Here is a 144,179-nt window from a genome sequence, read left to right as displayed (position 1 = left end):
CTGCAACACTTTTTACAGTTGATGGATGATTCAATTTTTTCCAGTTTTCTATTTTTGAAGAAAGTTATTAGAAACATTCTAAACATTTTTTTGTTCAAATATGGACTAATTTCTGTTATACCTAGGAAGATATACCTAGGAATGTGATTGCTGAGTCATAGGGCATACTTTTAATTGGCTATAGTTGATTCTGTTAAACAGCTTCCTAAAAATACCAATTTATGCTTTCCTCATACACAATATGAGACTTGCACATATCACTAATACTTGATGTTTTTAGTTTTTGTAATTTTATATTTTAGCATATTTGTAGTAGAGTTGTATTTGAGGGTTTTCATTTCCTTTAATGCTAATGATGTTGAGCACATTCTTATATGCCTATTGGATACTTGGTGATCCTCATTTGAGAAGTACCTATTCACATTTTATACCCAATTTTATATTAGTCTATTTCTTAGTACTTAGTAGGATTTCTTTATATATATATATATATATATTTTTTTTTTTTTTTGAGAGAGGATCTCACTCTGTTTTCCAGGCTAGAGTGTAGTGGTGCAATCCTGGATCACTTTAGACTCAACCTCGTGGGCTCAAGAGATCCTCTCACTTCAGCCTCCAGAGTAGCTGGGACTACAGGCATGAGCCACCACACCCAGCTAATTTTTAATTTTTTTGTAGAGATATGGTTTGGCCATGTTGCCCAGGCTTGTCTCCAACTCCTGGACTCAAGAGATATGCCCACCTTGGCCTCCCAAAGTGCTGGGATTACAGGTGTGAGCCACTGCACCCAGCCTATATATTCTTGATATGAGTCTTTTGCCAGGAATATGTATTCAAATTATCTTCTGTCATTCATTTGAAGATGTCTATTGATGATGTTTCAAATTTTAATGTATTCTCATTTATTAATGTTATCTTTCTGGGTACTCTTTAGTATGTCCTGTTAAAAATTTTTTTTCCTATCCAAAGTTAATAAAGATATACTCCTATGTTATATTCTAAATGTTTTATTGTTCTATTTACATTTTGAGCCATCTGAAATTGATTTTGTATGGTAAAAGGTAGAGGTCAAAATCTTTGTGGTTCTCTTTCTGGTTTCTATATTCTATTTCAGTTTCTGTCTATCTTTACGCCAACACCAAACAATTTCAATTCCAGTAGCTTTATAGTAAATCTTGGTACCTCAAATTTAAAATTTTTCAACTTCTTCCATCAGGAACCACTCCCAGGCAGTAATAGAGTACAATGGACTGGGAAGCCTCATGTCCCCACAGGATCCCTTTCTGAAAAGCATTATCTATTGCAATTTTCCTGTTCTTGCCTGACCATTATAAGTTGGGTATGTAGGGTGAAGATGATCTGCATTTTAGTTAATATTTATTCATACTTGGCTACTTTCTCACCTAATTTAGATACAAGATCCTGAAATCTTAGCCATAATTAAATTGAGCACCTTTTGGTGCTCTAGAAAGGGGGTAGGTATACTTTGCTTGTGGAATAGATACGAACATTTGTAACCATATGGCAGACTGCAATGGATTTGCAAACATAACCACAATTCTTCCCCTGTCCATATGCATTCCTAAACCCCACCCAACTTGCCCTGTAATAATTTTCTCTTCCCCTCAGCTTTATTGAGATATAATTGATAGCTTTATCCCCATCTTGCCAACACTTGTAATCTTTTGACTTTTTCATAATAGCCATACTAACAGGTGTGAGATCATATCTCCTTGTGGTTTGATTTAAATTAAATGATGATTAGTGGTGTTAACCACCTTTTTATGTACCTTTTGGTCATTTGCATATCTTCTTTAGAAACATGTCTATTCAGTCAGTTGTACATTTTAAAATTGGGTTCTTTGGAGTTTTTTTTTTTCTGCCAATAGCTGTAGGCATTTCTTTATATTAGATACTAACCCTTTATCAGATATATGGTCTGTAAATATTTTTCTCCATTCTGTATGCTGCCTCTTCACTCTGTTGTTTCTTTTGCTGAGCAAAAACTTTTTAGTTTGGTGTAAACCCATTTGTCTATTTTTGCTTTTGCTGCCTGTACTTCAGTGCACTAAAAAAAAAAAAATCATTGCCAAGACCAATGTCGTGAGCTTTTCCCCTATATATTTTCTGCTAGTGGTTTAATAATTTCAGGTCTTACATTCAGGCCTTTAATCCATTTCGAACTGATTTTTCTGTATGGTGTAAGATAAGAATTCGATTTTATTCTTCTGTATGAGGACATTCAGATTTCCCATTTGTTATGCAGTTACATCATTTATTGAAGAGACTATCCTTCCCTTATTGCGTATTCTTGCACATTTGTAGAAGATTAGTTGACTGTATATGTGTGAATTTATTTCTGGGCTTTCTATTGTATAACATGTAAGTGTTATGTATGTTTCATAAATCCTATAAGCTTTATTTCTCTTTATTCTTTTTTTCTCCTCTGAATATATATGTATTAGTTTGTTTTCACATTGCCATAAAGATACTTTCCAAGACTGGATAATTTATAAACAAAGCAGGTTTAATTGACTCACAGTTCTGCATGGCCTGGGAGACCTCAGGAAACTTATAATCATGGTGGAAGGGGAAAGGGAAGCAAGGCACCTTCTTCACAAGGCAGCAGGAGGGAAGCGCAAGCAGGGGAAATGCCAGATGCTTATAAAACCATCAGATCTCATGAGAACTCACTATCATGAGGATAGCACGGGGGAGACTGCCTCCATAATCCAGCCAACTCCCTCCCTTGACACATGGGGATTACAATTCAAGATGAGATTTGGGTGGGGACACGGAGCCAAGCCATATCAGTATATTTTAAAATACTCTTTTACTTCTCAGATGGGTTTGATCAGTTTTGCTGTTGATGCTCTCTGTTGAATTTTTGGGTTTGTTTTTTCGGCTTTTAAATTCTGGGTTACATGTGCAGGTTTGTAGGTTTTTTGTTTTGTTTTGTTTTGTGATGGAGTCTCGCTCTCTAGCCAGGCTGGAGTGCAGTGGTATGATCTTGGCTCACTGCAACTCTTCCTCCCGGGTTCAAACGATTCTCCTGCCTCAGCCCCCTGAGTAGCTGGGACCACAGGCATGTGCCACCATGCCTGGCTAATGTTTTATATTTTAGTAGAGACAGGGTTTCACCATGTTGGCCAGGATGGTCTTGATCTCCTGACCTCGTGATCCGCCCACCTCGGCCTCCCAAAGTGCTGGGATTTCAGGTGTGAGCCACCACAATATAGGTTTGTTATAGAGGTAAACATGTGCCATGGTGGTTTGCTGCACAGATCAACCCATCCACTAGGTATTAAGTCCAAGATCCCTTAACTATTCTTACCTGATGCTCTCCCACCCAACTCAGCTTTTAGGTTTGTTATAGAGGTAAACATGTGCCATGGTGGTTTGCTGCACAGATCAACCCATCCCCTAGGTATTAAGTCCAAGATCCATTAACTATTCTTCCTGATGCTCTCCCACCCCACTCAGCTTTTAGACTTGTTATAGAGGTAAACATGTGCCATGGTGGTTTGCTGCACAGATCAACTCATCCCCTAGGTATTAAGTCCGAGATCCATTAACTATTCTTCCTGATGCTCTCCCACCCCACCCCTGACAGGCCGCAGTGCATGTTATTCCCCCCAGTGTGTCCATATGTTCTCTTTGTTCAGCTCCCACTTATAAGTGAGAACATGTGGTGTTTGGTTTTCTGTTTCTGTATTAGTTCAGTGAGGTTAATTACTTCCAGCACCATCCATGTCCCTGCAAAGGACATGATCTCCTTCCTTTTTATGATTGCATAGTATTCCATGGTGTATATGTACCATATTTTCATTACCGAGTATTTCATTGATGGGCATTTGGGTTGATTCCATGTTTTTGTATTGTGAATAGTGCTGCAGTGAACGTAAGTGTGCGTGTATCTTTATAATAGGATGATTTATATTCCTTTGGGTATATACCCAGTAATGGGATCCAGCAGCAGCACATCAAAAAGATTATCCACCATGATCAAGTTGGCTTCATCCCTGGATGCAAAGTTGGTTCAACATATGCAAATCAATAAATGTAATTCATCACATAAATAGAGCTAAAGACAAGAACCACATGATTATCTCAATAGATGCAGAAGAGGCCTTTGATAAAATTCAACATCCCTTCATGTTAAAAACTCTCAATAAACTAGATATTGAAGGAACATACCTCAAAATAATCAACAGACTCAGCCAACATCATACTGAATGGGCAAAAGCTGGAAGCATTCCCTTTGAAAACCAACAAAAGACAAGGATGACCTCTCTGACCACTCCTATTCAACATAGTATTGGAAGTTCTGGCCAGGGCAGTCAGGCAAGAGAAAGAAAGAAAGTATTCAAATAGGGTGAGAGGAAGTCAAATTATCATTATTTGCAGATTACGTGATCCTATATCTAGAAAACTCCGTCCTTTCAGCCCAAAAGCTTCTTCAGCTGATAAGCAATTTCAGCAAAGTCTCAGGATATAAAATCAGCCTGAAAAAATTGCTAGCATTCCTATACACCAACATGGACAAGCAGAGAGTCAAATCATGAATGAACTTCCATTAGCAATTGCTACAAAGAGAATAAAATACCTAGGAATACAGCTAACAAGGGAAGTGAAGAATGTCTTCAAGGGGAGCTACAAATTACTGCTCAAGGAAGTTAGAGAGGACACAAACAAATGAGAAAACATTCCATGCTCATGGATAGGAAGAATCAATGTCGTGAAAATGATCATACTGCTCAAAGTAATTTATAGATTCAATGCTATTTCAGTTAAACTACCATTGACATTCTTCACAGGATTAGACAAAAACTATTTTAAAACTTTTGCTAAGCAAAAAGAACACAACTGGAGACATCGTGGTACCTGACTTCAAGCTATACTACAAGGCTACAGTAGCCAAAACAGTATGGTACTGGTACAAAAACAGACATGTAGAGCAATGGAACAAAATAGAGAACTCAGAAATAAGACCGCATGCCTATAACCACTTGGTCTTCAACAAACCTGACAAAAACAAGCAATGGGGAAAACATTCCCTCTTTAATAAATGGTGCTAGGAGAACTGCCTAGCCATATGCAGAAAATTGAAACAGGACCCCTTCCTTAGACATTATAGAAAAATTAACTCAAGATGGATTAAAGACTTAAATGTAAAATCCAAAGCTTTAAAGGTCCTAGAAGAGACTCTAAGCAGTACCATTCAGGACATAGGCAAGTGGAAAAATTTTATGAAGAAAATGCCAAAAGCAATTGCAACAAAAGCAAAAATTGACAAAACAGACCTAGTTAAACTAAAGAACTTCTGCACAGCAAAAGAAACTATCATCAGGCCAGGTGTGGTGGCTTATGCCTGTAATCCCAGCTCTTGGGAGGCTGAGGCAGGTGGATCATGAGGTTGGGAGTTCAAGACCAACCTGGCCAAGATGGTGAAACCCTGTCTTTACTAAAAATACAAAAATTAGCTGGGCATGGTGGCGGGCACCTGTGATCCCAGCTACTTGGGTAGCTGAGGCAGAGAATTACTTGAACCCAGGAGGTAGAGGTTGCAGTTAGCTGAGATCACACCACTGCACTACACTACAGCCTGGGTGACAGACACTCTGTCTCCCCGCCCCCCCCCAAAAAAAAACAAAAAGAAAGAAAGAAACTATGATCAGAGTGAACAGACAACCTACAGAATGGGAGAAGATTTTTGCGATCTACCCATCTGACAGAGATCTAATATTCAGAGTCTACCATGAACTTAAACAAATTTACAAGAAAAAAAAACAGGCAATCCCATTAAAAACTGGTCAAAGGACATGAACAGACAGTTCTCAAAAGAAGACATTCATGTGGCCCACAAGCATAGGAAAAAAGCTCAACTTTGTTGATTATTAGAGAAATGCAAGCCAAACCACAGGAAGGTACCATCTCATGCCAGTCAGAATGGCAATTATTAAAAAAATCAAGAAATAACAGATGCTGGAGAGGATGCAGAGAAAAGAAATGCTTTTACAATTTTGGTGGGAGTATAAATTAGTTCAACCATTGTGGAAGATAGTGTGGCAAGTCCTCAAAGATATAGAAGCAGAAATACCATTTGACTCAGCAATTGCATTACTGGATCTATTGCATTTTTCACTTCATTTATTTTATTTTTCAGCTCCAAAATTTCTTGTTTTAAAATAATTTTAATCTCTGTTAAGCGTGTTCATTTGATCATTTATTATTTTCCTTATTTCATTGAATTGTTTATCTGTTTTTTCTTGAAGTTTGCTGAGCTTTCTTAAAGCAATTATTTTAGATGGTCTGTGAGGCAGTTTATACATCTTTATTTCTTTGGGGTCAGCTACTGGGAGACTATGTTATTTTGGTAGTATGTCTCCTTAGTTGTTCATGTTCTTTACTGCCTTATGTTGATTTCTGTGCATTTGTAGAGCAGTCACCTATACTAGAATTTACAGACTAGTTTTTGTGTATAAACACCTTTTGCTGTGGGTAAAAATGAGGTGCAAGAGTGTTTGCTAGGTGGGATGCAGCAGCAGTTCTGGCATCACTGAGTGCACAGCTGTGCAGTCTCTTTGTGTAGGGACGAGCCCCACAGGGTTGGTGGGTCTCTCCCTGTGTGCGGCAATGAGAGAGTGTAGAAATAAAGACACAAGACAAAGAGATAAAAGAAAAGGCAGCTGGGCCCGGGGGACCACTACCACCAATGCGCAGAGACCGGTAGTGGCCTCGAATGTCTGGCTGTGCTGTTATTTATTGTATACAAAGCAAAAGGGGCAGGGTAAAGAATGTGAGTCTTCTCCAATGATAGGTAAGGTCACGTGGGTCACGTGTCCACTGGACAGGGGGCCCTTCCCTGCCTGGCAGCCGAGGCAGAGAGAGAAGACAAAGAGAAAGACAGCTTACGCCATTGTTTCTACTTATCAGAGACTTTTAGTACTTTCACTAATTTACTACTGCTATCTAGAAGGCAGAGCCAGGTGTACAGGATGGAACATGAAGGTGGACTAGGAGCGTGACCACTGAAGCACAGCATCACAGGGAGACGGTTAGGCCTCTGGATAACTGTGGGAAAGCCTGATTGGTGTCAGTCCCTCCACAAGAGGTGGAGGAGCAGAGTCTTCTCTAAACTCCCCCGGGGAAAAGGAGACTCCCTTTCCCGGTCTGCTAAGTAGCGGGTGTTGTTCCTTGACACTTTTTGCTACTGCTAGACCTCGGTCTGCCTGGCAACGGGCGTCTTCCCAGATGCTGGCGTCACCGCTAGACCAAGGAGCCCTCTGGTGGCCCTGTCCAGGCATAACAGAAGGCTCGCACTCCTGTCTTCTGGTCACACCTCACTATGTCCCCTCAGCTCCTATCTCTGTATGGCCTGGTTTTTCCTAGGTTATGATTATAGAGCAGGGATTATTATAATATTGGGATAAAGAGTAATTACTACCAACTAATGATTAATGATATTCATATGTAATCATATCTAAGATCTATATCTGGTATGACTATTCTTGTTTTATATTTTATTATACTGGAACAGCTCGTGTCCTGGGTCTCTTGCCTCGGCGCCTGGGTGGCTTGCCGCCCACACTTTGCAGCTCTGTCAGCTGGGTTTGGTATTGACAAAGATTACATGGATCCTCAGCATGTGACAGTGTGGATGTTTGTTGCAGTAGTGTGAGTTGTTGGGGTTTATGGTGGTAGTAGCTGCTAAGATCTTCTTGATCCTGATGTTGTAGTGATGGAAGTTCTCTTGACACTGGATCCTACTTGCAAGCCCAAATGGCATTGGCTTTGATGTCTGCTGAGTGGTACCTGTGGAGTGGCCATAGAGATGAAGCCTGAAATGTTGGGATTCACTCAGGATGGTGGCAGAAGTATCAAAGGGAAATATTAGGAAAAGTTATAAGAAATAGTCACAAACCTTTTGGAAGGCCGAAAGGTTACATAGCTTGTAATAATTGAACAGGCTGAAGGCAGCCCGTTCTTACCTTAGAGCATTAGGTCATAGGGTAAATACTAGGGACAATAGAGGCTTCCGCAGTTAAGTCTGTTTACCCTACCTCCATTAACTAACCTTTGAGCCAGATGGCCCTCTTTGGGGGAGGTCGACCAGGGATATTGCCCCCTAATGGTGTTTACTTTAGATCGCAGCATCTGAGCTTTAATAATTCCTAGAACTACTCTCTTAACCATTTTAATTATCCACAAGTGTGTTGACTCAGAGCTTTTGTTGTTTATTGTATACTAAATAAATGCCTGGAGTGTGAACTGCTCAGGGCTGGCCGCAGTGACAAACCCCTCTTGGTGTGCAGGCGGTCGTACACTCAGCAGGACTGGCAAAAGAGAATATCTGTGTATCAGTGTCGGTTTTATTCATCTGTCGTTTGGGTCAGGGTCTGCGGGTGGACCCCCACAGCTGATGTCCTCCAGTGAGGAGCAATATCTCACTGAAGCACTGGTACTTGTGGAGGGTCTATGAATCCTGAATCTGAGGTCGTACTGGGATTGGTGGCTTGGGCACTGGCACCCTTGCTGTCTTGTTGGTAACAGTATGCAATGCATAGGTGCTTGTGAAGCAACTGTGGAGCTGAGCAGAGACATATGCAGAGATACAGGGCTCAGGTGCCCAGTTCTCTATGGTGGCTGTTGCCTGGAATATGGTCACATTCAAAGAGACCCTGGCTTCAGGATCTAGAATATGAACTAGATTGCTATGGCAATGACTTTGGTGTCTGATATGTGGGTATGTGCAGTGCAGCCCTAGATCCCAAGTCTGGAGTGTGGGCACTTGCAGGGCGGCTGCTACTCAAGGGTTGAGGGTTGGGAAGGATAGTGGTTCTATTCCTTTAGGGGCTCAACAGAGGCTGCCTTTGGAGGGGAAAGCGGTGTACAGCTGCATCTTTCTCTCTGAGGTTCCCCTGCAGGAATGACTGTTGGTTGTCTCTTGGATGTAAAAAGTAAAAAAGTAAAAGATGCCAGTGTTGTCTGTGGAGCAGGCCACTGGGGATGATGGTGGTTCCTGTACATGGCTGATACTAATAGTCTCTGCGTTTCAGTTTTGTTCCTAGCCATCTCTAGTTATCACAAACATGCTGATCTCACCAGCAATCCTTTCTGTATGAATATTCTCCATTTTTTGTGCTCTATTGCGTTGCTGCGGATTTTTTCTTGGACCTTGAGTCTTCTCAGGGTGGTTTTGGTTTGTGGATAGCCATCTATATATGTTTTTTGTGTATGTATGTGTGTTTGCAGTGGGGCAGGTCAGCACAGATGAAGGCTGGTATCTCCTACTCTGTCATCTTGATGACATTACTCAGTCATTTCTTGTTTTACTTTGACAGAATTTCAGACATTGTGTATGAAAATTTGTAGTGATAACTTGATGCTCTGGGTGATATTATATTCCTCCTGAAATGATTTATTTTTGTTTTTGGTAGAATGTTAGTTTTGGTAAAGCTCACTTTAATATCATGTGATTGACCTGATTTGAGTCTGAGTATCCTTCTATTAGAGGTATAGCCTATTTTCGTTCAACTTTACTGTTAAGATATAGCCCTTTTAAGGATCACAACACTAAGTCTTGGGTGTTTATGGTTACTCTTTACAATCTTTGGAGAGTAATGAAAGCTCTTCTCCACTTCTTAACCTCTAATTTGTTGTTTGTGATTTAGAAAATGCCTCTGGGCAAAATGTTGTGCCAAAAGCCTGGGTTATCTCTTGGTTCCACTCTGGAAGCATGTCTCCTTAAATCCCAGATCTCCAGCCTTCAAACAAAGGATATTTTTAAAAATTGGCTTCCTTTTGTTGTTCTTTGTAGGAGGCTTTGATTGCAGGAAGCTAGTCCTTAAGTGCTGGAAATTGACACCCTTTTATTTCCATATTTTAAAATTAAAACATTTAAAAACATTTTTAATGTTATATCATAGTTTTACATATTTTTGAAGTACATGTGATATTTTGATTCATGTATACAGTATGTAATAAAATCAGGGTAATTAGGATGCTCATACATCAATAATTTATCTTTTCTTTATGTTAGGAACATTACATTTCTTCTAGCTATTTGAAATATATAGTAAACTATTGTTCACTATAATTTCCCTACTGTACTATCAAATACCAGAACTTATTCCTTCTATCTAATTGTATTTTTTACCTATTAATGAAACTCTCTTCATCACCCCCTCCTCCCTTCTTTTTCCAGCCTCTGCTACCTCAATGAGATAAACTTTTTTAGCTCCCACATATGAGTGAGAACATTCAGTATTTGTTTTTTTGTTCCTGGCTTATTTCCCTTAACGTAATGACCTCCAGTTCTTCCACGTTGTTGCAAGTGACAAAACTTCACTCTTTTTTATGGCTGAATAATATTCCATTTTGTATACATACCACATTTTAAAATTCATTTATCCATTAATGGACACTTTGGTTGATTCCGTGTCTTTGCTATTATGAAAAGTGCTGCAATAAAGATGAGAGAATAGATATTTCTTTCATACACTGATTTCCTTTCTTTTGGATATATACCCACCAGTGGGATTGCTGGATCATATGGTAGTTCTATTTTTAGTTTTTTGAGGAACCTCCATAATGTTTTCCATAATGGCTGTATTATTTCACATTCTTTCCAATGATGTACAGGCATTCCCCTTTCTCTGCATTCCCACCAACTTTGTTATTTTTTGTCTTTTTGATAATAGCCATTCTAACTAGGGTGAGATGATAGCTCATTGTGATTTTGACTTTTATTTCCCTATTATTAGTAATGTTGAGCATTTTAAAAATATGCCTGTTGAGTATTTGTATGTCTTCTCTTGAGGAATGTTTTTTAACATTCTTTTAACCATTTTTAAATTAGATTAGTTGGGCTTTGTGCTATTGAGTTGCTCAAGTTCCTTATATATTATGGTTGTTAATCCCCTGTGTGGATGAAGAGATCGTGAATATTTTCTCCTAGTATGCAGGTTGTTGATTGTTTCCTGTGTTGTGCAGAAGCTTTTTAGTTTGATGTAATCTTATTTGTCTATTTTTGCTTTGGTTGTCTGTGCTTTTGAAGTCTTACCCAAAAAACTTTGCCCAGACCAAGGTCCTGTAGTGTTTTCCCAATGTTTTGTTCTACTAGTTTTGGAGTTTGAGGACTTACATTTAAATATTTCATCTATTTTGAGTTGCTTTTTTGTACATAGTGAGAGGTGGATCTAGTTTCATTCCTTTGCATATGGATATTGATTTTTCTGAGCATCATTTATTAAAGAGAATGTCCTCTTCCCATTGTGTATTCTTGGCATCCTGGTTGAAAATGAGTTGGCTGTAAGTATGTGGATTTATTTCTGGATTCACAGTTTTGTTCCGTTGGTCTCTGTATCTATTTTCATGCCAGTATGATGCCGTTTTGGTTACTATACTTTTGTAGTAGAATTTAAAATCATGTAGTGTGATGCCTCCAGCTCTGTTCTTTTTGCTCAGGATTACTTTAGCTATTCAGGGTATTTTGTAGTTTCATATGAATTTTTGGATTTTTTTTTATTTATGTGAAAAATGTCATTGGTATTTTGTTAGGGATTGCATTGAGTCTGTAGATTTCTTCGGGTAGTATAGACATCTTAATAATAGTAACCATTTTAATCCATGATTATGAGATATCTTATTATCTTTTGTGTTCTCTTACGTTTCTTTCATTAGAGTTTTATAGTTTTCCTTGTACAGATCTTTCACTTCTTTGGTTAAATTTATTCCTAGGTATTTTTTTAAAAAATTGTAGCTATTGTAAATTGGATTGCTTTTTTTTATTATACTTTAATTTCTAGGGTATATTTCTGCTAATGCTATCCCTTCCCGAGCCCCCCACCCCATGACAGGCCCCGGTGTGTGATGTTCCCCACCCTGTGTCCAGGTGTTCGCATTGTTCAATTCCCACCTATGAGTGAGATCATGCGGTGTTTGGCTTTCTGTCCTTGTGATAGTTTGCTCAGAATGATGGTTTCCAGCTTCATCCATGTCCCTACGAAAGACCTGAACTCATCCTTTTTTATGGCTGTGTAGTATTCCATGGTACGTATGTGCCACATTTTCTTAATCGTCTATCGTTGCTGGATATTTGGGTTGGTTCCAAGTCTTTGCTATTGTGAATAGTGCTGCAGTAAACATATGTGTGCGTGTGTCTTTATAGTAGCATCATTTATAATCCTTTGGGTATATACCCAGTAATGGGATGGCTGGGTCAAATGGTATTTCCAGTTCTAGATCCTTGAGGAATCGCCACATTGTCTTCCGCAATGGTTGAACTAGTTTACACTCCCACCAACAGTGTAAAAGTGTTCCTATTTCTCCACATGCTCTCCAGCACCTGTTGTTTCCTGACTTTTTAATGATCACCATTCTAACGGGTGTGAGATGATATCTCATTGTGGTTTTGATTTGCATTTCTCTGATGGCCAGTGATGATGAGCATTTTTTCATGTGTCTTTTGGCTGCATAAATGTCTTCTTTTGAGAAGTGTCCGTTCATATACTTCACCCACTTTTTGATGGGATTGTTTGATTTTTTCTTGTAAATTTGTTTAAGTTCTTTGTAGATTCTGGATATCAGCCCTTTGTCAGATGGGTAGATTGCAAAAATTTTCTCCCATTCTGTAGGTTGCCTATTCACTCTGATGGTAGTTTCTTTTGCTGTGCAGAAGCTCTTTAGTTTAATTAGATCCCATTTGTCTATTTTGGCTTTTGTTGCCATTGCTTTTGGTGTTTTAGTCATGAAGTCCTTGCCCATGCCTGTGTCCTGAATGGTATTGCCTAGGTTTTCTTCTAGGGTTTTTATGGCTTTAGGTCTAACATTTAAGTCTTTAATCCATCTTGAATTAATTTTTGTATAAGGTGTAAGGAAGGGATCCAGTTTCAGCTTTCTACATATGGCTAGCCAGTTTTCCCAGCCCCATTTATTAAATAGGGAATCCTTTCCCCATTTCTTGTTTTTGTCAGGTTTGTCAAAGATCAGATGGTTGTAGATGTGTTGTATTATTTCCGAGGGCTCTGTTCTGTTCCATTGATCTATAGCTCTGTTTTGGTACCAGTACCATACTGTTTTGGTTACTGTAGCCTTGTAGTATAGTTTGAAGTCAGGTAGCGTGATGCTTCCAGCTTTGTTCTTTGGCTTAGGATGGTCTTGGCGATGCAGGCTCTTTTTTGGTTCCATATGAACTTTCAAGTAGTTTTTTCCAATTCTGTGAAGAAAGTCATTGGTAGCTTGATGGGGATGGCATTGAATCTGTAAATTACCTTGGGCATTTTGGCCATTTTCACAATATTGATTCTTCCTATCCATCATCATGGAATGTTCTTCCATTTGTTTGTGTCCTCTTTTATTTTGTTGAGCAGTGGTTTGTAGTTCTCCTTGAAGGGGTCCTTTACATCCGTTGTAAGTTGGATTCCTAGGTATTTTGTTGTCTTTGAAGCAGTTGTGAATGGGAGTTCACTCATGATTTGGCTGCTTGTCTGTTATTGGTGTATAGGAATGCTTGTGATTTTTGCAGATTGATTTTGTGTCCTGAGACTTTACTGAAGTTGCTTATCAGCTTAAGGAGATTTTGCGCTGAGATGATGGGGTTTTCTAAATATACAATCATGTCATCTGCAAACAGGAACAATTTGACTTCCTCTTTTCCTAATCGAATACCCTTTATTTCTTTCTCCTGCCTGATTGCCCTGGCCAGAACTTCTAACACTATGTTGAGTAGGAGTGGTGAGAGAGGGCATCCCTGTGTTGTACCAGTTTTCAAAGGGAATGCTTCCAGTTTTTGCCCATTCAGTATGATACTGGCTGTGGGTTTGTCATAGATAGCTCTTATTATTTTGAGATATGTCCCATCAATATCTAGTTTATTGAGAGTTTTTAGCATGAAGGGTTGTTGAATTTTGTCGAAAGCCTTTTCTGTATCTATTGAGATAATCGTGTGGTTTTTTGTCTTTGGTTCCGTTTATATGATGGATTACTTTTATTGATTTGCATATGTTGAACCAGCCTTGCATCCCAGGGATGAAGCCAACCTGATCGTTGTGGATAAGCTTTTTGATGTGCTCCTGGATTCGGTTTGCCAGTATTTTATTGATTTCTCCATTGATGTTCATCAGGGATATTGGTCTAAAATTCTCTTTTTTTGTCGTGTCCCTGCCAGGCTTTGGTATCATGATGTTGCTGGCCTCATAAAATGAGTTAGGGAGGATTCTCTCTTTTCCTATTGATTGGAATAGTTTCAGAAGGAATGGTACCAGCTCCTCTTTGTACCTCTGGTAGAATTTGGCTGTGAATCTGTCTGGTCCTGGACTTCTTTTGGTTGGTAGGCTATTAATTATTGCCTCAATTTCAGAGCCTGTTATTTGTCTATTCAGGGATTTAACTTCTTCCTGGTTTAGTCTTGGGAGGGTCTATGTGTCCAGGAATTTATCCATTTCTTCTAGATTTTCTAGTTTATTTGTGTAGAGGTGTTTATAGTATTCTCTGATGGTAGTTTGTATTTCTGTGGGATCGGTGGTGATATCCCATTTATCATTTTTATTGCATTTATTTGATTCTTCTCTCTTTTCTTCTTTATTAGTCTTGCTAGTGGTCTATCAATTTTGTTGATCTTTTCAAAAAACGAGCTCCTGGATTCATTGATTTTTTGAAGGGTTTTCTGTGTCTCTATCTCCTTCCATTCTGTTCTTGTCTCAGTTATTTCTTGCCTTCTGCTAGCTTTTGAATGTGTTTGCTCTTGCTTCTCTAGTTCTTTTAATTGTGATGTTAGGGTGTTGATTTTAGATCTTTCCTGCTTTTCCTGGTGGGCATTTAGTACTATAAATTTCCCTCTACATGCTGCTTTAAATGTGTCCCAGAGATTCTGGTATGTTGTGTCTTTGCTCTCCTTGATTTCAGAGAACATCTTTATTTCTGCCTTGTTGTGTACCCAGTAGTCATTCAGGAGCAGGTTGTTCAGTTTCCATGTAGTTGTGCGGTTTTGAGTGAGTTTCTTAATCCTGAGTTCTAATTTGATTGCACTGTGGTCTGAGAGACAGTTTGTTATAATTTCTGTTCTTTTACATTTGCTGAGGAGCACTTTACTTCCAACTATGTGGTCAACTTTGGAATAAGTTCAATGTGGTGCTGAGAAAAATGTATATTCTGTCGATTTAGGGTGGAGAGTTTGGTAGATGTCTATTAGGTCCACTTGGTGCAGAGCTGTATTCAATTCCTGGATATCCTTGTTAACTTTCTGTCTCGTGGATCTGTCTAATGTTGACAGTAGGGTGTTAAAGTCTCCCATTATTATTGTGTGGGAGTCTAAGTCTCTTTGTAGGTCTCTAAGGACTTGCTTTATGAATCCGGGTGCTCTTGTATTGGGTGCATATATATTTAGGATAGTTAGCTCTTCTTGTTGAATTGATCCCTTTACCATTATGTAATGCCTTTCTTTATCTCTTTTGATCTTTGTTGGTTTAAAGTGTGTTTTATCAGAGACTGGGATTGCAATCCCTGCTTTTTTTGTTTTCCATTTGCTTGGTAGATCTTCCTCCATCCCTTTATTTTGAGCCTCTATATGTCTCTGCACGTGAGTTGGGTTTCTTGAATACAGCACATTGATGGGTCTTGACTCTATCCAATTTGCCAGTCTGCATCTTTTAATTGGGGCATTTATCCCATTTACATTTAAGGTTAATATTGTTATATGTGAATTTGACCCTGTCATTATGATGTTAGCTGGTTATTATGCTTGTTAGTTGATGCAGTTTCTGCCTAGCATCCATGGTCTTTAGAATTTGGCATGTTTTCACAGTGGCTGGTCCCGCTTGTTCCTTTCCATGTTTAGTGCTTCCTTCAGGACCTCCTGTAAGGCAGGCCTGGTGGTGACAAAATCTCTCAGCATTTGCTTGTCTGTAAAGGCTTTTATTTCTCCTTCACCTATGAAGCTTAGTTTGGCTGGATATGAAATTCTGGGTTGAAAATTCTTTTCTTTAAGAATGTTGAATATCGGCCCCCACTCTCTTCTGGCTTGTAGAGTTTCTGCAGAGAGATCAGCTGTTAGTCTGATGGGCTTCCCTTTGTGGGTAACCCGACCTTTCTCTCTGGCTGCCCTTAACATTTTTTCCTTCATTTCAACTTTGGTGAATCTGACAATTATGTGTCTTGGAGTTGCTCTTCTCGAGGAGTATCTTTGTGGCGTTCTTTGTATTTCCTGAATTTGGATGTTGGCCTGCCTTGCTAGGTTGGGGAAGTTCTCCTGGATAATATCCTGAAGAGTGTTTTCCAATTTGGTTCCATTCTCCCCATCACTTTCAGGTACACCAGTCAAACGTAGATTTGGTTTTTTCACATAGTCCCATATTTCTTGGAGGCTTTGTTTGTTTCTTTTTACTCTTTTTTCTCTCAACTTCTCTTCTTGCTTCATTTCATTAATTTGATCTTCAATCACTGATACCTTTCTTCCACTTGATCGAATTGGCTACGTAATTCTCGTGCCATGGTTTTCATCTCCATCAGGTCATTTAAGGTCTTCTCTACACGGTTTATTCTAGTTAGCCATTCGTCTAATCTTTTTTCAAGGTTTTTAGCTTCCTTGAGATGGGTTTGAACACCCTCCTTTAGCTCAGAGATGTTTATTTTTACTGATCTTCTGAAGCCTACTTCTGTCAACTTGTCAAAGTCATTCTCCATCCAGCTTTGTTCCATTGCTGGCAAGGAGCTGTGATCCTTTGGAAGAGAAGAGGCGCTCTGATTTTTAGAATTTTCATCTTTTCTGCTCTGGTTTCTCCCTATCTTTTTGGTTTTATCTACCTTTGGTCTTTGATGGTGCTGACCTACAGATGGGGTTTTGGTGTGGATGTCCTTTTTGTTGATGTTATTCCTTTCTGTTTGTTAGTTTTCCTTCTAACAGTCAGGACCCTCAGCTGCAGGTCTGTTGGAGTTTGCTGGAGGTCCACTCCAGATCCTGTTTGCCTGGGTATCACCAGCAGAGACTGCAGAACAGCAAACTTTGCAGAACAGCAAATGTTGCTGCCTGATCTTTCCTCTGGAAGCTTCATCTCAGAGGGCACCCCACTGTATGAGGTGCCAGTCGGCCCCTACTGGGAGGTGTCTCCAAGTTAGGCTACTCAGGGGTCAGGGACCCACTTGAGGAGGCAGTCTGTCTGTTCTCAGCTGCAGTGGGCTCCACCCAGTTCGAGCTTCCCGGTTGCTTTGTTTACCTAGTCAAGCCTCAGCAATGGCAGATGCCCCTCCCCCAGCCTCACTGCCGTCTCTCAGTTCAATCTCGGACTGCTGTGCTAGCAGTGAGCAAGGTTTCATGGGCATGGGACCCGCCAAGCCAGGAGCAGGATATAATCTCCTGGTGTGCTGTTTGTTATGACTGTTGGAAAAGCACAGTATTAGAGCAGGAGTGTCCCAATTTTCCAGGTACCATCTGTCACAGCTTCCCTTGGCTAGGAAAGGGAATTCCCCGACCCCTTGCACTTCCCAGGTGAGGTGATGCCCTGCCCTGCTTCGGCTCACACTCCATGGGCTGCACGCACTGTCCAACAAGTCCCAATGAGACGAACCCAGTACCTCAGTTGGAAATGCAGAAATCACCCGTCTTCTGCATCGCTCATGCTGGGAGCTGTAGACTGGAGCTGTTCCTATTCGGCCATCTTGGAAAGATCTCAGGATTGCTTTCTTGATTTATTTTTTGGATTGATTGCTGTTTGCATGTAGAAACACTATTGATTTTTTTTGTGTGTTGATTTTATATCCTGCAAATTTACTGAATTCGTTTATCAGTCCTGTGATTTTTTTCATGGAGTATTTATATTTTTCTAAATATAGGATCATGTCATCTGGAAAAAAGATAATTTGACTTCTTCCTTTCCAATCTGGGTGCCCATTATTTCTTTCTCTTGCCTAATTGCTCTGGCTAGAAATTCCAGTACTATTTTGAATACAAGTGGTGAAAATGGGCATCCTTGCCTTGTTACAGATCTCAGTGGGAAGGCTTTCAGTTTTTCTTTGTTCAGTATGATATTAGCTGTGGGCTTGTCATGTGTCCTTTATCATGTGCAGGTATGTTCCTTATATACCAGTTTGTTGAGGGTTTTTATCATGAAGGGATGTTGAATTTTATTGAATGTTTTTTAAGCCTGTATTGAAATGATCATATAGTTTTTGTCCTTTATTCTGTTGATATGATTTATCACATTTACTGACTTGTACATGTTGAACCATTTTTTGCATCTCTAGGTTTAATTCCAATAGATCATGATAAATAATCTCTCTTAGTATGTTGTTAGATTGCTAGTATTTTGTTGAGGATTTTTGCATCTATGTTCATTAGGGATATTGGCCTGTGGTTTTTGTTGTGTTCTTGTTCAGTTTTGGTATCAGAGTAATTCTAGCCTTATACATGAGTTGAGTACTATTCTCTCCTCTTCAGTTTTTTGAAATAGTTTGAGTAGAGTTGATATTAGTTCTTCTTCCAATGTTTGGTAGACTTTAACAGTCAATCTGTCAGATCCTGGGCTTTTCTTTGATGGGAGACTGCTTATAACTGCTTTGATCTTGTTATTCATTATTGGTATGTTCAGATTTTCTATTTCTTCATAGTTCAATCTTGGTAGGTTGTATGTGTCCAGAAATTTATCCATTTCTTCTAGATTATCCAAGTTATTGGCACATAGTTGCTCATAATAGTCTCTAATGATCCCTTGTATTTCTTTGGTTTCAGTTGTAATGTTTCCTTTTTCTTCTCCAATTTTATTCATTTGGGGCTTCTCTTTTTTATTCTCCTTTTTATTCTAACTAAAGGTTTGCCAATTTTGTTTTATCTTTTCAAAATTCAACTTTTCATTTTGCTGATCTTTTGTATTTTTTTTTGGTCTCAATTTCACTTATTTCTGCTCTGATCTTTTAAAAATGTTTTTCTTTCTACTAATTTCAGGGTGGTTTATTCTTGCTTTTATAGTTCCTTCAGGTACACTGTTAGGTTGCTTATTTGAAATTTACTTAATGTAGCTATTTATTAGTATAAACTTCCCTCTTAGTACACTTTTTCCATATCCCATAGATGCTAGTGTGTTTTGTTTCCATTTTCATTTGTTTCAAAAATATTTAAAATTCCTTCTTAATTTCTTCCTTGACCCATTGGTTGTTTGAGGATATATTGTTTAATTTTCATGTATTTGTACAGTTTCCCAAGTTCCACTTGTTCTTGATTTCTAGTTTTATTCCACTGTGGTCGGAAAAGACACCTGATACAATTTTTACTTTTTTGAATTTGTTGAGACTTATTTTGTGGCTAAAATGTGGTCTATCCTGGAGGTTATTCCATTTGCTGATGAGAAGAATGTGTATTCTGCAGCAGTTGGGTAAAGTGTTCCCTAAATGTCTGTTAGGTCCAATTCATGTGTAGTTTAACTACAATATTTCTTTGTTGATATTCTGCGTGGATGATCTGTCCACCGCCAAAAGTGTGTTGTTGAAGTCCCTTACTATTATTGTATTATAGTATATCTCTCATTTCAAATCTATTAATATTTGCTGATATATTTGGGTGCTCTGGTGTTGGGTGCTTACGTATTTGCTATTATTATCTCCTATTGTTGAAGTGACCCCTTTATCAATTATACAATGGCCTTTTTGCCTTTTTGTATAATTTTTGACTAAAAGTCTATTTTATATTATCTAAGCATAGCTACTCCTGTTCATGTTTGGTTTGCCTTTGCATGGGATATCTTTTTCCATCCCTCCACTTTCAATCTGTGTGCATCTTTATAAGTGAAGTGAATTTCTTATATGCAGCATATAGTTGGGTTCTGTTTTTAATTCATGCAGCCACTCTATATCTTTTAATTGGATAATTTAATTTACTTAATAACAGTGTTATTATTGATAGGTATGTCCTTACTACTGCCATTTTGCTACTTGTTTTATAGTTTTTGTGTAACTTTTCTCTTCCTTTCTTACTGTTTTCCTTTGTATGTAAGTGGTTTTCTCTGGTAGCATGTTTTAATTCATTGCTTTTAATTTTTAGGATATCAATGATAGGTTTTTACTCTGTGGTTTCCATGATGCTTATGTAAAGCATCTTATAGCCATAGCAAGTTGTTTAAAACTGACACCAACTGAACTGATTTCACACAACACGAAGAAAAAAACAACCCTGTACACATTAACTTGCTTCTCTCCCCACATTTTGCATTTTTGAAGTCACAATTTACTTTATAAAAAATAATTCTGGTTTAAAATAGTTATGTTTTATACCTTCAGGATTTCTGTTTGATTTTAATTATCTTAATCACTCTTAAAATTTCTATGATAAATATTGCCTATTTAAAATAGGCAATATTTTTATTTTTAATAGTTTAAAATATTCTTATTTTTAATAGTTTTGTCTGTTAGTCTTCTTACTAAAGATATAAATGGTTTAAACACCACAATCACAATAACGTGTAACAATCACCTTAGCATTCTATTCTTTGGGTTTGAAGAACTTCCATTAGCACTTCTTGCTGGACAGGTCTAGTAGCAATGTATTTCCTCAGCTTTTGTTTGTCTGCTAAAGCTTTTTCTTTCTCCTTCATTTCCTAAGGATAGCTTTGTTGGGTACAATGTTCTTTGTTTGGCATTTTCTTTAGCACTCTGGATATATTGTTTCACTCCCTCCTGGCCTGTAAAATTTCTGCTAAGAAGTCTGCTGCTGCCACGTGTATTGGATCTCCCTTATATTTTCTTTCTTTTCTCTTGCTGCTTTTTGAATCCTCTCTTTGTCTTTTACCTTTTAGTGTTTTTTTTATGTCTTGGGGTGTTCTTATTTGTGTTGAATCTGATTGACGACCTTTAACCTTTCTGTACCCGGATATTTATATCTTTCTTCAGGTTTAGAAAGTTTATGTTATTGTTTATTTGGATAAACTTTCTACCCCTTTGTCTTTTTAAATTCCCTCTTTAAGTCCAATAACCTGAATATGTTCTCCTTTAATGTTGTCTCGTAGGTCCTGTAAGCTTTCTTTATTCTTTTTCATTCTTTTTTTCTCCTCTGACTGTATATTTTCAGATAATCTGTCTTTGAGCTCACTGATCATACTGTTTGATCACTTCTGCTGTTTAGGCTCACTATTGCATTTTTCATTTCATTCATCGTATTTTGTACCTTCAGGATTTCTGTTTGATTTTAATTATTTCAATCTCTCTTAAAATTTCTATGATAAATTTCTAAATGGATTCTCTATGTTCCTTAAAGTTAATTGAGCTTCCCTACAGCAGCTTTTTTGAATTCTTTGTATGAGAGATCACACATCTCCATCATTTTAAGTTTGGTCTCTGGTGCCTTATTTTGTCCATTTGTTGAGGTCATATTTCCCTAAATGTTCTTGATGCTTGTGGAAGTGTGACAATATCCATGCATTGAGGGATTAGGTATTTATTTCATTCTTTACAGACTGGCTTTGTTTATGCCTTTCCTTTAGAGGGATTTCCAGGGATTCTAAGCTGACTTACTGTTGTTTTCCCAGAGCCTGTGACCACTGCAGCTGTCTCAGCATTATAAGACACCCTAAGCCCAGGCTTACTGTGAACCTCTTGAAGGCTTCAAGGTTGACACAGCTTTCTGACCCAGATGGACCTGGGAAAGACTCAAGAAGGGTACTGGGGTTGTGTGAAAATGCTGAATGACTGTCCCAGTGGCCCAGATAGGCGCATACCTCCTAGCAAGTCTCTATACAGGTGGGCTGTGTCCCCAAGTACAGCAAGAGTAGCAAAAGGCCTGGGCCCTTTTGGGAGCTGCTGTGAGAAGGAGGCTAGTAGGCCCATGTCAATTCAGATAAGCATGCATCATCCAGCAGATTCCTGCACAAGTGGGCTAGTTTCTTGACTGCTGCAGGAAGGGCCAGAGCTGAGATTGGTCCCCTTCAAGATCTGCTGTGAAACAGAGGCTGGCATGCTGGTATAGCTACCTTACTGAAGCAGGAGGGTTTTGAGCTGAAATTGGGCCCACTTGTGAAAGAGTAAAGGCAGACCCAGAGCATGCCAAACGCAGTCAAGAGATCTTTATTAGCAGAGTCAGGTCAGGTTGCGCAGAGAGAGAGAGTGCTGTTGGGATGGGATATTTATATCCCTTAGGGCTACGTGGGTATCGATGATTGGGTCTGGGGGGCGGGCCAGGGGATGAGCGTGGGGAGCGGGAGGTGTTATTTTCTTATTGGTTCTTTCTTGGCGGATTTAACATTGCGTCAGGTGTGGAGAGGGAGGAAGAACCCGGAACTGTCGCCATCTTGTGGTACCTTACGTGTCTGCGCCACCCAACAACTTGGGATTTTCAGAGGTCAATCTCAGTGTAGAGGGGTACATGCCACCCAGCAAGTTCCTGCACAGATAGGATAGTTCCTCAACTGCAGTGAGAGAGACCAGAGCTGAGATTGGGCCCCCTCAGGATCTGCTGTGGGATAAAGGTTATAGAGCCCAGTCTTGTTGGCTCAGAGGGCACATGTCTCACAGGAGGACCCTGCAAAAATGGGATAGTTCCTTGACTGCAGCAGAAGGGACTGGGCTCCTTTGGGATCTCCTGTGTGATGCAGCATGGAAAGTCCATCTTGTTGGCCCAGACAGGTACGCATTTCCCAGCAGCTCTCAGCACAGATGGGATAGTTTCTCGACTGCAGTGAGAGGCACTGGAGCTGAGAGTGGACCCCCTTGGGATCTGCTGTGGGACAGAGATTGGCAAGCCCATCACGGAGGCTCAGATTTCCGGGTTACAAGAGATGAGTGAGTCTCCCTTTGGGATTCTTGTGTGAGTAGCTCTGAGCTGGGATCTCAGCTAAGGAAGGTGGAAGCAGAGCCACAGCGCACTTTTCAGGGTCACTGCCAAGATCAATGTCAGCAGGCAGACAAGCCTTTCCACCAAGGCATTGGTGTGCATGATTCCTTCTGGAATCCTTGGCAGATGGTTTTGGTTGTAAGCTCAAAGCCGAATGAGACTTTAAACAAGCCCCTTCAAGGACTAGGACGTTACTGGGCTTGAATCTGCAAGAAATCTTGGCAAATCAGCCACTTGGGTGTTGGTCTGCAATCTAAAAATGATTCTCCTGGGTCTTGGGCTCCACTGGGTATTTGAGGAACTCCTACCTGAATCCTGAGGATCCTGCAGAGAGACTTTTGACTTGGAATGGGTGCAGAATTGTTGTTGTTCTGGGAGATATGATTAGGTTATTTTCTAGTCTGCCATCGTGGTGACATCACCCCTCAATATTTTTAATTACCACCAAAATCAATCAGTTTATAGCTGATCTTTCCTCTGTCTCCAGATTTGTATTTTCAACTGCTTAATTGACATCTCTACTTTGATGTTCTCTAGTTATCTCAAACTCAACTTATCCTAATAGAATTTATCATTTTATCCAATTCTGTTATGTCTTATATGCTTTATATCACTGTAGGTTTTATCTAATCCAGAAACTAGGGGATTATTTTAGATTCCTTCACACTTCATGTTTAATCAGCCAGTAAGGCTAAAACTTACCACTTTTCATTGCTTCCCTGAATCACTACAATAATTATCCATTTTTCCCTCCCACAATCCAGTTGCTTTAATCAAATTTATACTTTCTATCGCATTTTCCCATATTTCATATTTTTTCAATGTCAATCCAAGCCTATGATTTTCCTGTTGAAATACTTTCCAATGGCCCCCTACTGTCTGCAAGATTTAGTTCAATACTTTAGTATTAACTCTTTGATGATTTGACTTCTTTATTATCTTGCCTCGCCCCATCTCTCCGGCTTTCACTCTTGACTTCCTCCTCCCTGTCATTAAATTTTAATATATTTATTTTAGCTGTGATCTCTCCCACTTTTCTAATAAGCTAAAGTCTTCTGTTCAAAATGTCTTCCTACCTTTCTGCTTGGTAAACTAGTAATCCCCTGCTCAGGGGTCTTTCATAAAGCTTTATTCCTCTTGTTTCACATCTGAAGGATTATTTCTTCTGTCTTATTTCTACTTTTTTATACTCTGTTTATATGTCATAGATAGTCTTAATTTGGTAGGTGTTTGTTTCATCCCCTAAAATAAAGTCTCCTTGTCATTAGGTACCTTATTAATTGTTGATACTCCAGAGCTTAATATATTATTCATTGGCATACAGTAGATAATCTGAAAAAAATGAGCTAAGTGCTGAAATTCTTAGAATCAAGCAACCTTAGTTTACAGTGTTAGATAACAATTAGGGGGGAGGGACCGCATTAGGAGATACACCTAATGCTAAATGACGAGTTAATGGGTGCAGGAAATCAACATGGCACATGGATACATATGTAACAAACCTGCACATTGTGCCATGTACCCTAAAACCCTAAAGTATAATAATAAAAAAAAAAAAGAAAGAAGAGAAACAAAAACAAAACAAAAAAAGAAACATCTTTCTGAAGTAATGTTCCATATTAGAAGAGAGGGTGAATTGAATTCAGGACAGATTTCTAGGAAATTCTCCTTATTGTGGAAAAACAGTCTGTCTGCTTTGAAAAGCAGTTGAACAGATGATCCAAACAATGACAGGAAGAAAGAAGCAAGGGGAAAGAAAGATAAGAAAGATAGCAGATATGTTCAGGGCAGAAAGGAACTTTAAATAAGGAGAACAGAAGTCAAAAAACAATGAAGGAAATATGAATTAGAGGACTTTTGATTCATACTTTGGTAGAAGCTAGTTAAAGTAGAAGAGCTCAGACTGTAAAATGTGCTTTCTACTTGTACGGACATAAGTATTTAAAGTTTTCCTGTGAATTATACGGCATCCTGGCCCAAGTCTTTATAGCCTTCCCTCTAGAGATAATAATGAATCTTTTTTACAGTCTCTTACAAAAGCTCTATTATGGAGAGTTGACAGCTATTCAGAGTACCTAGATAACAAATTCATCCTGCAATAATCTCATATTTAAATAGGGAAAAGCTTTCCCCTTGCAGCCTAGAAAAACATGAGCAGAGACATTTTTGAATACTGAGGAGAAAAATTCACCTTGTTTGTATTTTATTTTGCACAGTCTGTAGGCTTCGTAACTGCTTTGTTATACAGAGATATCATTAGGACCCACACCAGGCATCAGCAACAGCAAAATTCTCACATTTCTAGGGTTTTTAAAGAGTGCTCTCAGCTTCCTCAGCAACAGATGTAAGATCATTTTGTCTTTGAAACTGGAAAAAAGTAACCTCTTACAAATCATATCATGTTTCTTAAAATTGTACAACTAATAAATAGATCTTTTTCTTAAAAAATACAGGTAATACTGATATTTATAGAGTAAAATCTTAAAGTATCCTACTTCTGTCCCATTCCTATTTCAACCTTCTTTCTTTCTTTCTTTCTTTCTTTCTTTCTTTCTTTCTTTCTTTCTTCCTTCCTTTCTTTCTTTCTCTCTCTTTCTTCCCTTCCTCCCTTCCTCCCTTTCTTCTTTCTTTCTTTCTTTCTTTCTTTCTTTCTTTCTTTCTTTCTTTCTCTCTCTCTTTCTTTCCTTCATTTCCTTCCTTCCTTCCTTCCTTCCTTCCTTCCTTCCTTCCTTCCTTCCTTCTTTCCTTCCTTCCTTCTTCCCTTCCTCCCTTTCTTCTTTCTCTCTCTTTCTTTTTCTTTCTCCTTCCTTCCTTCCTTGGGTTTTTTTTTTTTTTTTTTCAAGGTCTTGTTCTGTCACCCAGGCTGGAGTGCAGTGGTGCAGTCTCAGCTCACTGCAACCGCCTCTCTCTCAGGTTCAGACTCAAGCCATTCTCATGCCCCAGCCACCGGAGTAGTTAGGATTACAGGCCTGTGCCACCATGCCTGGCTAATTTTTTTGTATTTTTAGTAGAGACGGGGTTTCACCATGTTGACCAAGCTGATCTTGAACTCCTGGCCTCAAGTGATCCTCCTGTCTCAGACTCCCAAAGTGTTAGGATTACAGGTGTGAGCCACCATGACCAGCCTTCAACCTACTTTCTTAATTTCTGTTGGATCACTTGTATCTTTTGGTATACTTTCAAACTTTTATAATAAAAATAACCATAGTCTTCTTGAACATAAATCTTAATAGATGCCAGCACCCTAGCCTCTCAAGACATTTCTCACCCATTACCTATTCCTTCCCTTCAAGGTAATGGTCATTTTGACTTTTAGATAAGGTCATCAGTCCTGTCAATTTTTTTTCTAGTTTCATCAACTAAGCTTCATCCCTAAACACTATAGGTTAGCTTTAGTTTTACCTGGTTTCAAACTTCAGATGAATGGAATTTTTTAAAAGTATGCATTCTTTTGAGTTTTTATACTCAACATTTTATTTGTAAGATCCATCCATGTTGTTAAGTGCAGGTATAGTTCCTTTTAATCACCATGTCAAATTTCAATAAAGTAATACACCTCAACTTATTCACCACTCACCCACCTGTGTTGTTTCCACTTTGGGGCTACTATGAATAATACTGCTCTCTATATATTCCTGGAAGTTTATCTTAATGCATAAGTGCAAATGTTTCTGTTAGTTATATACCAAGGACTTAAATTACTGATCATAGGGTTTGCACATTTTAATTTTTAGTAGGTAATGCCCAAAAGGTTTTAAAAATTGTTGCAATAACTTATATTTCAACTAGGAGTGTGAGAGATATTTCTTTTATCCATAATCTTTGCTATCAGTTGGCATTGTCAATATTTTGAAATTCAGTCATCATTCCAGTAGGTACTTTAAAATATCTCACTGTCATTTTAATGTTATTATTACAATGAATAGATTTATATCTGACATTTTGTTATTTGTTTTATACGTGTCTCATGTGTTTTCTCTTCCTTTCCTTTTTTTTTTTTTTTTTTTTGTGAGATAGAGTTTTGCTCTGTCACCCATGCTGGGGTACAGTGGCCTGAATATGGCTCATTGCAGCCTTGACCTCCTGGGTTCCAAGTGATCCTCCCACTTCAGCTGCTCAAGTAGCTGGGACCACAGGCATGTGGCACTATGCCTAGCTAGTGTTTTTATTTTTACTTTTTTGTAGAGGTGAGGTCTCATCATGTTGCCCAGGCTGGTCTTGAACTCCTGGGCTCAAATGGTCCTCCCAAGTTGGCCTCCCAAAATGCTGGGAATATGGGTGTTAACCAACCAAGCCTGGGCATTGTGTTCTTTCTTTATTCTTTAAAAATTAAACATACTTTCTGTATGTTAATTCCCTTATTTTTAAGCTATTATAGTTTTAGCTTGCTTAATCACTAAATAAGCACCCTAATTTATCACAGTCTACTTCAGATGAATGCTAATTCAATTCCAGTAAAATACAGCAACTTTATTCCCATATAACTAATTCCCTTTCCTTTTCTTTGTGCTATTATTGTCATCTATTCTATCTATATATATTATGTAACTACCAATATGGTGTTATAATTACTGCTTTTATAATCTTATCTTTTAAAATTTAAGAGAAAAATTGAGAAACTATCTATTGAAGAAGGGTTGGCAAGCTGTGATACATGGACCAAATCTAGCCCACTCCCGTTTTTGTAAATAAAGTTTTGCTGGAACAAGCCATATCCATTCCTTTATGTATTGTCTATGAATACTTTCATGCTAAAAGTTGGAGCTGAGTAGTTATGACAGATGGAATTAATGTTACTAATAACATGACCTTAAATTAAGGTAATCATCCTGGATTACCTGGGTGAGCCCAATGCAATTAATGCAACTGTCTTTTAAATCAGTTAACAGAAGAAAACACAAAAGAAGTATTTATACTGATTTTCATAACCACCTACATAATTACTTTTACTGGTACTTTTTTTATTTATTCATGTGCATTTGAGTTTCATCTGATGTTACTTCTTTTCAGTCTAAAGAACTTCCTTTAGTGTTTCTCATGAGGAATTTCTGCTAGCAACACATTATTCATCAGTGTGTGTCTCTATTTCACCTTCATTTTTGAGGGATAGTTTTAAAGGATAAAGAATTCCTGCCTGACTGTTTTTCCCCCTGCACTTTAATATCCCATTCTACTACCTTCGGGCCTCCATTGTTTTGGATGAAAACCCAGCTGTTAATATTACTGTGGTTCTTTTATATATGAAGAGTCTTGTTTTTATTTTTTTTTGCTGCTTTCAAGATTTTCTTTTTTTATCAATTTGACATGGAGGTGTCTAGGAGGATCTCTTTGTGTTTATTTTACTTGAAGATCCTTGAGCTTTTTGGATGTATTGAATATTTTCCATGAAATTAGGGGAATTTGGGGGCCATTATTTATTTAATTTTTTTCTGGTACTGCCCATTTTTATGGGACTCCCATTATACATGTGATGGTATCTCAAAGGATTTTGAGGTTCTGTACAGTTTTCTTCATTTTCTTTTTTTCCTGTTTTTTGGACTGGGCAATATCTTTTTTGCTATCTTTATGTCTGTTTATTTTGTCTTTTGTCAGCTCACCTCTGCTCTTGAGTTCCTCTAGTGGCTTTTCATTTCAGTTCTTGTATTTTTAAACTCTAGAACCTCCATTGGGTTTTTTATAATTTCTGTTTCTTTTATTGACTTTTATTTGATGAACCATTGTTGCCATCTTATAATTCTTCAAACATATTTACTTTACTAATTTTTGAAGCCTTTCTTTGTTAAGTCCAACATTTATTCTTCCCTTGCTCAAAGACACTGCGTCTATTAAGTGTTGTTTTAAACTCTATGGGTAACTATTTCCTATTGTTTGCATACTTTTTGTTGTTGAAAACTGGACATTTTAGATAATATATGGTAGCAATTTTAGATTCTGATTGCCTTATTTCCCAGGAGTGGTGGTTATTGCTAACCACCAGTATCTTGGAATACTGGAAGTCCTAACTCCCAGTACCTTGGAATGTGACTATATTTGGAAATAGGGTCTTTTAAGTGGCAATGAAGTTATAATAAGGTAATTAGAATGAGCCCTAATCCGATATGACTGGTGAGCTTAGAAGAGACTAGGACACAGACAAATAAAGAGAGAAGACCATGTGAAGACGCAGAAGACAGCCAAGTGAAAGCCAAGGAGAGAGGCCTCAGAAGAAACTAACCCTGCCAACACCTTGATCTTGAACTTTTAGCCTCTAGAATTGTAAGAAAATAAGTTTGTTGTTTAAGCTACAGTCTGTGGTGCTTTGTTATAGAAGCTCTAGGAAAGTATTAGACACCTTGAGCCAGTAAGACTTCTACCCTTTCCCAATGAATCAGTGTAGCTTGAGCAATATATTCAAAGTTGAGGCTGCCCCAGCTTTTACTTTATTTTTACAACGCCTCTTGTTCAACCAAGGGCTCACTAGGACCTTCTCCTGTCTCCGTAGTATGTATATAGCTTTGCACATATTTATATTCTTCCAGACTACAGGGGAAAAGTAGGAAGTTATCAAGGTCCACAGTGGCTGTCCTGTTCTTCAAATTTCTCTGTTGAGTTTCTGGTTGGTTGCTAGTAAATTTTTTGCCCCAACAAGTATTGTGATCTTAGTCAGGCTAGGAGTGACCTTGGCCTTATCTGCTTGTTTGCCACTGGGATTACTGTTGTTTTAATAACACTCTTGGTCATGGAACTTTCTGAGCTCTGTTCCAAATAAAACTAGTCATCTCAAGCAATGAGGCTGCTGGGCCTCACAGTCTGACCCACCAAGATAAACTTCTGCGTAATGGAATCTGAGGGTGGGGTGGTATATTAGTCTGTTTTCACATTGCTATAACAAACTTGCCAAGACTGGGTAATTTATAAAGGAAAGAGGTTTAATTGACTTACAGTTCCACATGGCTGGGGAGACCTCAGGAAACTTATAATAATGGCCTAAGGCAAAGGGGAGGCAAGGACCTTTTTCACATGGCAGCAGGAGAAAGAAGACTGAGTGAACGAGGAACTTGCTAAACACTTATAAAACTATCAGATCTCATGAGAACTCACTATCATGAGAATAGCATGGGGAAAACTGCCCCCATGATCCAATTTCCTCCCATCAGGTTCCTCCTTCAACACCTGGGGATTACATTTCAAGATGAGATTTGGGTGGGGACACAAAGCCTAACCATATCAGGTGGGAAGAGTGAGAACAGTCCCAAGCTAACATGCCACAGACATCCACTGTTCTTACTGAGGTCCAGTAGATTTTCTTAAATAAACACTTTTCAAGTTCTTGTATGCTTGGTCAACTTCCTGAATCTTTAGAAGGTTGTTTATTGACAATTTTGTTCAGTTTTATAATTTCATTTTTAGGGAGAGTTACCATGTCCTCAATCAGCCATTCTGGAAATGCAACTCATTCCCTCTCTTCAGAAATCCTTTTACCATATAGTCTTATAGTTGTTTCCATATTTCAATCAGTTGTTGATCATAGTAGTCTTCCTTGACCATCCTACATAAAATAATCTTGCCTTATCTCCTTACTTTGCTTTATTTTACTTCATAACATTTTTCAGTTATTGACATTTTATATTTTTATGTGTTTGTTTATTGCCTTTCTCCCCCAATGGAATGCAAACTCCCTAATGGAAAAGCCATTGTTTTGTTGATCATTGCATCCTTAGTGCCTATGACAATGCCTAGCAAATAGCATGCTCTCCATAAATATTTGAGAAAGAATGAATGAATGTTAGATATGTAGTCTTTTAAGCTTGTGAGAAAATAGTCATTCTCATAAACTTTTGTGAGTTGTTATAGCATTTTGGGACGTTGTTACACTTGATCCTGCAATTACATTTCTAGGAATCAAACACCTAAAGCATTAGTGGTCCTGTATGCAAAAATATTTATACTCAGATGTTCACTGCATCATTGTTTAGAATTTAGAAAAAACTGGAAACCAAGCTACATATGCAGTAATTAGGGAATGTTAAATACTAAGAAAAACAATGAGGGCAATAAAAGGCAGTATTTAGATATGTTTTGTAATGGAAAGATATTTCTAATCATTGCAAAAAATGCATGTGACATAACAATGTGAATATCATACAATTAGTAAAAAAGAGAATGTGTGTGTATTGGTCTTTTTTTGTATAGAATTAGATGTGTGGATATGATGAGAACTATATTAAGGAAAAAATCACTTTTTACTCTATATGCTTTTTACTTTTAAATGTAGTTTCATGTATTACTTTTATAATTTTATGCTTTCTATTTATAAAATAACAAACATAAAAATAAAGGCAATATCACACCTTCCATTTATATTAGTTCTAAATATTTTGTATCAGTGCACTTCATCTCCCCATAGAGTGTAGTTACTAGAAATCAACATCTTTTGATTTGCCAGAGAGTGGGTAAACACTTACCAAATTGGAACAGCTGCATATTGAGTGTGTAAGTGCAATAGAAAATTCCAAAGTGTAGAAGAACAGTAAAATACGTGATACTTCCCTCCCAAGTTTCTATAACCAAAAAACAGGGAGAAATCTTATGTTATTATCTTTAGTGAGTGCAAACATGATCATGGAAGGAACTACTGGTATGAGAGTAAAAAAAAAAAAAAAAAAAAGGAAGGAAAATAAGAACAGATAAACCTTTCACCATTTGATTTCCTTAGACCTTTCTACTCCTTTGCCCTCTGCTATACTTTCCCTAGCTTTTGGTTCCTCAATTCAGCATCTGTGGCTTCTGTATTTGATCTCCATTGCTTAGCATTCTTGTCTCACTTCTGACAGCTTTTACAGAGTCACTGGCACAGCTCACTATCTAAGCTCTTCAGTTACTAAGATTTGACTCTCCTGTCTCTAATGATAAGATGGCCACCAACAGATTTATCAAGCAATCCTTTTCTATTAAAACAGCTATTTTTGATGACAACCCTTCTTAAATTTACATATGTGGTGATAAAACTCTCACATACATATTGCTCTAATATCATTTAAAATGATTAATAAATTCAAAAAGAGTTCAAAGAACATTTAATTTGGAAGCATAAGGTGATTGTGACTGCTGGGATAAATAAAACAGATTCCCTTCTGTTGCTATCAGAAAGATATTTTCAACTATAAATCTGATTGGTTAGTTATGTGAATAATATTGGTACTCATCCTGAAAATGTGGGTTTTGTGCTAGCTGTGGAAAGACAAGAATGATACTCAGATCTAGAAAGAATGACATCATAATTCTCTCCCCTTCAATTCCTTCTCTAACTCTTCCTCCTCCTTCTTTGTTTGGTTTATTTAATATCTTTTATATTCAAGAAACTATCTGGTAGTAGGAATTAGATGATAGGAATGCAATGACACATAAAAACTTCCTGATTTCTTAGAGTTTATAATAAAGTAGAAGAGACAGAAGGATAATATAAGGTACCATATAAAATGGATAAAAACTTGCTCAATCATTACAGGGGACAGGAGGGACAGGAGGTTCACTCCAAGCTATTACTCTCTGGGAAGGCTTCATAAAGTGGTAGGACCTTTGAAATAAGGGTAGGACTGAGAAAAACGAAGGAAGGAAGCAGCATTCTAGGCAACTTTAAATTTTTATTTGCTTGTTTCCTTGTAACCTATCTTGTTTCAGAAAGAGTTTAATAGCATAAATTAAAAGTGTGACAAAACAATTTAAAAATTGAGACATAAAATAGAACCAATAGTAAAATATATATCAGAACATCCTATGGTTTTTAATGTGAGAACAAAACAATGTAAGCAATATAACGTTTTGAGAAAATAATAAAACATGTTTTAACTGAATGAGTGTTCATTCATATATGATATAAACAGGAAGATAAGGAAAAGATGTAGAAGGTTTGAAATACCAAGGTAAATAATTTTGATTTAATTTTGTTGGCAGAAATGCACAGTCATAACAATCATAACATTTTAGCTAGAAAGTACTTGGGACCTCTTAGCTGACAAGACTGTGAAAAGTCAGTTTGCCCATATTCCTTATTATTTTTTTTAATTTAATTTTTTTCAAGACTGAGTCTCGCTCTGTCACCCACACTGGAGTGCAGCGGCACAATCTCGGCTCACTGCAACCTCTGCCTCCCGGGTTCAAGCAATTCTCATGCCTCAGCCTCCCGAGTAGCTGGGATTACAGGTGCCCACCGCCATGCCCAGCTAACTTTTGTATTTTTAGTGGAGACAGGGTTTCACCTTGTTGGCCAGGCTGGTCTCGAACATCTGATCTCAAGTGATCCACCTGCCTTGGCCTTCCAAAGTGCTGGGATTACAGGCGTGAGCCACCGTGCCTGGCCCCATATTCTTTAATTTATATGAGAGTGCTATTCTAAAACTCCCTCCCTGACTGAAAGCGGCAAAAGGTCGGCCAGAGCAGCTCAAATATGAAAACAACTGAGGAAACGGAAACACACACACACACATACACACACACACACACACACACACACACAGAGAGAGAGAGAGAGAGAGAGAATGAATGAGTCCCTGGCAGATGATGTAAACTGTAAGCTTCTGGACCCAGCTTAAGTAAGTAAGTGACCCTTTTTGCCTCAAGTCAACTTGGGTTGTATTTCCTGTTACTTAAAACCAAGATAACCCTAATTAATAAATACTTAAATGAAGAATAAGCAATATTTGGTAATTATAAAGACAGTAGAAAGAGAGATGAGGTATTATGTCAAGGTTTTGTGTGTGGGAGATTGAAACGAGGGAGTCTTGCAGTATAGTACTTTTGAGGAGGTAAGTAATTTCCATTTTATATCTGTTGAGTTTGATATGATAGTGATAGAAGCATAGCCAAGTAGAAAAGTCAAACTAGCTTTTAAAACAACAGGCTAGGAGTTTGGAAGAAAGAACAGAGCAGTTAACTAGCAGGCATTTTCTTCATTTTACACAAAAGAAAACTTGGAAACAGTTAAGAAACTTTTCCAGGGGTTTACACACAGTGAGTACTGAGGATATTTAAATAAGTGCACTCTGATTCTGAAATCTATACTATTAACCATTCGGCCATATGAGGAGTATATTTCAGATGCATGCACTTTTCTAACTGCCTGGGAACACTGGTAACTTGATGAGTTTGTAGATTTAGCCAAGCCCCTTGCTTATGTTAGAAAAGTTGGCATGTAAAAGTCCTGTAAAGTGTTGGCTGCCTCAGCAGTATATAATTCTATAATGGCACTAGAAAAAGATGGTGGCTTCGAGATATAAGTCTAATATACAAGTTCATTTTGTGTAACTAATCACAGCGAACTTGTGCTGAAACTTGTGATTTTGAGAGACTGTAAAACTGGTCGTTATTACTGAGTTCAGATCAGATAAATACAGACTACAATGGTTTGTCACACTGACTGCAAAAGGCAATCCTTGGCAATTATGCCATATTAAACTGATAATTAAAAGTTTATGAATAAGAATGGTGACATATAACTTGAAACAATTATGCACTTAATAACTTAAGTCCTCCTTTCCTATTCTCTGCCCTCAAAATTAGAACTAAAGATTTCTAGATTGAATGTTCAGGGCAACTGGACAATTTTCTTACAATTTACAGGGAAGATCTGGTCCATGTTTGTTTACATAATCACTCGTTACAGATAATATATTTTGGGGTATTACTGCATTTTTCTATTATTGTATGACTGTCCTCCAGGGTTTTGTTCTCCAGGTTTGGGTTCTTTCCTCTGACGTCCCCCTTAATAATATGTCACAGGTATGGAGAGAAAGTGTGTAGGGGAGGAGGAGGAAGTTTATCCTTCACCTGCAATGATGCTTCTACTCATTACTGAAATTGTTATTTGTTTTGTTCTGTTGGTCAAACAAGGTGTTTCACTCTAATTTGTCCTCATTTTAAATGTAAGATTTTGTATTAACTTTGCTAAGGTCTTTTGCCCCACTAATATTCTATGATTCTGAATTTAAAGCCAATATAATTAAAATAAAACTATTGTGTTATCAGTAAAGATCTTCACCTTTACTGAAGAACTAAATGGAAACAAGTTAGGCTTATTTATATTTAGCATTTTTGGCCTTAAAGCAAAATTCATGTAAGATGCAAAGATAGGCTATGTAAGAAAAGCTCTTTGTTAAGCCAGAAATTACTAGGTGTCTGCAATTTGAACCATATGTGTCAGTAGCAAATTCTTTTGTTTATTTGCAAAATGGTTTTATGGTCCAGGATTATGCTTTTCTTGTATTAAGAGAATCATTAAGTGACTCTGTACCTACTATATAGAAACTTGCCACTGAAGCTTTCAAATTTTTACTCACTTTAATTCAGCAAGTCAAGAATTCAAACATTCTCTTAATATTTACTAAAACTCACAGCCTAGAATTATTTTTGATTTAAAATTTTCAATCAAGAGCTCACTACTAAATCAAAGAATTTCATGAGGACCAATAAAAACCTCATCTTACCTCCTAAGATTTCAAAATTATTAAAAAGAGTAATTTTAAAATTAATATGTTCCCATAGAATTGGTCACTTACCGCTTGTCCATAATTCCTGTATGACACAGAATTAAAATGAGACAACTCTATTATTGTTAGAGTTACTGCAGTAATTGTAGTAATTATGCAGATGATGTTTATGATTAAAGTACATATAATCTGAAAAGGAGACAGAGGGCAAATTTTTATATTCAGAATAAACATTTTGGTGTAATAGTTTGCATTGCTGAAAAAAGTCATCTAGTTAAAACTTTGATCTAGTTTCTGCAGTCTTAGAAGTATTAAGTATTAAGAAAATATTTTTCTGATTTATATGAAGCCCAGTTAATCTGGAGGAAACATTAACACCATCAGTCCATTAATCATTAATCTTCCATTTAGGCTAAAAGGTATTGTATTTTTCGGTGCCGGGCGTGGTGGCTCATGCCTGTAATCCCAGCACTTTGAGAGGCCGAGACACGTGGATCACGAGGTCAGGAGATCGAGACCATCCTGGCTAACACGGTGAAACCCCGTCTCTACTAAAAATACAAAAAAATTAGCCGGGTGTGGTGGCAGGCGCCTGTAGTCCCAGCTACTCCGGAGGCTGAGGCAGGAGAATGGCGTGAACCCGGGAGGTGGAGCTTGCAGTGAGCCGAGATTGTGCCACTGAACTCCAGCCTGAGCGACAGAGCGAGACTCCATCTCAAAAAAAAAAAAAGTATTGTGTTTTTCAATGTTATTGGTCATTTGGAAGAAAGCACATAAGATATGATTTGGACAAAAGTGGTTCCATTGTAAGAAAAAAAAGAAAATGGAAAATGACTGCTTGTAGAAATAGGAGTTAGTTGATAAAATTTTAACTCCGGGTTTTCATTATCTAAGAAAATCTATCAATATCTTCAGACATCTTTTTTTATCTGTAAAATTATGAGGACAGACTAATTTCTAAGGTATGTTTTAGCTCTAAGATTCTAAAGTGTTCTTCCCAATTCTATCCACCTATACCATGCATGGATCTTTAATCTGGACCAATTCCCTACTTTGTTACAAGATATAATCTTGTTCCCAAACTGGATAGTTCAGAACATGAAGTTTTACAGTGGTATAATGTCTATATCTAAAGGCATTAGGTCCTATTAAAATTTTTTAATTATAAAGTTTATACAATGTTAAAAGGTAGAACATCAAACAAAACAAAAACTATGTATTTAGAAACCTATACATAAAGTAATCATGATTTTAACCAATACAGTATATTTGTCTACATTAAATTATGTTCTTCTAGATTCATTCTTAATTCCTTCATTTATTTTACAGGCAGGGTAGATTCCTTCATTGTTTAGATGTTATATTTTCATTAAAACTTAACATTTAGCTTTGTGATAAGTGATTTCTAGAGATACCTCAAACATTTCAACTTACTCCAGATCGAGTCGGATACTTTGTTACTCTTATTAGGAAGACTCCTGCAATGATAAACTGGATATAAAAACATATTTATAAATACTCATTGATAATGCTTGCCAATTTAGAATGTACTTTTAATAACTCTTCTAAGTTAATTATTTTAAGAATGCTAATAGTAACAAAATATACAGAAGTTTTAGTAGATGGGTCGGGACAAATTTACGTCATGTAGTAATACATTGAAAGGTAATAGTAGAGTCAATCATAACAGAAACATATAGGGGACAGTGGGCAGATTCACATTGTGATAATATGCCAGATAGCCTAAGCAGTCCTGAACTGGGAACCAAGTTTGCTTTTATGTGTACGAGATACATCATATATAACTCATTTGATTATTGCTTTTAATGTTATCCTTCCTAATGAGATGATGACACTAATTATGATTACTATGTACATATCCAAATATGGAAAAAGTGGTTCAAGAATCTATTCCATATTGTGATGGTACAAAATATGCAGTCTCTTTTATGAGATTGTAGTCATTATTAAGGTAATGGCAGAAATTCGTGCCTTTGCCTTTGTTTTTTAAAACAGAGGTTCCATTATTTCATGTCAGGAAGTCTGTCTACTTCCAAGAAGTATAAAACTATGCCATATTGTTTGAAGATGGGTTGCACAATTTCCTCAAAGTATTCCTTGTCTTATTTGTTTTAGTGATAAGACACTAAAGATCCAAGTCAAAGGCTATTTTTGTCATGTCACTATATATAGGAAGCCCAAACCTGAAGCTTACAAACTTCCAATGGATAATTTTAAATCTGTTTGTTCAGCACTTCATTCCACAACAAAAGCTGAGATTTCTAAGGAGGTACACAGTGAAGGTAAGAACTAGCTCAGAATTTAAAGTGAAAATATCTTGTGAATTTTGAATTAGAGTGCTCTCTAATGAGATTATCTTCAGATTACTATGTGTTTTACAAAATGCCTTTCAAAGTTTAGGCTTAAGTGAGAAGTTTAGTATTAAATTACACGTAGTTGAAATTTTAGATAAGTTATCTTATGAGTTTAATATACTATTTTTATAATGTGAATGGTCAAACACTAAGGAAAATGCATCATTTATTTGGATTTTGTTGGAAAATCCACAGTTTTTCTCCTATTTTTTAAGGTAGTGCTTTGACACTTGTGACCTAGTACATCATTTGTCATTTATCACCTATGAACCAGTGCATTATTTATGAGCCATGCATCTTTTATGAACCATGTATCATTTATCTGGATTTTGTGTGAAAATTCAATATTTTTCTCCTATTTTTTTAAGGCAATCCATTGACACTTATGAGCTAGTATATGTATAAAAGTGGGAGACCTCCTAGAAGTCATTGTTTCTTCTAGTGATTAAGTGCTGTCTCAATGGGCAGCCATATTGTATCCTACAGCCCTCATTCCATCTGTCTGAAGTGTGGGATAAGCAGTTTCCTTGCTCATTATTGCTATCCAACCATTCTCTCTTCCTCCACCTTTGAGTCACATGTCAGTTTCTATAACTCACCATCTTTCATGGTTTAAGTAATCTATTGACCCCTTGGCCATTCCTCTTTTGGAATGAATTGAAATTTTGACTCTCTGATTCTCTCTCCAACATCACTTAATATTTGGTGATTTTTACACACACACACAAACACATACATACATATATATGTGTATATATACATGCATATATATGTATATATGCACATATATGCATGTATATATACACATATATACATATATATGCATCTATCATCTATCTATCTATCTATCTATCTATCTATCTGATCTTTTGATATGGTTTGGCTCTGTGTCCCCACCCAAATCTCATTTTGTAGCTTCCACAATTCCCACGTGTTGTGGGTGGGACCCAGTGGGAGATAATTGAATCATGGGAGCAGGTCCTTCCCATGCTGTTCTTGTGATAGTGAGTCCTGTGAGATCTGATGGTTTTAAAAATGGGAGTTTCCCTGCACAAGCCCTCTGTCTTCGCCTGCTGCCATCCACGTAAGATGTGACTTGTTCCTCCTTGCCTTCTGCCACAATTGTGAGGCCTTCCCAGCCATGAGAAACTGTAAGTCCAACAAACCTCTGTCTTTTGTAAATTGCCCAGTCTCAGGTATGTCTTTATCAGCAGCATGAAAATGGACTTATACAGTAAATTGGTACCAGGAATGGGGTGCTGCTGTAAAGATACCCAAAAGTGTGGAAGAGACTTTGGAACTGGGTAACAGGCAGATGTTGGAACACTTTGGAGGACTTAGAGGAAGACAGGAAAATGTGGGAAAGTTTGGAACTCCCTAGAGACTTGTCAAATGGCTTTGACCAAAATGCTGATAATGATATGAAAAATGAAATCAAGACTGAGGTGGTCTCAGATGGAAGATGAGGAATTTGTTGGGAATTAGAGCAAAGGTGACTCTTGTTATATTTTAGCAAAGAGACTGGTGGCATTTTTCCCTAGAGATTTGTGGAATTTTGAACTTGAGAGAGATGATTTAAGGTATCTGGCAGAAGAAATTTCTAAGCAGCAAACCTTTCAAGAGGTGACTTGGATGCTGTTAAAGGCATTCAGTTTTATAAAGGAAGCAGATCATAAAAGTTCAAAAAATTTGCAGCCTGACAATGTGATAGAAAAGAAAAGCCCCTTTTCTGAGGAGAAATTTAAGCCAGCTGCAGAAATTTGTATAAGTAACGAGGACCTGCATGTTAATTCTCAAGACAATGGGGAAAATGTCTCCAGGGCATGTCCAAGATCTTCATGGCAGCCCCTCCCATCACAGACCCTGAAGCCTAGGAAGAAAAAGTGGTTTAATGGGCCAGGCCCAGGGCCCCCATGCTATGTGCAGCCTAGGGACTTGGTGCCCTGCATCCCAGCTGCTTCATCTGTGGCTGAAAGGGGCCAATGTAGAGCTTGGGCCATGGCTTCAGAGGGTGCAAGCCCCAAGCCTTGGCAGTTTCCATGTGGTGTTGAGCCTGCGGGTACACAGAAGTCAAGAATTGAGGTTTTGGAACCTCTGCCTAGATTTCAGAGGATATATGGAACTGCCTGGATGCCCAGCAGAAGTTTGCCGCAGGGGCGGGGCCCTCATGGAGAACCTCTCCTAGGGCAGTGCAGAAGGGAAATGTGGGGTCGGAGCTGCCACACAGAGTCCCTACTGAGGCACTGTCTAGTGGAGCTGTGAGAAGAAGGCCACCATCCTCCAGACCCCAGAATGGTAGATCTCTGACAACTTGCATCCTGTGCCTGGAAAAGCCACAGACAATGCCAGCCTGTGAAAACAGCCAGATCAGGGCTACACCATGTGAAGCCATGAGAATAGAGCAGCCCAAGGCCATGGAGCCCACCTCTTGCATCAGCATAACCTGGATGTGAGACATGGAGTCAAAGGAAATCATTTTTGAGCTTTAAGATTTGACTGCCCCACTGGATTTTGGACTTGCATGGGGCCTATAGCCTTTGTTTCAACCAATTTCTCCCATTTGGAACAGCTGTATTTACTCAAGACTGTACCACCATTGTATCTAGGAAGTAACTAACTTGCTATTGATTTTACAGGCTCATAGGTGGAGAGGACCTTGCCTTGTCTCAGATGAGACTTTGGACTGTGCACTTTTGGGTTAATGCTGAAATGAGTTAAGACTTTGGGGGACAGTTGGGAAGGCATGATTGGTTTTGAAATGTGAAGACATGAAATTTAGGAGGGGCCAGGGGCACAAAAACTCTCATTTTTAAAAACCATTAGATCTTGTGAGACTTATTCACTATCATGAGAACAGCATGGGAATGACTCACCCCCCTGTGATACAGTTATCTTCCACCAGATCCCTCCCACAACACTTGGGAATTATGGGAGCTATAAGATGAGATTTGGGTGGGGATGCACAGCCAAACCATATCATCTTTCTAGTACCTTGGGCTTGTGGTTCTTGTTCTCTCCTCCCATCCCTGACTCCAAACTATCTTAGTCACTCACTCCCATAATCATTCTCTTGTCCTTGTTGTACCTTTCAAATCTTAGTTTCAAGTATTCCACCTGATCACCACCTGCTATCTTTCTAGCTCATGCCCTCTAGTATTAAAATTCTAATAACCCTTTGACCCCACCTGGGTCTATAATCTGAGAACTTCAACTCTCTGTTAAATTTTTCTTTCCATCACTAACTTAAATTTCATGGCCAACCATTACAAACACTGCCCTATATCCACTTGCAACTGCTTTGCACCTTTCTTGTTTTATTATAGTTGCATGGCTAAACAAAGATCCTGATTGTTTTTATCCTACTGCATGGTTGCACTCATGCAGCTGAACATGGCCTGAGAAACGCATACAACCCATATTCATATCCTGCTCCTAAACCTCAAGTGTGTCCTTAATGCTGTATGAAAATAAAACCACCTCTCCATAATCTGTGCACTCTCACTTTTCCTCGATGATTATTTCATATTCTCTTGCCTTTCCTCAAACAACCAAACCACTTCCCCATCCTCAGTCTCAGCTCATCATCTTGCTTCCTAATTCATTGAGCTATTTGAAGCTACTGGAAAAAAAAAACTTCCACAGGCTTCCAACATCCTATCAAAGAAAACTCTCCATTCTCTGCCTTTCCCTTCTGTTTTTGTACTTTGAAACCATTTATAATTAGACTGGATAATTCTTTGTTGTGAGGAGCTGTCCTGTGGATCACAGGCTATTTAGCAGCATCTTTTGCCCCTGCCCACCTGATGTACACCTCCAGCTGTGAAAATCCAAAATATCTCCAGATATTATAAAATGTTCTCAGGGGCAAAATCGCCTCTAGCTGAGAACCACTACCCTAGATAAACTTTCTATGCTCCTAGCTATTTGTGCATCAAAATCCATCACCTCTTGCCTACACAAATACTTGATTCCAATACCCACCCCCATTTACTCATATCATCAATTTTCTTTCTTTTGGTTCAGGCCTCTCAACAAAGGTTATGATGCTTTTTCTTTCAACTCACAGAAACTAATAAGCAAACCCTCTCTTGAGCCAAATTTCCCCAGCTTTCACCCCATTTCTTTATACCACATTATAGTAAAGTCCTTAAAGAAGCTGTCTGTTTACTGTCTGTAATTCCTCTCTTCCTATTTTTTTCTTAAATCAACTCCTACCAGGTTTTTGCTTCACAATTCCACTGAAACTACTTGTAAAATTTACTACTGACTTCCATATTGCTAAATCCAATGGTCAATTCATAGCCCTCATTTTATTTGACAAAACAACAAAATATAATACAGCTGATCCTTCCTCATCTCTTCTAACAATTTCTTCACTTGACTTCCAGGATGCCATGCACTCCAAGTTTTCCTCTACCTAGTGGCTATCTAGAAACCACAGGAGAGTGTCAGTAATGAAAAATTTAGAAAATGAGTACTGACTCATTGGGTGAGGACACTGAAGTGAAGATAATAAACATGCAAGTTAATCATGCTAATGGATATTATAGTTAAGATTCTCTGCCTTTCACATATCTAGGGACAAACTGCCCTATGGTTGTCATTGTGTACTCCTGTACCCATATCTCTTGAAACAGCACTTGTAAATTAAAGGTGCTCAATATATATTTGTTGAAAAAAGGAATCTGACTTTGAATAAATTATCAACATGGGATTTAGTTACATAATTCTCCTGAAAACCTTGTTCAGAAACCGTTCCCTACCTTCTACTATTGGCATGAATATTATTTATTGTATGATTAAAGCAATATATATGTATTCTACTCACAAAAATTCCCCATAAAGTACATCCTGTTTTGTAAGTTACAGGTTCATACGTTCCAAAGACTCCTTTAATTTGTCCCATATACAAAACCAGTAGAAAGTACCACATGAAAACATGAAAGATGCCAATCATAATCTGGATAGCCTGTGAGAAGAGAATGCTGTTAGTACCGAAATAATGTAATTTAAAACACAATTCCAATAAGTGTTAACTATAAGAAGCATTTAACACCTTTACAAATACAAAAGTAAAACAGCAATGCACTTAGTGATGTATTTCCTGCATTGGTTATCCCAGAAAAAAGGACCAATCAGGAAGGACTGAGATTTACCCAATAGGAATCAGTCATACTGAAAGCAACAGGCTGTTCAATAATAGTAGCTCTGGCCAATTCTCCTGTAAGTTAACAGTTTGATTCTATCACTGGTAGTCTCCATACCTATCAAGTAATGGTATGAGAGGAGAATATTGGGGTTACTTTAGAGAAGATGTGGTTACTAATCTACTATAATGCAGGAAGCCATAAATCCAACATTTTCTTGTACATTAGTAATTTATTAAAGATGAATCACTTTTTGAATTTTATAAAGGTTTGATTTATCTTTTCCTTCAAGGAGTATTTGGTATGATTTTTTTCACAAGTGTGCTGGAGTGAGGCATAATCCAACACAGCTATACAGAAAATATCCAAAATGGACTCGCTTGAACTCGGTTTTCCCATTGGAGAGGGGAAGGATTTTGAATAGGGGAGAATTATTACTCAACTCTTAATTTGTAAGAAGATAATTATAATCCCAGCAAATTTATTTCTGAATTTATATGTGAACTGATATTTCATATATTTAATCACAGTTTTGATTATTCTTTAAAAATGACAGAGGACACATAAATTTTATTTTCATATAAACTTTAACAGAAAGCTATTTAATGTTTTAAGAGTTCCAGCTCTTTGAAAAGCAGGCAGTCTATGAAATATGTAAGTGCAATTGGCTAACTTTAAAAAATACATTTCGGAGAAGTTTTTTTTTTTTTAAGGAAAAGTATTTTTTGGTAATGATCATGCATTTTTATAGATTTAGAATTTAAGGTTTCCCCTTGCATCAAATTTACAAGAATGGTAATATTTCCAGAAATTCTTTGGATTTGCCTGGAGAAATATCCCCCACTAGACTGCAAAATCCCATAAGGCCTGGAGTTTGTTTTTCTTATTGTTTTATCACCAGCCTCTAATATGGTGCCTAGAATAGAGGAGACATCCAGCAAATACCTCTTATATAAGCATACTGGTGTCAAGAATAGTGATTCCTCCAGCCTGGGGGACAGAGCCAGACTCTGTCTCAAAAAAAAAAAAAAAAAAAAAAAGAATAGTGATTCCATGTGACTTTCCCAACTGCTAAAAAAGTAAGTGGGCTTGAAAAATACTATCTCTTTTTAAATGATTGACTATTGTTTTATATAAAACTATGAAATATCTAATTAGCCAAAGCTTATTAAGAATGCCAGTGTGTGGAGAAGGACAAGATAGGTTTTCTTATTTAAAAATGATTCTTAATCTAGAGCCAATATGAGTTCCAGGAGGTCAGACCCGCCTACCCCTTGCCCCCAGGAAAAAAAATGCGAAGGATTGCGACACGTACATAATTCTGGGAAGAAGATTCAGAGCTTTCATTCTATGCCAAAATGGTCTGTGACCCCAAAGAGTTTAAGAACCTCTGCTGAACAGTCGTATAGGCGACTTAGATAATTGATCTATGCAACATTCAAATTCAGAAGAAAAGTTCACGAGTGGAAAAGTTTTCTCCCCTTTGGATGTGAAAAAGCATGATACTCATAATTCCTTGGTGTTTATTAAGAAAGCCAAACTGTAACTTTACATGTTTATAACTTAATAGAAGAGACAAATTTATAATCATCCTACTGCATAGATGTAAGTACAGTACTCTCTTTTTTCCTTTTAAACCTTACTTGGATTTCTCTATTATCCTGTATGTGTTGGTTTAGTCTGTATACTATATCTCAGCACATTAAGGAACATGAGATCAGTCAAAATTTGTAGAAGACAATCAACATTTGAAAAAAAATAAACTTTTACCCTTTTGATTTAACCAAGTCTCTCCCCCTTTAGATCCAATATATCCTTTAAAAAAATGAAATAGTTCATGATCTTAAATTCAGTTAGTCAAAGTGAAATCTTACCCCTAAAACGAGAGAATCTGCTGTAGAGATTTGTGAAAGAACACATGCCATACTGCCAGCATTTCCTGTAGATGATTTTCTCTCTAACCTTTGGTGATGTCTTTATTGGCAAACTTGTACAAAACAATACAAAGCACATATACATTATTTTCTTAGAAGAAAATACGTAAGTTTGATCCTTTCCTTATTGTTCAGTCACCACCTCCCCAAATTCAGAAGCAATAGCCTTCTTCTTTCTAGGCCTTAATATTAGAGGCATCAACTTTCATCCACCTGTTCTGAATAACAGCCTTCATAACTGAAAAGTCTCTCTCTATGACTAAAACATATCGGCATTTTACAGCTATCATCCCTGAGTAGTAAACAGTGCCTACTGTTTACAGAGTATGATAAGGTATAAAGAAATGATAAGGTATAAAGAATATCTAGGGAATAGTATTAGAGAATTTTCAGTAAAACTTTCAACAATTTATTTGCAATTCATAATCAATTCAATGCAATTCATAGTGCCATGTTTGCATTTTCAAAACCAAGCTCTTGTACTTAAATTCATCAAAAATGTAGGCTTGTGATTTTTTTCCTGACACATACCTAATACCCAGTTATTTCTATATGAAAAGAATCTTTTATTCTATCAGACAGCTTACTAAAGTTGCTCCCACAATGTTAATGCATTTCCTGGTCTTTTCTTTCCCTGTTATTCCTGCATTTCTCTCTGTTGTTCAGATCATCTCCACATTTATATTAAGATAAAACCTGGCTATTAATTATATCCCCTTGTGGATTATATTTATTTTTAGATCTGGAATTCTGCATCTGCTACTATGTCATGCTTACATAGGTCAATAACTTGAGTCATGCCACCTCACTAACATGATCTTAAAATCTGAGGCTTGATCTTTTCAGAGAGGAGGGAATTTGACCAACTGACCTCTCATTCTCTGTACTTGTGAAATCTCATGACTTAATTATTTTAATAAGTCTTTGTTTTCTAAAATTGTTTTTTCAATGTCTCTTAATGCTATAAAGTATAGAGACAGAAAAAGCTAGTTAAGAATACAAGTTAGTAATAGCAACAGAGAGAAAACAATATGTTATTAACTGAAGTAAGCTTTATACATTCAAACACAATCTTTGAGAAATAACAAAGTGTTTAGGAGTATAGACAATCAAAATCACTCTGCTATGATTAAATAAAAAACCATAAAATCATAGAATCCACATAGAATAATAAGGAACAGCATATCTACATTGCTATTATTTGTCACTTTACAGAAAACAAGAAAATAAAAATAGGCCCTTTTATGTATACAGTTGACCCTCTGTTTCATCTGATTCAACCAATTGTGGATCAAAAATATTCCAAAAAATGCCAGTAAAAATACAAATACAACTGTCAATGTGGTGTAACAACTATTTACATAGCATTTGCATTGTATTAGATATTATAAGTAATCCAGAGATGATTTAAAATATAGGTGATTTGTGTGTTACATGCAAATCCTACACCACTTTATACTAGGGACTCGAGCACCCTTTGATGTTGGTATCTGCCCAGCAGATACGGAGGGATGACTGTATAGAAAATTCTTTTCACTTTAGTAGTTAACAGTGGAAGCACCATGAAGTGACTCGGGGAGCAGAATATCTGGCATCACTGTAATCTCCATTAGGCCCCTACCCAAACTACCCTAGGTTTGGTATTCCTAAAAAATGCCAATCAAAAAAAGAAAGTGGGGGTGTTCAAAATTCTCAGGTTAATTGATGGAAGGAAGAAACTAAGAAATACTACAACATATTCCTGCAATAACTGATGGTTGGAATTCTTTTCTTTTTTTAAAATCAGTCTGTGTTTGAGTACTTTAAACCCAGTTAAGCATCCCATTATTTGTAAAAATAAATAAATAAAAGGAATCATGTATTTATTTTTATTTTTTGGTGATCCTGTCACTAATCCAAAAACAGCTGAGGGATGAGTCCCCTAACCCTTACTCCCAACCCCATTCTTATCCCCTAAACTCGCTTTATATAGAAATTCTGAAATAGTCACAGAAAGCTCTTATCTAGAAACCACTTCTGTATCTTTAGCGTCTTTAGCAGGGATGCAACCCCTCGGCGCCTTCAGAATTAAGTCCAAATTCTTTAGCAGGGCACGTAAAGCCCTTCATGAACAGCTCCCTGCCCAGCTTCTTAACTCTGACCACTCTTCGGTTTCCACACTAACAGCTCCCGCAGTAACCTTGTTTGGGAAGCCTACTCTGTCTCACAAGCCTGTTAGATGCCCCACTCCTTGTTCCCCCATCATTCTGAGCATAATTCCTACCACAGTGTGTTCTTTCGATTTTCAGGACTGGCTCCCGAGTCAATGGGAGCTCCCAGAAGTCAAGGAATTCATTTCTGTATGACCAAGGACAGTCCTGGGCTAGAACCCAGAGACTCAATACTGGATCAAATCAAGAATGGGGCGCGGCGGGGGGCGGGCGGGTGGGGGCGGGGTGCGTTAAGATCCAGACTCTGATGAGGGAGGGAGGAGATGATAAGAGAACAGGGAGGCTGTGGGGAGAGGAACACCGTAATCAGCCTCCGTGTCCCTTTATGGCTTTTGACACGAAATCACTCCAGCAAAGCGACATCACTACCCTGCATTTTACTTGTTCAAGGTTCCAAGGAGTTTCGGGGGGGCCAGTCCGAGTTCTCACGCCAGCGCCCGGGCCTAGATGAAGAGGAAGATCCCGGCTGGCAACGCGCTCAGCGCCAAGTCCCCAGATCTCGCTGAGCTACCATCACAGGGATAGCCCGGAGCCCAGCACCCAGCCGGCCCTCAGGCTCCTCAGGGAGTGACGGTCTCCAGTGGCAACGGTGTGCTCCTCCTGCGCCTGCGCAGCCACTCAGGAACGCAGGGGAGGAGGGAGTGCGTGTGCGCAGACTCACTAGGCCCCTGGCAGCCAGGTGGTCAGACAACGGGTTAACTACGTTTTGGTGTTTCTAGGAACGGTTTCTGCAAACCTCTATTCTGAGATTGCCCGTATTGGTGCGTTTCTTATACACACACCTGCTGCACAGTGACCAGGATCACTGAGGAAAAGTCCGTCCTTCACCTTTTCTGCCTTCAAAGAAGAATTTTGACCACAAGAGCACTTTGGAAGGTGCACTTTCGAGTGAAGTGGCTGAATCAATGGCTCACTTTTTTTTTTCTTTAAACATAAGTAACCGAAGAAGGAAATTGGTGATGAGAGTAATACTTAAGACACCAGAATGACTTTTTGATCCACTTGCTGAGGTGGATTTACCTTTTAGGTGATACATGGTGTCAGTTTTCTATTTGAGGTGTAGACAGTAGTTAAAACAGTGTCTATGAAGAGGTGCTTTAGATGAGGAGTACAGACCATCCTCTTAGGCAGCTATCATGATTTACTGAGGCATTTAAAGTACCTGGAGAACAGCTACTCAATGGCATTTCTCATTTATTCATGGAAAATTTGAATTGACATTGTGGAAAAGTTAAAATTCCAGCTTGTAATGTAAATTTTTAGTCAATGATAGCCAGTGAGTAAAACACGCAGAAAACAAGACAGATTTTTCTTTCATAAGGAAATTTTCTGTGCTTCCAACACCTTTATTTGCAAAAAGCTAAATCATGAGTATGTCTGAAAGCCATCAAGATCTTTTGTAGCCTGAAAAATCAACTGTAAACTGAGAATCTTTATTTTTAGTCTCACAGCTAGCTTCCTTACATTGAGACTCCAAAGTCCCCTCAAATCAAAGAAAAAAAAAAAGCCCAGGCTCTTTTAAAGTCTTTACATTCTGTATTGGTCAGTATGTCATTGAAGGTAATAGTTTTATTCTTAAGTAATATACCATTTCAGTTTCTAGCATTATTATTATTTCGTGAGTTTCTTGTCTATGAGCAGAGAGAGCTCTGATAATATTAAGCATTCTCTTTGCTGTAGAAAGAGGAACTGTGTCTTCAACGTCAGAGTTATGGATTTTTTAGAAACCATAGTAGAAAGAGCCAGTTCTGATGAGATGGACCCCCATTGTAACTTGCTGCCAAGACTGATTGATTATTTGTGAGAGAAGTGACATATTTCTTCATTTAAGCTTTGGCCAACAGTCTCTGGAAATTATCATGGATTTGATCTTTTTTTGGACTGGTGCCAAAATGTGTATTCAGTATAAACATAGGCAAAAATAGAAGAGTGAGCCAAACTATGAGACAGGCATGTTTCCTTGGCACATCTTATTTCTTCTGCTAATATCACAGATCAGTAAAAGCAGCATTGATTTTCTCAGTACCTATAAACTGGATTTGGAAATTCAGAATTCACTTTAATATTTTATCCTTCGGTTGTTAAAAACTGTATTCTTCAGCAATGAAGAGGCAATCAATCAGTCATGGTTTGACATCCAATATGACTTTTATTTCACCATGTGGATCATATTGTTAATTTCTCTTGAATTGGTTCCCAGTATACAAAAGACATTAGTGAAAATGTGCTGGAACCACAATGCCTATATAATGTTGTTAAAACCGTTGTTGGGGACTATTACAAGGACCCTGTTGGCTGTGAGCCTTGATAAAATAACTTGTCCAGATTTCTTTGAGGAATTTTATTTATTTATACAGTAGAGAAAACAGATGTTTCCTCGGTGTAAACACTAGGGTGTTCTAGTAAAGTAAAATGGAAATCTGTACAAACTGGGGAAACTATTCATTGTAGAAATGCAATGTTCATACATATGTATATTTATGTAAAGTATAATCTATATGTATAAAGGTGTATATATATATATATGCGCAAGTACACATACATATATGTAGTAGATTTCAGTTTTCATATGTTTACTATATCACTTATATACTATTCTTTAGTAAAACGCTACTTAATAGCTTAAACTTATCTTGCTTTTTTTCCCTTGCATTTACTATGTTGAGGCAATATGTTAAGTGCCTTATATTGCTTATTTAAACTTCACCACATGCCAATGATGTACATACCATTGTTATTTCCATTTTAACAGATGAGTATGCTAAGGTTTAGCGAAGTTAAGAGTCACACAGCTTATACATGTTAAGAGTTGAGATTCTAACTCCAGCAGTGTAAGTCTAGCTCCAGAATTTGTAGCCCATCCTCCTACCCAATTTTCTTCCTCTAAGCCTCCTTCAGAAAGAGCTCTGTGTTGTGACTGTCATGGAATTGCATAAAGAATATTGTTGAAGAAATCGCAAGGTCTAGGGATGGTTTCCAGCACCAGTTCTGGCTGTGTGTACTCCATTCCTCTACTCTTTGAATTCATTTCTCATCTGTAAAATTAAGGTCTTTAAGTACACATTGTAGCATTGTATGAATATATGAAATGACATTTGGCCTAAAAGTCCTTACCATATCCTTAAGCGTTGCCAAATACTTGGGAGAGTAGAAAGAGTTGTGAAATATAAAGTGAAATTGTGCATGGTCTAGACCTAAACGAAATAGAGACCCCCGTGGTGTGTGTGTGGAGAAAGAGATTGAATAAAGCCTGTTGAGCACTGCTAGGCTGCTAGAATTTAGTAACAGCGATTTGTTTTTAAGAGTGAAACCAGAGAACTGAGGGAGAGGAAGAGAGCTAGGAGAAAAGAGAGAACAGTTATAAATTATAAATTTGCTTGGTTTGTTTTAAATGCAAAATGAAGAGAAAAAGGCAGAAATCAGCAAGTTTTAGGAAAACACTGATATCCAAGGCCTCTCCAGCCTGTGGGAATTAGCAAGACATATTAGCCTTATGGCCCAGTTGGCCTGGTTTCCACCCCCATCTGTTGAAGAATGACCCCAGTTATCTGCAAATCCCAATTTCCAGAGCATTTCTGGGAGTCCCCAGAATTTTCACATCTGTTCTCCCACAGGCCTCGGCTGAGCTGTTGCTGAGTGTATGGGGCAGCCACTTTCCAGGTACGCTGTAGTCTTCTCAGGCCTTGCTGCAGCTTCTCTGGGAGAAGGCTGCCTTACCCCAGGTGCTGTCTCCCAGGGCTCCCCAAGCATCAGAGCCCTAGAGGTGTTCAAACAGCCTTGCCTCTTCTTCAGTCTTCCTTGCAGAGAAGGAGCCTGGTTATAGTCCATGCACAAGTGAGGAACACAGCCCTTTCTCCATAGGGATTAGACCTGGTCACCTAGGTGAGGCTGGCAACTGGACTCTGATCTTTCAGCTTGAGTATCAGATACCTGAACTCAAAATTTCTGTGGCATATTTTCCCTGATGCAAATCACCCCTGCAAATAGATGCCTAGGGACTCTGCACCCCACCCCCAGTTGTCCAAACTCAGGGTAGGTTTGGCCAGCATCTGCTCTGTGGGAAAAGGGGACAATTGTGATTGATTATTAGAGGGTTGTGACAAATGCAAACATGTTCTGGGAAAGAGAGCTTTCAGAAATTTTGTTTTGGTCAGGCGTGAATCAATGACACATGTTTATCTAAGACATATTTATAGATTCTTGAAAGATCATTCTTGAGCCCATGTGTTTCATGATGAATGATTGGCCTTCTGTAAAGCCTTAGAATCTAGAATTAGAAGACACCCTGGAGCCCTAGAGATCTAATAACGATCTGTGCTCTTCTGAGGATGGAAGAGACTAAATATAGGAGGTACTTGAGATGTGTGTGTAATGTGTGTGTGTGTGTGTGTGTAGCTTAAGTTATATTTCGTAGGCAAAGTCTTTGTATGCAAATCCAGCGTTAATTGTGCATGAGAAAAGCGTGTGTTCACTGATATCTAGATAAATCCTACTCCATTTCATTTTATATTACCTTACATGAAAAAAATATGTAAAGCCTAAATTTTATGGAATAGCAGAGTTTTCATCACAAAGTAGTAGTGTAATACTTCTTTTTAAGCAAATGAATGAAAAAAAATGAACATTTAAAAAAGATTTTCCAGAATGAAAATACCATAAGGGCTTTAAATAATACCACAGCAGGCATGTGACCTCTATGTTGCAATATCATATTTCTATTCCAGTCACCTTCTAGGGTCTCAGATCACAGGCCCAGCTGGAGAAATTTGTTCATAGTATAAATTTGCTAAAACCCCCTCAAATGTACCCTCAGTATAGCTTGGTAATCCTCTGTTTCTCTGATCAGTTTATTCTCCACTTCCATGACTTTTCCCACATTGAAAAAATATGCACATAAGTGGAGCCACACAGTTCAAACTCATGTTGTTTAAGTGTCAACTGTATTATTATACTACCAAATCTCCTCTCTCCTTTCAGAGAATAAGGCAATGTCTTCCAAATTTATTACAAGCTTACTATGGAGAAACATTTCTGTTTGTTTTGGTGTTACAAATGTCTGATTCTATCCAAGACCGTAAGAATAGTGGGAATAATGGTTAGGGCAACTGCCCGGACCTGGGAAACATACTGCCTGGGTTCAAATCCATGCTTCACCATTTGCTAGCTACATATCTTAGGACAAGATTTTTAACTTTTCTGCCAAAGTTTTTTCATCTGAAAATGATCCACCTGCCTCACAGGTGGTTGTTGTGAGCATTGAAACAGTGCTTGGAAAGTGAGTGGTACAAAGAATGGGCTAAATATATGCCGTTATTATTACTATTATTAAAGCAAATTGAAAAATAGAATATATTTGATAGAAATTTACTTAAAAAATGAACTTTGCTGGAAATGCTTCTGTTCCCTAAGGCACTTTTATATTTGTTTATTTTACATGTATAGATATATAATATACCATCCTCTCCCCCACATTTTGAGGCACCATTTATTTTCCAGACCCTTAGACCGTGAAATCTATGCCTTCACTTTTGCTGAGCTGTTGAGCTTTATGGTGAAGGACACAGCATTTCTGATCACCCAGTTGCTGAATAGTTGGGACCTAGGCAGGTTAATGACGTTGAAATTATGTGACTCTCACCTGACATAATACATCTGCTTTCCCAGATGCAAAAATTCTGTTCTTCTAATCTGCCTCTTCCGTGATTTTGATTTCTCTGCCTACTCTTTTTGTTATATTTTTCCCCTCTGGCTTCTTTAATAATACTAAAATTTCAAAAAGGGACAATACTTTGCTATTTTCAAACCATATTCATATAACATTATCTTATTTGATTGTCACAACAGCTCCTGGAGAAAAGGCAGATTTCTCCATTTATGATCAATCTGTCTTTTTTCTTTATTATTGCTTTTATTTTTATTATTATTCCTTCCTTATCCAGTTTAGATTCCACAGTCCATCATTTAAATAATATTTTTTACAATGTTCTAAGCTTTCTTGCCCTTCTGCTATTTTGTTATCTCCTCTAGCAAAATCTGGATAAAATCAAATAGATCGTTTCCTGGATCCATAGTTTGCCTGGATCTAGCAGCAAGGCCTTGCAGGAGCAGTTTGTTCATACTCTGAATTTGTTACCACATCCTCAAATGTGCCCTCTGTACAGCTTGGCAATCCTATTTCTCTGACCACTTGATTCTCCAGTTCCATGACTTTTCCCATGTTACCATTCTGTTCAACATTCTGACTCTACCTATGCCCCTACCTTAGGCATGACGTCACTACTGCTTTGACAGGGATGACATGAGCCATCACATCAGATCCTCACTGCCACTATTGCAAAGCTGTGGATATCTGTGATAATTATACCTTTCTATTTTGTAGAGAAACTGCCCTTTTTCATGACTTAGGTGATGTTTTCCATCTGTGCTTTTGATTTCTTGAAACTTACACTGTCATTCATCCCTTCTGTCTTACCTTGATTGTTCTAATTGGCTTATAAATGTGCCAACAATTCAAAAAACAAAAAGCTAAAACTCAAATGAAAACCCCTCAATGCAGCATCCCTGTCTTACTGTTGTCCCATTGCAAGTGAGTTTAATGTACATGAAAATACTCTGTAAATAGCGAAATTTTGTAGATAGTTAAGAGGCAAGATGTTTGATGATATTAATGTATAGAATAATGTGACCTCCAACAAGGGCAATTGGACACTTGCTTTCCGAACAGAAAGACGAGGAGGAGATGAGTTAGGGAACTCCAGTGACTGGACACCTAGAAAAATCATCATCAAAGAAGGTTTATCAGTCTTCTTGGAGTATAGGTCAGATCTACTGCTCTACAACCAATATCAAATCAAAATCAATTTTTTAAACATACTGAAAAAGGCTTTTGTTTCTAATGACATTTTATTAAGGAAAAGGTAATATGAACAGAAAAATTTCTAACTTTAAGAGAGTTGCAGAATCATTTTTCAGTCCTCTGATCCTTCACCTTTGCCAGCATGTAGTAGTGGTAATGTAGGAAGAGACAGTGAAGGGACATACAGCCATCATTAGCAACCAACCTAAAAACAACTCTCAAACACAGTTTTTAAAGACTAGAAATCCTTGTGGAAATAAAAGACCTCTTCTTAAGAAGTTTCTGCAAGTAGCTTTTCCCCATGAGATTAGACTGATACCCCTTTTTCTTTTACTCTTTAGGGACATTAGCTGAGTAGTTGTTGCATCTGGGAGAAGCTGAAGAAGATGCTGATGTCACAGGGTTGTTTTCATACATATTTGGAATAACCAGGACAGACTGGAAAGAATGAATAAAAACAAGCAATATAGTTACTACAATCCTATGCAATTTCCTCTGGTACCATCAGAGTGAAGGACAAAGAGCATTCTGGTAAGCCGACAGTAGGAGTTAGCAGACACAAGTCTGTATTTCTCCAGGGCATTTTCAGATTATTTTACAAAGAGGAGACCCAACTCACCATATTGGTCGTGGTGTTTGCTTGGTTGGCAAAATGGGCTGTGGCACAAGCTATGAAGAACTCCAAGAGGGAGAAGATCATCAGCATGGCTGAAATGCCTTTTCCAGAAAGCTGAAATCATAAATAAATAGTGAAATTTTGGCTAATCAGGAGGGCCTCACGTGGGCTTCAAAAAGTTATTGACTCATCAAATGTGCTATTGCTTATACTCAACTCGCTCCATGCGTATTCTTCCAGTATCATCAAATGCTTGTTCCCGAGGAGTGTGAATTTATTTTGGATTTTCTTTAAAATGCCAGAAGTCTTTCCTTTTGGTAAGTAGGCTATTTTGTTTAGAAATATTAGAAAGAAGGTATTTTTTTTCCTTTGTGATGGCCTCATTTTTTTTTTAATAAAAATGTTACTACTCATTAAAAAAGTCAAGCAATATAGAAACCAACGGATCATTCCAAATGCCACTGCTTAGAAATAAGCCAAAATTAATGTTTGATGACTATTATCCTAGCTCTCTGTGTACAGGGAAAAGGCAGAAGAATGGATGTGTGGAAAGATGCCATGAGAGAGAGGGAAAAAAGAGAATAACCAAGAGAGAGGAGCATCATTCCATAAGAATGAAATCATGTTATTTCTATTTTAAATAAAAGTGTTAAGCTCACTTGAACTCTATACAGGCCTTCTATTTGATCAGATACAGTGTAGGTGAATTTTCCTTCATTCATACTTCTGTTTATTTGGGTCCCATTTGTCTTCCTTGCTTCCATTACAACTTGAGCCCTAGCTGTTGTTTTATATCCATGTTTGTGAATGTGAACATATAGCTGTTGCAGGGAGAGATAGCTTAGCTGGCTTCGAGCAAAGTTCTTGCTAGTGAACATGGACTTCGCTTTTTCTGTCTTCTGAGAGCCTGCTAAATGCTTAGTATGGAGGCCTGCTCCTTGGCTGGAGGTTTATTCCTGTGTATTCCTGTTTATTCCTGCTCATTCCCTGCTGGTAGCAGGGTACCATGCAGGGTATGGGAAGGTGTTGCCCTTTCTTCTGTCTCCTGAGGTCCTGGGTACTACCCATGGTCTTGTACCATACAGGATTTGCTTTATCGTTTCGCACAATTGACTGCTCTCCACCCCAGGCTTCTCAGCTACAGACTGGAGAGTGTTAGTGAGACTTCTCAGTATTTTTTTTTGGCTTCCCTTCTTTCCTCAGTTTTGTTTCTAGGGAAACAAGAGCCAGGTCTAAAAGCTGTGCTTCTTTTCAGCTTTGAGTAGCATCAGAATGATTTGTTTCTCTACTTGGATGCCAGTTTGAAAGCAGTTTTTTTGAATAATTTTTGTTCTTTCGTTTGGTATTTTGGAGGAGGAATTTTGTTCTTGCTTCACTCTGCCTTATTTACCAAGAAGCTTTCTCATCTATTTTTGCCTCCTGATGTGGTTTGGCTCTGTGTCCCCACCCAAATCTCATCTTGTAGCTCCCATAATTCCCACTTGTTGTGGGAGGAACCTGGTGGGAGATGATTGAATTATGGGGGCAGGTCTTTCCTATGCTGTTCTTGTGATAGTGAATGGGTCTAATGAGATCTGATGGTTTTAAAAAACAGGAGTTGCCCTGCACAAGTTCTATTTTTTTTGCCTGCCCCCATCCATATAAGACGTGACTTGCTCCTCCTTGCCTTCTGCCATGATTGTGAGGCCTCCCCAGCCATGTGGAACTGTAAGCTCATTAAACCCCTTGTTCTTCTCAGTCTTTGGTATTCCTTTATCAGCAGTATGAAAACAAACTAATACACCTTCTTATATAAGCTTTTCCTTACTCTGCAAACAGTGTTGTCCTTTCTAAGCACAAAAGTGATCATTCAAATTCCCGGCCTAAAACTCTCCTACATTTTTAACAAAGAAGGATTGTCTCAGAGCTTGGTGGAAAAGGATTGTGCCAGCAATTCAAACTACTGACACTTCAAAGAACATACTCTAGGGGACAGGCATCTGATGGGAGTGCTTAGACAATTTTCAGATTATACCAATGGTTGGAGTCAGGATTTCAGAACCCTTTAGTTGAGAAGCAGATGGCTTCATAAGCCTGCCACTCCAAGATCCAGTGAAACAGAATTACTTACACAGTATTGAGTGAACTGATAAGGGAAATGTTATTGTGGTTATTTGTTCAAAATATTGTGATATTGTCTTAATGTTAATATGTCCTATCATTATGTGTCTTTCTTAAGATATATGTAGCCCACAGTAATTTAATAAACTCTGCTTTTTGTAAACTGAAAAGCAAAAGCAAAACCAACCCCAACATAAAATAAAACAAAACCAATAAAACCACTCCTCTGTGGTTTTCCATTGCTCACAGAATGAAGACCAACATTGTTAATGTGGCCATTGAGGTAGGATGACAGCTTCCGGCCCAACCTCATTTTATACCATGTTGCTCCATTCCTTATAGATGGTAAGCATTCCTGCCCTCAGGCCACCCATTTCCTCCTAAGATCAGAGTCCATGCTTGACTATATAAGGCTAATGAATGTGTGATTCTGTTTTTTTTTTTTTTTTTTTTTTTTTTTTTTTTTTTTTTTTTTTTTTTTTTTTTTTTTTGAGACAGAGTCTCACTCTGTCGCCCAGGCTGGAGTGCAGTGGCGCAATCTCGGCTCACTGCAAGCTCTGCCTCCCAGGTTCACGCCATTCTCCTGCCTCAGCCTCTCCGAGTAGCTGGGACTACAGGCGCCCGCCACCACGCCCGGCTAATTTTTTTGTATTTTTAGTAGAGACGGGGTTTCACCGTGGTCTCGATCTCCTGACCTCGTGATCCGCCCGCCTCGGCCTCCCAAAGTGCTGGGATTACAAGCGTGAGCCACCGCGCCCGGCCTGTGATTCTGTTTTGAGCACATTCAGAGATATGTGCTTCATTTTGCAATTGCTTCATTCCTTGGGTTTCTCTGTAAAAATCAGATGTTCTTATCCCTGTCATTTCCCTCTCACTTCATACTTTACTCTGAAGTTTAACAAAAAACACTCAATAGCTTGACTACCTTATTTATATAGAATTTCAAATGTTGGGAAAATAATTTTTGGACAATTTTAGAAGCCATGGAGGCTCATCCAAACCCTTTCCCATTGTTCATGTGATTAACAGTGAGATGGGCCAATAAAGGATGTCCTTTAAGCCTCGGTCTATCTGTAGAGGTAACCCTCTCACTTTATTCTATAGTCCTAGAGATCATATGACTAGGGGTGGGGCTAGAATAGAAAAACGATTTTCCACTAGAGCTGGTGTATGGTATTAGGAGATAAAACATAGACCCACTTTACGGGACTGAAAAGAGAGCAGGCACATGGTGGATTATGGGATACTTACCACGGCCCAGTAGTCTTGGTGAGCTACCCCATTGATGCACATATCCACCAGCAGCAGAATCACTCCAATGAAGGCAAAGATAGAACTAACAATGTTCATTCCCAGGCTGCCTTTCACCTAATGGAGATGGCAGGAAAAAATCAATTATATACAGAATCACTGAAGTTAAGTGAAATAAGAATCAATCAAATTTCATGGTTCTTAATTTTTGAACTTTCAAAACAATTTTTAAGTTGAAATTATTCTGTTTTCTGCCCTTCTGGGTAATTACCATAAACATTATTCTGTATGCAGCCTAGATGTAGGGTACTTCTAAAAAGCTGTAGAAAAATGTAAATCATATAAAGCAGGCACTCGTCTATTGGATTTTACTAAAAGCCTCATGCACAATAACAACTATATTTTCTTTATGAAAAAAATGAAAAAACAAACTTCTAATGAGCATTTTTCTGTGGCAGACACTGTGTTAAATTATTTAAATTATCTCACTTAACTCTTACAGCCTTTGAATGAGGTAGTACGATAGCATCTGATTTTATAGATGGGAAAGTATTTAGACACGTTTGCCGAAAAATTTAGGAATTAATGAAAACCCGAAGTCTCTCTAGGGACTAAATATGAACCTCCGAATTTAGAAGGAGAAACTCCTCAGGCTTTTGTGGGCAGAGGTGTATGGGCGACTCCAAAACTTTCCCCAGTTTCTACAACAGGATTTTAACATGTGGAAGAATAATTGTGAAACCAAGTCTGCAGGTGACTTGCTAGGGGTGGCACAGTTGAGTTCTTTAGAATGTGCTTGTGCTGCAGCGTGCCTTAGAGCCTCCTGAAGGTCTCTAAAAGGTCTTAGAAAAATTGTCTTAGGTAAGTGTCAGTGGCTGTCTCCTCTAAGAGGATGGAATCTATGCTTGGACAATCTCAACTAGAGGGAAGGATCCTTAAAAGATGCAGAGAAAGGGTGCTTTATTTTGTTTTTGGGCTACAACAGGAGTGGTTAGTCAGAATTAGGCTTATTTTATTTTATTTTAGTTTGATTTAATTATTTTATTCTTCTTTTGTCTGGAAGAGCATGAGCTACATGATTCTGTGTGCCTCTTTCCCCATTCTTCCCTCTTGTGCTGGATTACATATAATCTTGACACCACCTCTGCTCTAGTTGACCCTAGTTCTTGGTAAATCACTTTCTTTTTCCTGGTTCAATAGTAGACCAGGAAATTGGAATAGGTGGGGTGCTGTGACCGACAGAACTCAAAGTCCGGTCTTACTGATCATTTTTATAAACTCTTCTTACAGAACAAGCTAGACTCATTTAATGGCAATTTAAAGAATTGTAAAACACACAATCTGTGTAAGAGTAGGAAATAGCACAAATAAAAAAATAAAAATGCAAGACAGAGCTGAGAAGTGGCAAATGAACAGTAGAGACTTGGTAAATGATGTGTCTAGTAGCTATTTCCTGGCTCCTGGATTCTCCTTTGGACTTCCCATAATAGAGTGTGACCGGACTGAACCAGGGAGCTTTTAGGTTAAAGCTTAAACAACCCTGATCTTTGCTACTTCTCACCCCTGTGAGTTCAAGAGTCAGGATGTGAAGCTCTGCCATTTCTTAGTGGCAAATTGTGTGGACCATTCTCCCACCCCAGCGCTCAGACCATGAGGCAACCAATAGATTTTTTAGGAAAGGTGCTCCCTTTTGCATTTCCCAAATCCAGCTTTTCAATTTTCCTCCCCAATATGTTAAGCTAATCTTTAAAGGGGTTCAAAAAGTAGAAACAGTCTAACTTACCATACAACGGGAAAGCTCCTTGGATGCTGACACAGAGAGAGAGCCAGAGATAATGAACTGTGGAAATGGACAAATTTATTTGTGAAATGGGTTAACTGGTTGTGCTTGGGAATTTCTCTTTATATGAAAGGTTGGTTTATTTATGTTCATCTAGTTTCCTTCTCAAAATTTTCTCTCTCACTTCTGAATTTTCTGGAGTAACTCTCAGTCATATGTCCTTTTTTATTTTCTTTTCCTTAATTTCTGGCCTATGAAGAACTCATAATGTTTAAGCATTCCTTGTTCTAAGGCTTACTGCTCCATCCCTTCTCATAATCAATTGCATTTTTTTAATTAAAAAAATTTTTTTAGAGACTGAGTCTCACTATATTGCCCAGGCTGGCCTCAATCTCTTGAACTCAAGCAATTCCCCAGCCTCAGCCTCCCAAGTAGCTGGGACTACAATCACACACCACTATGCCTGGCTTACTTGCATATTTTTAATCATGTTTCCAATCACCTTTTCTTTTCTCTCTCTCTCCACCCAATACATATATTTCCATCTCAAATGTAGTAGGAAACCAAAACTTTGGCTTGCTGATTACATGATTAAATTTTAAAGAATGGAATAAGCTCCTAGGTAAAATGGCGAACAAGTTCCCGATTTTTTCATGCTCATTCAGAGCTGTTAATTTTTCTAAATTCTCCAGCCCTCAGATGTAGGGCTTTATCAAGAAATGAGTTGTGAATTGGCCGGAGATAGCAATACTTTATAAACCAAGAAGGAATACTTTATAAACCAAGAAAGAGTGGTGTTCTAGCAGTCTACTCACAGAAAGGCCACCCCAGAATGGGTATCCACCAATAAAAGCGGTAGAGGCAAAACCTAATACTTCTCCAAAAGAGAAGGATATTAAACACAAAACAATTCCAAAACCAATGTGCATCAATCCAACCATGATCTGGATCACCTAAAAAAAAAAAAACCAGCCATTTAAAATTACTTCTTCACTTTCAGACATGTGAAACATTACTGTCATTGCTACCTCTGCTTATTTATTGTCAATTTTGCTGAGATCCATCACTGTCATTCAGGCATGCATCTGAAGCAGGAGGTGGGCCATGAAGATTCTGACATACACTAGAATAACTGGAGTGCAAGGCCCTTAGTGAAATGCCCTGTTTTGAGGTATTTGGGGAGACTTACTGGGGTGGCCCAAGAAGAATTCTTCAGAAAGTAAAGCTGCTTAATCACGCATTAGCATCTCTGAGGGCCTCTAAAAGACCATTAGAAAAAAAAATACTTTAACTGTGATGTCAGTAGCTCCTTTTTCAGATGGATCAGTTCTCTGCTTGGGTCATCCCAGTTACGGGTAAAGGAATTGGTGAAGATGAAACCATTTATTAGGCATGAATTATGTGCTTGGTCATGTTCTGAACACTTTACATTTATTGTTTCATGTAATCCTCCCACAACTGGATTGAGTCAAAGAGACATAAAGGCATCAGGTATCCAAGGTCACACAATTCCTAAGAGGCAGATCTGGGAATTTACTGCAGCACATTGACTGCTGAGCCTGTCTGAATTATTCAGTACTGTCTTCCCCCATGCTCAGCTCTGCTCTACCTTTTCCATGAAGTCTTCTTGATTACACCAAATTAATCTTTTTTCTTTCTTTCTAAATTTCTGTTGCATGTCATGACATAAAACACACCTTATTACTTGATTTTGGATTCATTTATCTTGTTCTTTTTTTTTTCTTTTGAGACAGAGTCTTTTTTTAATTTTTTTTTTATTATACTTTAGGTTTTAGGGTACATGTGCACAATGTGCAGGTTTGTTACATATGTATCCATGTGCCATGTTGATCTCCTGCACCCATTAACTCGTCATTTAGCATTAGGTATATCTCCTAATGCTGTCCCTCCCCCCTCCCCCCACCCCACAACAGTCCCCGGAGTGTGATGTTCCCCTTCCTGTGTCCATGAGTTCTCATTGTTCAATTCCCACCTATGAGTGAGAACATGCGGTGTTTGGTTTTTTGTCCTTGCGATAGTTTACTGAGAATGATGTTTTCCAGTTTCATCCATGTCCCTACAAAGGACGTGAACTCATCATTTTTTATGGCTGCATAGTATTCCATGGTGTATATGTGCCACATTTTCTTAATCCAGTCTATCGTTGTTGGACATTTGGGTTGGTTCCAACTCTTTGCTATTGTCAATAGTGCTGCAATAAACATATGTGTGCATGTGTCTTTATAGCAGCGTGATTTATAGTCCTTTGGGTATATACCCAGTAATGGGATGGCTGGGTCAAATGGGATTTCTAGTTCTGGATCCCTGAGGAATCGCCACACTGACTTCCACAATGGTTGAACTAGTTTACAGTCCCACCAACAGTGTGAAAGTGTTCCTATTTCTCCACATCCTCTCCAGCACCTGTTGTTTCCTGATTTTTTAATGATGGCCATTCTAACTGGTGTGAGATGGTATCTCACTGTGGTTTTGATTTGCATTTCTCTGATGGCCAGTGATGATGAGCATTTCTTCATGTGTTTTTTGGCTGCATAAATGTCTTCTTTTGAGAAGTGTCTGTTCATGTCCTCTGCCCACTTTTTGATGGGGTTGTTTGTTTTTTTCTTGTAAATGTGTTTGAGTTCATTGTAGATTCTGGATATTAGCCCTTTGTCAGATGAGTAGGTTGCAAAAATTTTCTCCCATTCTGTAGGTTGCCTGTTCACTCTGATGGTAGTTTCTTTTGCTGTGCAGAAGCTCTTTAGTTTAATTAGATCTCATTTGTCAATTGTGGCTTTTGTTGCCATTGCTTTTGGTGTTTTAGACATGAAGTCCTTGCCCACGCCTATGTCCTGAATGGTATTGCCTAGGTTTTCTTGTAGGATTTTAGTGGTTTTAGGTCTAACATTTAAGTCTTTAATCCATCTTGAATTAATTTTTGTATAAGGTGTAAGGAAGGGATCCAGTTTCAGCTTTCTACATATGGCTAGCCAGTTTTCCCAGCACCATTTATTAAATAGGGAATCCTTTCCCCATTTCTTGTTTTTGTCAGGTTTGTCAAAGATCAGATAGTTGTAGCTATGCGGCATCATTTCTGAGGGCTCTGTTCTTTTCCATTGATCTATGTCTCTGCTGTGGTACCAGTACCATGCTGTTTTGGTTACTGTAGCCTTGTAGTATAGTTTGAAGTCAGGTAGCGTGATGCCTCTAGCTTTGTTCTTTTGGCTTAGAATTGACTTGGTGATGCGGGCTCTTTTTTGGTTCCATATGAACTTTCAAGTAGTTTTTTCCAATTCTGTGAAGAAAGTCATTGGTAGCTTGATGGGGATAGCACTGAATCTATAAATTACCTTGGGCAGTATGGCCATTTTCACGATATTGATTCTTCCAACCCATGAGCATGGAATGTTCTTCCATTTGTTTGTATCCTCTTTTATTTCATTGAGCAGTGGTTTGTAGTTCTCCTTGAAGAGGTACTTCACATCCCTTGTGAGTTGGATTCCTAGGTATTTTATTCTCTTTGAAGCAATTGTGAATGGGAGTTCACTCATGATTTGGCTCTCTGTTTGTCTGTGATTGGTGTACAAGAATGCTTGTGATTTTTGTACATTGATTTTGTATCCTGAGACTTTGCTGAAGTTGCTAATCAGCTTAAGGAGATTTTTGGCTGAGACGATGGGGTTTTCTAGATATACAATCATGTCATCTGCAAACAAGGACAGTTTGACTTCCTCTTTTCCTAATTGAATACCCTTTATTTCCTTCTCCTGCCTGATTGCTCTGGCGAGAACTTCCAACACTATGTTGAATAGGAGTGGTGAGAGAGGGCATCCCTGTGTTGTGCCAGTTTTCAGAGGGAATGCTTCCAGTTTTTGCCCATTCAATATGATATTGGCTGTGGGTTTGTCGTAGATAGCTCTTATTATTTTGAGATATGTCCCATCAATACCTAATTTATTGAGAGTTTTTAGCATGAAGGGTTGTTGAATTTTGTCAAAGGCCTTTTCTGCATCTATTGAGATAATCATGTGGTTTTTGTCTTTGGTTCTGTTTATATGCTGGATTACATTTATTGATTTGTGTATGTTGAACCAGCCTTGCATCCCAGGGATGAAGCCCACTTGATCATGGTGGATAAGCTTTTTGATGTGCTGCTGGATTTGGTTTGCCAGTATTTTATTGAGGATTTTTGCATCAATGTTCATGAAGGATATTGGTCTGAAATTCTCTTTTTTGGTTATGTCTCTGCCAGGCTTTGGTATCAGGACGATGCTGGCTTCATAAAATGTGTTAGGGAGGACTCCCTCTTTTTCTATCGATTAGAATAGTTTCAGAAGGAATGGTATCAGTTCCTCCTTGTACCTCTGGTAGAATTCAGCTGTGAATCCATCAGGTCCTGGACTCTTTTTGGTTGGTAAGCTATTGATTATTGCCACAATTTCAGAACCTGTTATTGGTCTATTCAGAGATTCAACTTCTTCCTGATTTAGTCTTGGGAGGGTGTATTGGTTGAGGAATTTATCCATTTCTTCTAGATTTCCTAGTTTATTTGCATAGAGGTGTTTGTAGTATTCTCTGATGGTAGATTGTATTTCTGTGGGATCGGTGGTGATATCCCCTTTTTCATTTTTTATTGCATCTATTTGATTCTTCTCTCTTTTCTTCTTTATTAGTCTTGCTAGCGGTCTATCAATTTTGTTGATCTTTTCAAAAAACCAGCTCCTGGATTCATTAATTTTTTGAAGGGTTTTTTGTGTCTCTATTTCCTTCAGTTCTGCTCTGATTTTAGTTATTTCTAGCCTTCTGCTAGCTTTTGAATGTGTTTGCTTTTGCTTTTCTAGTTCTTTTAATTGTGATGTTAGGGTGTCAATTTTGGATCTTTCCTGCTTTCTCTTGTGGGCATTTAGTGCTATAAATTTCCCTCTACACACTGCTTTGAACGTGTCCCAGAGCTTCTGGTATGTTGTGTCTTTGTTCTCATTGGTTTCAAAGAACATCTTTATTTCTGCCTTCATTTCATTATGTACCCAATAGTCATTCAGGAGCAGGTTGTTCAGTTTCCATGTAGTTGAGCGGTTTTGAGTGAGTTTCTTAATCCTGAGTTCTAGTTTGATTGCACTGTGGTCTGAGAGACAGTTTGTTATAATTTCTGTTCTTTTACATTTGCTGAGGAGAGCTTTACTTCCAACTATGTGGTCAATTTTGGAATAGGTGTGGTGTGGTGCTGAAAAAAATGTATATTCTGTTGATTTGGGGTGGAGAGTTCTGTACATGTCTATTAGGTCCACTTTGTGTAGAGCTGTGTTCAATTCCTGGATATCCTTGTTAACTTTCTGTCTCGTTGATCTGTCTAATGTTGACAGTGGGGTGTTAAAATCTCCCATTATTATTGTGTGGGAGTTTAAGTCCCTTTGTAGGTCACTCAGGACTTGCTTTATGAATCTGGGTGCTCCTGTGTTGGGTGCATATATATTTAGGATAGTTAGCTCTTCTTGTTGAATTGATCCCTTTACCATTATGTAATGGCCTTCTTTGTCTCTTTTGATCTTTGTTGGTTTAAAGTCTATTTTATCAGAGACTAGGATTGCAACCCCTGCCTTTTTTTGTTTTCCATTTGCTTGATAGATCTTCCTCCATCCCTTTATTTTGAGTCTATGTGTGTCTCTGCACGTGAGATGGGTTTCCTGAATACAGCACACTGATGGGTCCTGACTCCTTATCCAGTTTGCCAGTCTGTGTCTTTTAATTGGAGCATTTAGCCCATTTACATTGAAAGTTAATATTGTTATGTGTGAATCTGATCCTGTCATTATGATGTTAGTTGGTTATTTTGTTCGTTAGTTGATGCAGTTTCTTCCTAGCCTCGATGGTCTTTACAATTTGGCATGTTTTTGCAGTGGCTGGTACCGGTTGTTCCTTTCCATGTTTAGTGCTTCCTTCAGGAGCTCTTTTAGGGCAGGCCTGGTGGTGACAAAATCACTCAGTGTTTGCTTGTCTGTAAAGTATTTTATTTCTCCTTCACTTATGAAGCTTAGTTTGGCTGGATAGGAAATTCTGGGTGGAAAATTCTTTTCTTTAAGAATGTTGAATATCAGCCCCCACTCTCTTCTGGCTTGTAGAGTTTCTGCTGAGAGATCAGCTGTTAGTCTGACAGGCTTCCCTTTGTGGGTAACCTGACCTTTCTCTCTGGCTGCCCTTAACATTTTTTCCTTCATTTCCACTTTGGTGAATCTGACAATTATGTGTCTTGGAGTTGCTCTTCTCGAGGAGTATCTTTGTGGCGTTCTCTGTATTTCCTGAATCTGAATGTTGGCCTGCCTTGCTAGATTGGGGAAGTTCTCCTGGATAATATCTTGCAGAGTGTTTTCCAACTTGGTTCCATTCTCCCCGTCATTTTCAGGTACACCAATCAGACGTAGGTTTGGTCTTTTCACATAGTCCCAAATTTCTTGGAGGCTTTGTTCATTTCTTTTTATTCTTTTTTCTCTAAACTTCCCTTCTCACTTCATTTCATTCATTTCATCTTCCATCAGCGATACCCTTTCTTCCAGTTGATTGCATCTGCTACTGAGGCTTCTGCAATCTTCGTGTAGTTCTCGAAACTTGGCTTTCAGTTCCATCAGCTCCTTTAAGCCCTTCTCTCCCTTGGTTATTCTAGTTATCCATTCTTCTAATTTTTTTTCAAAGTTTTTAACTTCTTTGCTGTTGTTTTGAATTTCCTCCTGTAGCTCAGAGTAGTTTGATCGTCTGAAGCCTTCTTCTCTCAACTCGTCAAAGTCATCCTCCATCCAGCTTTGTTCCGTTGCTGGTGAGGAACTGCATTCCTTTGGAGGAGGAGAGGTGCTCTGCTTTTTAGAGTTTCCAGTTTTTCTGCTCTGTTTTTTCCCCATCTTTGTGGTTTTATCTACTTTTGGTCTTTGATGATGGTGATGTACAGATGGGTTTTTGGTGTGGATGTCCTTTCTGTTTGTTAGTTTTCCTTCTACCAGACAGGACCCTCAGCTGCAGGTCTGTTGGAGTTTACTAGAGGTCCACTCCAGACCCTGTTTGGCTGGGTGTCAGCAGTGGTGGCTGCAGAACAGCGGATTTTCGTGAGACCACCAATTCAGCTGTCTGATAGTTCCTCTGGAAGTTTTGTCTCAGAGGAGTACCTGGCCGAGTGAGGTGTCAGTCTGTCCCTACTGGGGGGGTGCCTCCCAGTTAGGCTGCTCAGGGGTGAGGGACCCACTTTAGGAGGCAGTCTGTCCGTTCTCAGATCTCCAGCTGCGTGCTGGGAGAACCACTACTCTCTTCAAAGCTGTCAGTTAGACAGGGACATTTAAGTCTGTGGAGGTTCCTGCTGAGTTTTTGTTTGTCTGTGCCCTGCCCCCAGAGGTGGAGCCTACAGAGGCAGGCAGGCCTCCTTGAGCTGTGGTGGACTCCACCCAGTTCGAGCTTCCTGGCTGCTTTGTTTACCTAAGCAAGCCTGGGCAATGGCGGGCGCCCCTCCCCCAGCCTCGCTGCCGCCTTGCAGCTTGATCTCAGACTGCTGTGCTAGCAATCAGCGAGACTCCGTGGGCATAGGACCCTCCGAGCCAGGTGCGGGACACAATCTCCTAGTGTGCCATTTTCCAGGCCCGTTGGAAAAGCGCAGTATTAGGGTGGGACTGACCCGATATTCCAGGTGCCGTCTGTTACCCCTTTCTTTGACTAGGAAAGGGAACTCCCTGACCGCTTGCGCTTCCCGAGTGAGGCAATGCCTCGCCCTGCTTTAGCTGGCGCACAGTGCGCTTCACCGACTGTCCTGCACCCACTGTTTGGCACTCCCTAGTGAGATGAAACCGGTACTTCAAGCAGAAATGCAGAAATCACCCGTCTTCTGTGTTGCTTGGGCTGGGAGCTGGAGACCGGAGCTGTTCCTATTCGGCCATCTTGGCTCCACCCTCGAGACAGAGTCTTGCTCTATCTCCCAGGCTGGAGTGCAGTGGCACGATCTCGGCTCACTGCAAGCTCCGTCTGCCAGGTTCACACCATTCTCCTGCCTCAGCCTCCCGAGTAGCTGGCACTACAGGCGCCCACCACCACACCCGGCTAATTTCTTTTTGTATTTTTAGTAGAGACGGGGTTTCACAGTGTTAGCCGGGAAGGTCTCCATCTCCTGACCTCTTGATCTGCCCACCTTGGCCTCCCAAAGTGTATATTGTTCTTTTTTAAAAAGTTGCAGGTATGCAATCATTTTCTTACCAATCATTCTTCTTATCAATCATATATTACTAAAAGTAAGGTATACATCTTTTAGCTCCTTGTACCTCTTATTTAACCTTCCTTCATTGTAAATAAAGATAGATTTCTGAGGAATAACCATTTCTAGATTGTTCCAAAAGTTGATTGTAGATTTGTAATTTATTTTTCCTCATGTTTACATCTTATCTGTCCAGGAAGACTGCAAATGCAAAGACTGCTGTATTTATTTCTTCAATAAATAGCTACTGAACACAAGTCAATTGAATTAAAATTAGAAAAAAACCCATTTTCATAAACAATGCTAAAAGTTTCTTGAGACTTCGATAAAAACCATGAACCTTTCTCCCTGAAAAATTATTCCTGCACATTCATACACACACATACCATACTTTTGCATATAGCTTCAGAGAAATGATGGGCCTCCTTTAGCCTATCTCACTTAAAGAACTCCTGTATTAGACTTTATATTTGTTTTTTACAACTCTTATTTAGAGCAGCAATTCAGCCATCTGGCCACAAACTTCCCATTCTCATCCTTCCTGTCACCTTGATGAGGGGCAGTTAGATCTGGATTTGTACTGGCCTTCATTTCTCCTCCTACAGCCCTAGCTGTACCATTTACTGATGAAAATTGCCTATAGGACAGACTTAAAAATTTGGACATACAATTTGTCTGCATTTTTGGCCACAGAAGCACTTAAAGGTCTGAGTTGACTGGTACAGGTGTGCCACCTCCTGCCACCTGTGGCTCCTGCACTGTCGTGATGCCCGGAGCCTGCTGATGGTGTAGAAATAACAGTCTTCAGAGAGAGGAAGTAGCTTCTGCCAACTGGAGATTTTGAAAACAAAACTTCACATTCTTTTAAGGTATTTTTATCACACGCCTCTTTGGCACCGGGCAGCATGCTTCAGTGGTTCCTCATCCACTCAATCAAAGCCAAAGCCTTCTACTCTGCAGGCCTCACCAGCTGTGGCCTCTGCCACTCATCTGCCCTCTTGAAAACTGCTCCCTCCCTCACTCATTCTATTCTATTTTATTGGCCTCTTTCCTGTTCTTCAAATACCTCACACACATTTTCATCTAAAGACTTTTACGCTGGTTGTTCTCTCTTTCCCTGATATCTGCAGGGCCCACTCCTAACCTCAGGTTTTTGCTCAAATGTCATGTCCTAAGGAAAGCCCATTCTGACCACCTTGAAATTGCTGCCTCCTCCCTGCCTAGTACTTTTTAGCCCTTTTACACTTCTTTGTTTTGTCTATATCACTCAACACCTTCTAACACACTAAGTACTTTACTTCCTTATTATGTGTACAGTCTGATTTCCCCCCACCCAGGGCGTAAGTCCTGTAAGGGCAGAGATTGCACCTGCTTTGTGCTCAATGATATTCCAAGTACCTGTGTGGAGTTGGCTGTATGGGGTGTTAGTTTGTCCCACTGGCTTATTAGGAGCGGGGAATTTCCTGTATCTGGGAGGTGGAGGATCAGAAGGGCCACCTCTACAGCTTAGTAAATAGGCTGCTGCAAGAGAACTCATGCTCATTTTTACTTCCCTAAAACATCACAACTTGAAATAGGTAGTAAGATGGCTAGAAGAGTTTCTGGCACATAATGAGCATTCATTTACGGAATGCTCCAGCGGAGCATTTTGAGCTATTCACAGGGAGAGACTTAATATAATTTGGTGGAATTGTGCTAGTGGGATGAATGACGTATTTGGAAAGCACAGCGAAGGGACTAACAATTCTACCTAGGCAAGTGGAATTTTCTTACAAATAGGGCATTTTTGTTTTTACAATGCCTACAGAAACAAGGTAGTCAGTTCAGAGTCTCCTTTGTAGAAGTAAGGTGACAGTTAAGCCGTAGCATCTCTAAGGGTATTGGCGAGAGAGGCACAGCAGGTGGAATGTCCCCTAATTCTTTCACACTCAGCCTTTCCCAGACTGCCCATTTGTAGTTTCCTTTTCTGGGGGCAGCCATCAATGTTCATTTTTATGTAAATTCACCTTTATGCAAATACCAGACTTGTAACTAATCCAGAGATGAGATTGTCCAAAAGGTCCTTTGAAGAAATGAGATCAAGCTAGATGTAATAGTGCTTCCATCATGTCAATATTACCAAATCCTCCAGCTAGGGAGGCTCCTTTGTCTTCTGTTATATTTTTGCCTGATCTAAAATGAAATGAACTCAAGGGAAAGTCTATAGGCAGACTATTTCTGTCTAAAAGAGATAATTTCAGAATAACGTTCAGAACTTTTTAGCAATTGGATGGTATTCTCTTCTCCTATAACTTATAAGAAGACCTTGCAAAAGTGAAATTAAAATTCTGGTAGTAAATAGACTTACCCCTAGTGCCTTTGCTTCTTCTTTGAATTTAATTACTGCTGTTCCCACACTTGGATTTATCATTTGTATATTTCCTTGACCCGGTTGACTGCTAGCAAAGGTTCCTGGAGATGTGATGAAGTAGGGCTGAGCACGCTGAGCACCCTGAGCTTGGTTTTCTAAGTTGATTGAACCCGGAGGCTGTTGAAATCCAGGAGCCATGAAGCTGCTTGGTGGGTAAGGGTTGGGTATGGTTTCATGTACTTCAGCATGGCTTGTTGGCTTGGATGACATCATTGTGTCCTAAGTGTCACAAAACATACCAAAGTGATACATTTATCCAGTAAAGAAACTAAAGAAAATCTTACCAAATGTCAAATGTCAATTATCTATGCAAATGGAGGGAACAAGTGAGCAGATAGCGGGCCATAACAACTGATAGAAACATGATTCTCATAAATCCCCAACCCCCACGCCAAGGAACTGGTACCTGTCCGTGGTCTGTTGGAAACCTGACGGCACTACATGAGGTAAGCAGCAGGCAGGCATTACTGCCTGAGCTCTGCCTCCTATCAGATCAGCATGGCATTGGATTCTCATAGCAGCATGAACCCTACTGAGAACTGCACATGCTGTGGATCTAGGTTGCATGCTCCTTATGAGACTCTAATGCCCGATGATCTGAGGTGGAACAGTTTCATCCCGAAACCATCCCTCATTAGAGAGATGCTATGCTGCCGACTGTGAAGATGGAGGAAGGCGTCCATGAACCAAGGTGTATGGGTGGCCTCTAGAAGCTGGCTGAAACAAGGAAACAGATTCTTCCCTAGAGTCTCCAGGAAGGAACATGACTCTGCTGACACCTTGAGCATAGTCTAGTGAGCTGGTATTGGAATTCTGACCTACAGAACTGTCAGATAAAAAAATTATATTGTTTTAAGCCACTACATTTGTGGTAGTTTGTTATATCAACAAATAGAAAACTAATACGGGGCCAAGTAATACAATACTTGTATGGCAAGGTGGGCAGTCCAAGATTAAAATTATTTGCCAGTAATTGGGAAACTAGATAGTTCACATATGCCCACTTAAGATGATTCTTCTGTTCTTTAGGAAAAATGCTTTTATTCATTTCTGTCCTTCTGAAAGCTTAGAGCATCTCAGGCCCCATGTAGGCAAGGGAAATTTTGTTGGAAATAAGCCAGTACAACTGGATATGGACAACAATGACTATTAATTCTTGAAAAAAATGATGACACTTAAAAAATTTGTCTTTAGCCTTAGATTCCTTTTTTGAGGTCTTCTCAAGCAATTTTCTTATACTTATGAATATCAAGAAAGAGTGATGAATGTTTCATTCTTGGTATGAAGTGTGAATACTACGAATAACCTATTGGTACAATGTATCACTGGTATCTAACAGGGACACATATTCACACCTTGTGCTCATAGAATCCAGAAATTTTAGGGTAGGAAAGACCCTTTCCATTTATCCTGTCTCATTACCCTTGATTTACAGATGAGAAATTGAAGCTGAGTCAAGTTAAGTGACATGCTCAAGGTTACATAGAAAACATGTGGCAGAGTTAGGACTCGAAAATGGGATTCTTGGCTGTTGGTTCAGAATCACTCTGGAAATTTGCAGCTTGTTTTCCAGGTCAGCCTTGGTGACAGGGTATTGACTCTGCTCCTGCGACTACCCAACAACAAAACTTCTGTCTTCTGATGCCATGGAGAGGAGTTTATAAACCAGATTAACTTCTTCGTGATTGAGTAATTAAGTTAATAAGGATTCTCTTTAGCAAGCTTTAGATGAGGTGTATAGAGAGCTAACATTTATTAAAAACTTATTGTAGGCACAGTAGGGTCTGTATAGTGTCATGTTTAGGAACATGAACTTCGAATCTAACCCCAATTTTGTGTCTTTGGCAAGTTTGTTAACCTCTCTTTGCCTTTGTTTTCTGTCTGCAAAATAGAGCTAATAAGACTACCTTCCTTAGAGAGTCAGTTTGAGTGTTAAAGAGTTATTCTCTGCAAAGTATATAGAATTGTGCCGATTACAGGGTTGGCTCTATTATTATTGCTATGTTAAGTGCATGAGATACATTATCTCTGTACCCTTTACAGAACCCCATGAGGTAGGTACTCTGCTAATATCCCCATTTCATAATGAGAGAATTTAATCCAGAACCTGCACCCATAACCCTTACTCTCCGATGCTAGATGCAACTGAAAATGGTTGAAAACTCAATGAAAAGGGAGAAAATATCTTTCTGAAATATCTCATTACAAAGGCTTTTTTTTTTTTTTTTCAAAATGGAAACACATCCAGCACTTTAGGAGGCCAAGCCGGGCGGATCCCGAGGTCAGGAGATCGAGACCATCCTGGCTAACATGGTGAAACCCCATCTCTACTAAAAATACAAAAAAAAAAAAAAAAATTAGCCGGGCATGGTGGTGGTTGCCTATGGTCCCAGCTACACAGGAGGCTGAGGCAGGAGAATGGTGTGAACCCGGGAGGTGGAGCTTGCAGTGAGCCGAGATCGTACCACTGCACTCCAACCTGGGTGACAGAGCAAGACTCTGTCTCAAAAAAAAAAAAAAAAAGTAAACACATTTGAGCCCACAAAAGTTTATTTTAAACAAGGAAAAAGAAACAAGTCCATAGCTGTGACTCTTAGAGTAACACCACGTAACTGTCAATAGCATTTGAGAATGTGAGGTTATATATCCTATGGATCTGGTTTCTGTGGCCAAATATTGCTCAAGCCCTCTTTTCTAATCTTCAATCTGCTACTTCACTAAGTCTGGGACTTTAAGCAAGTTTCTTAATGAAATCCCTGTTAGTTCCTGTGTCTCAAATGTAAAATGACAGAAGGTACCTAAAGAGGCTAGTCTAAAGATCAAATTATCTGAATTTATGCAAAACTGTTGGAACAGTGCCTGGCACATGGCAAGAGCTTAAAAAGGAACTATTATTTTATTATTAGATCCCAAGGTATTCTATCTTGTTTTAGGCAGTGGATGTGGCCATAGGAAAAGTTTATAAAAGGAATTGAACAGGGTCAATGTCAAGAGCAAGGAAATAGGAGATGGGTACTCAGAGTACAGTAATTAACCAGAACAAGAATTTTTTTGAGCTTTTAAAAAGCATATAATTAAAGAATTGTCCACGTTTCTGCATGTATATGATTTCATTACATTCTCCTTTGCTGTTGATCATTGCTTTTTTTTTTATCTTGAGAAATTTTATGAGGAAAACTCAATACTTTTAATTTATCAACTGTTTCTCCTTTCATATCTGCTGTTTAGTTTCTGGACTAAGATCTGTAAGTTTCATATAGAACCCAGATTATTAATGGCTAGGTCTATAGTTATTAGGACTCAGAATACATTTTTACTGGGTCAAGTTCTGGTTTTATAAAAAGAATTAAAGACAGAGCCAGCCAGTTCTGATTCTTTAATTATTAAATTGAAATGAAGACAATTCTGCAAATGATACATGAGAAGGGAAACTAATAAATAGACTCCTTTTATAGATTCCACCTATTGACTTAGTAGGATTGTTCTCTTGACAGTTGACAAAATATTTACCCCTAGTTGTCCTTTTTTTAAAAATAAAAATTAGAACAACTGCAATTATTTTTAAGAACAAGGAACACATAAAAATATTGGAGCTCTGATGAGATCAAAAGTATAAGACTAAAGCAATTAGAGAAAACCTCAGCAATTTGCTCTGTGATTACATTATTTCAAATAAAAATGGGAAAAAATTTACTGTTTTATAGTTTCTTTCTACCTCATTTTCATGCTAACTTCACTTTTGACAGAGTGAAGATGATGATTATTTTCAATATTACTTTATAGCATAAAGCAAAACATGAAATCGAATCATTTCCACAAAATCACCCAGTACATCCAGAGGCATACACTTATATCACCTTTCACAAAATGCTGATCTGGTGAAAATGAATGTTCCATCCTCACCTATTTTAATTTTAATTGTTTTCTTGTCAGAAAGAAGTACCTTAATTAAAATGTGTTACAAAGCCAAGGGCTCCAGTATTACTTCTGTGTTCTATGTTGTCCCTGTGGTAGCCACATAATCATCAAGCGCCCAGTGGGGCATGGCCTCATCCTTTTGGGTCCATGTTCATGGAATGGCATACAGTTGAACCTACTATTCACCTTTCTTAGCATTAGCTTTTTTTTTTTTTTAAGACAGAGTTTCACTCTTGTCACCCAGGCTGGAGTGCAATGGAGCGATCTCGGCTCACTGCAACCTCCACCTCCCAGGTTCACGTGGTTCTCCTGCCTCAGCCCCCCGAGTAGCTGGGATTACAGGCGCCTGCCACTATGCCCAGCTAATTTTTGTATTTTTAGTGGAGATGGGGTTTCACCATGTTGGGCAGGCTGGTCTCGGACTCCTGACCTCAGGTGATCCCCCTGCCTTGGCCTCCCAAAGTGCTGGGATTACAGGTGTGAGCCATCGTGCCCGGCAAGCATTAGCTTTTTTTTTTTTTTCCAGTCCGTTTTATCTCTTGTATAGCAATCAACTTACTTTTTCATTCCTCTTCTGTTTTGTTTCTTTCTTGTTTCATTCATGGTTTTATTCTCCCTCATTTTTCACCTGGCCTCAACATAGAGTCAAGAACTTGTCTTCATCCCTCCAATCTAGAGAATAGAACCCACACAGGTAGACCAGCCCCACTTTGTGCCCATTGATTTGGAGGAGAGGTAGGCAAGGATGTATCAATGGACTTACTTTGTTCCTTTGGTACCTCTATGTTTCCTCTTTTTCTGCTTCAACCTGTGTGCCAGTATCAGATATTTACCTGGATTTTATAGGTAGCTTTTACTTCCGTGCTCCAAACCAATTTGTCTTGTATCTTTATGTAGTGCCGAAGTCCTTTTATGGTTATTTCTCTTTCACCTCAAGTGATGTAAATGCAACTGTAAAGTTTGGAATATGCTGTGCTTTCACGTCCTCCTCTAATTTTTACTGGGAAGCCTACTGTGACCCTCCCAAACACTTTTAGTATTTATTTTCTCCAGCTTTCTGATGCTTAATCATTGCAATATCATAATGCATTTTAATGCCTTCTAAATTAGATGGACAAAATTGTAAAATGCAGATAATAAAAAAAGGAGAGAAAAAGCACTCAATCTCACCACGCAGACATAATTAATGATAGCATTTGCATTTTGATTTGTAAACTTTTGTGTGCACATATATGTATTTTACATAGTAAAATCAAGTTAGGATCATAATGTATATATACTTCATAACCTGCTTTTAAGCTTAATGTCCTATAAATAGCTTTTCATGTCAATAAACATATTTATTGTAATTCTTTTTTTTTGAGATGGAGTCTTGCTCTGTCACCCAGGCTGGAGTGCAGTGGCGCGATCTTGGCTCACTGCAAGCTCCGCCTCCTGGGTTCACGCCATTCTCCTGCCTCAGCCTCCCAAGTAGCTGGGGCTACAGGTACCCGCCACCACGCCTGGCTAATATTTTGTATTTTTAGAGTTGGGGTTTCACCATGTTAGCCAGGATGGTCTCGATCTCCTGACCTCGTGATACGCCCGCCTTGGCCTCCCAAAGTGCTGGGATTACAGGCGTGAGCCACCGCGCCCGGCCTATTTATTGTAATTCTTAATAGTGGCATGCTATTTTATTTTTTGGAAGTGTCCTATCACATTCCAGTTATTTATTTTAGGTTGTATCTCAGGTACAAATGAGTACTTTGAGACCAGAGATCCTTGGGGCAGGGGCTGATATCTATCCCCACCTCCAACTCCATGTATGGCACAGTGTCTCACACATGTTAAGGCTCGTTAAATATACGTTAAAAGAGTTAGTGGCATGAGTGCAGATTCTTTTTTCTTTTTTTGTGTGTGTTATCGAGGGTTTTCTTTCTCTTGTGGGTTTATATTTTCATATATTTTTCTAGAATAGAAAAAGATGCTGAAGATTTATTAATGTTATGAGCTTAAGAAAATGACAATTTCAGGCAATAATATTGCTGAAAGGCTTGAAGGTATTTAAAGGAAAAAGAAGTCAGCATTGTTTTTGAAAGCCCACAGAATCATGATTGCTGTCTGGAAAGGTATAACATGATCAACCTTATTCCAGGCAGCAGGAAGAGAAAGTTGAAAATAAATAATGTCAGGCTGGGCACAGTGGCTCACACCTGTAATCCCAGCACTTTGGGAGGCTGAGGTGGGTGGATCACTTGAGGTCAGGAGTTTGAGACCAGCCTGGCCAACATGGTGAAACCCTGTCTCTACTAACATACAAGAATTAGCTGAGTGTGGTGGCACACACCTGTAATCCCAGCTACTTGGGAGGCTGAAGCAGGAGAATCACTTGAACCTGGGAGGCAGAGGTTGGAGTGAGCCGAGATTGCGCCACTGCACTCCAGCGTGGGTGACACAGTGAGACTCCCTCTCAAAAAAATAAAATAAAATAAAATAAAAAATAAAAAAAAGAAAAAAGAAATAGTGTCTTTTAAACCTAGAATCCCCTTCCTTCTCCTGTTGGCCTTTCAGACCCACCTCCATGCAGCAAATCTTGGTAAGACTTCTGCACTGTTCTCTCCTATAATCATGTGGTTAGTGCCATTAACAGTGTGATTCTTCTATGTTGTGTTCTGATTTGTGATTTCTTCAAACATGCTCTAACTTCTAAGGGCAGGAGTTATAGTACCATTTCATAATCTCTTTTGTATCCCTAGCTTAGGAACATGCTCGTAAAGCTGAATGCTTTACAGTCTGTGGAGAAAGGCCATTTTTTCCATTAAAAATTTCAATTTATTGTGGGACAACACATTTGTAAAATGTAATAAAAATAAACAACTAGGAAAATAAGATAGACAATAATTCAAGCCCAGCGTTTTCATTAGAATCTGTAGGCATAAAATGGTTTTAATAAATGTCACCTCAACATGGGAAAACAGAAAAGAATTACAAATCTGACAATGATCCACAACTATTATAATCACTATTACACATAGCTTTTGGCTCTTCCAAAACTGTAGCTAAACAGAAATTACAAAGGAAATACTGATTTCCTGCATTAAAAGTCTATAAGACACACTTGGAATAAACATTGTGTACATCACTCTTCAAATTTCCACTATTTAAATAAACTTGCTTCTTGCTTATTAATTTGTTTAACTCGGATTGATGGCAGTGCTACTTGCAGAGGATAATGCATTTTTAAACTGTTTCTATGTTTTGTTTTAACAATACCCCTAGTAGAGAAATCAGTCTCACAGAGGTATGTTGATAGGAACAGAATAAATTTTGGAATAATTTCAGAAACACATAATTTTTGTTTGTTTTGTGTTTTTGAGACAGAGTCTCACTTTGTCACCCAAGCTGGAGTGCAGTGGCATGATCTCAGCTCACTGCAACCTCTGCCTCCTGGGTTCAAGGGATTCTCATACCTCAGCCTCCTGAGTAGCTGGAATCACAGGCGTGTGCCACCACGCCCAGCTAATTTTTGTATTTTTAGTAGAGGCGGGGTTTCACCTTGTTGGCCAGGTTGGTCTCGAACTTCTGACCTCAAGTGATCCACCCACCTTGGCCTCCCAAAGTGCTGGGATTACAGGTGTGAGCCACAGCCCCCGGCTGGAAACACAGAATATTTATTTAAAATTCTTATATATAACAAAACAAGTGATATCATATTTTCAAAATACATATTCAATCCATTGGTAGTCACTGCCAACAATTTATCCTGTCTATAATTTTTTTCCTTTTGATCAAAAAATGGATTTTGAGATAATGCGATATATTTTTTTCTGTGTCTGCCTGATTTCACCTATTGATCCATTTGTCTGTTCTTTCACCAATACCACGCTGTCTTCATTACTGTAGCTCTACTGTAAGTCTTGAAGTTGGATAGTGTCACTCCTCCAACTTGGTTCTTCTCTTTTGATATCATTTTTGCTAAAAAATTTCAAATATACAGATATAGAGAACAAAACGTTGGTTAGCAGGAGTGGCTGGGGGAGGAAATGGGAGATGTAGATGAGAGGATACAAAGTAGCAGATACGTAGGATGAACAAGTCTAGAGATCTAAGGTGCACTATGAGGATGGTAAGTAATACAATTGTAATGTATATGGAATTCGTGCGAAATGAATAGATTTTGCTTCTCTTGCCACAAAAACAAAAACAAAAAAACGGGTAACTGAGATGATGGGTTTGTTAATTTGCTTCACTACAGAGGCTTTTTTCTGTCTATATGTATCTCATAACATCATATTGTATATTTAAATATATACAATAACATTTATTTATGAAAAAGAAAAAAATGCATTCTAGAAAGATTAATTTTCAATTTTTGGACCTCTTCTGAATTTTATATTCCATCAAAAGAAATATACAATTCATACAGTGATTGGTAATAACTTATTGCAGATGTGGAATATCAAAATCACCAACCACTTTCTTGCTAGTTATTAAATGCTCTTTTTCTAAGCTTTTAATGTTTATTTTTGCCCTTTAATCTTACCTGCAGTTTTTCTTTGCATAGAGTTATTATAATCATTAAATTATTAAAGATGTCACACAAATAAGTGATTCTGGTCATAGGTACCTCTTTGAAAAGTTGAGATCAAACAGGCTTCTTGTCTTTTTTTTTTTTTAATTATACTTTAGGTTTTAGGGTACATGTGCACAATGTGCAGGTTTGTTACATATGTATCCATGTGCCATGTTGATTTCCTGCACCCGTTAACTCGTCATTTAGCATTAGGTATATCTCCTAGTGCTGTCCCTCCCCCCTCCCCCAACCCCACATCAGTCCCCGGAGTGTGATGTTCCCCTTCCTGTGTCCATGAGTTCTCATTGTTCAATTCCCACCTATGAGTGAGAACATGCGGTGTTTGGTTTTTTGTCCTTGCGATAGTTTACTGAGAATGATGTTTTCCAGTTTCATCCATGTCCCTACAAAGGACATGAACTCATCATTTTTTATGGCTGCATAGTATTCCATGGTGTATATGTGCCACATTTTCTTAATCCAGTCTATCATTGTTGGACATTTGGGTTGATTCCAACTCTTTGCTATTGTGAATGGTGCTGCAATAAACATACGTGTGCATGTGTCTTTATAGCAGCATGATTTATAGTCCTTTGGGTATACACCCAGTAATGGGATGGCTGGTTCAAATGGTATTTCCAGTTCTAGATCCCTGAGGAATCGCCACACTGACTTCCACAATGGTTGAACTAGTTTACAGTCCCACCAACAGTGTAAAAGTGTTCCTATTTCTCCACATCCTCTCCAGCACCTGTTGTTTCCTGATTTTTTAATGATGGCCATTCTAACTGGTGTGAGATGGTATCTCACTGTGGTTTTGATTTGCATTTCTCTGATGGCCAGTGATGATGAGCATTTCTTCATGTGTTTTTTGGCTGCATATGGTACTGGTACCACAACAGAGACATAGATCAATGGAACAGAACAGAGCCCTCAGAAATGATGCCGCATATCTACAACTATCTGATCTTTGACAAACCTGACAAAAACAAGAAATGGGGAAAGGATTCCCTATTTAATAAATGGTGCTGGGAAAACTGGCTAGCCATATGTAGAAAGCTGAAACTGGATCCCTTCCTTACACCTTATACAAAAACTAATTCAAGATGGATTAAAGACTTAAATGTTAGACCTAAAACCATTAAAATCCTACAAGAAAACCTAGGCAATACCATTCAGGACATAGGCGTGGGCAAGGACTTCATGTCTAAAACACCAAAAGCAGTGGCAACAAAAGCCAAAATTGACAAATGGGATCTCATTAAACTAAAGAGCTTCTGCACAGCAAAAGAAACTACCATCAGAGTGAATAGGCAACCTACAGAATGGGAGAAAATTTTTGCAACCTACTCATCTGACAAAGGGCTAATATCCAGAATCTACAATGAACTCAAACAAATTTACAAGAAAAAAATAAACAACTCCATCAAAAAGTGGGCAAAGGACATGAACAGACACTTCTCAAAAGAAGACATTTATGCAGCTTCTTGTCTTGATGAAACGCAAACAGTTCACTACCTATTTCAAATGTTTTCAGCAGAGCTTTTCCAGTGGAATAATTGGTTGTAAAGAATGTTTAAATTTTCTCAATTTTTAAATATATTTTATTGAGTTAGAGTTGACAAACCAACCTTAGCATATTACGTGTTGTAATGTGGTCCTATAGAGCATGACCAATATGAAGCTCATACCACATACAACTTGTTATATAAGCTGCATGCATGATGGTCTATACCTTGTTCAATGAGATGGAAGTCACTACATGCTACTACATACTCCTCTCCATACTTGGTCTCAGCCAAAATGCTGAGAAGCGATGCAAGCTTTATTCTCATTTTCTGTATTTATATTTTCATGAAATGGCAAGGAAGGAAGGAAGGAAGGAAGCATCTAGCATTGGTCTGTGGTCAATGGTTTGGGTAACACCGACCCGTCAACCATTGTGACTCCATGTTTGCCAGACAGGCTCTATCTGGCAGCTAGAGGTACAGGGAGTCAGGTCTAGTCTTCTGGGAAGGGGAATGGTGAGAGCTAGGTCACTCAGGCTGAAAGGGTCAGTAAAGGAACCGAGGCCTAGTGATATAAACAGGGTCAGAATAAAGATAAGAAGAGGAGAGTTAGCATGCTTAGGGCTCCTGGAAAAATGTATAGAAATAAATTCTAAACCTCAGTCACTGGTGGGTAGAGAATGGTAGTACATTCAATATCAGGATTGATTTAGACATAATATCATGTGCCATTTAATGGATACTGTTTGGCTTTGCATAAACCTTTATTTAATTCTTCCAACAATGCCATAATAGATTTAACTGCCATTTTACACACAGGAAACTAAGTCATAGCATGGTGAGCAATATGATTAAGGTCATGTAGTTAGAAAGTGGTAGAGAGTCTGTCCAGGTGTGTCTGAGTCCAAACTCTTTACTTTTTCTACTAAAGCAGGGCACCTTCAGCGACTGGGAGCCTGACTGAGTCTCTAGGTAAACTTGAGCCAATCAGGGAGAGTGGAGTGAGACAGAGGCAGAGTGCACTCATGTATTAATGACTGGGGCTTCCACAGCATCGCTTTTCAAAAGGCTTGAAACTCACATGTGTGCAGTATCTGAGCCTCAGTAGTGACCTCAAGTGGCGAGTGTGGTACTGTACAGAGGAGCAATTGTGACATGATGGTGACAGATTTCACCACCAGGTGTCCTTCATGGTTAATCTTTGCTTAAAAAAAAATTCTTTCTTGTTTTGAACAGTTATTCTTTTATTCTCCTTTTTCTGATACAACAAGATGTTGACTCAGAACCTTGGAAAGGCAAGGAGACATATCTCTCTGCTTCTTTCCTAACACTGTGCAACCTCAGAAAATGACAAGTGGTTGGAAATCTTACAACAATACTTGTATGGTATGCCCATTTGGGTCAAGTATTTTGAATCTAGAGAAAGTATTTATCTACTAAAGACCTTGAATTTCACTAGTTATGGATTAATTGGTTCTGTGACTCTAGTTTAAATTAGAAATCTATAAAAGAATAGAGCACATTTTGAAATTCACCAAATACTTACTGTAGGCACTATTCTAGGCTCTAATAAGTGAATATGGTAGAAAATGCTTATCACATTCCTAGCTTCTGTATCCTTTAGGTACTCTGTTTAGTACTATTCTATCTGCAAGTTTCAATTGGGTGTACAAGCCAGGTTTGTCTGATGATAGACTCCTATCATCAGAGTCTTCCAAGTTCATGGATGGTCCAAAGATCTGGCATAAATTTAAGGTGGAAGGGTAAAGGCTACAGACATTGTTAGATTCTTATATCTTGTTCATGCTAGGGTTTAAGGTGTCTCTAAAATATTAATGCCTTTAATTTCACAGATAAGAATCCATTTCTAATAATGCTATGTCATAAGCCACTCATATTTTTAAAAATTGGACATGTATTATTCTAATTAGAAAAGGGTCTGATATCAATACCACTGATTGCCTCTGAAGAATGGAATTTGTGATTAGAGTGCCAGTTAATCATCACCATTCCTAATTAAAGTGGAAGCAACATAGGTTTCTATTATAGCTTAATGCAACTAAAAAGCAATCAATACTACACCATCTACATTGAAGTATGTGAACTACAGATATTGTAACACTAGTCCTTACCCTCAGATGTTCAGATTCAATGGACCTCAAACAGGATCCAGAATTCTGCTTTTTAACATTCATGACCAATTGAAGGAAGGCCTCCCTCTGTGTTTTGAGAATCACTGGATTATTCTGGTAGAAGAACTATAGGAGGCTAGAAGAAAATGAAAGGTTATAGCTAAGCCAACTATATACCCATTCAACGGACTACTCAAAAACAAAAAGTAATAAACTATTGATACAGGAACTGAAGGATCTCAAGGGCATTGTGTTAAGTGAAAAAAGGCCGACCTGAAAAGATTACATTCTCTGTGATTTCATCTATAGAATATTCTTAAGATGTCAGAGTATATGATGATGAACAGACCAGTGGTTGCCAGGGATTAGGGATGGGGTTGGACTGTAAGGGGGTGACACAAGGGAGTTTCTTTTTGGTGATGGAAACGATCTATACTCACAAGTGTTTGGCGGATGGTGGAATTGTTCTAAAATCCAATTATGGTAGTGGTTACAAAAATCTCTACATTTGATGAATAAACTATATACACACACAAAGCATAGTGAGTGCATTTAAAAACTAGTGACATTCAAATAAGTTCTGAGGTTCAGTCAGTGGTGTTATACAAATGTCAGTTTCCTGGTTTAGGCAGTTATACTATGGTTATATACATTGTGCACATGAGGGAAGCTGGCAGAAGTGTACCTAGGAGCTCCTTGTAGTATTTTAGCAGCTTGCATGTGAATGTAACATTATTTCAAAATAAAAAGTAAAAAATACTCAACAATAACAAGCCTATGTCGAAGTTGCCAAGGTAGTAAGGATTAAAGATAGGTCTAAAAAGACAAACAGGGAAGGTAAAACCCATGGAGGTTAAGAATATGATAGGATCTAATACAGAACAGATGCCTGTTCTCTCTCTTCCTATTTGTGATCTCAGGCAAATTAGTTAACGTCTGTGTGCCTTAGGCAACTTGTCTTTGAATTCGAGAAATAACAGTATCTATGCCAAAGGGTTATTATGAAGCTGAAGTGAGATATGTGTACAGAACACTTTTATTTATGTTTGATACATAGGGAGGACTCCAAAACATGTCGTTGTTTTGTTAGCAATATGGAGAAAGAATCATCAAGACTTAGGTTAAAGTAAATGTGGGCAACAGAGGCAAGTGAAGGATTCTGGAGGAGAGGACAGAATCGTCGCGGGTACACTTGGTGCAGGTAGCTGTTTGGAGAAGGAGAGTTGCCTTTTGTGTGGAATACACAAATGGGGCTCACCTGTTGGCTTTTGGGGACAAGGTATTAGCAAAATATAGAAAAGAGAATTAGCTAAAAATAGAGAATTGCACTACCTCCTCCTTCTCAAAACATCCAAGCCAACAGAATAAAAGCTGAAGTGCTTAGAGCTGATTTCTGGAATACTGACAAATGAAAAATTGTATATATTTATGGTGTACAACCTGCTGTTTTGATATATGTACACCTTGTGGAATGATTAAATCCAGCTAATTAACACATCCATCACCACACATACTTATCATTTGAAGGAAAGTAAAGTTGTGTAGAAGATAAGGCACATATTTACTTTTGTTCTAATTTGAGTGCTTTACAGAAGTAGTGCTGCTAGTGGAAATTGTGTTGATGGTTTCACTAAGTTCTTAAAGAACAAAGTCTAACATAGTTATTTAAAGAGAATTGAATGAGCAGGGACTGGGGATGCTGAGGTGAGTAAAAATGGTTATTACCTTCAAGAAGCTTATATCCTAATGATAGAGTCAGAGCCAGTGAAATACACAGTTATTATGAAATCCAATCAGGCCATGAGAGGAGAATTTACAGTGGTTGGTGAGGAAAGGCTTTGCAGAAGAGGTCATCCTTGAACTTGCCTTTGAGCAAGTCTTTCTCTGAGTTGGGAGGGTCTGTGGGGTCTCTGGGGCTAAGAAGCAATCTTTGGTTTAAAAGTAGCAGCATGATAATTTAATTTTGGCCAATACGGGGGCTAACTGTGGTCTCGTCATACTCACTCATAGACTCTTCCTCAGATCTGGAAATTCCCATGCATTGGAAAGGGTGAGAGTCCTGGTCCCATATTTAATGGTCACCTTTCATAGTATCCCCTGGAGTTGAGAGGATAGGGTGAAGAAATGGAGTTCCTCCATCCTCATATTAGGGAACAGAGGAGAGGGTGTTTGGGGAACGCAGGACTGGCCAGCCCTGATCTCCATCATCAGATGCACACCCTGTTCACTTCCTCTGCCCGTCATGAGTTTCTGCTTTCTGGAGTAGAAGGTGAAGGAGGTGCAGTCTGGGCCTAGCCTCTTGGGGGCCAAGTTTGCTCCTCCTTGATCCTTCTCTGATTTTACTGGATACCTCCAAACACACCTTAGCTTTTGCATTATTAATGGAAGGTCCTGTTGGTGGGTACTGTCATAAAATGTTTTTGTTTTTCAGAAAAGCAAAGTGAAAGATCTGTAAACAATGATGTTTGCCAAGTGTTGGAAGGTAGAATATTTCAGAATGAAGTGCCATCATCTAAGTGTGAAGAACATAGAGCTAAACAAAGAAGCTACCTCTTAGAGGTGTTCTATTCCAGGCCTCTGCTTTCCATCTGAGAGTGAATATTCAAATCTAAACTATTTTATTAATATTATTCTTTAAATATCTCTGCCAGAATTTCCATCAAAAGTCAGTCATGTATCTGAGTAGTTCATTGAATCTATCACATAATTGTTGTTAAGATGTGCCATTATTTTATACAACACCAAGAAAGAAAATTCAGCCACTTAACCTATGATACTGTAAGATCTCAAAGATGTTAAACAGTGGAAAAAAGTAAAGAATTAATGTAATATGTTATGTCTTTAGATGGAAGATAGACAGATTTTCTCTTTTAGTCCTAAGACAGTAGGAGAAATAATGAATATTTTATAATTAGGCTGAAGTTTGAATTCCAGTTCCTTTATTGTGTGCCCTTGGGAAGTGATGTTTCTTTTTTTTTTTTTTTTTTTTGAGACAGAGTCTCGCTCTGTCGCCCAGGCTGGAGTGCAGTGGCGCAATCTCGGCTCACTGCAAGCTCCACCTCCCAGGTCCACGCCATTCTCCTGCCTCAGCCTCTCCGAGTAGCTGGGACTACAGGCGCCCGCCACCACGCCCGGCTAATTTTTTGTATTTTTAGTAGAGACGGGGTTTCACCGTGGTCTCGATCTCCTGACCTCATGATCCGCCCGCCTCGGCCTCCCAAAGTGCTGGGATTACAAGCGTGAGCCACCGCGCCCGGCCTGTGATATTTCTTTAAACTCTATTTCTTCCTCTGTAAAATGGGATTATACCCATCTTTGCTGGGTTGAGGTGAGGAATAAATGATTTACTGGATGTAATGCTTCTACCCTAATCCCTGTCCCATGGTATACATTTAAAAGAAAATTAGTTTTCCTTCTCCTTATTTTAAACCAATATAGTTCTCATATTAATTTAAATCAAGTTCCTCCTGTTTCAGTCCTCTAAAGCATAGGCATAGTTCTAAATTGAGATGCCTCATAAGGAGGAGTCTTAGTCATAGTAGAGCATTGCCCTTTCTCACCATCTCTGTCTCCTTACTTTGTCCTCCTTTCTTTCTTGCTGGTTAAAATGTAGACTTCAATGATTAATTCCCTGTATTGCTTTGCACATAGACACAAACATTCCTTGCTTATTGAATAGTCATACATGAACACCAAAAGGAGCAACTCTCATTTTCACCTATTATGGAAAGTGCTTTCTTCCTAGATAATGCTGTAGAATGTTGTTAAATATTGCCTCTCTAATTTCTCTAAGATTTTAATCATACCCTCTTTAACTCATTGGATCTCTTCTGTCACCAACTGCCTTGTTTATTAAATTATCTCCTCAGAAGACTTCTTTTAATTCATTTCTTCAGTTTAAAACTTTTGTGCATCAAAGGATACTATAAATAAAATGCAAATACAATCCACAGAAGGGGAGAAATATTTGCAAATCATATATCTGATAAGGGTTTAGGATTTAGAATACAGAAAGCAAGCTTACACCTCAACAATAAAAAGATAATCCAATTAAAATTTGGCAAAGGATTTGCATATATATTTCTCCAAAGAAAATACACATATGGCCAATCAGTATGTGCATGACAGGCATCTGAAAAGATATTCAATGTTATTAGACACTAGCGAAATGCAAATCACCCCAAGGAGATAGTACTTCACATTCACAAAGATGGCTATCATCAAAAAGAAAGTAACAAGTGTTGGTGAGGGTTTAGAGAATTAGAGCCCTCATAATTTGCTGGTGGGGACGTAAAATGGTGTGGTTGCATTGAAAAGTTGCTTTGCAATTCCTCAAAAAGCTAAATATAAAGTTACCGTATGACCTAGCAAGTCGACTACTAGGTATATACCCAAGAGAATTGAAAATATATGCTCACACAGAAACTTATATACAAATGTTCATAGCCATAATAACCAAACAGTGGGAACAACTCAAATGTCTATTAACTGATGAATGGATAAAGAAAATGTGGTATATGCATACACTGAAACATTATTCATTCATCAGAAAGAATGAAGTACATGCCACGACATGGATGAACCTTGAAAACATCATGTTAAGTGCAAAAATCCAGATAGAAAAGGCCATATATGTGTGTTACTCCATTCATATGAAATGTCCAGAATAGACAAATTCATATAAATGGAAAGTAGATTAGTGGTTGCCAGAGACTGGGGGAAGGAGAAAACGGGGAGTGACTGCTAATGAGTCTAGGTTTCATTTCGGGATGGTGAAAATATTCTAGAATTATATAGTGGTGATGGTTGTACAACTTCCTAATGTATTTAAAAACAACTTAAAGGGGTAATTTTTCAAATTTTATGAATACCTAATAGTTGTACATGTTTATGGCATATATGTGATATTTTAGTACAAGCATACAATGTGTAATGATTAAATCTGGGTAATTAGGATATCCATCATCTTAAATATTTATAATTTCTTTATTTTGGGAATGTTCCAAATCTACTCTTCCAGCTATTTTGTATATACAATAAATTATTAGCTCTAGTCACCCTACTGAACACTAGCACTTATTTCTTCTACATAACTATATTTTTGTACCCACTGACCAGCTCCTCTTTATCCCTCCCTCCTCATTACCCTTCCCAGCCTCTGTTAACCACCATTCTATTTACTATCTCCATGAGATCATTTTTTTAGCACCCCCATATTTGTGAGAACATGTGACATTTGTCTTTCTGTGTATGGCTTATACCGTTTAACATAATGTCCTCCAGTTCCATCCATATTGTAGCAAATGGCATGATTTCATTAATTTTTATGGTGAAATAATATTCCTATATATATTACGTATATCCCATTTTCTTTATCCATCCATTCATGGACACTTGAGTTGATAATATATCTTGGTTATTGTGGATAGTGCTGCAATAAACATGACAGTGCAGGTCTCTTTTCAATATTCTGATTTCCTTTCTTTTGGATATATACCAGCAGTCAGATTGCTGGATTAAAGCTTTCGACAACAAAGAAAATAATCAATAAAATAAAATAAAATAAAGAGACCTACAACATGGGAGAAAGTATTTGCAAACCATTCAACTTAACCGAAATGTATAAGGAACTCAAACAACTCAATACAAAAAAAATCTGATTTAAAATGGGCAAAATAGACATTTCTCAAAAGAAGGAATACAAATGGCAACAGGCATATGAAAAAATTTTCAACATCACTAGTCATCTGAGAAATGCAAATCAAAACTGCAGTGAGATATCATCTCACCCCAGTTAAAATAGCTGTTATCAAAGAAAGAAACTAAATGCTGGAGAGGATGTGGAGAGCAGGAAACACTTGCTCACTGTTGGTGGGAATGAAAATGGGTACAGCCACCATGGAAAACCGTATGGGAGCTTCTTCAAAAACCTCCTTCAAAAATTAAAAGAGTAAATTTTATGGTGTGTGAAACAAATCTCAATACAAATAATTTTACAAGATAACCAGTGATATAAGTCAGCCCAGAAGAGCTAAATAATGGTATAATGTCCTGGTGTGTAGGACAAAATAATTGCTCAATGATATAGCACAGGTGGGAGCTCAATAAAATTGGAGTATTAAAAGAAAACCTCGTGGAGTAGGAAGGATTTGAGATGAATCTTAGAGAATAGGTAGAACTTAGTAAGAGAGAAAAAAGAGAGGAATATTCCATGTAGGGGAACATTATCTAAACAGGATGAAAACAGAAACATTCTATTTGTGTTCAGGAGCAATAATTGAATAACCGGGCTGGACTGTGGCTAAATTAGGGTGTAATGAGAAGGCAGCAGAGAAAAGTTAAAACAATACTATGCAGGATCTTAAATGTCCATGGCATCTGGACCTTACTTGGTAAGCACTGGAGAATCATTCAAGATGTCTAAGTAGGGATGTAACAATTCCAATTAATCATTTATAAAATAAGTGAAACAGCAGGAGCAAACGAGAAACTAGACCTAAACTGAAGACTAGAAAGAAGAGGAGAGTTGGATTTTAGGGACATTTTAGAGTAGACAAAACTTAAAGTACCTGAGGAACTTCATTAGATACAAAGGGTGAAAAAGGAAGAAATCAAATACATCTCTCAGCTGTGAGTATGGATGATAGGGGAGGATTAGAATGGAGAGAGACAGGAAGCTGAAAAGGAGGTACATGGGAATTGGACTGTGGGCTCAGACTGGACCAGCTCTATAGTTTTACACTGCAGATAGGAGATCATTATGAAATAATTTGCAAATACCCGGACATGCAGGCTTGGAAATCAGATGAGTAAATAGGATTGAAAATGCAATTACATGAATTAGTTACCTAAAATTGATAGACTGAGTTATGGGAATGGATGAGAGTTTTGGGGGGAAGGTGACACTTGTGAGGAATGTGCACATTTGGTTGTCAGAAAAAATGAAACTAGTGAAGATGGAATTGTGTATGTCTAAGAAAGTAGGAGAGAGAGTTAAGAGTGTCCCATCTTGGAAGCTAACGAAGGGCATGTGTCTCAAAAGGCAAGGAAGCAAAAGGGCAGTGTTGCTAAATCTCACAGAATGAGAATTGAGAAGAATCCACTAGATTCAACAGTTAAGAAGTCATTGGCAGCATTTGGGGAAACAATTTTAAAAAAGTATTAGAGAGAAAAGACAGACTGTAATTCACTGAAAAATGAATGCGATATGAAAACATTCAAACTTGAAAGCAGACTCTGCTTTCGAGTTGTTTGGTTGTGAAGGAGAGGAGAGAGAGAATTCAATGTTTGCACGAGCATCTAGGCAAGCAATTACCTCAGAATGGTGGGAGGTCTAGAGCCTACAGGCACAGCTAGATAAAAGGGCTACATTCATTCAGCAAATTCAACAAATTCAACTTTCCATGTGCTTGGTACTAAGTGCTGTATATATAGGAGTAAACAACATAGACAAGAATTCCTGCCTTTGTGAAGTGTACAGAATTTAGATGCATTAGTCTCCATCTCACTAGTGAGTAGTCAAGAGGATGGTGCAGGTGCAATTTAGACACTTCTATTCACTTAGAGCTAAAGTTCAGTCATATCACTTATAATAACTCATTGACAATTGTGTGTTGTAAAATGTTCTTCAAAGCAATTCTTGCTCATCTTTGATGGAAACAGTCACAGCAGCCAATACAGTAGCAACAAATCTGTGAGGTGCAGCATCAGTGACAAGAATGATATTGCTCCATGAACCAGGTGAGATCAAGGAAAAGAGAAGTCCCCAGCCCTAAAGCATCAGAAAGCTCTCATAGCTCTAGCACCATTTTTCATCAGCTTCTGCAGTAACAGAGTTGCCCAGAGGTTTATCCACAACTTTCTGTACTTTTATCTTTATAGGAAATGAAACTTGTTGAAGTTATGCTTTTGCATTTTGCAGGAAACAGCTGCAGTGAATCAGAGTTGATGACAGGAATAATGCATCACGAGATGACAGAAAACTTTTATTAAGACATTAAATGAGACACGCAATTTTTCTTCTTTTAAATAAACTTGAATTAGGTGCTTGTCAAAAAAAATGCTAAGATCCATCTAGGATATACTATTTTGCAGGCCTTTTGTTTGCCAATGCGGAACTGCAAGAGATTCTCTTAAAGACTTTTTCTTTCCTGAGTTCACTTGAAAATGTTTAATTAGGAAAGCTCTGAGAAAGACAAATTCAAAAAAAGGCTCTCATTGAACGGGACAAAAGGGAGTAGAGTTCAGCAGAATTGAGTTTTCCGCAGGCGTTTAGCATTCTAACATAGGATGCATGCTATTTTTTAAATCACTAGTTTTCACGGCAGCTGTACTATAACTGTAAAAGAACAACTTCAGCCAAATTAAATTTAAAGGAGTTTAATTGAGCAATGAATGATGCGCGAATCGGGCAGCCTCTCAAGCCAGAGGTTGAGAGACTTCAGCACAGTCACGTGATGGAAGAAGATTTATGAACAGAAAAAGAAAAGTGACGTGCAGAAAATGGAAATAAGGTAGAAAAACAGTTGGATTGGTTACAGGTTGGCATTTACCTTATTTGATCACGATTCGAACAGTTGACGACATTTGATTGATCAAAACTTCATGACTGGCACAAGTGTAGGCTACGGTCTGTTTACACCTCCACTTGTTATAGTTCACGATGTAAAGAAAAACCTTTAGGTCAGCCTTAAAATACGTAGGGAGGCGGGCCGGGTGCGGTGGTTCACGCCTGTAATCCCAGCAGTTTGGGAGGCCGAGGCGGGCAGATCATGAGGTCAGGAGATTGAGACCATCCTGGCTAACACGGTGAAACCCCATCTCTACTAAAAATACAAAAAATTAGCCAGGTGTGGAGGCGGGCGCCTATAGTCCCAGGTACTCGGGAGGCTGAGGCAGGAGAATGGTGTGAACCCGGGAGGTGGAGCTTGCAGTGAGCCGAGATCGTGCCACTGCACTCCAGCCTGGGCGACAGAGCGAGACTCCGTCTCAAAACAAACAAACAAACAAAAAAATGTAAGGAGGCAGCTTTAGGCTAGACTTGATTTAATTTGAATTATCTGGGGACCTTTTAAAAATCCCAATGCCTAATGCTAGCCCAGAGATTCTAATGATTACATCTGGGCTCAGCTTAGGCAGTAGGGCTTTGGAAAACTCTCACTTCATGCTAATGTGCATCCATTTGGTAACCCCTATTCTAAATTCCTTCTGGGGAGTCTAAAGTATACCAAAACTCAAAACCCAAACAGTATGGAGTAAAGTTGTGTCCTTCTTTATTTCCTTTACTTTCTTTCTTTCTCTTTCTTTTCCTTCCTTCCTTCCTTCCTTCCTTCCTTCCTTCCTTCCTTCCTTCCTATTTTTCCTTGTTTCTTTGTTTGTTTAAGAACAAAGTTATCTATTTTTTCTTTGGTTGCTTGCGCCTCTGGTGTCATATTTAAGAACTCATTGCCTTTCCAAGGTAACAAAATGTATACCTATGTTTTCTCCTAAGAGGTTTTATAGTTTTAGCTCCTACATTTAGGCCTCCATTTTAATTTTTGTGTATGGTGTGAGGTAGGTATCCAATTTTATTCTTTTGCATATGGCTATCCAGTTGTCCCACCACAGTTTGTTGAAAAGATTGTTCTTTTCCCGTTGAGTTTTCTTGGACCTTTATTGGTCATCTTTTAATACATATGCTTATATCATTCTCAATTAGGCACTAAGATTTTTGAGATCAGGGAGCTTCTCCTATCTTTATCTGTACTCTTCCATACTTAACAAAATGCTTTACCCGTAACAGGTACCTGATGAACTAATTTCTCTTTCTCCAGCCAGATAGGAAGTTCTAAGGGGAGACAACTTATTTATTCTTGCTCAGCATTTTGCACTGCTGAGTAGGCTGGGGTCAATAGAGGATAATTGTAACTTTGCTTTGATTTTGCCACCACATGATTCTATCATATTCATTTATTACTTGGTAGTTTTTAGCTCAGAACACACAACCCAAGTTTTCCATAAAAGGAAACTCACTGAAGGATTGAAGACTTAACCTAGGAAAATTTCAGATTTGAACCCCTCCATCAGTGTTTTATGTTATACACCAAGAATTTAAAACAAATCAAATTTCTTTTGTTTTTTTTGAGATGGAGTCTCGCTCTTTCACCCAGGCTGGAGTGCAGTGGCGCGATCTCGGCTCACTGCAAGCTCCGCCTCCCGGGTTCACGCCATTCTCCTGCCTCAGCCTCTCCGAGTAGCTGGGACTACAGGCGCCCGCCACCATGCCTGGCTAATTTTTTGTATTTTTAGTAGAGACAGGGTTTCACTGTTGTCTCGATCTCCTGACCTCGTGATCCGCCCGCCTCGGCCTCCCAAAGTGCTGGGATTACAAGCATGAGCCACCGCGCCTGGCCACAAATCAAATTTCTTAAATGAACTCATGCTAAATGAATCTGAAATAAGTATTTCTGTGTATTGGATCTTTGACTATTCCCTTGTCGATGTGAAATTAAAAAGAAATTTTCTGGCTTTTAACAGGTGCTAGTACTTCCTACTGGTCAATGTTGACAAGACTTTAAATGTAAAGCTGCATTTTGAATAATAAGAGGAAACATGTATCTTGCTCATGATTTCTGTGCTCCAGAAGTGATTTGTAAAAAGAAAGAAAAAGAAATACCCTACATATCCAATAATAGAGGAATGGTAAATTTATATTGATTCATAAAATCCTAAGTTGAAATTAAATGATGCTTATGAAATTATATATCAATAAGGAAAAATCTATGATATACTGTTACATGTAAAAAGCAAATATTATGCAGTGATTGTAACTGAGTAAAGTTATCTATTACTATGAAGTAGGATAATCAACCATCCTGTTTGCCTGGGACTATCTTGGTTTTAACATTGAAAATCCTGTATCCCAGGAAATCCCTCAGACTCAGACAAACTGGGATGGTTTATCACCTTATTTTAAACAAAGATTATAAGAAAACCAGAAGAAAATGAAAAGAAGTTATGTCAGCCTCCTAGTCAATGAGTGCAATTGGGTTTTTAAAGTTTATTTCCTTTGTGATATAACATTATTTTTACAAAAATACAAATAGAGAGGAAACACTAAGGCTAGAGAATATATCTTCCACTTCTTGGCAAAGCATGTTTACTATTGGCCAATGTTATTATTCGACTCTATATTGCCAAAGGGATAATTGGGGAGAAGGTCATAGGAATTCTCATTTTTCTTTAATAGTAGACATTAAAGATGTCTCCTATTACAAGGAGTTATCTGAGGTCAGCAAAAACTAATTATTTGAGGTCATACAAATGACTCAAAATTCTTAGAGAAACCATGGGTTTGGAGAGGAATCCTGATATATATTTCAGAAGTGGAGAAAAAATAAGATAGAAATAAGATCTTGTATTTTTTTTAAAGATTTCTGACTTTCATTTGTTTCTCAGGCCTGCCCCTACCATGCCCTTTTCCTTCTTCTCTAGTTCCAGTCAGGATCACCTGCCATATATTTCAGTTGTCTGCAGTTCTGGGAATAAGGAATCTGTTATCAATGACCTATCCCATGAACATTTTCTTTGGGAACGTGTGTGAGAATATATAGACATGAATATTTGATGACCTGACAACTTACAGCTCAAACCTAGATTGGGGTTATGTAAATAGGAACTCAAGGCTGTAAGAGCCTCCCATGGTCTAACGTTTCAAGAGTAGAGAAGAATAGACAAACACCCATGTTAGAATCATCTGTTGCAGAAAAGAACACAAAGGTAGTTTTATTAATTTAGAATGAAATTTGAGAACTTTACTTACACAGAAATGTTCAGTCTCTGTTTTTTTCTAATTATAGGGAATGTCTTCCACTAGTGGTCTCTAAAAATGTAGAACTATCATAGGGAGTGCAAATTACATTGTCTCTTTACCTGCCACAATCTGGCAGCACTCATCATGTAGCAAATGCCCAAATAATAGACTACAGATTATAGTGACTTCACCTTAGGTTAACATTATTTCTAGGTAAGGTACTAGTATATCTGAATTGAAAAGTAGGGCAGCTGTTGACTCAGATTTGGCATTTTAATTACATTGTTTCCGAGTATGATACTCTGAGAATGTCTATAGCACTTAGTGTCTGCTTTATATAAACTACCAGTTAATTATATAGTTATGATGCAAGTAGTTTTCCAAATGTGGTGAAAGTCTGACTCTTTTTATCCCCATGGGTAAAATCTGATTCTGACTCTCTGTGTCTCTCAGTGCTTGTTTAGTGCTGGTCAGAGAGTAAATTCTTGACAAAAGCTGTTGACTTGGCTCTCACAGTTTATGCAGACATTGGAGAGACAATTTTGTTATTTCAAACATCACAGGATTTGAGTAAGAAGACCTGGTTATGAAACAAGGCCCTCATAATTACTAGTTATGAATGTTGACAAGTTACCTTTTCTTGTTTACAAGTTATTTGATCTCTTTGAATTACTTGTAAAATAGAGATAGGGATTCTTTCTTGATCATGGAACATCAAATGAAGTTATTTGATGAAATACTTTGTCATCTGGAAATTATAAATACAACTAAATGTTGATTATTATTTGAAATTTGGGCACCTCACTGTGGCATTTTCTGTGGTCATTTTTTTCTTTTCTTGCATAAAGGCTAAAAGTAGGTAGACATGCAAGCAATAGCCTAGAGTGGGAGTTAGGAAAAGTTAAGGCAGAGACATGTCCATGTATAAGCTATGCTGTTTTTACAAAAAACAGATGGGTGTTGGCCATTTAGAGCTTCCCTCATAGGATGTGATAATTCTAAGAATGTGCCACAATGCCAGCCCTGTAGAAAGATACATGGAATGGGTTCTATATTGTCCCTAGTTGTTATTTTTTTATCGTCCTTAAAACAATGATGCAAAAGGGACTCCACCAAAAACGTAGATGTGAAAAAAAAAAGATAGTTTAGGAATGTCATGAAGCAGTCATATATCTTTTCCATCAGGTGCAGTCTCCCTGGTTGCTGATGGAGAAAATGAAAAAAAAAATACTATACTAAAAAGCCTATCCAAGGGAACAGGTTAGTAGGAAATCACATTCTGAAGCACTCATTCTGCCTTTCTTCAATGTAAGAAAGTTGCTCAAAAGAAGAATCATGACAACACAAGCTGCTACAACGGCTACATTCTCTACATTCAATGTAAGAGAGAAGGAGCTGTGGTCACTCTATGCAAAGACCAGATAGAGATGTGGGTATGTGCAGAGTACCTCAAGAAATGAAAGTCAGCGTGTCTCTTGGAAGCAGTGAACACTAATGTTTAAAAAAGGAAACAGAAAATAGAAGAAATCACTTAAGGAGAGCTGTCATTTTCTATTGGTGAGGATTCCTGATCTTGGGGGGGTTCTGGAAAGTTTGTCTCTGTTTCTTCTTCTTCCTCTTCTTGGATTGGAATAATTTCAATGTCTTCTTCATTCTTTGGTTGGGAAGATGTTTCAGTTAGCCCAACCACTTCTTCTTTTATTTCAATGGTCTGTTCTTTTTTTTCTTCAGCTGACAGGAGAACTACTTTCTAAAACACAAAATTAAACAAACTATTCTTTACTTTTACCACTGACACCTTTGTCAACAATCTCCACAAACATTTATCAAATACCTCCTGGTTTTTATGCTACTCATGTCATTTATTGTATGCCTTTAAATGCCACGATTTATTTTGCAGATGCTTAAATCCTTATCAAGTCACTTATTAAAACTCGAGTCTGAATAAATCTTCAAGGGCAGCAGACATTGACCACAGTGCCTGGAATGACCACGTGGTATTGGGAAAAGAACATTGCAGTAATAGAAGAGTTTAGATTTTTGTTCTGATTTGCCTTTAGTGAATATAACTCTGGGAGAATAATTTTCTCTCTTTGATACTATTTTTCTTTAAATGCAAAATGAAGTAATTAGCTATGATGTCTAAATTCTATTCTTAATCTAACAGTCTGGTTCTGAAGCAGTTAGTAATGTATCTATTATTGGTCTCTTTTTATTTCCCATTTGTGGAGCCCTTTAACCTGTTGTTTTGGAAGAGGAATTAGGTGAAAAGGAGGGAAGGGGGAATACTGAAAAATGAAACTAAAGAACTAGTGACTTTAGTCAGCCTTCAACCTTCAACCATCTTGCTTTTACACACTGAATATGGAATCATGAAATCAGGATGGAAACCTAAAGTCAAGCAACAGGGAAGGTTAATAAGAAGATGCACAGAGGCAGGGCATGGTGGCTAATGCCTGCAATCCCAGCACTTTGGGAGGCTGAGGCGGGAGGATCACCTGAGGTCAGGAGTTCAAGACCGGCCTGGCCAACATGGTGAACACCTGTCCCTACAAAAATATAAAAATTAGCCAGGCATGATGGCGGGTTGCCTGTAACCCTAGCTACTCGGGAGGGTGAGGCAGGAGAATCACCTGAACCTGGGAGGCGGAGGTTGCAGTGAGCCAAGATCACACCATTGCACTCTAGCCTGGGTGACAAAGTGAGACTCTGTCTCAAAAAAAAAAAAAAAAAAAAAGAAGACGCACAGAATGTAGAACTGTAGGCTCTAACTACAGACTTATTTCAAATTTCAAGACATCTTTTCTTATTATTGATATTATTTGCTTTCTAGAAATATGCCAAGACCAATTGTTTTTTTAAATCAAGCTCCTAGTTTCAATGACTCATCAGATTACATTCTCCATAAATGATCCTTTGTGTATGTGGATTTTCTAGAGGGAGATTTTGGCCAGAGGGGCTACTACTTACAGATTTGGATCTGGAGCATGTTCTTTTCCATTCATTCTCAACAATGCCAGCTATTACAAGTTCCTGGAAGAAGGCAAAGATCAGCATCATTGACAAAATGCCCTGAAAAACAACAGAAGAATGAAGGTGAAAATGTAATAATGGCACAAAGAACACTGTTGGTGTTCAGGAAGTTATTGTTGACTATAATGGAATGATGAAGAGATCAATTCTTTAGACAAGTAATGACCAGCTGTGAGAACTGCTAGTACAGGAGACAACGTCTTTATAACCCTAACTCTTAACACAACTTTTGGCACACAACAGATGGTTAATGTGTATTGCTGATAGAAAGTAAGGTATGAATAATCAGTTGAAGAATCAATTCTATATAGGAAAGAATAAGTTATGAGTCTCAAATTAAATTGTATTCAGCCTTAGTTGATGTGGCATCATGCCAAGGAGACCTCTTCATCCTTGGGAGATGCATTTTTTTTTTATCTCTTTCAAACTCTACGTTTAAAAGTCCTTGGGCAAAAGATATTCATAACATCTTAGGTATTTCTTCTATGCTCATCTTAATCAATATAATGATAAATATTGATGCCATTAATGATGTTGACAATAATTAATGTTAAAGCCAATGCTTATATAGCACTTCTATGTACCAAACACTGTTCCAAATGCTTTGTATATATTAACTTATTTATTCCTCAGAACAACCCTATTAGATAAATAGTGTTACCATCCCCATTTTACAGTTGAAGAAATTGAGGCACAGTGTGGTTAAAATTCTTTCCCAAAGCTACATAGACAATAACTAGCAAACTCAGGTGGTCTGGATCCAGAGTTCATGCTCATAATAAACAAGTCATCCTTCCTCCCTGGAGAGAAATCCAATCTCACACTTACCAAGAACACTTACCAAGAACAGAGATTGTATGCTGTAACAGTATTGGGTAGATGGAGAGTTTTTCTCAGAGGGATTAGCTGGTTCACAGTTGTATATGTTAATATATGATGTATGAGCTCTAATAAAATTCAGACTCTCCATTTTTAAAAAATGGGAAATTTTAATATTAAGTATGTCCATGATTGAAAGAATCATTCCAGAAATGGCAGCAAAGAGGCTCAATGAATTCATTATCATTTTTCCTTTGACCTGAAATGGAGACACAGATTTATTAATTGGGTTTGATTTCCCTTTGGAAAACATAATCTGGGAGGGAATTCCAAATGCAACTGCCCTGACTGACAAAGCAACTACAGCTAAATATACTGAAGTTCTCTCAGTTGTTTTTAGCCTCTTTGTCACTATAAAATAAAATCATGTCTCTATCCTGTTCTCTTCTCAGTCTTCCCTATCTCATTCACCATCCATCTGTTTTATAAAGCAAAAATTCTAAGAGTAACCCTTGATTCTATATCTTGTATCCTTGCATTTCATTCACTGCCACTGCCACCATCCTAGTAGGCATTCAATAAATATTTGTTGAATAAGTGAAGGTAAATATTATCCAGTTTATTATCTGCCTTCATAAATAGGTAGAGGGAAGAGAGTGAAGAAGGTTCTTGTATCACACTTTAGTGGGATGGTATTATGAAGTATAGGTTGGGAAGGTTCAGATAGAACCCTCTAGATCTGTACTATCAAATAAATGGAAATAAAAAAAGCAGAAGCAACAACAGTAACAACACCTATTCCTGCTGACATAGGCTGCAATCAGCCCCAGTCAGCCATCTTCCAAAATACAATTAGGGCTGATGTCTTTGGGTAGTATAGGTAAGAGACTATCAGTGTGAATGTTCTACCTTGCAGGGATGATAAAAGGTTGAAACAGGAAAATATAAATAACAAGTACCATAATGATATGGGATTACTGATTATTATTTTATGCTGCACATATTTCATTCCTGGCTCTATGACCTACACATGGCAAGTCAGTAAGTCTGGCTGTATCTAGAGAATAATTTGATGTTCATAAAAGGTTTTCCCCCACAACTGAGTTTGTCAGGCCACTTTAAGACAGGGACGATCTCAATCCACCCATTCCCTCATTGATTATGAAAGTGACTCAGTTTAGTAAGAGGCAGTGTTGGGGGAGGAATTTTTTGGGAGCGAACTTGCTGGTAAACACTTTTCATCCATACAGCATCTGCAGGCCAGTTTCCTCTGGATCTACATGAGTCCCTAGGGGTTTTATGGGCAACACCGCAGTGTAGCACCTTATAGCCTCTGAAGCACCATCACACAGTCTACTGCCTTTCATCTCCATTGGACATCACATGGTAGCAAGGACTGTTACTCTTTCTTTCTAGGTGAAAACTCAGAAACATAGAGGCAAACTGACTTGTTCAATGTTACGGCCAAAAAGTAGCTTAGCTAGAATTTGAATCAATCATGACATTGATCAGATAATTTTCCTAAATGGTGATCTGGGAGAAAAGATAGGGCTTTCAGAAAGATCTATTATTTTCACACGGCATTTAACATTCATAAGACTGTAGGTATGGTTTTCATGGATCTGCTTTTAGTTCTGTTCCCATGAACATACTTCAGATAGACCTCGCTGCTAAGTTTTTCATAAATAAAATCACAATAACATTGTGGAGGGTCTTTGCTTTTTAGGGCTGAGAGGCTGTGATACCTTGGCTTTTTAAGGGTCTCAGTTTTTAACCGAAAAAATAGGTACTTCTCTGACACGTGGGAAAGAAGGACATATGGTTACTTGCCAAACACTTCCTGGAGTTTTTCTCCGTTGCTGCCAGGAGTGATCCGGAAATAATATACTGTAAAAAAGAGAGGTGGGGGAGATGGAGAGGGGGTGGGCAAGGCAGGAGATAGAGGAGAGAGGGAGATCACTTTTTAACATTGATAACTGGTCAGAAAGAAGCCTACACTTTCAGCAACTTTCACACAACCATCCACCCATTTTTATCAGTTGTATTCATTTTTCAGCTGTCATATTTCTCCTTTATTCAGGCTCAGTGACACTAAATTCATGCCTTTTACTCAATCATCTGGGGATCTGTGACTAGGAATATAGTAAGACCAAAGAGACAGAACTCATATTTCCTCATCAATTAATACTCATACCATGAATTTAAAAGTTTTATTTCTAGTTTTTCTTTGTTTTTAACTTGTGGAACTGCCCTTTGGGGTTCACAGTGACATAAATGACTCTGATGCCGTCTGAAGAGTGAACGGATGCAGAAGGAAATACTTGACCTGAATGGCACAGGCACTCCATTAAAACATTGGCTGTTACAGGAAGTGATGATGACTATTGCTCATCTTCCTTTTCTCACGTTCAGGCTGTGGAATGGAAGAAACTCTTGTTCTAACCCATCTCTACTTGTTTGGAAAATTTTAATCCTGGACTTATCTTTTATAGTGGCAACTATGAAAAGTGTCACGGGGAAATAAACATCACTGTCCTATGTGCCACACCCAGACATGGTTACAGATTTGGAAAACATGTACATAAAACAGCCAAAAGAGTGCTGCTCTGTTGATAAGCAAAATGAGACTGATTTGTGATAGGACAGATTTCACCAGGTACCATAGTAACCAAACAGAATTGTAAGCAAGAAGGAGTAGATGGGAGGAAGTGGATGCTCCTGCTCCCTCTTGCTTTCCAAAACATCTTCCTATCTAGTCTAAATGTCTAGGGCCACCCTCCCCACCAGAACTGACTTTGGAGAGTTCTTGCTTTGGACAGTCCCTGTGAGATCCATGCAGGGCCACTTTCTCTGAATTCACATGAAACAGGACCACTGACTCTCAACCATGGGATTTATACTCAATTTGGTCAACCTGTCTTCTTAATTACTTTAATCCAATAATATTTCCTACTCATATATTTCCCTCAACACAGAAATAATCTGGCATATCCCTGTGGAGCCTTTTAACATTTTTGTCTGCACCATTTCCCAAATGGCTGCTATTCTTTTACTCACCATAATGCCTCCCCAGAGAGGGTACCACACAGTCACACAGATGGGTGCATAGATCCCTGCTGGGATCATCAGAAGACCCCCCAGGGCAATGTGGAAGAGCCCATTCATAATCTGGATAGCCTGGGGAGAGAACAGAGGCAGCAATGGATGAGCTGAAATCATCGCTGCTAGCAGGCAAAGACAAGGTTGGAAGCCCTGGCTCCTGACTTGGAGCTGTGAGGAATGCCTAAAGGAAGCAGTGGAGGTGCGCCAAGAATTTTGTCTTTTCTTGTTCAAATCTGTTTCCTCAACCACATGGGGCATTTCCAGGGAGCAGGTATGCCTGGGATTCTGGCAATGCACTGGGATGGGGGACCCCTGAATATACAAGTCCCAAAACCAAAAGGTGACATAAGATCACCCAGAGGTGATCTAGGTGATAACTTCTCTGATGCACCCCTGATTTAGCCCACTGTGTTAGACATAAAGAACACATCAGGTTGGATCCCAGTTCTTCAAGTTGGATTGAATTCTGTATGTGGCCTATACAGCATCAGCTTCTGTCGGCCAGAGAATCCCTACGACGTGGGACGGAGGGCAACTGACTTACCCCCAAAGCCTTAGATTCCCTCATGAAGAAGCTTTGCGTGGGGCCCACCAGCGAAGACATCCTCCTGAAGAGTGGTTTTGGACCAGGTTGCATAGCAATAGGGCCTTTCATTGGCTCTGCCGGGAAAGTCCCATTTACTGAATTTCTGGGTGTTGTCATTTTGCTCTCAAAACTCCTAAAAATAAAACAAGTAACAAAGTGAGGAGAGCAAGAACAAGATTTTTGGCAATCTTACCTTGTGTCGTGCATCTGAATGCTTCTCTCAGCATTTCCTCCATGAGTGTCATTGAGGGTAGACATGGCCTCTTCCGAGTGACCTTGGATCTGAGGCAAGGCCTACTGCTGAGTTCTGAGAAAGGAGATGGAGGGGTTGTTTAGGAAGAACATGTGGGCCCAGGAGTCCCTGCTAGTGATCTTGGCAACTGGGTTTGGGGCATACTTTATCTTTGTAGAGAACACCTTGCATGTATGACTGCATGTCCTCTTTGTTTCTTATTCCTGGTTGCTTTTCTTGTGCTTTAATATTGAAAAATGTATTTTCAATGGACTTGTCCTTGTCCTTTTGCTTGTCTGCCTTTGGGTATTATGATGGGCCAGAGGCAACATTGCAGAGTATGGTAAGGACTATCTGTAGAAGCAGGAGGGGTCAATTCCAGGCCTCCCTCTGTCTCTAACTCTGCCACCTTGTGCAAGTCACATCAAGAAGGCTCTCTAGGTCGGGCATGGTGGCTCATGCCTGTAATCGAAGCACTTTGGGAGGCCAAGATGGGCAGATAACCTGAGGTCAAGAGTTTGAGACCAGCCTGGCTAACATGGCAAAACCCCATCTCTACTACAAATACAAAAATTAGCCAGGTGTGTTGGTGTGCACCTGTAATCCCAGCTACTCGGGAGGCTAAGGCAGGAGAATTGCTTGAACCCAGGAGGCAGAGGTTGCAGTGAGCTGAGATCACGCCACTGCATTCTAGCCTGGGCAACAGAGTAAGACTCGGTCTCAAAGGGAAAAAAAAGGCTCTCTGCGGCTTTCTAATGCGGTATGTAGGACTGTGGCCTCCTGAGTCAGATTGCCTAGGTTTCAATAGTGATTCCTCTATTTGTTCTGAGATGTTGGGCAAGTTCTTTAAATTCTCTGGGCCTCAGGTTCAACTGTAAAATTGAAATAATAAAAATTCTTATCTCGTGGGCTGGTATGACACTTAACTGGGCTCGTGGTCTGTGCATGGCTAATGTCTTTGTTCAGGTGTAGCTCAAATGTCAGCTCCTATAGGAGGCTACCTTGAACCCTCAATCTATAACACGTACTCCTATTTGCTGTCTTTTACAAAATCCTATCTTATTTGCTTTACGGCATTGATCACTGTAGGAAATTACCTTATTTATTTAATTGCTTATTGTCAATCTCTTCCCCGCAGAATGGAAGTTCCATCAAAGTAGAGATTTTGTTCTCTCTTTTTCAGTATCTAAAATAATTCTTGGATTTAGTTACTTCTTAATAAATATTATTGAATAAATAAATGTATGCAAAGAACCCATGTTGGAATAAATAGTTATTTTTGTTGCTATTCTTGTTCTTTGTACTTTACTGAGCATTAGTTTCAATTTTATCCTCTCTGAGATGTAAGACATAAATAAGTTAACATATGTAATTGTGCCTAGGACAAAGGGAGAGTGTAGTAAATGCTATTTATCAGTTTTCATGATTTATTCATTTCTGAAATGAGAAGGCAATTAATAAGGCCCTTTCCAGCTCAGACATTTTAAGATTCTTTTCAATCTTCATCTTGGATTTCCTAGTATTCACTTCTTTATGTTAACCACTTATATGGACTCCATTGGGTCTTTCCTGGAATCTGAAAATCCCTCTTTTGGGGACACATCTTTGCTCTTGTCTTTATTGATTGTAAGTCATGTAAGATGTCTTGGAAATCAAGACTGTCTATCCAGGTCACATATCTTACTGAAGCCAGTGCCACATCCCAGCCATTAGACCACAGGCTGAAGTATATCTTACTGAAGTCAGTCAGAGCTGAGTAGCTGCAGGTGTGCTGTAAAACAGGCAGCTGACTACTGTCACTCACACTTATACCTACTTTATGGCTAGAAGTAAATTTGACACATGGCATCTCATCTGAGCCTTATAGAATAGGCAAGGGGTGAATCATCACGTGTGTTTTATAGAAGAGGAAACAAGGGCACGGAGAAGTTAGGTTACTCTGCCAAGTTACCTAATTAGTAAATCTTTATTTGTTTGTTTTCATGACACGGCCTTGCTCTGTCGCCCAGGCTGCAGTGCAGTGGCATGATCACAGCTCACTGCAGCCTCTGCCTACTGGGCTCAGGTGATCCTTCTGCCTCAGCCTCTGGAGTAGCTGGGACCATGGGCAACCGCCACCATACTTAGCTAATTTTTATATATTTTTTAGAGATGGGGTCTTGCCATGTTGCCCAGGCTGGTCTTGAACTCCTGGACTCAAGCAATCTGCCCCCTCCACCTCCCAAAGTGCTAGGATTACAGTTGTGAGCCACCACGCCCAGCCAGTAAAGATTTAAAATGAAGACTTGGATCTCTCAAATGAGGCGTCCAGGGTACCAGGCTGCTTTGTCTCCTGTGAGAAACAGGAATTCAGCCTTTCCCTATGACCCCTCTTTTCTCCTTCCAATATATGCACTATGTGAATGACTATAAATCAATTGAAAATTATTATCCGTCTGGCGCATGGGCTAGAGGAAAGAGAGAAGAAACTTTGATTGTTTCTCACTTGATTTTGCCCCTGCCCTAGGTAGCCAGATGCCACATGGTCCTGGGGATCTGCTTTGTACAACAAGCCACTCTACAAGACCTCTAACAAAAAGGAATATTTTAATATAGCCCACTAAAGAGTTTGCAGACTGATTCTGGTCACCAGGTAGGATTTCTAGAGCTAGTCCAAACCTCAGAAACCATTCTGTTCATTTCACAAATGAGGAAACTGCAGTCTGGGTATAGAATGTGCCTTGGTAAAGACCTCACGGTTAGCAGCAGAGCCAAGCTAGAAGGCAGTCACCATGGCTCTGATGTTGATGCTTTTTCTGCTGTACTATAGGTGAGTCCAGATAATTATAGTTGTTTACTGAGCACCTACTATATACTAGGGATATTGTATATGGTATTACCAACTCAACACCTTCCTAAGTAGGCATTTTGACTACTTTCTGCAGATGAGGAAATGGAGGTTCAGAGAGGTTATTTTTCCCAAGGTCCTATGGCAAGTATGGAACGAGCTGGGAGTCACTACACTCCGCCCCAGAGGGGTAACTCTAGTGAAGATAACTTAAAGTGCAAAGATCATCAATTGTTTGAACTGAAGGAGATGATTGGACTACCATTGTTTTAATTTCATTTTATTCATCAACTTCTTGATTAAAGCTGTGTCTGTATTATTGGTGAGATAAACCTTTTTTGTAAGCCAATTCTACTTGGGCTATGCCTGTTGTGACTAATGGCAATAATGACCACGAGGGCTGTGTGTGTGTGTGTGTGTGTGTGTGTGTGTGTGTGTGTGTGTATTTTATTTCTTTGTTAAAATGGTATCTCATGATGGCAACTATACTTCTACAGACCTTAAACAAATATTTGTATAAAATAGTAGTTTATAAACAAACACGAGTGCTTTCTCTGTTTTTTATTTTTTATGGAAACTATCTCTCTTTCATATATATATCTGATATATATCTGATATATATATCTATATATCATATATATCTATATAGCTAGATATCATATCTATATATCTATATCTATATATATATCATATATATAGATCTCTGTAATGAAAAGCTTTTGTTCCATGAGAATTCATAAATACGTAAAACTAGCCCACATACTCCTACGGAAATTGGAGATTCTTGCAATTTTGCCTTATCATTAAAATAAATTGTTCACAATGACTTAGTGCTCAATGCACAGTTGTGCTCAAAGACTAGTTGGTAGATTAGTAGGGGTTATGGACCACATTAGCCAAAATATGATAACAGTAAGTTTTACATTTGCTGGTGTCAAAATCAGCATGAATGTTAAAATCAAGACTCAGGTGATCACTCAGTACCGCATTTAATTACTCACACTAACGCCTGCAAATTTTTTTTATTTTTAAAGGCACCCCTGTTTTCACATCCATCCACTGAAGACGATCTCACAGCCTTTATGGGTTTTGGTTTGAATAGACTTTTAAGTCCACTCATACCATCATATACTGAGAAGTTTAAAACTGCCTCACTTTTGTTACCTCACCTTCATTCTTTTCCACTCAAAATAGCTTTGCATTTTTATCTTTTCTGGCCTGCTGTGCACTTATCTCCGAGGAAGAATGCTCTTACTTCCCTTCCCTCTGTGCTTTTCAGCCCATCTCAGTCCAACCAAGCTGTTAGCCCTTCCAAGAAATTATTTCTTGTTTGCACCTTCAGTCTCCCAATTTCTGGCAATATGTAGCAGACAGAGTTAGTCCCATCTCTCTTGCTTGCTCCTCTGTGGTCTCTCTGTAAGTTTAGGGTAATAGTTGCCTTCCCCATTTCAAAGTATCATTTTGAGAATATGAGATAAGTTGCATTTGTTAAGGTGCTAAATACTCCTTTTATGACTAAAATGTACTTCTGTGTCCCTGAATCCCAAAGTCCTCTTCTTTTAATCTAGCAATGTCCTTGGCCACTGCCCAGGCTCACTTTTTCTTCACTGCAGCTGCTTCAAAGCTTTGCTACCCACTCTTTTCCCCCACCTCCTCTCCACCCACTCACTTCTCAATGCTTGGCAACTAGTTTCCGCCAGTCACTGGACTGAAACTGCTCTTTGAGGACTGTGCTGCGAAGTCAGTGGTCTTTTCTCAGGCCTCATGTCTCAGATTGTTTTATTTGTTTCTTCTGCCACCCAGGCTTAGAGAGTTGGGACCACATTTCACTTTAGCTCCATCATCTCTCGGTCCATCTTCATCTTGGCTATTGGTCAGTCAGTGGCCAAGTCATGCCATTTCTACCTCTGCAACGCATTTTGTGTGTGGGTCTTTTTTCTATATCCAGAGTCACCTGTAAGTTTCTCATTTCCATTCATGCTTTTCTGCCTTCAGTCTTTCTCTTTTCTAATCCATTGTCCACAAGGCTGCTACATCAAGCTCCCAATCACTGCTTTGAGTGATGCTCTTCCTGAGCCTGAACTCCTTTGCTGGCCTGTCATTACCTGCTGGAGAAACCCTTCATCTAACCCCTCAAGGCCTTTGGAATTCAGCCCCGTATGACTTCCCAAGCTTATATCCCACTACCACCACCAGAGCCACTGGTCTATACATGTCCTCTACCTTCTTTCCTGAATCTTCTCAACTTTGAAGGGTTCCTTCTCCCTCCCTCTTTACTTTCAATCAAACTCTGCATTAGACATGCACATCACCTGAGGGCGTTCCTGCTCTCCTTGCTTGATTGCAAGGAATCCTTCAGAGCTCCTAGCTCTTTGCTTTCCTTACTAGACATCAACTACTTTCTTCCGAGAATCCTGTATCCTACTAGACTTGCATAGGGAACCTGTTTTCTATGTACTATGAGCTCAGTAACGTTAAGCTGAACATCAAACTCAGCTACTTCCTCAGGGAAGCTTTACATATGCTCACAATGGCCAGGCGCAGTGGCTCACACCTGTAATCCCAGCACTTTGGGAAGCTGAGGCAGGCGGATCCCCTGAGGTCGGGAGCTCGAGACCAGCCTGGCAAACATGGAGAAAACTTGTCTCCACTAAAAAACGAACAAACAAACAAAACACACACACACAAATGCTCACAGTGCTGGATTAAACATTTCTTTCCACCGGATTCTCAGTGAGATTAAGCCATTTTATGGGAAACAGGGAAAGGGAATCACTTATATACTGGATTCAGAAAACAGTAATGACATGATTAAAATTAATCCTTGTTTTCCTTCATTAGATCTCCCTCCCATCTGCAGTGCCCCCTCTTACTCTTGGTTTCCCATGTGATAGATTTGAGGCAGGATCTCATGCTCAACTTGGTGTCCACAAATCCCCTCCAGAAAATGTTAGCCTGTAAAGCCACCTATACTTCTAGGTATATTTACATTTAATGTAGACAAAAGCATTCATAGGAAGAGGAATGGAGTTTTTTTCATTATGGCTATGACTGATTATTTTCTCATTTGGTATTGGGAAGTCCTAAGGGATTCAGGATTTTAGTTCTAATTTTCATAATGCAATGGGTACCACTGCCCCCATTATATAGATGAGGAAGCTGAGGCTTTAGAGGTTTAGTAATTTGCCCGAGGTTATATGGCTTGTAAGTGGTAGAGCTCCAGTTTGAACCCAATGGTTTAGAAACCATGATTTAATCTATATGCTACAATCTACTACTTTTGTGGAATGATTCACAGTTGACTGCGTAGGGTAATTGTCGAGAGGGAGACTGATTAGAGGAGTGAGTGGGAAGCAAGCCTTCATAGCGTCACCCCTCCTTAAGTTATAGAACTTTTAGGAAGTCTGACTAGGGAAACTCTAGAATTAAGACCAAGAACCTCTAGTCTTCAAAACCATTCTATACCTTATCCATCACCTCCTTTAAGTCATTTAAAGAAAGCAAATTGATTCCTTACCTGAGTCTCCAAGGCCTCAAATCTCAAGGGCTGATTTGGATGCTAGCTGCGGAGTTCAGTGTGTGCAGTTCGTTTCTCAAGCACACTGGGAGGGTGAGTGAGGTAGTCCAGGCCTGAAGATGAAATCGCTGATAGACATCAGGTGACAGGAAATCAGTAGCTTCCGCTACCTTGGGCTTCACTCCAATTACTTTGGTTTAACACTTACCATAGCTGAAGGAGGTGCAATAAAAGTTTCTGCCTTACCAGGTTTCACTTCTTGAAAAACACCCCAGGGGACTGCCTGGCATGCTCATGCTACCTTAATTAGAAGAACTTCTGCAGCCCCCACCCTATAAGCAGGTGTGGATGGTAGGTCCCTAAGGACAAGAAAGAGTCTAGAAGTTGGCCAAAGATGGGCTGTTAGCAATGACTTTTACCTTCTGGCTTCACTTTTAGGGCTGAGTAGGTGGAAAGGAGGCATCCATGCAGAGATTCAAGAATCACTGAGGCTGTACACTTGGCAGCACTATAATTAGGGATCCCCAAATATTGTCCTCATTGGCTCATGCTTAGGTTTCTAATGAACCATGTATATATCTTGTGTCAGATTTAGCAGAAATGGCCTAAAATTATACTTTAGTGCCATAGTACATGTACCCAGCCACTCAAAGCAAGAATTAGCCTCCATATTTGGAAATATAAATTGAAATAGCACTTCTACCTCTGAACCCACCTTTTTCTTCCATCTGTCAAGTTCCCTTGTGTCCCCTCTCTTTTTAATCTAGTCTGGAGCTGCAGGGTCATCAAGCCCAGTGCTAGATCAAGTAGGGAAATGGAAGAAGTTGGTGGTGTCAGGAGAGTCTAAATATTTGGGATGTGAATCAAAGTTTTGCCCAAAGATATTGTCATCTCTCTCTCCCTACAATATTCAGCTTTTATGTTCATATGTGGGATTTTTAATTACATTTTTATTTCCTTGTTCATTGCTTCATTTTATTAGAGACACAGAGCTATAGTTAGGTAATTATTTGTTCATTTAATCTAAAAGGATGAAATATGGCAGGCAGCTCTGTTGCCTAATTCGAGGTTCATTCCTGTCTCTCTCTTTCATCTCTTCTCTCTTTCTCTTTCTGCCTCTCTTTTTAAATTTAAGATAGTTTGGAACCATAGGGTTAGACCCACTGGGTAGAAGTAGTTCTGGGGAGGCTGATTGTGGTGTGATATTTAAAAAGATGCCACTTAAAAAAAAAAACCACTGGAGCGGTTCATTAGGGGAACTGGCTACCATTTGAATAGAGAATTTACTTCTTCAAGAATACTCAAGTAAAGCCATGCAGTCACCTCTCAGAGATGCTGTAGAGTGAAGGAGAGTGGGAACAGAAGATCCATCATCCATTTAACATTCTAATTGAGGGTCTCTGCATATCTGCTGAAATGCTTGAGTGATTGGTGATGGGAGGACAATTACCTAGGGTCTGAGTTGTGGATGGTTGTGAAACGTGAGGTTTGAGTCCTGGATGGTGGGGTGGTTAGAGGCATGTGCCTTCATTTTAGCTGGCATGGGAACAGGGTCAGAACTTGGCAAATGTATGGCAGCAAAGGGGCTTGAGTTGTGGCTGCACAACCTGGTCTTTTGTGTCCTTTTCTCTGTTTGAGCCCTGTATTTCCCCAGTCAGTCTCAGGTTGTTTGTTACTTTGTGGCCAACGAGATAACTTAGGTGGTTCTATGTATGATTCTTCCCAAATAAACTTGAATTTGAATTTGTATGAATGCATAAACATTTACCTTGTCTTTGCTGATTCGAATGATCAACATTTTAGTGCTTGAGTGTGTTGAAATTCTTACTACAATTTGGATTTGTCAATAGCACTTTATTTGATGTATCACCATCACTCTTCCCCCAAGGTTCGAGAATATTTTATTAGGTTGATAACATATTTAAAATATTTCTCTTTGAATTAAGCCTATTTTCATTATCTAGTGACCTTGCTTCCAAAAGACAATCTTAAAGTCTACATAAAAGTGTGCCAACTTTTATTTAGTTAGTATTTTCCTGATGTGAATTTCCTTTTTATTCTCTACACGTCCTAGCACTCCAATTTTTTTAATCATTGCCTTCTGTATGAAAACTGTATGCTACATCATAATTATCTGTGTCCTTGCCTTAATCAGCCATTGTCTCCTTGTCCCTTGAAGGCAGGGTCAGTTTTTGTGATTGCTGTGTCCCTGGCAGTGCTGAGAAGGAATGGTTCTGTTTGGCTCTTTCTTTCACCCAGGTGATTGTCCCCAAGGTCTCCATTAGGAAGTAACATTCTGCCATGTTCCCAACTGCTCAGCAAGGCCCTGGCACCCGGAATTATCTGCTGTTGGAGGTTTCTGGTGTCAAAGAATTGGTAAGGGAGACACAGGGCTCGTCAGAGGTGAGGCTAAAGATCTAATTGCAAATAGAACTTGGTTACGAGTCAGAAAATCCCGTTGTTGCACTTATAAATAATTCATACTAAGGAAAATGTAACTTTAAGTACTTAAGAACTTTATAGAGTCTTCTTTCTGTTCTAAGGGACTATTTTACATTTGGAACAGCTAGGAAGGTAATATTAGTTAAATAATTACTTTTTAAATTTTTTTATTATTATTATACTTTAAGTTTGAGGGTACATGTGCACAAAGTGCAGGTTTGTTACATATGTATACATGTGTCATGTTGGTGTGCTGCACCCATTACTTTTATGTCGAGAATTGTCCACGTATAAGCCTTACCCCACATATAATATTGATTCTGTTTTATGATTGTGGAAACAAAAGTTCACGAAATGGAGGAAGCCATTTCCAAGTTGCAAAGCTGGTAAATGGTAAAATAAGTGATGTCTAGAGCAAGAAAATCTCAATTATAAATTTTAAAAACTACCATTTACTAAGTGATTTTTAAGTTCCAGGCACTGATAAACTCACTTTCCACGTTTCACTTAAGGTTCACAGTAAACCCATTAGGTAGGTATTATTATTATTGCATTCTAGTCCAAAAATTTTAAGCCCACAAAGATTAATTTGTTTAAGTGACACAGCTTTAAATGGCAAAACACTTATTATTATTCATTTTAAGATATAAAAATGTCTGATGTACTCCTGTGTGCAGATACTGGGTCACTCTCTTTGCTTTTGTGATGTGGGAATATAGCTGAAAAAAAAATGCAATTGTATGACCTCATAGTTATTGAAAAGAGTTTTTTCTCTTATGTACCAATAAATATGCTATCATTGGAGACTGATATGTAACAGTAACATTTTTCTGCAGGTGTTGACTATAAAAATATCATTATGTGATAAAAATTTAATGAAAATAAGATGTTTTGCTTCCTCAATTATATTTCTCAAAAAATTAAATAATATGTATGAAAAAAGTACTTATAACAGTGAGACAAAAAACCATGTACCCACAGCTATGATTAGAGATACAAGAGTGTCACTGATACCTTTGAAAGCTTTCATGTTATCCTTCCCCAAGCCACCCTCTTTATCAGAGCTCATAATTATGCTGAATTTGGTGTTTATCACTCTCTTCCTTTTCGTTGTATTTTGTCTTTCCACATATGTTTATATTTCATACGACATATTGCTTAGTTTTTGTGTTTTCTAATCATTATTTAGGTAGAATTAATAAGATGTTCTTTTTTTTTGTAAGTAACTTGTAACCTTTAATAATAATACTAAGATATAGGAACAAACAGATTTTTCATACACATGGGCCAGAATCAGGATTGTCCCTGTGCTGGGCGCGGTGGCTCATGCCTGTAATCCCAGCACTTTAGGAGGCCGAGGCGGGCAGATCACCTGAGGTCAGGAGTTTGAGACAAGCCTGACCAACATGGAGAAACCCCGTCGCTACTAAAAATACAAAATTAGCTGGGCATGGTGGCACATGCCTGTAATCCTAGCTACTCGGGAGGTTGAGGCAGGAGCATCACTGGAACCTGGGAGGCAGAGGTTGCAGTGAGCCGAGATTGAGCCATTGCACTCCAGCCTGGGCAACAACAGCAAAACTCCACCTCAAAAAAAAAAAATGTCCCTGTAATAACATGAATTTCACTCATGTTCTCTTGAGTGATAAAGAAAAAGTGGATTTATTTTATTTTTTCTTTTTTTATATATTTTATTTTATTATTACTATACTTTAAGTTTTAGGGTACATGTGCACATTGTACAGGTTTGTTACATATGTATCCATGTGCCATGTTGGTGTGCTGCACCCACTAACTCGTCATTTAGCATTAGGTATATCTCCTAAGGCTATCCCTCCCTCCTCCCCCCACCCCACAACAGTCCCCAGAGTGTGATGTTCCCCTTCCTGTGTCCATGTGTTCTCATTGTTCAATTCCCACCTATGAGTGAGAACATGCGGTGTTTGGTTTTTTGACCTTGCGATAGTTTACTGAGAATGATGATTTCCAGTTTCATCCATGTCCCTACAAAGGACATGGACTCATCCTTTTTTATGGCTGCATAGTATTCCATGGTGTATATGTGCCACATTTTCTTAATCCAGTTAATCCAGTCTATCCTTATTGGACATTTGGGTTGCTTCCAAGTCTTTGCTATTGTGAATAGTGCCACAATAAACATATGTGTGCATGTGTCTTTATAGCAGCATGATTTATAGTCCTTTGGGTATATATCCAGTAATGGGATGACTGGGTCAAATGGTATTTCTAGTTCTAGATCCCTGAGGAATCGCCACACTGACTTCCACAGTGGTTGAACTAGTTTGCAGTCCCACCAACAGTATAGAAGTGTTCCTATTTCTCCACATCCTCCCCAGCACCTGTTGTTTCCTGACTTTTTAATGATTGCCATTCTAACTGGTGTGAGATGGTATCTCATTGTGGTTTTGATTTGCATTTCTCTGATGGCCAGTGATGATGAGCATTCTTTCATGTGTTTTTTGGCTGCATAAATGTCTTCTTTTGAGAAGTGTATTCATGTCCTTTGCCCACTTTTTGATGGGGTTGTTTTTTTCTTGTAAATTTGTTTGAGTTCATTGTAGATTCTGGATATTAGCCCTTTGTCAGATGAGTAGGTTGCGAAAATTTTCTCCCATTTTGTAGGTTGCCTATTCACTCTGATGGTAGTTTCTTTTGCTGTGCAGAAGCTCTTTAGTTTAATCAGATCCCATTTGTCTATTTTGGCTTTTGTTGCCATTGCTTTTGGTGTTTTAGACATGAAGTCCTTGCCCATGCCTATGTCCTGAATGGTAATGTCTAGGTTTTCTTCTAGGGTTTTTATGGTTTTAGGTCTAAGATGTAAGTCTTTAATCCAATTAAGATGTTCTTTTGTGACTTGCTTTGTTTGCTCAACATTAAATGTGTAAAATTCATCTTTGTTGATTTGCTTCAAGTAATTTATTTTTGCCAATATGTGGTCCTCCAGTAGGGAATGTGATGCAATTGATCTGTTCTCTGTCCATGGACATTTGAGGTATTGCAGGCCGTCCTGCTCTGGAAACATTTGTACATGTCATATGTTGCACATGTACAAGAATTTGTCTTGCGTATATTAACTAGCAGTGGAATTTCTGGGTGATAAAGGATGTGTATCTTTACCTTTACTAGGGAATAGTTTTTAAAGTGGTTGCCTTCATTTACACTCATACCATTGTGGTAGGAGCGTTCCTTTCATTCCACAACTGCTTAAGAAATTGAATGCTTTTCATATATTAACCTTTGTTTTCTTCTCCTGTGAAATGGCTGTGCATGGCTTTGGACTAAGTTTTCATCAAGTTGTATTTTTCTATTAATGTATAGGAGGATTTTATATATTCTATATCCCATTATTTTTGTTGGTTATTTGTGTTGCTAAAAGGCTTTGATTTGTAGCTACTCTTGTCACACTTATGTAACATTCTTAATAACGACTAAGTGGGTCGTATCATTTCTTACTGGTACTATTCATGTTCTGGGATCTGTTTAAGAAATTCTTTACTACCTTGACCTTGTAAAGAAGTCTTCTATCTTTATTTCTAATAATTTTAACATTTCTTCTTTCTTTTGGTTTTTAAATTTTATTTTACGTTCAGGGGTACATGTGCAGATGTGTTATATAGGTAAGTGGCATGCCACGGGGGTTTGATATACAAGTTACTTTGTCACCCAGGTAATAAGCATAGTACCCAATAGTAGTTTTTTGATCCTCCCCCTCCTCCCATCCTCCACCCTTAAGGAGGCCCCAGTGCCTGTTGTTCCCTTCTTTGTGTCCATATGTACTCAATGTTTAGCTCCCACTTATAAGTGAGAACACATGCAGTATTTTCTTTTCAGTTCCTGTGTTAGTTTGCTTAGAATACTGGCCTCCAGCTTCATCTGTGTTGCTGCAAAGGACGTTATCTCATTCTTTTCTATGGCTATGTAGTATTCCATGGTGTATATGTACCACATTTTCTTTATCCAGTCTACTGTTGATGGGCATTTAGGTTGATTCCACGTTTTTGCTATTGCAAATAGTGCTGCAATGAACATATATGTGCATATGTATTTATGGTAGAACCATTTCTACTCCTTTGGGTATGTACCCAATAATGGGATTGTTGGGTTGAATAGTAATTTTGCTTTGAGTTCTTTGAGAAATTGCCAAACTGCTTTTTTTACAGTGGCAGAACTAATTTACATTCCCCCCAGAAGTGTATAAGCATTCCCTTTTCTCCACAACTTACATCTACTATTTTTTGACTTCAAGACAACATTTAAACCTAGTTCTGACTTAAAACCCCAAGACTTTGCACCCTTAAATATATCTCAAGCCTCATACATTTGTACATCATTCAGTTGCCAAGTATTTTTCATCATAACCTAACTTCACTGAAGTAAAAAACTTATTTTTCCTGCCATGTTGTATCCCTCACCTTCACAAATGCACCTATAACCTAAGCTGCTGCCAGCAAATAGTAGAAATGAAAGCCTGTTACTTAGTTTTTTGAGTATGCTGAGTTTTTTTTTCTATACCATAAACAACATAGGATAATGGGATTTGAAATTAGGGACCTTGACTCAAATCCTCTTTCTAAATCATACTCCTTTTGTGTTCTCAGAAAAGCTAACCACTTTGAGCTTCAATTTTTATGACTATAACAAAAGACATATCTACCCTGAGGGCTGTCAGGACAAGTGAGATGATACAGGTAAGACCTCTAATACTTAGGAGGTATTCAGCCAGTGAGAGGCAATACTGTATAAGGTAGTGTTTCTCAAAGTGTGGTCTGGGATTTCCTGGGGTCCTTGAGACCTTTGTAGGTGCTCTATAAGTTCAAAACTATTTTTATAATAATACTAAGACCTTATTTCTCTTTTCACAAGTTTATAGTGGTATACTCCATAGGCTACAAAGCACGAGATATCATAACAGATTGAATGCAAAAGCTGTTAAGATAATCCAGAGGAAAATAGTCCCTTCCAAACTTTGCTTGGCATTGGAATTAAGACCTTGGATTCTGGAACAAACTGCTTGTTGATACTATGGCTCTGCAATTGCAAACTTTATGACTTTGAGCAAATTACTTACCCTCTCTGTGCTTCAGTTTCCTTTTCTGTAAAATGGATATAATAATACAATTCACCTCCTAGGACTTTTGTGATTAAATGAGTAACACCTATATAATACTTAGAATGATGCCTGGAATATAGTAGTGGTTCCACCAATATTTGCCCTCATTATTTTTACTATTGTTACTATTCTAGTTGATCAGCTCTTTAACATCAATGATCTTGCAGCAGTAATGTAGAATTTGTGGGCCAAACCATTCCACCAACCAACTCATCTTTCCACACACCATTGGAGTAGGAGCCACTGGGTGGAGTCTCTTAGTGAAATCAGCAGGAGATGTCATCAACCAGAGAAGTTAGATGACTGGGTCACCCCAGGCCTTGGGCTTTGGTTCCTATCTTTGCAACACCACATTGCTGTCCTTTAGTTGAAATAATACATGACTAACAGAGGTGACAACACCAAGGTGACCATTTGATTTGGGGAGAGGGGCAGATGGCATTGCCAAGAGGCAGAATGTGCTTTATCAGTCAAAATGTCCCCAGAACCCCCTCACTTGAGCCACTCCCCTTTGCTTCAAAGAGTTCCCAGCCCTAAGATTCTATGTGTCCTTTGGCTTTCCCTTACAAGTGGAAGTCATTGCTAAATAATATTTTAACACATCTTTATTCCCACAGTGCTAGTCAACAACATTGTTCACAATCACAGTCCTCTGAGTGGCACCCCAAAATTGAGAAGGGCAGAGAAATGAATAATTCAATAATGCTGAAAGTCATCAATGTAATCAAAATTCCCTGTAATAGAAGAAGAAGAAAAAAAATGAAGAGTCATGATGTTAGCACAGTAATGGTTTTTCTGATTATAGTAGTGATGCCCAGATAATAAAAGCTTCCCCACATATCTCAAGTGTATCTGATGCTTAGGAATCAAATCAGTGAAGGATTATGAGAGTATACATCTATTTTAGCATAGCATAGCATAGCATAGCATAGCATAGCATAGCATAGCATAGCATAGCATAGCATAGCATAGCATAGCATAGCATAGCATAGCATAGGATAGCATAGCATAGCATAGCATAGCATAGGATAGCTAGCATAGCATAGGATAGCTAGCACAGCATAGGATAGCATAGCATAGCATAGCATAGGATAGCATAGCATAGCATAGGATAGCATAGCATAACATAGCATAGCATAGTATAGCATAGGATAGCATAGCATAGCATAGCATAGCATAGGATAGCATAGCATAGCATAGCATATTATCTTTTTAGAGAAAGGCATATAAAATAATACATTTTTGATTTATATATGTAGGAAATAGTCCATTTTATAAATGCATAAAATGCAAAGAAATGCATATATAAAAGGTGGTCTAATGAAGGGGAAAGAAAGAAGGTGAAGAAACAAGAAAAGGAATTAAAAATAGAAAGAAAAAGAGGGAAAAAAGAAAACTCTCAGTAAAAGAGAAAGCAAAAGAGACATAAGAAGCATGAGCTAGTAGTTCCACCTTTTTTTTTTTTTTTTTTTTTTTTTTTTTTTTTTTTTTTTTTTTTTTTTTTTTTTTTTTTTTGTCTTTTTTTTTTTTTTTTGAGACGGAGTTTCACTCTTATCAGCCAGGCTGGAGTACAATGGCAGGATCTCGGCTCACTGCAACCTCCAACTCCCAGGTTCAAGCGATTCTTCTGCCTCAGCCTCCCGAGTAGCTGGGATTACAGGCGCCCACCACCACACCCGGCTAGTTTTTGTATTTTTAGTAGAGACGGGGTTTCACCATGTTGGCAGGGCTGAACTCATGACCTCAGGTGATCCACCCGCTTCAGCCTCCCAAAGTGCTGGGATTACAGGCATGAGCCACCATGGCCCGGCCCCACCTGTGTTTTTTTCAATCACGGCAAAAGACCTTCAAAATATTTTGTATTTTGGCAACTATGAGCACAAATAGAGATACACATCTTGTCAGTAGCCCAGAGACTGCAAACCTGCACTTACCAGTTAAAGTCTGCAGTCTTCTGAGAGCTTTACTTTATACTTAGGTTGCAAAGGTTAATATGGTTAACATCCTCTCCTAAAGCCTTATTTGTCTACTATATTTTAACTATAGGTTGAATAGCTATTTTAGAGCCACATGGTTTTTAATGGCCACATAATATTTCATGGTGTAGTTTGTCATCATTCATTTATTCTTTTGTGACAGGAACTGATTGATTTCCTTTTTTCTGTGTTTTTTTGTTTGCTTGTTTTACCCCTCTGAACAATGCTGCAATAGCATTGTTGTACATATACCCTTATATATAGGTGGTTTAATTGCTGTGGAGATAGACATCTGGGTTAAAAGGTCTGTTTATCATTCAGGTAGGTAAATGTTGTCTCCTTGCTTCCCAGAATGGCAGTGACATTGCACACTTCTACTCCAGATATACAAGAACATTGTTTTCACCACTGGTAAGTACCAGCCATAAATTATAACTCATTAATTTTTGCCAGTCTTGTGATGTAAATATTAGTTCATTGTTCAATTAATTGACATTTCCCTGACTATTAGTGAATTGGAGCATTATTGTATGTTCGGCCAGTATAGTTTCCTTTTTGTAAATTCCTTCCTCATATTCTTTTTCTTTTAAAAAGAAAATTTTTTCTTGACTTCTTGTCATTATATGCACTCTGCATATAAACACATGAAAATGTTACTGTTATCTGCTTTAAAACTATATTTTCCATTTTTAACTATATCAAAGTTTATATATAAAGAAGTGTATTTTGGCCAGTTACGCCAGCTCATGCCTGTAATCCTGGTACTTTGGGAGGCCGAGGCTGGTGGATTGCCTGAGCTCAGGAGTTTGAGACCAGTCTGGGCAACATGGTGAAACCCCATCTTTACTAAAATACAAAAAATTAGCTGGGCATGGCAGCATGAGCCTGTAATCTCAGCTACTCGGGAGGCTGAGACAAGAGAATCACTTGAAACTGGGAGATAGAGGTTGCAGTAAGCCGAGATCACATCACTGCACTCCAGCCTGGGCAACAGAGTGAGACTTCATCTCAAAAAAAAAAAAAAAAAAGAAGAAGTGTATTTTATCTCTTTTTCTTTCCACGTCAAGATATATCACATTTTTATCACCCCAGTAGGTTCTCTTGTGTCCCTTCCCAATCAATCCTCCCACCCTATTGAGAGTCAACCACCCTTCTGATTTCTAGCATCCTGTGTTAAATTTGCCTGTTTATTTTTTATCTGAAATTATTTGCCTCAGTATAATAAATTGAAATTCATTCCTGCTCCTCTGTGTGTCAGTAGGTTGTTCTTTTATATTGCTGAGAAGTATTCTATTATTTGAATAATTACCTTTTTTAGCCATTTTGTTGTTGATAGAAATTTGAATTCCTGATCAGTTTAACTATAATGACTAGGACTGCTATAAACATTTTTGTATATATCATGAGACATAAAGTAGGTGTACGATTAACTTTTTTAAAAACCACCAAATGGTTTTCCGAGGTGGTTGAACCATTTTCCATTTCCCATTTCCACCAAAAGGGTATAAAAGTTCCAGGTGCTTCACATTCCTTCCAACACCTGGTACTGGCGGTCCTTTTAATTAAAATGATTCTGGTGTGTGTGGAGTAGTGTCTTATTGTGATTTTAATTTGCATCTATCTGATGATTAATACGGTTGAGCACGTTCTCACATGCTCACTAGCCATTTATCTATCTTTCTTTGTGAAGTACTTGCTCAAGTCTTACTCTTTTTTTGGCCTTTTTATTATTGATTTTCAGGAGTGCTTAATATATTCCGGATGTGGGTCTTTTGTGAGAGAGAGAGATATATATATAGAGAGAGGAAATTTTCTCCCTTTCTGTGTTTTGGTAGTCCATTTTATTTTATTTTTCCCCTATAGTTAGTCCCTTTTATGTTTTATCTAAGAAAGCTTTGTCTACTCCCACGGTCGTGAAGATATTCTCCTAAGTTCCCTGCAGCCCACCCCCTCAAGCTTTATAGTTTAGGATTTCACATTTAGGTGTATTGCTGATTGATGTTTGAATGTGAAATCAATTGTGTACTTCTGGTATCCACTGACTTGGCCACGGTATATTATCATATATTATGCTGAATTTGATTTTTTAAATATTTTATTTCAGATTTCTTCACAAAATTTACAAGATAGAGTTACCTGTAATTTTTAAATATTTTATAATGTCCTTATCATGTTTTCATGTCAAACTTGTGACAGCCTCACACGAATACTCGTGAGTTGGGAAGTGAATTGAAAGTATTCAGTTTAGTGTTGTTTCTTTTCTAAATGTTTGGAAGAATTAGTCCGCTCCTGCAAGGCTTTGCTTTTTCTTTTCTGAGAGAAAGTTTTAAATTATGTATTTGATTTTTTATTAGATATAAGACCAATCAGATATATACATTTTTTCCTATGTTAGTCATGGCAGGTGGTTTTGCATACTTTTGGTAGGTAGGTTTTATAAGGAATTTGTCAGTTTCATCTAATGCATCAAATAATCTTTATGTTAATAATTTCCTCATATATTCTGGGCTATTGTATTTATAGTGATACACCTTCATTTCTGATAATGATAGTTTGTGTTTTCTCTTTTTTCTTTTTAAATATCTAGGGGTTTACCAATTTTATTAGTTTTTCAAACATCCATTTTTAGCTTTATTTTATCTATTGTTTGTGTTGTATTTCATTAGTTTTTATCTCTATTCTTTGTTATGTCTATTACAGAATACCATATCTCAATTCTTTCATTTTCTTTAAATTTAATTTTTTAATCTAATTTCTTGGTATGAATATTTAGATAATTTACTTTTTAGTCTATTTTCTTTCCCGATACTTGCCTTTGAGGTCATAAAGTTTCCTCAAAGAACACTTTAGTTGTAATCAATTTATATAAATATTTCTATTATTTTGTTTTTAATTTTTTTATGTCTATTGTAAATTCTTTGAGCCTTGTATAACTTAGAATTTCAAAACAGTTTTGAGGATTTTTTTTTGCCTTTTTAAAATTGACATTTAATTCAATTCCATTGTTTTCAGAGAATATACTGTGTATGATTTTAATCCTTTGAATTTTGTTGAGGCTTGTAGGCTCAGCACATGGCTAATTGTTGAAAATGGTCTAAGTGAAATCTCTCAATTTTAACAGCTGTTTTTATTTCACTTTCATTGTGTTTTTGTTGTTGTTGTTTTTGAGACGGAGTCTTGCTCTGTTGCCCAGGCTGGAGTGCAGCGGCGCAGTCCTGGCTCACTTCAACCTCCGCCTCCCAGGTTCAAGTGATTCTCCTGCTTTAGCTTCCTGAGTAGCTGGGATTAAAGCTGCCCACCACCACGCCCTGCTAATTTTTGTATTTTTAGTAGAGATGGTGTTTCACCATGTTGGCCAGCCTGGTCTCAAACTCCTGACCTCAAGTGATCCGCCCCCCTTGGCCTCCCAAAGTCCTGGGATTACAGGCCTGAGCCACCGTGCCTGGCTATTTCACTTTCATTTTTGAAGAACATTTTCACCAGGCCTAGAATTCTGGGTTGGCATTATTTTGTTTGAGCACTTTAAAGATGTAATTCTATTGTCTTCTCACTTCCATCAGTTAGTTAGATAGGAGGAATAAGTTCAAGAGATCTGTTGTACAGCGGGGTACCCATAGTTAATGACAGTATATTGTATTTTTTTATTATTATTTTACTTTAAGTTTTGGGATACATGTGCAGGACGTGCAGGTCACACAGGTATACATGTGCAATGGTGGTTTGCTGCACTTATTAACCTGTCATCTAGGTTTTAAGCCCCACATGCATTAGGTATTTTGTTCTAATGCTCTCCCTCCCCTTGTCCCACTAACCTCCAACAGGCCCTGGTGTGTGATATTCCCTTCCCTGTGTCCATGTCTTCTCATTGTTCAGCTCTCACTTATGAGTGAGAACATGAGGTATTTGGTTTTCTGTTCCTGTGTTAGTTTGCTGAGAATGATGGCTATTGTATTCTTAAAAGTGCAAAGATAGTGAATGTTAAGTGTTCTCACTGCAAAAGTGATAACTATGGGAGGTAATGCCTTCGTTAATTAGCTAGATTTAAACATTCCACAATGCATATATGTACTTCAAAATATGTTATACATGATAAATACATATGATTTTATCAGTCAATTAAAAATGTCAGTTGACAGTATTATAATTGTAGTTATTTGGTGTAGTGTTTGTTCTGTATATGACATTTGGGTCAATTTTATCAATTGTATTCAAAATTCTGTAATTTTATGGTCTGTCTACATATTCTTTCAGTTGCTGAGAAATGTGTGCTAAAATTTCTCATGATGATTTTAGCTTTCTGTACTCATTCAGCTGAGTTAGCTTTTCCTTTTGGCTTTGAGTTATCAGGAGCATTCAAACCTAGAAATGTAATATTTCTCTTGTGGATCGACCCTTTTATTATAGAAAGTCCCCTATTATACGTTTAGCGATGCTTCTTGCCTTAAATCTATTTGTTTGTTACTAGTGTAGCTGTTTCTCGTAAACAGAATGCAGTTGTGTTTTGTTTTTTAAGCTCTTATTTACTGGGACCATCTTTCTTTAAATTTTAATTTTTTTAATTTTCTATTTTTATGGGTACATAATAGTTTTACACAGAAAATCTTCTAGTTCACTTTCTTTTATTTTATATTCCCTGAGGTATTTTAAAGTTTATCATTTATTTCTTAAAACATGATAAATATTGTGATTTTAAAATCTCTTCTAATTTACTTAGTATCAGAAATTTACGGTTGATATTTCTTTTGCTATATTCTGTTTCTATTAGTTGTTATTCGCATTGTCTTATTTCTTTTCATGCCTCTTTTGAGTGCTTACTGTTAATTTTCAATGGAAAATTTGATGTGAATTTATTAAGATTAATGAATGTTTTTCTCCTAGATAGACTTCGGTTTTGCTTCTGCCAGGTACCAGGGGCACCACATACCAAGACCAAATTCAGGTAAAGCATTCTTGCCTCATCCAGTTTATGCCTAGCAAAGGTCAGTGGGGAATGGGGCATGCAAGGAGGTTGTCAAGGGGTTTGGCCTGTGGCCACACTTCTCAAATACTTTTTCTTTTTAAACTTTGTTCAGCGACTCTTTTGCTATTTTGGGGCAGGGTACTTTGTATATCTTTTTGCCCTTATCTGAAGAGCGTAGTAGCCTATCAAAGACCTAGTTTAATATGGAGAAAATCTCTCTTAAGTCTTTATACCTTGAGTGGATGTGAAACCTTGACTTCTTTCTCTTTCAGTTCACATGAGCCAGGGATTGGATTCCAAATAAGCATCACTGGCAAATGATGCTTATGGTCTGAAGGCATAAGTAGCTTTCATGCTCTTCAGAATTCCACTTGTAAATTTCAGGTTGCAGGCTTTCATTTAAAAATTGATCTAGTAGTTCCGGCTGACCTTTCAGCTTTTTAATGCCTTTAAGGTTGTTTTGTTTTTTAATAAAAAAAACTTCTGTTTTCAGAGAAGAGTTGATCCACATAGCCATACTTAACCATTACCAAAATCAGTTTCCCTATTTTCTGCTCTTCAGTCCTGCTTTCTGTGGACCTAGTGCATTCAAATGTTAAGTATTTCTTAGGCTCTGCCATAGGAAATATCTTCTAATATGACCGCCCCTTTGCCTTAGATGATGGGTTTTCAATTTCCTCAGCGATTTTTGATGTGTTTGGTAACTCTTTTTCTCTCCATGTGGATCAAACCTTTTATATTCTTTTACACTAATCTTAGTGGTATTTTGGAAGCAGCTAAAATAAATGCCCCTTTTCAATCTTATCATGCTTTATCAGAAGTTCAGCCTGTTAAAACCAAATCAAGAGCTGTAAAAACACGCCACTGTGATTCTAATGTACATGCAGGACTATAAACTACAGCCATACTGCTGTACCTTAATTTTTTTAGTACATCATTTTATATTTGTATCATACTGATTTGTGTATATGTTTTATCTCTTGTGCTCCTGTGAATTCCTAAAGGTAGGAGTTATAATGTGTTTATTTTTCTCTTCCACAATGCCTGGTGTAATGTCTATCAAATATTATGGATTTCATAAATGTTTGTCAATAAAAGAAAATACATGTGTATCCACAACATGATCTGAATGGTGCTGATTGAGTGCTAATAAATATTTTCTATTAAGCCCTTTACTCATCACTCTATAAATACAACATACTTACCAAGAACAGGACAGTAACAGCCTTACACTGACTATTTTGGTGAGAATAACCACAAATGTAGTTTTGATCTAGCATGAAACCAAATGTGAGGAGAATGATTCCAGCTATTGCTCCCAGGGCACTAAGAAAATTCATTATTCGGCTCAATATTATCTGAAATAGAATAAGAACATAACAATGTGACTGGGGCCCAGCCTGTACTACAAACAAATAAATGAGTGCAGAGAATGGAGAGCAGGATGTTAGTCACAGCATCTTAATGCCACGAGGCAGCTCTGTGATCCTATGCGAATTGCTTCACATCTTTGGGCTTCAGGCCTTCATCTACACAATGAGGGGATCTTGTGAACTTTTAGTCACCTTTCCATTCCCCATATTCTATGCCTAGGTTAACTCTTATTCAGTTGGGAGGAAGGGTATGCCTGTAACAATTGCATTTTGATTCTCTGCTAAAAGTCATGGTCTATTTACATTTTTGTTTTAAGACTCCTGTGTTTAACTAAATGCTGCACTTCTCTGCCATTTTTAATTTCTCCCTAAAATGACAAACTAAGGATTTTCAGTCCTTTGCTAAAATCATGTGTTGGCATAGTAATATCTTATGTCTTCAATTCTTTGAGTAAAGTAAAAATATTCTACTTATAATTTATCTATAACTTTACATTCAGTAGCACTGTATTCTTTATTTTGAGATTCTGTTTATGGTTTAATTAGATTGTCTACAGTTTGCCTTTCATATGTGTCAAAGTAGTGCCTGTCAAAGTGCCTGGTATGCCATAAATACCTAGAAAACAAAAAAGAATGAATAAGTAACTGGAATATTGAAATAATTCTGCCATTAATTGGCTGGGAATTTGGACAAGCCAGTTAACGATTGTAAGCCTCAGTGTCTTCATACATAAAATAAGAGCTAAACTAGATGACCTAGAGAAACTTTCTCCTCTGGCATAGTGGGTTATAATTCTAGGAAAACAGGAAGCAAATGCTGTTTATTGGTATCAATACTTCATAGTTTGTGGAATTATGGTGACCTAATGATTTTACAAATTTTTTTTCAAGGCCAGGATAAATTATTTGAAAGTTATACATTTTTAATAAAGTGGAAATAGTGAAAATGTAACTCATTATTCTTTTTTTTTTTTTTTTTTTTTTTGAGATGGAGTCTTGTTCCATTGCCCAGGCTGGAGCGCAGTGGCACGATCTCAGCTCACTGCAACCTCTGCCTCCCGGGTACAAGCAATTCTCCTCCCTCAGCCTCCCAAGTAGCTGGACTACAGGTGTGTGCCACCACACCTGGCTAATTTTGTATTTTTAGTAGAGATGGGGTTTCACCATTTTGGCCAGGCTGGTCTCAAACTCCTGACCTCGTGATCCACCCACCTCGGCCTCCCAAAGTGCTAGGATTACAGGCGTGAGCCACTGTGCCTGGCTACAAAATATATTTTTAATAAAGTAGGAATATAACTCACCAGAGTTTCTGTGGTTTTTCTTTTCAGTGCAATTAGGAAGGCTCCAGAATTAATGAACTGTTAAGAGGAATAAATACGTTAATGATGGCCATGTTTAGCTGATGTTGAGTTCTTACAGAATAGACTTCTATGCATTTCTTTTACATGCCCACCTTCTAAGTTCACACACTCCTCAGGTCAGTGAGAAAGGTGCGTTGCTTTATATGACTTTCCACAAATGGAATAGTGGACAAAACACTGGTCTGGAAATCTCCTTTAGCCCTAACTATTTATTCGAACTTGAACATTTTTTTTTTTTTTAACCACGGCTTTGGTTTACTCATCCATGTTCCTTTTATACCTATTGTGGACTTAGCTTTGATCTGATGACAAAGGGATGTCAAGTCAGTTTATAATCATTAAGATTGGATTCCATCTTACTACAATCCAGTGTGTTCTCTTGGATGGGAACATAAGGTGGGGCTGCAGTGAATCTGCTGGTAGTTCTTAAATATCTCCAAGATTTTTCTTGGAAGTGGGTCACACGTGGTAGCATTGTTGTCTAGTGGAAATTTCAAATCTGATTACAGCACATCCATGTTTAAATTTCCAGCCCCTTCATGGGTATTTTTCCAGCCTCATCTCTCCACCCTCACTCCCTGTGGTGAACTCTTTTTTTTTTTTTTTTTTGAGATGGAGTCTTGCTCTTTTGCCCAGGCCATACTGCAGTGGTGCTATCTCGGCTCACTGCAAGCTCTGCCTCCCGGGTTCACGCCATTCTCCTGCCTCAGCCTCCCGAGTAGCTGGGACTACAGGCGCCCACCACCACGCCTGGCTAATTTTTTGTATTTTTAGTAGAGACGGGGTTTCACCGTGTTAGCCAGGATGATCTTGATCTCCTGACCTTGTGATCTGCCCGCCTCGGCCTCCCAAAGTGCTGGAATTACAGGCGTGAGCCACCGCGCCCAGCCTGTGCTGAGCTCTTATAGTTCACATAATAGAAAATGCTCTCTAATACCTTCAGCCTTTGCTCATATTTCTCTCTTGGCATGCAACAAGACATCCCTAATCCTTACACTCGGGCATCCCAACTCCTATCTTCTGTGTGTGTCCTCACCTGATTAACCATTCACCCTTTAAAACTTGGTCAAGCTGGAAATGTCCCTGGGCGTTGTCCCCTCTGTTTTGTTGGTGCCTTTCCTATGGAGGCAGCCCCTGTGTTTATTCTCCCTCATCACACCCTAAGTTAATTGTCTGACTCCTCACTCAACTGAGACCTTGAGCTCAGGCACTGCTTTCTTTTCCCTGAATCCATTGCCCTGGCCATTATCTGGCACTAAATTAGGTCCTAAGTTAATGTTTATTGATTGTGACTACATTGGGTCTAATAAATACCTCTCTGCAGCTCAAAAGGTATATCTGAGAAACCCTTCCCACTTCACTTCTGTAAAGAATAAATTGCCCCTTCATCTCTGCTTACATAAGCATTTCCTGCACCTCTGTGATAACATTTATCACACTGCCTTGAAGTGATCTGTTTACATGTTTTCTTGGTAGACTGAGAGGTCTTTGGGGAAGAGGCTCATTGCCTTTCTCTGTGTATCTGGTTTATAATAAATAGTAACTAATTTCACATGAATGAATAGCCAAATAAACAACTGCAAGCCTCAAAGGAAATATTCCCAAAGGAACTTCAAGACAGGATGATGGAATATCAGTGACTGTGATGAACTAATGGGGAAATAATTTCAACAACGTTAGTTTTTTGCACTTTTGAAAGCATATCGTACAACTGGATCTAGCTTATTTCATTGCAAAGAATTCCCTAACATCCTGGTTGGCATGGCTTCAAATTGAACTTGATTGACTATACTCACCAAAACAGAGCCCCAGAATGGATATCCTGAAAGAAATATAAAGGGAAACCTTGGATATGGTTTTAACAAGGTGAAAAGGAAGATAACTCCAAAAGAAAAGGTCATAATTCCAAACAGGATCTGGATAGTCTGCAAATAGAGGAAAAAGTCATGGTGAGGAAAAGCAAAGTGATAGTTTCCCTTCTGTTTAGAAGATCTTCTTTTGGTCAAAAGGATTTGGCAATTACTGTCTTTGTTAATTCGAGGAAGAATAATAGAAGTCCCTTTATGATGCTCCTGGGTACTTTCTTAATTCCTCTATCTGGTATTTGGTGATAGGTAAAATGATCTAAATCAGTGCTCCTGAAAATGTAGTCCATGGATTGGCAACATCAGGATCACTTGGGAGCTAGAAATGCGAACTATCAGGCTCTATCCCATACTTACTGAACAGTCTCCAGGTGAGGCTGGGAAACCTGTGTCTTCATAAGTTCTTCAGCTCTTTAGCCCATAAATGTGAATGTTTGAGAAACACTGAATTCTAAATGAGTATACCAGGCTGGCCTCAAGCGGAATTGGACTGTGAGGAGCCCTTCCTGGAGATGGCCAATTCTCTGAGCCTGTTGAGGTATTGTCACATTCTCAGGCCCAGAGGACTCCCCATCTCTTCGGGTTTTTTTTTTCTCTCCCTCTCTGAGCCACTCGTGATGCACTGTGACACCAAGCAGTGGTTTGACAAGTGCTGGGGAAGACTAATGAGGACAATATACAAAAATGGAAGGTGTACAACGTGTGAGTCTATGTGCTCTGTTCTCTTCTTCTCAGTCCGCCTTCTCAGTCTGAGTAATCTCATTTACTGCCGTAGCAACTATCACTTTTTAAGTAGGTGAGTCCTAAATGATAGCATTTTTTGTCAAGTCCAGACCCACATGATTCGTTCTTATCAAACACCCTCTCTCAAATGTCCCACCAGCACTCTATATTCACATTGTCTGAAAGAAGAATTGGAATGGGCTCCTACCTTCAAACATGTGCCAACAGATAATTTCCCTAGCCTTTCCCCTGCCTCAGTAGAATATACACAGGGGCAAGTCTTACTTACCCCTAAGATTTTCATTTTTGTAGCAAATAATTTTTGCAAGGCGCTTTGAGTTGAAAAGGTCGTGGTTGAAAGTTCTGTGGACTCATATTCCGGATCAGTGATTTCTGGAGGAAATACCAGAAACACCGGACCGTGTGCGGTACTTGAATCCATGATGGTGTCAGTGAGAATTTGAAAGGAGAGGATTTAGTTGGTACTTCAGTCTAGACCATGTTCTTTTCTTGTGCTGAGGCTGCCTGGAGCACAGGAATTGTTTGCTTTGTCTTGGAATTATAGAACCATAGAGTCACAGAGTCATAGAATCTCAGGACTGCTCAAGATCCAAGATGGCTATAAGTAAAATGCCTGGGACTGGGGATCGGAGAACCTGACAAGTAGTCCTGGTTTGGTTAGGAGTTTACTGTGACTTTTGGCAAGTCACGTCCCCCTCTCCTGGTTTCTGATTCCTCATATATACATTGACCAAATTGGACTAGATGATCGACATATAAAGACATTTTAGGGACTGCACGCGGTGGCTCACGCCTCTAATCCCAGCACTTTGGGAGGCTGAGGCGGGCGGATCACCTGAGGTCAGGAGTTAAGAGACCAGCCTGGCCAACATGGTGAAACCCCATCTCTACTAAAAATATAAAAAATTAGCTGGGTGTGTTGGCACGTGCCTGTAGTCCCAGCTACTCGGGAGGCTGAGGCATGAGAATCGCTTGAACCCAGGAGGCGCAGGTTTCCTTGAGCTGAAATTGCACCACTGCACTCCAGCCTGGGCAACAGAGCAAGACTCTGTCTCAAAAAAAAAAAAAGGACATTTTAGTTACCAAATGGCAACTAGATACACATTTATTCCAGTTCCATATCTTCAGACACAGGTAGAATGCAAAATCTCTCAGGCCACGGAACAAATTAACCACTTCTTGAAGTATATATAACATCCATTTTTCCTGTCACTTTGTGGTTTTGCCACCTGATTTAAGTAGCGTTAGCTGTGTAACAAATCCCTCAAAATGTAGTTACTTCCAGAACCACCATCGGCTTTTGTTTACACATCTGTGGGTCCTGTGTGTGGTCTGTCTCATCTGAGGCTGCTCAGCACTTCTCTACCAGGCTCTCTCATGCAACTGAGGTCACCTGGTGGAGTGTCCAATTACATGAATTAGGATGGCCTCAGTCTTGTCTCTGGCAGTTGGCAGACTCTTGGTTCTCTTCCAATTCACAAATACTTTTCAAACCTCTGCAGAGTCGTGTGTGCTAATGTCATATTGGCCAATCAAATTTCATAGACAACCCAGATTTGAGGGGTAAGAAAATAGGCCCACTAATCTCTTCATGGGAGGATCTATACTTTCATCTTGAAAGGACAAGAATGAAGGGAAGGGAACAATTTGTGCCTATTTTATTATTATTATTATTATACTTTAAGTTTTAGCATACATGTGCACAATGTGCAGGTTTGTTACATATGTATACATGTGCCATGTTGGTGTGCTGCACCCATTAACTCCTCATTTAGCATTAGGTATATCTCCTAATGCTATTCCTCCCCCTCCTCCCACCCCACAACAGTCCCTGGTGTGTGATGTTCCCCTTCCTGTGTCCATGTGTTCTCATTGTTCAGTTCCCACCTATGAGTGAGAACATGTGGTGTTTGGTTTTTTGTCCTTGTGATAGTTTGCTGAGAATGATGGTTTCCAGCTTCATCCATGTCCCTACAAAGGACATGAACTCATCATTTTTTATGGCTGCATAGTATTCCATGGTGTATATGTGCCACATTTTCTTAATCCAGTCTATCATTGTTGGACATTTGGCTTGGTTCCAAGTCTCTGCTATTGTGAATAGTGCCGCAATAAATATACGTGTGTATGTGTCTTTATAGCAGCATGATTTATAATCCTTTGGGTATATACCCAGTAATGGGATGACTGGGTCAAATGGTATTTCTAGTTCTAGATCCCTGAGGAATTGCCACACCGACTTCCACAATGGTTGAACTAGTTTACAGTCCCACCAACAGTGTAAAAGTGTTCCTATTTCTCCACATCCTCTCCAGCACCTGTTGTTTCCTGACTTTTTAATGATGGCCATTCTAACTGGTGTAAGATGGTATCTCACTGTGGTTTTGATTTGCATTTCCCTGATGGCCAGTGATGATGAGCATTTCTTCATGTGTTTTTTGGCTGCATAAATGTCTTCTTTTGAGAAGTGTCTGTTCATATCCTTTGCCCACTTTTTGATGGGGTTGTTTGTTTTTTTCTTGTAAATTTGTTTGAGTTCATTGTAGATTCTGGATATTAGCCCTTTGTCAGATGAGTAGGTTGCAAAAATTTTCTCCCATTCTGTAGGTTGCCTGTTCACACTGATGGTGGTTTCTTTTGCTGTGCAGAAGCTCTTTAGTTTAATGAGATCCCATTTGTCAATTTTGGCTTTTGTTGCCATTGCTTTTGGTGTTTTAGACATGAAGTCCTTGTCCATGCCTATGTCCTGAATGGTATTGCCTAGGTTTTCATCTAGGGTTTTTATGGTTTTAGGTCTAACATGTAAGTCTTTAATCCATCTTTAATTAATTTTTGTATAAGGTGTAAGGAAGGGATCCAGTTTCAGCTTTCTACATATAACAAGCCAGTTTTCCCAGCACCATTTATTAAACAGGGAATCCTTTCCCCATTGCTTGTTTTTCTCAGGTTTGTCAAAGATCAGATAGTTGTAGATATGCGGCATCATTTCTGAGGGCTCTGTTCTGTTCCATTGGTTTATATCTCTGTTTTGGTACCAGTACCATGCTGTTTTGGTTACTGTAGGCTTGTAGTATAGTTTGAAGTCAGGTAGCGTGATGTCTCCAGCTTTGTTCTTTTGGCTTAGGATTGACTTGGCAATGCAGGCTCTTTTTTTGGTTCCATATGAACTTTAGTTTTTTCCAATTCTGTGAAGAAAGTCACTGGTAGCTTGATGGGGATGGCATTGAATCTATAAATTACCTTGGGCAGTATGGCCATTTTCACGATATTGATTCTTCCTACCCATGAGCATGGAATGTTCTTCCATTTGTTTGTATCCTCTTTTATTTCATTGAGCAGTCGTTTGTAGTTCTCCTTGAAGAGGTCCTTCATGTCCCTTGTAAGTTGGATTCCTAGGTATTTTATTCTCTTTGAAGCAATTGTGAATGAGAGTTCACTTATGATTTGGTTCTCTGTCTGTTATTGGTGTATAAGAATGCTTGTGATTTTTGTACATTGATTTTGTATCCTGAGACTTTGCTGAAGTTGCTTATCAGCTTAAGGAGATTTTGGGCTGAGACGATGGGGTTTTCTAGATACACAATCATGTCATCTGCAAACGGACAATTTGAATTCCTCCTTTCCTAATCGAATACCCTTTATTTCCTTCTCCTACCTGATTGCCCTGGCCAGAACTTCCAACACTATTTTGAATAGGAGTGGTCATAGAGGGCATCCCTGTCATATACCAGTTTTCAAAGGGAATGCTTCCAGTTTTTGTCCATTCAGTATGATATTGCCTGTGGGTTTGTCATAGATAGCTTTTATTATTTTGAGATACGTCCCATCAATACCTAATTTATCGAGAGTTTTTAGCATGAAGCGTTGTTGAATTTTGTCAAAGGCCTTTTCTGCATCTATTGAGATAATTATGTGGTTTTTGTCTTTGGTTCTGTTTATATGCTGGATTACGTTTATTGATTTTCATATGTTGAACCAGCCTTGCATCCCAGGGATGAAGCTCACTTGATCGTGGTGGATAAGCTTTTTGATGTGTTGCTGGATTTGGTTTGCCAGTATTTTATTGAGGATTTTTGCATCAATGTTCATCAAGGATATTGTTCTAAAATTCTCTTTTTTTGTTGTGTCTCTGCCAGGCTTTGGTATCAGGATGATGCTGGCCTCCTAAAATGAGTCAGGGAGGATTCCCTCTTTTTCTATCGATTGGAATAGTTTCAGAAGGAATGGTACCAGCTCCTCCTTGTACCTCTGGTAGAATTTGGCTGTGAATCCATCTGGTCCTGGACTTTTTTTTGGTTGGTAAGCTATTAATTACTGCCTCAATTTCAGAGCCTATTATTGGTCTATTCAGAGATTCAACTTCTTCCTGGTTTAGTCTTGGGAGAGTGTATGTGTCGAGGAATTTATCCATTTCTTCTACATTTTCTAGTTTATTTGCGTAGAGGTATTTATAGTATTCTCTGATGGTAGATTGTATTTCTGTGGGATTGGTGGTGATATCCCCTTTGTTATTTTTTATTGCATCTATTTGATTCTTCTCTCTTTTCTTCTTTATTAGTCTTGCTAATGGTCTATCAGTTTTGTTGATCTTTAAAAAAAAAAAGCAGCTCCTGGATTCACTGATTTTTTGAAGTGTTTTTTGTGTCTCTATTTCCTTCAGTTCTGCTCTGATCTTAGTTATTTCTTGCCATCTGCTAGCTTTTGAATGTGTTTGCTCTTGCTTCTCTAGTTCTTTTAATTGTGATGTTAGGGTGTCAACATTAGATCTTTCCTGCTTTATCTTGTGGGCATTTAGTGCTATAAATTTCTCTCTACACACTGCTTTAAATGTGTCCCAGAGATTCTGATATGTTGTGTCTTTGTTCTCATTGGTTTCAAAGAACATCTGTATTTCTGTCTTCATTTCGTTACGTACCCAGTAGTCATTCAGGAGCAGGTTGTTCAGTTTCCATGTAGTTGAGTGGTTTTGAGTGAGTTTCTTAATCCTGAGTTCTAGTTTGATTGCACTGTGGTCTGAGAGACAGTTTGTTATAATTTCTGTTCTTTTACATTTGCTGAGGAGTGCTTTACTTCCAACTATGTGGTCAATTTTGGAATAGGTGTGGTGTGGTGCTGAAAAGAATGTATATTCTGTTGATTTGGGGTGGAGAGTTCTGTAGATATCTATTAGGTCTGCTTGGTGCAGAGCTGAATTCAATTCCTGGATATCCTTTTTAACTTTCTGTCTCATTGATCTGTCTAATGTTGACAGTGGGGTGTTAAAGCCTCCCATTATTATTGTGTGGGAGTCTAAGTCTCTTTGTAGGTCTCTAAGGACTGGCTTTATGAATCTGGGTGCTCCTGTGTTGGGTGCATATATATTTAGGATAGTTAGTTCTTCTTGTTGAATTGATCCCTTTACCATTATGAAATGGCCTTCTTTGTCTCTTTTGATCTTTGTTGGTTTAAAGTCTGTTTTATCCAAGACTAGGATTGCAACCCCTGCCTTTTTTTTGTTTTCCATTTGCTTGGTAGATCTTCCTCCATCTCTTTATTTTGAGCCTATGTGTGTCTCTGTATGTGAGATGGGTTTCCTGAATATAGTACACTAATGGGTCTTGATTCTTTATCCAGTTTGCCAGTCTGTGCCTTTTAATTGGAGCATTTAGCCCATTTACATTTAAGGTTAGTATTGTTATGTGTGAATTTGATCCTGTCATTATGATGTTAGCTGGTTATTTTACTCGTTAGTTGATGCAGTTTCTTCCTAGCCTCTATGGTCTTTACAATTTGGCATGTTTTTGCAGTGGCTGGTACCAGTTGTTCCTTTCTATGTTTAGTGCTTCCTTCAGGAGCTCTTTTAGGGCAGGCCTGGTGGTGACAAAATCTCTCAGCACTTGCTTCTCTGTAAAGTATTTTATTTCTCCTTTACTTATGAAGCTTAGTTTGGCTGGATATGAAATTCTGGGTTGAAAATTCTTTTCTTTAAGAATGTTGAATATTGGCCCCCACTCTCTGCTGGCTTGTAGATTTTCTGCCGAGAGATCAGCTGTTAGTCTGATGGGCTTCCCTTTGTGGGTATAACCCGACCTTTCTCTCTGGCTGCCCTTCACATTTTTTCCTTCATTTCAACTTTGGTGAATCTGACAATTATGTGTCTTGGAGTTGCTCTTCTCGAGGACTATCTTTGTGGCGTTCTGTGTATTTCCTGAATTTGAGTGTTGGCCTGCTTGCTAGATTGGGGAAGTTCTCCTGGATAATATCCTGCAGAGTGTTTTCCAACTTGGTTCCATTCTCCCCATCACTTTCAGGTACACCAATCAGATGTAGATTTGGTCTTTTCAGATAGTCCCATATTTCTTGGAGGCTTTTTTCATTTCTTTTTATTCTTTTTTCTCTAAACTTCTTTCATGCTTCGTTTCATTCATTTCGTCTTCCATCGCTGATACCCTTTCTTCCAGTTGATTGCATCAGTTACAGAGGCTTGTGCATTCATCACGTAGTTCTCGTGCCATCGTTTTCAGCTCCATCAGGTCCTTTAAGGACTTCTCTGCATTGGTTATTCTAGTTATCCACTCGTCTAATTTTTTTTCAAAGTTTTTAACTTCTTTGCTATTGGTTCGAACTTTGTCCTTTAGCTCGGAGTAGTTTGATCTTCTGAAGACTTCTTCTCTCAACTCGTCAAAGTCATTCTCCATCCAGCTTTGTTCTGTTGCTGGTGAGGAGCTGCGTTCCTTTGGAGGAGGAGAGGCGCTCTGATTTTTAGGATATTCAGCTTTTCTCCTCTGTTTTTTCCCCATCTTTGTGGTTTTATCTACCTTTGGTCTTTGATGATGGTGATGTACAGATGGGTTTTTGGTGTGGATGTCCTTTCTGTTTGTTAGTTTTCCTTCTAACAGTCAGGACCCTCCGCTGCAGGTCTGTTGGAGTTTACTGGAGGTCCACTCCAGACCCTGTTTTCCTGGGTATCAGCAGCGGTGGCTGCAGAACAGTGGATATTGGTGAATCACAAATGCTGCTGCCTGATCGTTCCTCTGGAAGTTTTGTCTCAGAGGAGTACCCGGCCGTGTGAGGTGTCAGACCGCTCCTACTGGGGGGTGCCTCCCAGTTAGGCTACTTGTGGGTCAGGGACCCACTTGAGGAGGCAGTCTGCCCATTCTCAGATGTCAAGCTGCGTGCTGGGAGAACCACTACTCTCTTCAAAGCTGTCAGACAGGGACATTTAAGTCTGCAAAGGTTATTGCTGTCTTTTGTTTGTTTGTGCCCTGCCCCCAGAGGTGGAGCCTACAGAGGCAGGCAGGCCTCCTTGAGCTGTGGTGGGCTCCACCCAATTCGAGCTTCCAGGCCGCTTCGTTTACCTACTCAAGCCTGGGCAGTGGTGAGTACCCCTCCCCTAGCCTTGCTTCCACCTTGCAGTTTGATCTCAGACTGCTGTGCTAGCAATGAGCGAGGCTCCGTGGGCGTAGGACCCTCCGAGCCAGGTGCAGGATATGATCTCCTGGTGTGCCGTTTGTTGAGGCCATTGGAAAAGCGCAGTATTAGGGTGGGAGTGACCCTATTTTCCAGGTGCCATCTGTCACCCCTTTCTTTGACTAGGAAAGGGAATTCCCTGACCCCTCGTGCTTCCTGTGTGAGGCGATGCCTCGCCCTGCTTCGGCTCACGCACGATGTGCTGCACCCACTGTCCTGCACCCACTTTCTGGCACTCCCTAGTGAGATGAACCCGGTACCTCAGTTGGAAATGCAGAAATCACCTGTCTTCTGCGTCGCTCACGCTGGGAGCTGTAGACTGGACCTGTTCTTATTCGGCCATCTTGGCTCCACCCCAGGCCAAAATAGATTGTTTCAAAATTCTAGAGGAACCAGGTGGAGAGAAACAAATATGCTTCAAATTTTGTTCACAGGAGTGTGTCTTACTCAGTTATTAAAGGCCATAAATAGTTCAAAATAAGTATCCTTGACTCATTTTGATGAAAGTTGTACCTTGGTATCCCAGCCGAGCTTCCATTATGAAGCAGCTACACTGTCTGTAGTATATACCCTGGGGTTCATTGTCACGCACTGAGAAAGAATTCAGGACACAGACACATGTGGGTAAGTTAAGGAGTGGAAAGTTTAATAGACAGAAGAAAGGAGAGAGGAGGGCAGCTCTTTGTAAAAGAGAGACAGACATCTGAGAAAGCATTCGTGTCTATTTTTAACTGTACGTTGTCATTTTCTGGTGTTTCCTATTGAGATCAGGTCTTCCTTAATTGACCCTCATGATGTGACAGCCTCTAGCCGCTTACCAGTTAGAATATTTTAAAAGGCCACCCTTCCCTCACAATTTCTTTTCTCTGAACCTATCCATCTCTTGTTCAATTTTCTATGGACGTTGAATTGTAATGGTGATTATCCTTCATGAACATCATCTGATGTTGTGTTAGCATTCCCTAAGTTAAGCACACTATGTTGCAACATGCTTTTATAGAACATCATTTCACCCAATTACTCAGGTTTTAACTTTGCTCTAGACCTTCCCCAGTTCTTGTTTTTTCTCCCTCTAAGCATGATGACAAGCACAGTGTTATAATAGCTATCTGACAAATGGCAGAAATAGAACTTTAATTTTTTATTATTCTTTATTTTTTATTATTCTTTAATTCATGCAATCTGGCGATGCAGTGGAAGACTTACTCTTTGGAAAAGAGAAACCTAGAATGAACCCCAAGTCCTTTTATTTACTAGTTATGGGGTCTAGGCTAAGTTATCTATTAATTCCATATTTATTAAAACATTTCTTTTATGAGAATAAAAATTGTCATCTTATACAGTTATTGTGAGTGAATTTTAAAGTACCTGGAGTGTAGTAGATGCTAAGTAAATTGTAGTAGTAATAAAAATAAGAGTAATAAGTATTATTTCTCTTATTATTTCCATTTTTAGCATGGTGAGCAGATACTTTGTCTTGCCTTATGTTTGCACTATTTCCAAAGTTCATTTTTTGTTGATTCTTTATAGGTTAAATGTATTTCTATGAGCTTCGCTATAACACTGGAAATGTCACGCTGAATCAGTGCAGATGTTATTTTATTTTATTTTTTGAGATGGAGTCTTGTTCTGTTGCCCAGGCTGGAGTGTAGTGGCGCGATCTTGGCTCACTGAAAGTTCTGCCTCCTGGGTTCATGCCATTCCCCTGCCTCAGCCTCTCGGGTAGCTGGGATTATAGGCACACGCCACCATGCCTGGCTATTTTTTTTTGTATTTTTAGTAGAGACAGGGTTTCACTGTGTTAGCCAGGTTGGTCTCGATTTCCTGACCTTGTGATCCACCTGCCTCAGCCTCCCAAAGTGCTGGGATTATAGGTGTGAGCCACCACGCCCAGCCCTAGTGCAGACGTTATTTTACAATTTCTCCATTTCAGGGTGGCCCTGGAACTCCATGGCCTCCTGCTAATAAATGCCCTAGGCCCCTTTATACATTGATGACATGTATCTGTTCACTACTTCAAAAATTTTCCATATCCTCAGATTTCTTCTTATTTTCCAATCTGCCAAAACCTACTCTTTTAATGCAAATTACTCTAGTCTTAAGGTGGTTTATGGAATAATATATAATATGTTTGTATTCATTAATGTTCTGAAATGCAGCCTTAATTCAAGCTTCTTATTGCTCAGTATTCCAGAGAAGTTATGATGATCTGAGGAATCCAAGTTCTCTGAACCATAGTCAGTGGGATTAGGCCTTTCCTCACAGACTCTCATCTGATTCCTTTGCTGGAAAGTTCCAAGAAAAACACTGGTATTCTTTCTCTCATTCTTCTGTTACTGCAGCTGAAAGTCAATTTTCTTTGTTGTTAGGTTTCTCTTATTTTTCTCTGCTGTTAAAGCCCTCCTTTAAAAAGATCCATATCCATACTCTGGAGAGAACAACTCTGGAAGCAGAGTTAGAGCAGTCAACTGTTGTGGCCAGATGTCACCCACTTAGGAGTCCCCAAATCCTCTAGTTTTCTTTTGTTTTTTAAAATTATAAATAATAATAGTGTCTTTAGATCTTATTCCATGAATGATGGTAAAACCCAGTGTCACTCTCAATGTCTCCAGACATTTCTTGGAAGGAGCAAGTGAATACGAGGGAAGGGGAGCCACTGGGGTTTCTATCGTGTGGAGTGGTCTCAAGCTCTGATTTTCTGCATCTATTGAATTCTTAGTTTTATCTGCATGTTTGGGCTTCTGTAAGTGATGACTGTTTTTCTCACTGCACTGTCCTGCTGGTTTTCATCCTGATTCTTCACTCCTCTAAGGTAGTACTAGCACAATCTTCCATATGTAGCGTACTTTAAAAATAAGATTAGAAGACCATTCTACAGAACCTACAAAGGCAGCAACAGGGATTTCCTACTGTATCTTCTGACATAAACACTCTAATTACTAATTTCGGACTTACACATAGGTATTAGATATTCCCTTTGTGACTACCTAGGAATTTTATGTTTAAAGAACAAAAAGATTCTTTGTTTCATTGTGGTCAGATGGGATTTTTATGCCTTCACTCCCTTTCCCAATTTGCAAGAAAAGGTGTATATTATTCTGCTTAGGGTACTATGGTAAATTACCATGACTGCTTCATTTAAACAGCACAAATTTATTTCTCATACTTTTGGAGGCTGCGAATTCCAAGATCAAAGTGTCAGCTCATTTGGTTCCTTGTGAGAGCTCTCTTCTTGGCTTGCAGATGACTGCATTATTTCTGTCCTCACATCGTCTTTCCTCTGTGCATACACAGGCATGTGAGCACACACACACAAGGACACACACACAGAAAAAGAGTAGGAGACAGAGGCCTGGTGTCTTTTCATATAAGGACACTAATCCTATCATGAGGGATTCACTCTCATATCCTCATCTAAACCCAACAGCTTCAAAAGCCCGTCTCCAAATATCACACTGTGAGCTAGAGCTTCAACAAATGAATTTAGAGTGGGACACAGTTCACTCAACAGCAGGGGGATAATTTGTATAATTCAGAATAAAGAGAGATACTTTGGTGGTATAAATTAGATCAAGTTTATGCCATAAGAAGTAATAACGACTAGGAAGAGAATTAGTTTTATAGATGTTTTATTATGGAACAAAATTGAGCATCTACTCTGTGACAGATATTTTAAACACTATACATTCTTTAATTATCCAATCTTGACAACCCTGTGCTGAGTACTACTCCTATTCATATTTTGTAGGTGAGGGAACTTAGGCACGGAAATTTTAAGAAACTTTCCCAAAGTATCCCAGCTAGTAATGGTGCTGGGTCAAAATTATGATTCAGTTGCTTTCCCTTTAGATTCCATGTACTCAATTTGATGCTTCAGAGCTTTGCCTTGAGAACTAAAGCTTTCTCCAGTGATGCATAAAACTTTAAGTCTCTGACCAGAAACTCCACATTTGAATCCTAGGGTAGGTCAGAGAAGTAAAAAAAAATCACAGGGACCACAGGGAAAGAAAGGTGTATGTGTGTATGTGTTAGTGGGGGAAGCAGAGTGAGAGATGAGAATTTCCAAATGTCCAAAGAGTACCTTGTGAACTGATGGAGGATATTATGGCTGAAAAGGAGATCTGCACTTTCCTCAGGACTCTTTGTGTCTGTGTGGTTCACTAACAGTAACAGCCTTTTAGAAATATGATGGACCTACATGCCTTTCTAGGCATGATAACCACAAGTGAGAGGTTGCATAAATATAGATTATTATTTTCCAGAGAAGATCTCTGGATCCACGTTTTAAAATAATACATTTTTGTTCCTGCTAATGCTATATCTCAATGAGTACTTGCTTGATATACATTTGCATCCCAGCAACTCCTCTGATCTATGCAGGTGATTTCAACTAAGACTCATTCCAGATTGTGGCCCCAAGACTGTAAGTATAAACAAGATATGACGGTTAACTTTATGTGTCAACTTGACCAGGTCATAGACTGCCCAAATACTTAATTAAAACATTATTTTGGCTGTGTCTGTGAGGGTGTGTATGAATAAGATTAATATTTGAATCAGACCTATGGTGTGGGTGTGGGCTAGTTGATTATGGTGTTTCTAGAGGTAAAATAGACAGAAATCCTTTTAAATTACTCCTTGATCTATATAAGCAGAAAAGTTCTAGGTCATGTGAATGAAAGCCTAACCTGAATCATAAAAATAGAGACTCATAGCCCCTCAATCCATTCCCAGACCTGAGCCAGTTTACAGATCTGCAATAAAATTTACAAACCCAGAAAGAACTCCTTGAATGAAAGGGGAGACCGGGTATCCTTGAGGAAGGACCTGGTGCATTACCAAGAATTTGTACTGTTAATCTTTCTCACAGCCTTCCTCAAAGGGACCTGCAGCCTTTTTCAGGGTACTGAGCATTGTGGAAAAGGAAATAACCAGACCTCTCAGGGACCACTAGACACTGACTCTGAATTGATACTAATTCCAGGAGACTCAAAGCATCACTGTGGCTTACCACTCAAAGTAAGTGCTTGTGGAGGTCTGATGATCCATGGAGTTTTATCTCTGGTTAATCTCACAATGGGTGCAGTGAGCTCCCAAACCCACCCTTTGGTTATTCCCCCAATTCTAGAATGTATAATTAAAATAAATATACTCAGTAGGTGGTAGAATCGCCATATTATTTTCTTACTCTGTGGAGTAAGGACCTTTATGGTGGGGAATACCAAGTGGAAGCCTCTAGTACTGCCTCTGCCTAGGAAAATAGTAAAGCAAAAGCATCACTACATTCCTGATCGTACTGCAGAAATTAATAAATCCATCAGTAACTTAAAAGATGCAGGGTTGGTGACTCCCAACACATTCCTGGAGGGGCTACAGAGATTAATGACAACATCAGTATCTTAAAAGATGCAGCAGTGGTGATTCCCACCACATTCCTATTCAACTTGTATGTTTGGCATGTGCAGAAGAGAGATGGATCTTGGAAGATGACAGTGGATTACCAATTGAAGGTGGCTCCAATTGCAGGTGCCTTACCAAGTGTGGTTTCATTACTTGAGCAAATTAACACATCCTCTAGTACCCAGTATAATGTTATTGATCTGACAAATGCTTTTTCTGGATAGCTGTTAGTAAAGACCACCAGGAACAGTTTGCTTTCAGATGACAAGGCCAGCAATACACATTCACTGTCATACCTCGGCGGTATATCAGCTTTCTAGCTCTATGTCATAATTTAGTTCACAGGGATCTTAATTGCCCTTTCCTTCCACAAGATATCACACTGGTCCATTAGATTGATGACATTATGTTGATTGGACCTAGCGAATAAGACATAGTAACTACTGTACATTTATTCATAAGATATTTACATGCCAGAGTGTGGAAAATAAATCTGATAAAACCTCAGGGTCTTGTACTTCAGTGAAATTTCTAAGGATCAAGTGGTGTGGGGAATATTGAGACTCTCTTCCAGCATGAGGATAAGTTATCGCATCTGGCTTCCACAATCAATAGGAGGCACAGCATCTAATGAGTTTCTTTGGATTTTGGAGGCAACATATTCCTCACTTGGGTGTGTTGCTCTGGCCAATTTGCCAAGTGATTTACAAAGCTGCTACTTTTGAGTAGGACCAGAAGAAAAGCTTCACAACAGGCCTCGGCTTCCATGTAAGCTGACTTCTGCTTGGACCATACCATCAACAGATCCAGTGGTGCTTGAAGTGTCCATGGCAGATAGGGATGCTATGTAGAGCCCCTGATAAGGTAGGCTCCTATAGGTTTATTGCTGAATTTTGGAGCAAAGCCCTTCCATCCTCTTCAGATAACTGAAAGGGGTTACTGTGCTGGATGGGTGATTGTTTCTGACGACTAAGGGGAAATTAGACCACTATTCCACAATGGAGATAAGGGAACAGTATGCTTGGAACATAGGAGATCCCTTCATGCATCTCTTAGTATTACCATGACCTGTGATTAAGGTCAATTAAGAAAACTGCAACAACTCAATCCAGGCAGGACCACTAATTGTCCAGGCTTTTCAGGAATGAAGGTTTGGGTCATTCTACCAGATAAAGAACCATGGCCAGCTAAGGTGCTTGCTGAAGGCAAAGGGACTACAGAATGGGTAGTAGAATAAGGTAGTTATAAATACGAGTTATGTCCACATATCCAGTTATAGAAACTACACACACACACACACACACACACACACACACACACACACACACACACACAATCTGTTCTCTCTCATTCTCTAATCATGTAACATAAGGCATGTTTATATTATAGTATTAAGTATTGTTAACTTTACATCATACAATTTAAATCATAGAAGTTGCTAGACAGTAAGGAGAAGAGTAAACATCATTCACAGACTTTACCCCTTCTTCTGAGAAGAGGTTGGTACATTTCCAGTTGTATACATGACAGTTGTAACATATTATGAAGAATTATCACCTTTTAATCTTTATTTGGAGATTAAGTATGGCTTAAGGAGATGCACATGAGTGTCAGGTTGACAAGGGATGGCCTTTTGATGGTTAAATTATGCATCATCTTGATTGAACAATAGGTGCCAAGACTTTTGGTTAAACTTTATTCTGAGTGTGTCTATGAGAATGTGTCTGGATGAGGTTTTTACACTGGTAAACTGAATAAAGCAGATTGCCCTCCCCAATATGGGTGGGCCTCATTTAATCTCTCATTCTTCTGTTACTGCAGCTGAAAGTCAATTTTCTTTGTTTTTAAGTTTCTCTTATTTTTCTCTGTTGTTAAAGCCCTCCTTTAAAAAGATCCATATCCATACTCTGGAGAGAACAACTCTGGAAGCAGAGTTAGAGCAGTCAACTCTTGTGGCCAGATGTCACCTGCTTAGGAGTATCCAGATCCTCTAGTTTTCTTTTTTGTTTGTTTTTTAAATTATAAATAACAATAGTGTCTTTAAATCTTATTCCATGAATGGTGGTAAAACTCAGTGTCACTCTCAATGTCTCCAGTGAGGGCCTAAATAAAACCAAAGCCTGAGCAAGAGAGAATTTGCTTTCTCTGCCTGTCTTTGAGCTGGGACACTGGTCTTCTCCTATCTTCAGACTAAGACTTGAACTGGAATTTAAACTCTTGGTTCTGAGGCCTTCGGACTTAGACTGGAACTATACCATCAGCTCTCCTGGGTCTCCAGCTTTCAGATATTGGGACTTCTCAGCCTTATAATCATGTGAGCCAATTCCTCATCTATCTATCTATCTTCTATATATCTATCATCTATATATCTATCTGTATCTATCTGTCTATCTGTCTATTCCTCTGGTTCTGTTTTTCTGGAGATCCCTGACTAATACACCACACTAGAAAGAACTGCCTATGCCCCTTACTCTTGCTCCAACTTGTGCCTCGTCCTCTGTTGTGTTGATGGTAATGATGTCTTAGCCAGCTAATCTTTTAAGCTACAGCAGATGGTTTATTCTTCATTTCCTCAATTCTACACCTCTAGTTCCTGTCCCATCCTGACAATCTTACTCTTGAATTATCATTTTAGTCTCTATTCTTCTATACATCCCTAGATCACTTAGTACCTCTTTCTTCACTATTTCAAGAGTTTCCTAATTGACTCCCTGCCTCCATCTTTCTTTCTCCAAGTTCATCCTCCACACTGCAGCCACAGTAATCTCTTTAAAACACCAATTCAGTTAGTTCCTGCTTTAAAAGTCAAACGTGTTTCTAAGAAATTAGGAAAACATTAATTTTTAAAATTGTGTGTATTTTTCCACGTGACTATTTATGGGAGCCCATAATCTTTCTGATTGTGGTTATCTTCAATGAGAAAGGGAACTTTGCACAGAAATTTAAGATTATTAATCAATTTATCCTAAAATAGGTTATCTTGGATTATTCGAGTAAGTCCAGTGTAATAAAAGGACTCCTTAAAACCAGATGCAGGAGAGGGAGTCAGATTTGGGTTTGAGAAGACTTGACACACTGTTACTGGGTTAAAGATGGAAGGGATCACATGAGAAGGAGCAGTTCCCAGCTGACAGCCAGCAAGGAAATGGGAGCTTCAGTCCTGCAGCCACAAGGACTGGATTCTTCCAACAATGGATGAACTTTGAAGAAGAGCCCAACCCCAGAACCACTGCCCTGGCCAGTCCTCTGATTTTAGCCATGTGATATTCTGAACAAATAATTTAACC

At 38.7% G+C, this 144,179-nt stretch overlaps 4 protein-coding genes and 2 long non-coding RNA genes across 12 annotated transcripts; 2 read left to right on the top strand and 4 right to left on the bottom strand.

Moving 5' to 3' along the window:
- Positions 1–24,973: 24,973 nt before the first annotated feature.
- MS4A13 (membrane spanning 4-domains A13) lies at positions 24,974–47,522 on the bottom strand. 5 transcript variants are annotated; one of them, XM_032151514.2, is made up of 7 exons: positions 47,310–47,522; positions 44,671–44,783; positions 42,478–42,618; positions 36,709–36,765; positions 35,344–35,463; positions 31,255–31,350; positions 24,974–25,177 (listed from the first exon to the last, which is right to left on the bottom strand). In XM_032151514.2, the coding sequence occupies exons 2-7, from the start codon at positions 44,719–44,721 to the stop codon at positions 25,121–25,123; spliced, it is 522 nt and encodes a 173-aa protein (XP_032007405.2). In that variant the 5' UTR covers positions 44,722–44,783; positions 47,310–47,522; the 3' UTR covers positions 24,974–25,120. The 5 variants fall into 5 exon arrangements, with proteins under 5 accessions (XP_032007405.2, XP_058294738.1, XP_058294739.1 ...); XM_058438755.1 differs by having other exon boundaries at positions 47,322–47,522; XM_058438756.1 differs by lacking the exon at positions 47,310–47,522 and adding an exon at positions 46,994–47,118.
- A 6,302-nt stretch (positions 47,523–53,824) lies between these two features.
- On the bottom strand, positions 53,825–74,906 carry LOC116468221 (membrane-spanning 4-domains subfamily A member 12). 2 transcript variants are annotated; one of them, XM_032151824.3, is made up of 7 exons: positions 74,856–74,906; positions 70,112–70,393; positions 60,359–60,496; positions 59,547–59,603; positions 57,764–57,880; positions 54,416–54,526; positions 53,825–54,234 (listed from the first exon to the last, which is right to left on the bottom strand). In XM_032151824.3, exons 2-7 carry the CDS (start codon positions 70,385–70,387, stop codon positions 54,127–54,129), a joined length of 807 nt encoding a protein of 268 aa, XP_032007715.1. In that variant the 5' UTR covers positions 70,388–70,393; positions 74,856–74,906; the 3' UTR covers positions 53,825–54,126. The 2 variants fall into 2 exon arrangements, with proteins under 2 accessions (XP_032007715.1, XP_032007716.1); XM_032151825.1 differs by lacking the exon at positions 60,359–60,496.
- LOC131383484 (uncharacterized) lies at positions 54,169–84,817 on the top strand. The gene is made up of 3 exons (XR_009213537.1): positions 54,169–54,327; positions 54,653–54,729; positions 84,716–84,817. It is a non-coding gene; the product is annotated as an uncharacterized LOC131383484 (long non-coding RNA).
- Positions 84,818–93,307: 8,490 nt separating this feature from the next.
- MS4A1 (membrane spanning 4-domains A1) lies at positions 93,308–108,291 on the bottom strand. Of its 2 annotated transcripts, none has more exons than XM_032152992.2 (7): positions 108,192–108,291; positions 101,574–101,748; positions 100,985–101,104; positions 99,758–99,814; positions 97,950–98,186; positions 97,046–97,147; positions 93,308–95,825 (listed from the first exon to the last, which is right to left on the bottom strand). In XM_032152992.2, exons 2-7 carry the CDS (start codon positions 101,730–101,732, stop codon positions 95,607–95,609), a joined length of 894 nt encoding a protein of 297 aa, XP_032008883.1. In that variant the 5' UTR covers positions 101,733–101,748; positions 108,192–108,291; the 3' UTR covers positions 93,308–95,606. The 2 variants fall into 2 exon arrangements, with proteins under 2 accessions (XP_032008883.1, XP_032008884.1); XM_032152993.2 differs by having other exon boundaries at positions 97,046–97,108.
- Positions 108,292–115,280: 6,989 nt separating this feature from the next.
- LOC131383483 (uncharacterized) lies at positions 115,281–122,681 on the top strand. Its single transcript, XR_009213536.1, has 3 exons — positions 115,281–115,342; positions 118,092–118,151; positions 122,619–122,681. It is a non-coding gene; the product is annotated as an uncharacterized LOC131383483 (long non-coding RNA).
- Positions 116,355–128,567, bottom strand: LOC116468836 (membrane-spanning 4-domains subfamily A member 5). Its single transcript, XM_032152991.1, has 5 exons — positions 128,312–128,567; positions 127,231–127,359; positions 125,375–125,431; positions 123,906–124,058; positions 116,355–116,498 (listed from the first exon to the last, which is right to left on the bottom strand). Exons 1-5 carry the CDS (start codon positions 128,462–128,464, stop codon positions 116,388–116,390), a joined length of 603 nt encoding a protein of 200 aa, XP_032008882.1. The 5' UTR covers positions 128,465–128,567; the 3' UTR covers positions 116,355–116,387.
- Between the last annotated feature and the right edge of the window lie 15,612 nt (positions 128,568–144,179).

The sequence above is a fragment of the Hylobates moloch genome, unplaced genomic scaffold, assembly GCF_009828535.3.
Source record: "Hylobates moloch isolate HMO894 unplaced genomic scaffold, HMol_V3 SCAFFOLD_5, whole genome shotgun sequence".
Taxonomy (NCBI): Eukaryota; Metazoa; Chordata; class Mammalia; order Primates; family Hylobatidae; genus Hylobates; species Hylobates moloch.
This window is presented reverse-complemented; position numbering and strand designations above follow the sequence as displayed.

Coding starts and splice junctions, on each gene's coding strand:
- MS4A13 (XM_032151514.2), bottom strand. CDS start 44,721: ATGGCATGTGTTCTTTCACAAATCTCTACAGCAGATTCTCTCGTTTTA. Junction 42,619..44,670: donor CAGATTCTCTCGTTTTAGGG/GTAAGATTTCAC, acceptor CTCTTCTCACAG/GCTATCCAGATTATGATTGG. Junction 25,178..31,254: donor TATGCAGCTGTTCCAATTTG/GTAAGTGTTTAC, acceptor ACTTTTTTCCAG/TTTCAAAGACAAAATGATCT.
- LOC116468221 (XM_032151824.3), bottom strand. CDS start 70,387: ATGATGTCATCCAAGCCAACAAGCCATGCTGAAGTACATGAAACCATA. Junction 59,604..60,358: donor CATTCTGGGGTGGCCTTTCT/GTGAGTAGACTG, acceptor CCATTTCCACAG/TTCATTATCTCTGGCTCTCT. Junction 57,881..59,546: donor AGGAGCTTTCCCGTTGTATG/GTAAGTTAGACT, acceptor CATCTCCATTAG/GTGAAAGGCAGCCTGGGAAT.
- MS4A1 (XM_032152992.2), bottom strand. CDS start 101,732: ATGACAACACCCAGAAATTCAGTAAATGGGACTTTCCCGGCAGAGCCA. Junction 101,105..101,573: donor GGGAATCTAAGGCTTTGGGG/GTAAGTCAGTTG, acceptor TTCTCTCCCCAG/GCTATCCAGATTATGAATGG. Junction 99,815..100,984: donor CTCTCTGGGGAGGCATTATG/GTGAGTAAAAGA, acceptor TCTTTTTTACAG/TATATTATTTCCGGATCACT.
- LOC116468836 (XM_032152991.1), bottom strand. CDS start 128,464: ATGGATTCAAGTACCGCACACGGTCCGGTGTTTCTGGTATTTCCTCCA. Junction 127,360..128,311: donor CAAAAATGAAAATCTTAGGG/GTAAGTAAGACT, acceptor CTCTATTTGCAG/ACTATCCAGATCCTGTTTGG. Junction 125,432..127,230: donor CATTCTGGGGCTCTGTTTTG/GTGAGTATAGTC, acceptor TCCTCTTAACAG/TTCATTAATTCTGGAGCCTT.